Raw genomic sequence first — 144,179 nt, 5'->3', positions numbered from 1 at the left:
TGCGCTGTCTAAGACGTTGTTGGACCCGATGAGGAGTCGTTCATTCATTCGAATGTTCGTTATCAATCGCAAAGTCCTTAGTTCAATGAGACTTTAGGAAATCAAAATTTACTACATCCTTGGCTCATGCCCGATTAAGGATTCAACCAACAATAAGGAACAACGAAGTAGTGATGCCGTGTCACTGGCGCCACCCAGGTTGAAGTGCGTTGTCACTATACACCGCGGTGTTCAAGGTTAAGGTGTCACGCCATCAACACCGAGTTGTTTCAAGTTCAAAGTTGAATCTTCAAAAGGGACTAGCCAAAGATTTAGTCTATTTTGACTTCTTTTAGGATCTGTCGATCTACTCAAGGACACATCACCGAAAAGAATTCTGAGGATTCCGGCAACGTCTGAAACTCGTGAGGCAAACTCGTCTCTGGAACTGTACATACATACATACCGCTTTGCGTAGGGGCATGTTTAGGGCGGCTTCTATGGTGTCTTTCTTTCGAGTCTGTCTTATGTTTATTAGGACACTGCTAGGCCCGATGAAGAGTCATGCATCTTCGCGGTGCGTGTTATCAGATTTTCAAAAGTCCTAGGATCAGCAAGACTTTGGGAAATCAAAACTCTCTAAGTCCTTGTCTATATCCCAATTGAAGTTTCAAACAGAAAACAAGGAACGACGGAGAGAATGCCGTGATCTTATACCACCCTGGTTATCGTGCGCAACACGTACACCGCTCGGGCTATGGCACTGTGTTGCCTACGCCGCCCCGGTAAGGTATCACGTCATTCACCCTGAGTTATTCCGAGTTCAAAGTTGAAACTTCAAGAACGGAAAAGTCAAAAGGCTTAGACTATTTTTGACATCTCTTAGTATTATTCGATTCAAACAAGGATACACTCTCGAAAAGAAATCCGAGGATTTTGGCAGCGTCCGAACATCATGAGATAGACTCGTCTGTAGTCTTAGAGTCTAGGGGCAACACTGACGACGATGGTTGTGTTATCACTTTAAAGTCTTTTGTTTAGAGTAAGGTTGCTGCAGGGCCCTTATCGAACCTTTTTTACAGCAAAGCAAAGCAGGATTCTGAACCATTGCGCCACCAAGGAAAGTATCGAGGCAGAAAGCCAAACCCACTTGGGAACGTCTGCATCAGAATTCCGTTCAAAGGCTAGTCAGGTTGCAAGCTCAGGCAGTCACAACGGAAGACTCTCCGTGTTCCCTGTTGGCCGCTTTACAGTGAGGATCACCGTCAGTTATTCAGGAAATTGAATCTCCAGCGTCACCAACCTCTTCGTCCTCGTCAAGTTCATCCGGAACCTCCATTATGACAGATAATCCGCAACCACTGAGTCTCGAAACCATACTCATGAACATCCAGAACAGCATCGCCACCATGCATCAAAAGGGTGCTCAGACTGATGCAAATCTCACTAGGCTCAATGACCTTATCAACACTCATCTTCCGCCAGCTGCAGAAGTGGGAGGCGAGGTCGATGAGGACGACCATGCGGAGCCAATCTTTGTTGAAGACCCCAACCATGCAGGGCGGATCATAATTCAGCCCAACCCGAGAGAGGCTCACCCGGAGGCTGCGAATCTGAATCTCGCTGTGGCAAGACCCGTTTTGGATCCTAACATGACTGCTCTCATGGCAAAGATCGTCAAGTTGGAGGAATCTGTGTCCAAGTCCGAAAAGATCAGCGCTGGGGGAATTGATTTAGATCGCCTCTGCTTATATCCCAATGCTAAGCTCCCCGACAAGTTCAAAATGCCCGATCTCGCCAACTTTGATGGGAGTGGTGACCCGAAGACTCATCTTTATGGCTATCATGCCGCCATGAAACTCTTGGCTGTTGAACCCGAGGCCATGTCCCAGCTGTTCCCTCAGACTCTCTCGGGACCCGCTTTTCACTGGTTTTTGTTGCTTGACATTGCTAAAAGGAGGACGTGGGAAGACATCGGTGCTGCGTTTATTTCGCAGTATAGTTACAACTCCCAGCTCAAGATGACAACCCGAGAGCTTGAGTCCACGAAAATGGAAGCTAAGGAATCCTTCGCGGATTTTGTCAAAAGATGGAGGACGAAGGCTGCTCAGATGACCGATCGCCCGAGTGAGAGAGATCAGCTCCGAATCATCTCTCGCAATCTTCAGCCTGATTATGCTAGGCATTTGGTTCTTGTCCAAGCCTCCTCAAACTTTGATACTTTCTTTGAATCTGGTTTGGCCATTGAGGATGCGCTACAAAGTGGGATTCTGTCAAGAGGGGAGTCCTCTAACCCTTCGAAACCAAAGCCTCGGGTCTACTCAGGGAACACCAATGCGTTGTTTGGCAGTGGGGGATCTTCCAACACAGCAACCAGCGGCACTAACGCCTCCTCTTCCAATGCAACCAATCGCATCGCTGAGATTAACCAAGTGCAAACCCCTCAAAATAACCGGCCCCGCAGTCAGCCCCGCAGTTTCTCTGCATTTGAAGCTCCACTGTCATCTGTCATGGAGAAGTTAATCCAGTCAGGGCATTTGAAACCCCTTGACCCAACTCTTCTGCCTAAGAACCCTTCACCCAACTTCAAAGCCAATCTTTATTGTGCCTACCACCAAAGGGCTGGACATCTTACGGACTCCTGTTTCCGTCTCCGACATGCGATTCAGGATCTTATAGATGAAGGGACTCTCCACGCTCCACCTCCACGAACCCAAAAACCAAACATCCTTTCCAACTCCCTGCCAAAGCATAATGCTGCTCCTCGCATCAACCAAATATCCCTCAGCTCCACTTATATCAACCCTAACTCCACTATATTCAACCCCACTGACCATATAGCCTCCACAGACCAACCCAAGCCGGTCGTGCCCATGCCTTCTCAGCCCGAAGCCGAGATCTTCTACATCCATCTTGAAGAAGGACAATCGTCCAATCCTAATGTGCCCCTCGCGCGCTTGCAGAATGGAACGTTTGTGTTAAACGCTTCCATCAGCGACCTGTTTCACCAGTCCATCCCTTCCGTGCAGCTCAACTCTGCTTCTTCCTTGGACAGCCCGTATTTTGATGTGACGGATCCAAACTCCTCTCCGAATTTGATAAGCCGTTTTAGGTCTGCTGTCCCTCTTCTACCGGAACAGCAGGTTGATATGCAAGCAGTGGGGTGGGCTATTGCCGATAATGATGACTATGCAGCCCCCATAATCAATGAATGGATGGAGCTAAAATTAGACGGCTTCCCCCAGAACCCCGAATATGTCCCTTTTAACCACGCTTGGTATGACGCCTGGATGGCTAATTATGAGGCAGACATGCTTGACCCTTTGGATGGATTCTCGTTTGGCATGCTATTTCAACAGCCTGAACCTGTTCTGCCTGAGGAGGAGTACTATTGGGATCCCGAGCCCGCATGGCAGTTTCCATTGGAGTTTGACCTCAATCCTCTTCAAGGATACGCTCTGCCCAATCATGAGATTCAATTCATAGAAGAGGGTCTCGTTTAGGAGGAAACTTGCGTCTTGGGGGAATGCTTTCTCCCTTCTACTCTTGACAGGCTGGTTGACTCTGTAACTAACACTGAGTACGACCCTACATTTTACATCGTTAGCGAGGAACTCTCGCGCCCCTCACCGCTTTATCTGACCGAGGAAGATCGCAGCATTATGGTTACAGACCTTGTTCCACCGACTGACCTCTGAGACGTTGATGATGTGGTTAATATCCACGTTGGGTCCGAGGTTTGGACTGTCAACCGCTCTCTTGCCGATGGGGGACTCTGGGACGTCCCATTTATTGCTAACACGGAGCCCATTAGGGAGGCTGTAGCTGTTAAGGATCTAGATTTCTGGGAGTCGCTGCTGTTGAACGATTTGGCTCAAGACCTCGATCTAGGTGTGGAAGTACCTATAGCCCCACCGCCTTCAGACAAAGGAAAACACAAATTGGGGAAAGTCCCTGCTGATCTGTGGAATGACAGTCAAGACCTTCAAGTGATACCCTCTCTAGAGAACGTTCTCAACGTTACGAGGAGTGGACGAATTTTTCAGCCTACCAATCTACAGGCCGGGAGCTCGTCCAATTCTTCTAACCAAAGGAACGAACCTTCTGCATTCTCAAGGTCTGCACCGTTTGAGGTACCTCCTAGCTCCCCGAATGATGACATGATTCAGAGGCAGCTGGAGCGAATCCCTGCCGCTATATCACTCTGGGGACTAATCTGTTCCTCCCGCGAGCATCGTCGGAAGTTCTGCCACACTCTCTCTCGCCTTGAGATTCAACCGGATGTCACGCCTGAAGCAATGATATCTATAATTCTCCCGCCTACTTCTAAGCACACCGTGGTCTTCACTGACAAGGATCTACCGATCGAAGGGGTTGATCACAATCGCCCCTTGCACATCACTGTTAAGTGTAAGGGACTCTGGATTCCAACTGTTCTGATCGACAACGGATCGGCAATCAATGTTTGCCCGTTGAGAGTGGCTTACCGCTTGGGACTAGCCAAGAAAGACTTTGCACCTTCCAATCTGGCTGTTAAGGCATACGACAGCACTCGTCGCGTGGTCGAGGGCACGCTTGTGCTTAAGCTTGATGCTGAGGGTTTTGAGATGGACGTCGAGTTTCATGTGGTTGATATCCCTGCCACCTTTAATCTCCTGCTAGGAAGGCCATGGCTTCACCGATCTAACATCATGGCTGTACCGTCTACTCTCCACCAAAAGGTCATGTTGGGACTCCCTACCGGAACTTTGACTATCTGCGGGGACTCGGGCATTCGCCCGCTTAAGGAAGATGGCACACCTGTTTTGGGGATTGCACATGGTGACGAAGATGTTGATCTCGGGGGTTTCTCTTTTGATACTTCCGGTTCGGATTTGGCCATCAATGTGGATGGGGACTTCATCATAAGCTCTGTCGCTTTAGATATCATGAGGAGGATGTCCTATCTACCTGGTCTTGGTCTTGGGATTCACCAACAAGGGATCCCGGAGTTCCCTGCCTTTCCTTCCTGCGAGGGCCGCTTTGGTCTGGGGTACTCCTCCTCTACCAAGAATGCCAAAAGAAGGAAATGCACGGGAAAACCTCGATCTCTCTATGGTGAACCTGACAGCTACTTTGTGCGCGGAGTGGGGAATGATGTCTATACTGGGCACCCTGAGCCTTTCGTCGATTCAGTCACTGGGGAATTGCTGCTAGGGTTTGAGGTTTTCGCTGAAGACACTTGGTCCTCTAGTGATGAAGAACCAGCAAGAGCGGGGTTCAAAAGGAAGCTTAGCCAGCCCAAGCTGAGGACTGATTGGCTGATGTCTTTCGATCAAGGGAGCTTGGAGCAACTATTTTATGAGTTCTCCCAAGTGGGTTTGGCCAAGGAAGCTGAAGAGGCCGAGGTGTTCATGCTCGGTTCCGACGACCTCAAGGATCCCATCTCCCTCATCATGGAAGCAAAAGGTAGCCTCAAAAATTGCATTTTCAAACCACGCCTTACTTGCATTGATGATGTATCGGAGTCTGACACTGAGTCTGTTGAGTCGTCTGAGTCTAAGTCTAGCTCTGAGTCGGAGTTTGTGCCTCTCGGCCCTCCACGTCATGACTTTTACTTTGAGTTTGATTCCCTTGTACTTGGCGACCCTGCAGGGTCTTATGAAATGAAGGAATCCTCTTCTGACTACTTGCATGATCTTCATATAAACTGTGTCGACCCCGACGATGAAGGGATAGATTTCGATGGGGACATTCCCAAGGAAATCCGTGCCCTCATCGAAAGGGAAGATGAAAGGCATGCTCAGCCGTTAAAATAAGAAATAGTCTCAATAAACTTGAAAGATGAGAATGATCCCCGAATGGTTCAGGTGGGCTCCACTTTATCCCCAGAGGAACATCATGATTTCAAAGAACTGCTCTCAGAATTCAGTGACATCTTTGCGTGGTCCCATCAAGACATGCCCGGCATCGACCCAGAAATAGTGGAGCATCGAATCCCCTTACTACCAAATGCCAAGCCCGTGAAGCAGAAATTGAGGCGAATGAGGCCGGATTGGGTGCAGAGGATCAAGGAAGAGGTCACTAAGCAGATCGACGCCGGTTTTCTTATGGTTTCTCAATACCCCACATGGGTTGCCAACATTGTTCCAGTTCTTAAAAAGAACGGACAAATTCGAGTGTGCGTGGACTTCAGGGATTTGAACAAGGCAAGCCCCAAGGACGATTTTCCCCTGCCACATATCGATGTACTGGTCGACAATACGGCGGGCCACGCCCTGCTTTCATTCATGGATGGTTTCTCCGGATATAACCAGATTCTTATGGCGCCGGAAGACCGTGAGAAGACGACTTTCATCACTGAATGGGGGACTTATTGTTACTTGGTCATGCCGTTTGGTTTGAAAAATGCTGGTCCTACCTATCAGAGAGCTGCTACGACCATTCTGCACGACATGATGCACAAAGAGGTTGAGGTCTACGTGGACGACATGATTGCTAAATCAAAAACTCGAGAGGGGCACGTTCCTGTATTAAGGAAGTTTTTCGAGAGGCTCCGAAAGTTCTGCATGCGTCTCAATCCACAGAAATGCACCTTCGGGGTCACAGCGGGCAAGATGCTCGGGTTCATGATCACTTCGCGTGGTATTGAGGTTGATCTGTCAAAGATCAAAGCAGTGCTTGAAATGAAGCCACCAGAGACTGAAAAGGGAGTGCGAAGCTTTTTGGGGAAGGTTCAGTTCATCAGCAGATTCATCGCCAAGTTAACCTTAACTTGCGAACCGATGTTTCGTCTACTCAAGAAGGACACCCCGTTTGTATGGTCGAACAGATGTCAGGCGGCCTTTATGTCCATTCAAAACTATCTGCAAAACCCGCCTGTCTTAATGCCACCGGTGCCCGAAAAGCCCTTGATCCTATACTTATTCGTGAGTTCTACATCCATGGGATGCTTGCTAGCTCAAGAAGGGGACCAGGGAGTTGAGAAGGCCGTTTACTACTTAAGTAAGAAAATGGTTGGGTCTGAGGAGCGCTACACCGCCTTGGAAAAAACATGCTGGGCTTTGGTTTGGCCTCTAAGAAGTTGAGACACTACATGCTGGCTTACCCAGTGAAGTTGATTTCTCGAATGAATCCACTCAAGTATCTGTTTGAGAAACCAGCCCTCACTGGTAAGTTAGCACGTTGGTTGCTCCTCCTGGCAGAATTCGATCTCGAATACGTCACGAGAAAGTCGGTGAAGGGACGAGCAATTGCTGAATTTTTGGCTGATCACCCTGTGGATGGACCGGAAGATGCAGATTTTGTGTTCCCAAATGAGGAAGTGCTAACAGTCGTCGAAGACGTTTGGACTCTTTACTTCGATGGGGCGGCCAATCAGAAAGGATTTGGGATCGGGGTCTTGCTAGTCGCCCCCGATGGTTCTCATATTCCGCTTGCATTCAAGCTTAATTTCGATGTTACAAACAACCAAGCTGAATATGAGGCCTGTATTGTGGGTATGGAGGCTGACTCACGCTCGGCGTAGAAAGGCTCGAAGTCATCGGGGACTCTAATCTCGTTGTATCTCAGGCCAATGGGGATTGGAAGGTACGTGAAGAGGGATTGAAGCCTTACCATCAGGATTTGGAGGGGCTAATTCCTCGCTTTAACAAAGTGACTTTCACCCACATCACCCGTTTGAAGAACCGGTTTGCCGATGCACTCGCGACCTTGGCTTCCATGGTCGAACTACCCTTCGGGGTCAAACTTCGCCTAGTCTTAATTGAACAGCGGGACCGTCCCGCTTATCAATATATCAACGCCATCGATGATGTCGATGATGGCCTACCCTGGTACCATGACATATGGAACTTCGTCGAGAATGGCACGTATCCGACTGAGGCCTCTAAAAAGGATCAGGCTACATTGCAGAGGATAGCCGCCCAGTACATCATTTGTGGGGGGAAGTTATATAGGAGGTCTCATTGCGGAATGCACAAGCTCTGTGTCAACGGGACCGAGGCCGTCAGAATCATGGAAGAGATCCACGAGGGGGTCTGTGGCCCTCACGTGAGCGGCATCATGTTGGCTAGGAAAATCTTGCGCCAAGGTTATTTTTGGTCTACTATGGAATCTCAGTGTGTGGATTACGTGCGGCGGTGTCACAAATGCCAAATTCATGCTAATCTAATGCATGTTCCACCCTCTAACCTATTTGGCATGGCTTCGCCTTGGCCTTTCTCTGTATGGGGCATCGACGTCATCGGCATGGTTAGACCGTCTGCATCAAATGGTCATAGGTTTATCCTCGTGGCGATAGATTATTTTACCAAATGGGTGGAGGCCGAATCTTATAAAACCCTAACGGCGGTTCAAGTTGCTCACTTCATCAGGAAAAACATCATTTACCAATATGGGGTTCCGCAAGCGTTTGTATCAGACAACGGGAGTCATTTCAAAGGCAGGGTCCTGGAGCTCTTTGAAGAATTCAAGATCCAAGTCCATCACTCAACGGTTTATCGTCCCCAAACAAATGGAGCGGTTGAAGCGGCCAACAAGAATGTCGAGACAATCATTAAGAAGTCTGCAGAGTCCGCCAGGGACTGGCACGAGCAACTGCCTTTAGCTCTTTGGGGTTATTGGACGTCGATTCGAACATCAACGGGGGCAACCCCCTATTCCTTGGTCTACGGGATGGAAGCAGTTCTCCCTATAGAGCTTGAGGTACCATCTTTGAGGATCATGGTGGAATCGGAACTCTCGAAATCTGAATGGCTCAGTGGGAGATTTGTTGAACTCATGCTTTTTGATGAGAGGAGGCTCCGCGCTTTATATCATGTTCAGGGGTATCAGTGGAGAATCGCCCGGGCATTCAACAAAAAAGTGAAGTCTAGAGACTTGGTCGAAGGAGACATGGTCACAAAAGAGATTCGGGCACCAGTTTTTGACCCCCGCGGCAAATTTCGACCCAAGCGTTTCGGACCTTACATCATCAAGACCATCCTTTCTAGGGGAGCGGCTCAGCTCATCGATCTCGACGGCAACGAATTTAGCTCTCTGGTTAACCTGGATCAACTCAAACGATACTATCCCTGAGAGAAGCTCGTTGGGCCGAAAACCAAAAGGGTGGGCGGTTCCAAGCAAAAATTAGAGCAAGCCTGCTAGACCGAAAACCTGAGAAGGCGGTTTAGGCAAAATAAATAGGCATCAATCAAAGCTCGCTAGGCTGAAAACCCGAAGTGGCAGCACTAGGCAAAATTTAGAAAAAGGAGAGCTAAAATACTCGAGTGAACCTTGGCCTGAACTACGTGCTGACCTGATTCCCGGAAAGGGGATACGTAGGCAATCTCTCTGTGAGATTCGGTCATAATCCATCAACTTGATCCACGGTTTCCCGTTACCAGAAGTTGACTTGATACTTGGGTGACACGGCGGTTCAACGCTTGGATCAAAAGGGGAAAACTCTCAAACTTTCGTTTTTATTCAAATTATAACTTCTATTACACAGGCTGAGCAGTCTTAAAAAGAGTAAAGCATAAAAATAGAATAAAGTGCTCGAGGCCTTAATAGGCTCACGGTTTATTCTAGATCATCAGGGTTCGTCAGGAGTCAATTGTTGTTTTGCCTGCTTGTGATTTCCCTTCTTAGCCATGTTTGATATCGGTGCGTAAGTTCCATACTGAAGTCTGAGTCAGCTCCTCCGAGTTGCCGCAGACCCCAGTTGTGCTCATATCCTCTCAGATTCCAGGCAGTGAAAGCAGGGACTTGGAAATCTTCAGTCCCAGCTCGGTGGAGTCCTTGGCTCATGCCTAGCTGACGAAGGATGCGTCCGGGGATGTAGAACATGAAAGCGGTCAGCCCGGCTATCACTATTCTCTCGAAACCTGCAGAACTCAGGGCCATGTCTGGAATGTTCAAAGCTTCATGCCGCCATGTGATCTCGTTCGGCAGCATTTCTCTCATAAATGCGCACCATTGATGCACAGACATTTTCGGATAGATCATACCCCGCTGATGCATTCGGCCTGGCAAATGAGGCTAGTTTGCTTCTGGTGCTGTAAGCAATCCCAATTTGTCGGATAGCCAGAGCTGCATGAGTGGAAAAACAAGTGAGAAGTTACATAAAGCTTGAGAGAAAAGACAAGTGAGGAACTTCGATATAGCCTTAGCTGAGAGATGAGGTAAAAACAGAACGTGAGAAAGCCGGAAAAATGTGAGCTGAGTGAGAACCAAGCTAACCTGCAGTAGTAGTGGACTACCGCCGAACACGTCTGTTTGGCCAGAAGAAACCAAATCCAAACCTATGAGTGTCTCTGCCAGAACCAGTGGTACCACGTTTCTTCGAGCGCCCATTTGAGCGGCAACGCTCACCAGCATGGGGTTGACTTGCCCATTCGGAGATACCAGTAAATAGGCGGCCAGCACGCCGATTGCCAGAGCAAATCGACGTCGAGCCTGCACGGCTATATTCTCTACGTCTCCTTCTGGCCCATACCACTCCATTAGGCGCATGATGTTGATCTGCCCTCCGGTTAGCAAACTTTCGGCTGCTCCCCGGGTGATACCAAGACTTAACTGTAAGAGCTTTGGCATGCTTTTTCTATAAAGCGGCATGACAATCACACTCGAGGCGACTCCTTGGAATTCCTCCACGGTGGGGCAAAGCTCGTTAACCCCAAACCTGAACACGTGAACCTCTGGGTCCCAGAATTGTAGGGCTGCCCTCAGAAACTCAGGACGGACCCTCACATTGCGGAGGAAACGGAATGCGGCCAGCCCGTGAAACCGGAATGACAGCCAGTCTCCAGCAACAAAGGCCGTGAGCCATGGGCTAATTAAGGCCGGAAGATTATTTGCCTTTCTGCTTCTCGTGGGATTCTCAAACTGTGGGAGGGATGCTTTCCATTTTGCAGAGTATTGGTCTCTTTATAGACAGAATGCATAGAGTGTTGTCCTTTCCCAGTGTAAATATCCATACAACGTGGCATTCTCTTCTCCAAAGTAAAGACATCTCTGCACTGTCCCCTGAAGTACTCTGAGCAGATGGAGGGTGATGACAAGGCTGGGTCGTCCTAAAAATCTGAAATGGTCAAAGAGGGGTGGCCTGGCATGGGCCAACCATCGCACGACAATACCATTCAGTCGCGCGAGTGACCCTTATCCACTTCATCGCGCGATGGACTCAATGTCTCGCGCGATGGTTCAGCCTGCGTTTTGACAGATTGCACCAGCTACTGTCCAAATTTGGTCGATTCCTATTCCAAGGGTACTTTTGTAACTTTTATGGTTCTGGCAAGTCACTATGAGCATATGCAACTATATCCAAGCATCAGATTCGAGATTATTGCGTTTAACGAGGTTTTTGAACCCTCGGTGGCTCGTTTCAAGGCCAAATGAGCATTTCGGGAGTTCGAAACTCGATCCGGAGGGTCGTGTCCTTTTCTCTCAGGCTGTACAAGTCATGGTGACCTAATATGACTGTACGGAGGTGTCGGTTTCAGTCCGGGACATAATAGAGTCATGTTTTTCCATCTCGTGTCCCTTTTGTGTCCTTCGTAAGGTTTTTGGGCAATTTTGTGTTTCGGGAGGTGTTTCTCGAATCTGTCAGCTCTCGTAGGTCATTTTGTATATACATAACCTCACGGAAGCATCCCTTTTATCCAAGTTGGGGTATTTTAGGTTTTGACTTGTGAATGTCCAATATGTCATTTCCTCGTATTCTCGTATCCTGGGGTACATTTTCGTTTCTCTCTGAGATTAGTTCTGTCTGTGCGTATGTGTGCGTTTGTGAACAGTCTCGGTACATTATCAATGCAAGCATGGTATTAGTGGCAAGCATTTATTTATTCTAAATTCATTACAAGAGTAAAATAAACCAAAAATGCAAATTTTGTAGCTAATCCATAATCTATCCATGTCAAAGTAAGGAAGACTACTGTGCGTGCGGCGCTTCGGCCGCTCAAAGTCATCATGTCAACGCGGGCACACTCGCCCATCAAGTCAAAAAGGCACACAGGCCCCAAAAAACATGTATCAAGTATCAATTAAGGCACTCCGGCCTTCCATCTATCTACACGGGCACGCAGGCCCGAAAGCAAAAATCAAAGATGTGGAAAGGGAAATGAGGCTTCTTAGTAGCCCTCAGCCCTCTCCGAACCAATCACCATCTCCGTCGTCATCGTCGTCGTCGTCTCTCTCTCTAGGATCCTGTCTAAAACCAGGATCGTCCGCTGAGTCGTCAGAACCGCTGCTGTCAGGCGCCTCCTCGTCTTCCTCTTCTTCTTCTCCCTCCTCTTCCTCTTCCTCCTCAGAATCCTCGGGCAAGATCAGCCGCTTCTTGCGGACCGGCTCGTCTTGCGAGGGCCTTTGGCGCATCTTCAATTGATACCTCTCCTCGGCGCGCGCCACGGCCTCTCACGCCGCCTCCTCACTCGCAACAGGTGGCTGCACGCCCCGTGTCTGTGGTCTAGTAGTAGGTGGAGGAGCAGGAGTCCTGCTTGCTAGCTTCTTTTGTGGAGGCTCTCTTGCGCTTTTTCTCCTAGGAGCCGCCCGTCCCTGTGTCTGCATTGTAAAATTTTGCACATTTAGTATATGTTCTATGTATTATATGTTTGCAAGCAGGTACAACCAATTTCAAAGTTGACGGCAATTAAAGTATACTATGTATCGAGCAAAGCATGCATATGTCAAGTATCGAATGCAGGAATGTATGGTTTCTCTGAAGGATATACCTGAGATCTCTGAGCTGCCGGTGGTGGGTAGCGCAAGTCCAAAGGCAGGCCACTTGCCGCCCGCCTTATCACGTTCTCCAGTGCAAGCATGCGCCAAACGACCTCGTTCGCCCACTCGTTGGGCACCTTCAAGAATAATTTGAATATGAGCAATGGAGCAATATTTCAAGATTTTATGAAAGTACAATGATGAAAGATACAATGTCTTACTGGCACGGTGACGGGCGCTGGCTCAACTCTGGCAGGAATTAGGTGTAGCTCGGCCGGGTTGCCCTGAGAGTCCACTACTGCTATATGCCATGTCAACTCTGGTGGCCCGCCTCTCACCGGTCCACTCGGACCACGCCTCGCACGGCTCTCATTGCTACTCTGCCTCACAGTGATGGCTCTCCTCTCCTCAGCAGCTCCACGGGCCTGACTCCGGACCTCCTTGAACTCTCGTACTCTCAGCGGCCCCGCCAAGCGCTCTCTCTGGTAAACTACATAGTCCATGCCGGGACGCAGGTAGCGTGTCAAGTCGGTGTCATACCGCATGAAGATCTCTAGCTCGGCCAGCGTGTACTCCCCTGTGTGAGAGGCCTGTGGTGGAAGTGGTCCGGGCACCTGGAACCCTGCATGGCCAAGTGATTGGCGTGTCACTCGGTCGCCCAAGTACCACTGCCAACCAAAAGCCGACTCCAGCAGCACTCTGCTCGCCGTCATAACCCTGCTCCTGGCCAAGTATTCAGGCTCTGGCTTTGCCACTCTCCAAGGGTCCCACTCTACCTGCACAAGCAAGCAATGCAAGCGTCGGTCAGCGACAGCATTAAAGCGATGAAAAGGGATGCATATTTTTATTCGATAAAGTCACTGTAAGGGGATGAAAACAATTGATGCTTCGGATCAACTGGATTGCAACGGCTTATTCGTGCCTCTTCACCGGAACCCTAGCTCGACGTCTGAACCCTAATCTGCAAAATAGACTGGGGGTGAGTGCACCTTTGCCTCTCGTGGCAAAGGCCCTCCGATGCCTTTGTTAGTATCACGTACTAGAAAACTCAACCCTAATTATCAGTAGGAAAGCAATAATAATGCAATGTATTGCGTACCTTTCACCTCTAGGTTTACCTCATATTTATAGATTTATGGATGCTTGCTGTCCAAGCATCCTTGTTGCCATAGGATTCCTAACTCGTATAGGAAACCCAGGATATCAAGGAGTCTCGTTTCCTTTATCAGTTTATGGAAAAGAGTCCTTTTAGGATTCTTTTCCATTAAGAGCCGAACATCCCATACTTGTTGGGTATCTTTCTCAGATCCTATATTCTTGGGATCTTTATCCCTTTATGGGACATGACTACTCTGGAATCTTCCAGAGTATTCCCTCTGCTCCTACTCTCGATTGGAGCTCCTTCTTTGTTCGGCTGTCTCATGGCCGAACAGACTACCTGGACCAAGGACTTCACATGTAACTTGGTCCAAATGTAATCAGAATGTCTCTTATCTGCCGAACAGATAGTTTACACCAGTGACTTGTCATGTCATTGGCCTTTATTCAGCCGAACAGATTGCATGGACCAAGGACTTCACATGTCATTGTTCCATATCGCTGTTCTTCATACTGCCCGGCGATAAGTCCAGTCGTATTTACCACGTGTTCCCAAACATCACGTGTTCGGTAACTAAATGTATCTGCTCGGGAATACCTCCCTACAATTGCTCCCCAGCTTCATGTATTTACCACTGTTCGGGGGCAATATATGATGCTTAGAAACAGAATTCTATCTAGACCAAACTCTTTTGATCCCGTGCAGTCATAATTTCAATATCTCATTGATGCCTTTTGGCGCCTCTGTCATTATACCATCTCGAGGTAATGACTCCACGTGGCGCATATCGTACGCTTTTACATTAAATGTGAACTGACGTTTTATCTTAACGACGTCAATACGACGTTAGCTTGATCCCTTTATCCCGTTACTTAAAAGGTAACGGTGTGAGACGAGACGTTTCGTCTCCGTCTCTGGCATCTAAACCCCAGAAAGGGCTCATTTTGGATTTCCCCACCCAAAACTCCAAAACTCCTTCTCTCTCTAAGCTTTTTGCCATTGCCGTCGTCTACAAACTCGATTGCATTCCAGGGAATCATCACCATATTCTTGTAAGATCCTCGTTCTTACTTCATTTCTTCTGTTTAGGTTCTTATCTGAGATCTCTATTCTCGATTTCGTGAGTCATTTTCTAGGGTTTCAGTTGCACCCTTTTTCAGTCTTTCTTCTTTCCTGAGTATACCCATGGCTGACGATGGTGAGAATCCCTTGAGACCCAGTAAATTTAGGAAATTATGTGAAACCCCTACTGCCATGGCGGCATTTAGGAGGGAATACAACGTTCCAGAGAACGTTGGTCTCGAACTCGCCCCCCTGGGCGCAGATAGAGACGGAGGTTCCTGGGATCGAATGTGTATCCCCATTGTTGCTATCGTCGAAGGCGGAGTTCGATTTCCCCTTCACCCATTACTTCGCCAGATCCTAAACTGGTATCGTCTTACCCCCATGCAAATATCAACAAACGTCATTAGGTTGATAATGGGTGTAGTAGCTTTGAATAGGATTCTGGGGACCCAGTTAGGAATTTGGGATATTCAGTGGTGGTACAGCATTGTACTAAACCCTGAATACAACACCTATTACTTCAAAGTTAGAAGGGCCGACAAGCGTCTCGTGCTAAACCTGCCAGACTCTGCTCGGGATCATGAAATCGATTTCCTTTACGTCACTGGAGCCTTTGAGCCACTAGGAGAGGATGGTCAGGTGGTGGGTCTCCACTGCCCCCATATATGGGGATACCCATGTATGCTTCTTATTTTTCATCTTTGCTATTTGTTTGTTTGCTGCTTTCTCGTAGCTTTCTATTGTGTCTAATTTTTGATTTAATAACTCCGATTGTGCAGCTGAAAACGTCAACAAACGTCCAAGACGAGAGCCTAGTTACGTTCGAACAGAGGACATCAACAAAATCCTTAAATATAAAGGCGAGCCTGGTACCCGAACAGCTGGTCGGGGTCGAGACGCTGATATACTGCTGGGATACAATCCTTCGTACAGAGGGGTCATTGACAGAAGACTTGCCCACCCCAGCACTAGTGCCGCGTCTACATCCACTGCTCCCCAACCACACAGTTCAAGGCTTCAAGCTGGTGTCACTCTTGCCGGTCAGTCAGGCGATATTGTTATTCCTGACGGTATACCTCAAACATGTGTGGTACTCAGGAGATCAAGCCGCAGGCAACTCATTGCCGAACAACAACCCATTCCTCACCAAATTACCAGTCAGTCGTCCTCATCCGGTTATTCTCGATCACCCCCAACCTCAGGTATGATGACGCACCAACCTGTTAACCTCAGTTCTTTACTCACTGTCTCCTCTCGGGGACGTGGTGCTACCAATAGGGTAGCATCAACTGGCGCCCCTCCCCCACGTTCACGTCGCAATAGGGGAGGATCTGCGAGATCGTCATCTTCTCCACGGGAAGATAATCCTGTTGGGACTACCAATGCTCATCGGGACAAACGTCCCAGGAGCGAAGAAACTGGGGACGCTCTTAACCAAACCACTTCTGTAGTCCAACAACCCCCTTCTTCGAGTACTCCAGTGCTTCCTGAAAGCTGGACCCCTAATCTCATTAGGGGTGATCGGCCTGTTCACATAGGGGACAGTGCTAGCTCTTCGGAGACAGCACTCGCCCTTGCCCAAGGTCTACTTCTTCCTGTAGACATGCAGAAGGAGTCCAAAGCTACACCTGATCGGCTTGTCTCCACTGGTCTCGTCAGTGGTATCAAGGTAATGTGACTTAATCTTTTCATATAAGTCTTTGTGTGTATTTCATATACCACTTGACATTCCCAATACTTACTGTTCGGTGTTTTGTCAGTTCATTCAAAAGATGGTCACATTGGGCCAAAAGTTTGAAGATGCTGATAATGAGAGGATCACACTGCTGAACAACAATACCAGACTGCTTTGTACGATTACTAGACTTGAAAGGGAAAGAGACAAAGCCAAAGCAGACTTCGTCGAGGCCAAAGACAAGCTTGGAGCTGCTGAGGACAGCCTCAACCATGCTTTGGTTGAGATTGAGCAGACCAAAAAGGCTGCTTTTGAAGATGGTTATCAAAAGGGCTTCGACGCTACAACGGCTAGTTACGTAGAGCAGATGCCGATCATCCAGGATGAAATCTGGGCTGCTTGTTGGGAAGCATGCCTCACAAAGGTAGGTGTTGCAGAAGACTCTCCCCTATGGGTTGAGAACGATCTACCGAGCCGCCGAGTTACAGTTCCAACTGATGATGTCGATCAACAGATTGACGATTTTGAAGCTGTTGATGAAGAAACACAGGTTGAATCTCAAAATGATGTTGAGCAATCATCTGTTCGGGAAGTAACCACTGAAACTGTTGTCCCAGAAGAGACTGCAACTGCTGCTGGTAATCCTGACGTCCAACCAGAAATTCAGAACCTAGATTGATAAATAAGTATTTTGTGTTTCTCAAACAATATGGTTGGTCCTGCGTGACCACGGTAATTTAACCCTGCGTGGTTCCAGTACTTTCTTTTGGTAATACTCTGGATAATACAGGTATTCGGCCCTTCGTGGCACTTGCTCGGCTCTCCTCTGTTTGTTGCATCTGTTCGGATGCACTGTTTTAATCTCAAGTATTTCGTACTGTTGATTGTCTTATGTTATGCAAGTTTCACATACTTTAAGGGCCAGAACAATCATACAATTTGTTCCTTAAGTCTCACGTACTTAAGAGCAAACATATAATTTGCAACAGAACATACAAGTGTTTTTCGTACTTTGTAATTCTTCTAAGTTTCACGTACTTAGTTATTTTGTTTTTTTTTTAAGTTTCTCGTAAATAAATGTTTTAAAAGTCTTTCAAGTGTTGTCGTACAAACACTTGATCATAAAGGTTTTCCTCAAGTTTCACATACTTAGGAACATAAGTTTCACGTACTTAAACTATATGTGGCTTACATTTAAGTCAAGCCAATATAGTTTCTCAAGTATCACGTACTTAAAATACCATATAAGTATCTCGTACTTTGAACGTCCATACAAGTATTTCGTACTTGTATTTTTTAAAAGAAAACATACAAGTGTTTTCATACTTGCTAAGTATCACGTATTTAAGAAAATACATACAAGTGTTTTCATACTTGCGTTCAAATGTATACCCAAGTTTCACATACTTGAAATTCTATACAAGTGTTTCGTACTTGTATTCGTTAAGTGTCACGTACTTAAAAATGTATAAAACTTTTAAGTTTCACATACTCAAAAGGTATACCCTGATCCCCAATACGAATAAGGAGAACCAAACTCGTAGTTCGTATTTAAATACCACAACAGTTATTCGAAAGAAGTGATTTTATTCATAATCTGTAAAACGCAAGAGGGCGTTACTCGTACCCTTTGCAAAAATAATCAAAACTAGAACAAAGGAATTATATTCGTAATTCCCACACAATCACGTAGTGTAAATCCAAAACAGATTTTAATACTTCTAAACAAAGAACTTTCGTAAATTATGAACATTCCAAGGCCTCGGAATTGGATCACCATCCAGATCTGCCAATCTATAGGCTCCTATGCCCACAATCTCAGTTACTCTATACGGGCCTTCCCAGTTGGCCCCCAGCTTGCCTTCATTTGCCACCTTGGTGTTGCCGAGCACTTTTCGTAGCACAAGGTCCCCAACACCAAATTCTCTAGGATGAACATGTTTGTTGTAGCTTTTCATCAGCTGTTCTTGGTAAGAAGCAAGATGTACCAAGGCCTTTTCTCTCTTCTCCTCGGCAAGATCAAGCTCGATTTCAAGCGCCCTGTCATTGCCTCCACTTTCAACCAAAGCTGTCCTGTTGGTCGGCAGACCCACTTCTAGAGGTATGACAGCCTCTGGTCCAAATGCCAACGAATAGGGGGTCTCTCCCGTAGACCTCCTAGGCGTTGTTCGGTGAGCCCACAAAACTAACGGTAACTCATCAGGCCATTTTCCCTTTGCTTTGTCCAGCCTCTTCTTTATCCCATCTAGGATAGTTTTATTGGATGCCTCTGCTTGCCCATTACTTTGAGGGTAGGCCGGAGTGGAGTAATAATTTCGTATTCCATACTGGGCACAAAAAGCCTTGAATTTCTTCTGAAATTGGGATCCATTGTCTGTAATCAATGAATAAGGGACCCCAAAGCGAGTGATGATGCTTTTCCACACGAACCTTTCTATCATAGGTTCAGTGATTTTGGCCAATGGTTCTGCCTCAATCCACTTCGTAAAATAATCAGTTGCTACAAGCAGAAATTTTCGATTCCCAGTTGCTTTATGCGATGGGCCCACGATATCCATTCCCCATTGGGCAAAAGGCCAGGGACTCGTCAAAGGCACCAGATCCTCGGCAGGTGTTCGAATCATTGGTGAGAATTTTTGGCACTTCTCACAAATCTTTACATAAACCTTTGCATCTTCTTGCATGTGTGGCCACCAGTAGCCTTGAGTAATTGCTCGGTGGGCAATGGATCTCCCTCCAGCATGGCTCTCACATGTTCTCTCGTGGATCTCATGAAGGAACTTCTGTACCATCTCAGGATGTACGCATAGCAAATAGGGACCTGTAAAGGATTTCCTATACAACTTACCCTCTGGGGACAGCCAAAACCTAGCAGATTTGACTCTTATCTTGTGGGCCTCCTTTTTATCAGAAGGGAGTATCTCGTCTCGTAAGAACTCCATTATTGGGTCCATCCAACTTGGTCCTTGGTTCACGTCCAAGACCAAGTCTACACTCCTCCCAATGCTCGGCTCATTTAGGTATTCTACTGCCACCCTTCTTTTGAACTCTGTTGGTACTGCTGCAGCCAACCAAGCTAAAGAATCTGCATGAGCATTCTGTCCACAACTTATTTGCTCAATACATACCCTCTCGAAGGTATCAAGCAAGTCTTTTGCTGCCTGCACGTAGGCTACCATCTTTTCATTCCGAGTCTCGTACTCGCCGGATAGTTGATTCACAACAAGCTGGGAATCACAATACACCCTGACCCGTTCTGCTTTAAGGGTCTTCGCACTTCTCAATCCTGCCAAGAGTGCTTCATATTCAGCCACATTATTCGATGCACTGAATCCAAGCCGAACAGAGAGTTCAATCAGAACTCCTTGAGGAGGAAAGAGGACAACTCCAATTCTAGAACCAGTATTACACGCTGATCCATCAACGAATAACTTCCATTCTTTGGGATCCTATTCGGCTACGGGTTGATCCTTCAAGGATGATGTCTTAGCTGCCTATTCCTTTCTCGTAGGAGGCAAGGGAGCAACAGTGGGGGAAAACTCTGCCACAAAATCAGCCAACACCTGGCCTTTAATTGCTGTGCGTGGCTGATACTCGAGATCATACTGACTTAACTCTACGGACCACGTCGAGATCCTTCCCGAGAAATCTGCCTTTCGAAGCAGTGATTTTAATGGATACTCAGTATAAACCACAACCTTATGGCTTTGGAAGTAGTGTGGCAATTTCCTGGTTGCTGTCCTAAGTGCCAGGACAAGTTTTTCTGAAGGCAGATATCTCGTCTCTGCATCCAACAATGTCTTGCTAACATAATAAATGGGGATTTGCTCGATCCCCAAATCCCTCAACAAGACTGCACTTACTGCGTGCTCGGAAACAGCTAAGTACAGAATTAAAGACTCACCTGGCTGTGGAGTTGACAACAGTGGGGGTTCGGCCAGGTATTTCTTCAGATCCTGGAAAGCTTGCTCACATTCTGCTCCCCATTCAAATCCTTCCCTCTTTTTCAATAGCTGAAAAAAGGGTCTGCATTTGTCACTTGACCTGCTGATGAATCTGTTTAGTGTTGCTGCCATCCCAGTCAGCCATTGGACTTCCTTGGTAGTTTTAGGACTCTGTAATCTCTACAAAGTATCGATCTGCTCGGGATTTGCCTCTATCCCCCTCATAGTTACCAAATGGCCCAGGAACTTTCCTGAACCAACTCCAAACGCACACTTCGAGGCGTTGAGCTTCAACTTGTATTTCCTCAAAATTTCAGAGACTTCTTTTAAATCAGTAATATGCCCTCCTTTTTCTTGACTTTTTACCACCATATCGTCTATGTAAACCTCCAAAGTTTTCCCAATGAGTTTTTTGAACATGATGGTTGCAAGTCTTTGGTATGTGGCTCCAGCATTTTTCAGCCCAAACGGCATGACACTGTAGCAGTATAATCCTCGAGGTGTGATGAAGGAAGTCTTCTCTTGATCAGGTTAAAACATAGCAATCTGATGATACCCTCGATATGCATCGAGAAAACTCATTCGCTCGTAGCCAGAGGTTGCATCAACCAATTGGTCAATCCTGGGCAAAGGAAAACTATCCTTAGGGCACGCTTTGTTTAGGTCTGTGAAGTCCACACAGATACGCCACTTCCCATTCTTCTTCTTTACCACAACAGTGTTGGATAACCATTCGGGGTAATAGACTTCACGTATTGCTTTGGCTTCCAACAAACGATCGACCTCTTCAATCACAGCATCTACATGCTGCACGGCTGCCCTTCGTTTCTTCTGAATGATCGGCTTGTGCAGAGGATCAATGTTTAAATGGTGACAGATCACATCTGCATCCACCCTAGGCATTTCCTCAGGCACCCATGCAAAAACATCCATATAGTCTTTTAGGAACTTTACCGATTCGGCCTTTTCATCTGCTGGCAGTGATTCCCCAATTAAAAAATATCTTTCAGGATCAATCTCATTGATCTGAATCTTCTCCAGGCCCTCAACCACTTTTTCAGCCGGGCTTCTTCCAACATCCTCGATGGTTGGTTGATCTGGTACTTCTAATGTGTGAACATGGTGGACCTTCGGGGCTGTTTTGATGATGGAAATCAAGCATTGCTGTGCCACCTTCTGGTTTCCTTTAAGGACTTCAATCCCATTTGATCCTGGGAATTTCACCATTTGATGATAAGTTGAGGAGACTGCTCTCATCTTGTGCAACCATGTCCTCCCTATAATTGCGTTATAGGACGAAGGGACATCGACCACTAAAAAGTCCGTTCTCAACACTACTGATCCGGCCCGAACAGGTAACGTCACCTTTCCAAGGGGCCAGACTGCTCCTGCACTGAACCCAATAAGAGGCGTTGTAGACTGTTCTAAGTTTGATTGGGCCAGCCCCATCTTTTTGAATGCATCATAGTACAATACCTCTGTACAACTCCCCGAGTCCACTAGAATTCTTTCGATGTCGTATTCCCCAACTCGTAGGGTTACGACCAATGCATCATTGTGGGGTATTTGGACCTCCGCCAAATCATTATCACTGAATGCCATGCTCTCTTTGCATACATCAGTCTCTCGCCCTCTCTTGTTTCCCAACCGCATCACGTGCTGATCATGCTTAACTTGCCTTTGAAATAGCCTAACCTCACTTCTCGTGTAAGGTGTGGCCAATCCATGTATCATATGGATTACGCCTTTAGGGTTTTGTTCGTAACCCACCTCCATAACCTTCCCTTTCTCTTTAGGGTCCTCCTGGATAAATTCCTTGAGATAGCCCCGAGAGACCAAATCGTCAAGGTGCCTCTTGTATGTCTCACAGTCCTCAGTCATATGGCCCCAATCCTTATGATAACTGCAGTGCTGATTCGTAGCACGTTTTGCATCTTTGTCTCCTCCTAGACTCGGGGGCCACTTGAAATATGGCTGATTCTTTATTCGATAAAGAATCCTGTATATTGGTTCCTTCCAAACCGTAGTGATAGAAAAGAAAGCTTCTGGGTCAGGAGCTTGCTTATCTTTGTACGGCTCTTTCTTAGCCTGCCCATATTCCTTTCTCTCTCTATAAGTCTTGGGCTCTGGCTTATCCACTTTTTTGGCAGGTGCCTTTGGCTGTTCGGCAACTGTCCTGCCATCCTCACGGAGAATATCATCCTCCATTCTGGCATGTTGCTCTATTCGTTCCATCAATTTAGCCAATGTGGCTACTGGATGTTTATTCAATGATCGGCGCAGCTCTCCCCGAACAGGCAAACCAGTCTTGAAGGTAGCAATCGCGTACTCCTCACTGCAACTTTCAATCTCGTTGAAAGTTTCCCAGTACTTCTTTGCACAATCTCTGATTTGCTCGTTCTCCTCCTGTTTCATGGTGGAAAGACTCTCAAATGTCTTCGGGGCCTTTCTGCTCGTCAAGAACCGAGCAGTGAATTCCTCGGCCAACTGCCTCCATCCTCGTATGGATCGTGGGGCCAGTTTATGAAACCAGGATAAAGCCACTTTGCCAAGACTGGAGGGAAACATCTTGCACAAGATGGAATCATTCCCTTCATGCATAAACATGGCCTGTTGATAATGTTGTATGTGAGCTACGGGATCCGTATTTGTCTCGTAAAGTACGAATGCACCGTGCTTCACTCTGCTCGGCAACCTTGCTTCTTGTAGCCTCTTTGTAAAGGGGGAGGCTGCAATATTACTCAGGGCCTTGCGTGCTGCTTCTCGTGCAGTCACTGTCCCATCCTTTTGCTCCTTTGACTTGTGGGCCGAAGCCTTGACCCAATCAGCATCAGGTCTCTCGTACCTGTCTCGATGATGCTTTCTCGTATCCTCTTCCTCGGGGGTAAAACTTCGGTCTCTGCTCCTCCTTTTTCGTGAAGAAGTCCTTTTCTCTGGTGTTCGGCTTTTACTTCTTCTTCCCCTTTTTCGTGGGCAAGCCTTATGACGCCCTATAACAGGACTTCTGCTCATTCTTCTACATGAATGAGTCTGCTTATGGACCACCAGAGCCCGTCCGTCTCTCTGGGAATTCCTTCGAGAGAGTCCAGAATCTTCTGGGTGCTCTCGTACTTGCTGCAGCTCCCGTATCTCGTACTCACGTTTTCTAATTAAACGTGCATACTCCTCGATTTCTCTTCTCTTTTTATCAAAGACATCGTCATCATCGTGTATGTTCTTTGAACGGGTAACTGACTCTTCTCTTCGGTGAGACCTACTCCTTCTCGTGGAGCCAGTAGCAGTTTTGTCTCTTTTTTCTTTGGAGCTACCTCTGTCATGTCTACCAGTAGGCTTTCTCGGTGCGCCCGGTGGGGATTTATCTCTTCCCCCACCCAACTGGTCCTTTGGACTAAATGGTGTAGCGGGATCTTCTTGCATCGTTCTTATTTTTCAAAAGGGAACTCGTTCGTTTCCCACAGACGGCGCCAATTGTAAGGGGATGAAAACAATTGATGTTTCGGATCAACTGGATTGCAACGGCTTATTCGTGCCTCTTCACCGGAACCCTAGCTCGACGTGTGAACCCTAATCTGCAAAATAGACTGGGGGTGAGTGCACCTTTGCCTCTCGTGGCAAAGGCCCTCCGATGCCTTTGTTTGTATCACGTACTAGAAAACTCAACCCTAATTATCAGTAGGAAAGCAATAATAATGCAATGTATTGCGTACCTTTCACCTCTAGGTTTACCTCATATTTATAGATTTATGGATGCTTGCTGTCCACGCATCCTTGTTGCCATAGGATTCCTAACTCGTATAGGAAATCCAGGATATCAAGGAGTCTCGTTTCCTTTATCAGTTTATGAAAAAGAGTCCTTTTAGGATTCTTTTCCATTAAGAGCCGAACATCCCATACTTGTTGGGTATCTTTCTCAGATCCTATATTCTTGGGATCTTTATCCCTTTATGGGACATGACTACTCTGGAATCTTCCAGAGTATTCCCTCTGCTCCTACTCTCGATTGGAGCTCCTTCTTTGTTCGGCTGTCTCATGGCCGAACAGACTACCTGGACCAAGGACTTCACATGTAACTTGGTCCAAATGTAATCAGAATGTCTCTTATCTGCCGAACAGATAGTTTACACCAGTGACTTGTCATGTCATTGGCCTTTATTCAGCCGAACAGATTGCATGGACCAAGGACTTCACATGTCATTGTTCCATATCGCTGTTCTTCATACTGCCCGGCGATAAGTCCAATCGTATTTACCACGTGTTCCCAAACATCACGTGTTCAGTAACTAAATTTTTCTGCTCGGGAATACCTCCCTACAGTCACGTCATACCTGTGAAGGTCGGAGCTCGTCTAGGTATATCCTGAAGCCGTTCAGGTCACCTCTCCCTCTTTTCTCTCCCATATTCTTCTTGCTTCAGATATGAGCGCGCGGGAGGATCCCCAAGTCCAGGCTCTTCGTCACTGGGCGGCACATGTTCAAAACCTCATAGGCCCAGAGCTGCACAGTTATCAGAGTTCAAATCATTAGTACAATGCAGGAATATTTTTGAGCAGCTTATGTATTCAAACAGATAAATATATATATGGAAATGTGCTTTACTCAATTATAATCATACCTCCCAAATCCGCCAGTATCCAGCTGTGCTCATCTTCGTCCTCGACAAGTCCCCCATCAAGCCATAAGCCGCACCAAGTGCAACTCCTCCCCAGTCAAAGCGCGAGGCCGTCCTAAGATCTCTCAGTGCAGGCAAATACGATAAGTGAACCTTACTACGCTTGTTCAGGTACAGGGTAGCACCAAAAAGGTACAACAAGTACGCCCGAGCCATCTGCTCCGCCTCTTGCTCAATCGCCACCTCTTTTGCAAGGTATCTCGTGAACTGTTCGTATCTCACCATCCCCTCCTCAACCTTGGGCACCTCTCCCAAGAACCATTCTAGGGCCGCCTCGTCCTCCTGAATGCCCGAGTCAAACGGGATAGGGTCGCCTCCAACCCTCAAACCAGTGATCGCCGCAAAGTCAGTAGGCGTCACTGTCATCTCCCCGAGCGGAAGGTGGAAGGTATTGGTGGTATCCCTCCACCTCTCTGCGAGTGCAACTAAGACCGCATGGTCATTTCTGGCCGGAGTAAGGGTTTGTATGAACTCCCCGAAGCCTGCCTCATCCACCAACTGCCTCACCCTCTCAGGCAAACCCTGGTACAACGCCAAGGAACTGCAGGCGCCCCCAAAACCTCGAATGTCTCTCTGCCTCGCTCTCTCCTGCATTAGACACGGAAACAAGCAACAGGGGATATATCAACATGTGAAGTTTTCATTCTCAAGTTCTAGGTAATCAATACAACTTGGCAGTAGATGGTTGGTTCAAGTTATTATGTCCCATGCATGGCATTCAACGCGGAACTATAGTGTCACTATTCGAATCTACTTCAAAGGATTATCCTACGTTTTTCGGTATGTAAGCACATGCATCGTATTAAATTTGCAATCACAAAAGGAAATGAGGGATTCTCAAAAATTTACCTCAGCCCAGCTGCTCGAAATGTGGGTATCAGGATCTCTCAGAACAAGCTCGGGTTCGTACTCCGCCTGCCGTGGCCTGTATGCCGCAAGCCCGATGGTACAAACAAATGTGGAACCGGTGGCCTGTACCCCTCTGCTGAAAATGGAGCACGAGTCAAACCCTCTGCCTCCGGCACCGTTGTCACCCTGGGCCCCTGTCCCCTCGCTCCAACCCGCTCCTCGGCCTCCGCATCCCTCAGAACCTCCTCCTCAGCGGCTCTCGCCCTTTCGGCCCTCTCTGCGACCTCTGAAGCGGCTATCTCCCGCTCTCGCTCCCCTCGAGCCTCCAAAAAAGCGGCCCCAATCATGGGATCCTCCTCGAGGAGCCGGGCTAGCCTCTCCTCATTCAGGAACTCAGCAAGATCCTGTCTCGTGATCGGTCTGTAGCCCGACGATGTTGCCGCTGGCTGAAACAGTACCTCATCTTCAGGAACCTCTGTGGCACCCTCTTCCTCGGTTGCTACACCCTAGCCCTTTGCCGGATCCCTCAACGGAGTCTCGCTTGACCCGGCACCGCCATCCTCGGCGCCTCCACTGCCTACGCCCACGGAACTGCCACCAACTACTACCGAGCCACTCACAGCCTCGCTCGGGTCCAGTTGCACGACTCCAGCCCTCACGGCCCTGACCTCCATTGTCGCGCGACGGTCTGACTGCGTCGCGCGACGATCGCCTTCGCCACCCACCTCCTGCTCGTGGCCCTGAACGCCATCGCCGCCGCCTGTGGTCGTTGCACCCGTATCCGTGGCCCCCTCTAACCGCTGTTGATCTCTTGTACCGACCTCCATGGGTTCATCCTCTCGACGATCAACTGCCTCTCCTCCACCGCCACCATTGCCGTGTTCCGCCATGGGTGAGTATTTGTGCGTGGATTCCTTTTGATTTTCGTGAAGAAATCGAAGGGTTTGAGTTGGGGTTTGGAGAGTTTTGAGAGGAGTTGAGAGTTTTGAAGTTTTGAAACCGCTAAGCAACGGTTCCTATAGCGTCCCCGGGAAGAAAAGAGAAGAAAATGGGTGCGGGCCGGATCTGGGCTGGTTTCAGACCCAGGCCCTAACGGGGAACCATCGCGCGATGGTATGGCTTCATCGCGCGATTGTACGACTGGGCCGATCGCTAAGCTTAGCCTCTGGTTCAAGCCCGATCATGTGTATCGCTTTGATGATGGCCCAGGAGTCTTGCTCGAGCCTTGCAATTGGTTTTAGGATCCCTTCGAGATGTCCTTTATATCAATCAGCGATGATCTATCCGTCCAATTTCAAATCAGCGACGATCTATCCGTCCGATTATCAACCAACGACGATCTATCCGTCCAATTTCAAATCAGCGACGATCTATCCGTCCGATTATCAATCAACGACGATCTATCCGTCCGATTATCAATCAACGACGATCTATCCGTCCAATTTCAAATCAGCGACGATCTATCCGTCCGATTATCAATCAGCGACGATCTATCCGTCCGATTATCAATCAACGACGATCTATCCGTCCAATTTTAAATCAACGACGATTTATCCGTCCGATTATCAATCAGCGACGATCTATCCGTCCCATTTCAAATCAGCGACGATCTATCCGTTCGATTATCAATCAACGACGATCTATCCGTCCGATTATCAATCAACGATGATCTATCCGTCCAATTTCAAATCAGCGACGATCTATCCGTCCGATTATTAATCAACGACGATCTATCCGTCCAATTTCAAATCAGCGACGATCCATCCGTCCGATTTCAAATCAGCGACGATCCATCCGTTTGATTATCAAATCAGCAACGATCTATCCGTCCGATTATCAATCAACGACGATCTATCCGTCCAATTTCAAATCAGCGACGATCTATCCGTCAGATTATCAATCAACGACGATCTATCTGTCCAATTTCAAATCAGGGACGATCCATCTGTCCGATTTCAAATCAGCGACGATCCATCAGTCCGATTATCAAATCAGCGGCGATCTATCCGTTCGATTATCAATCAACGACGATCTATCCGTCCAATTTCAAATCAGCGACGATCCATCCGTCCGATTTCAAATCAGCGACGATCCATCCGTCCGATTATCAAATCAGCGACGATCCATCCGTCCCATTATCAATCAGCGACGATCCATCCGTCCCATTATCAATCAGCGACGATCTATCCGTCTGAATCCAAAACAACGATCGATCAGCTCTCCGATCCCTTGGTGCACGGTATTTGCGTATACTTGCTTGTGCTTTTCGTTTAATCGGCTTTTGGGTGAATTGGATGGGTGTCTAGAAATCTTTGACGTTACCCGTACCAGCCAATGGTGCTCCGCGTGCCGTCAAAGAGGGACTACTGTAGACACCCCAATCTAATTTCCCGATCGTTTCACTTTGTTTTTCGGTTTCTTGTTTCCCCGATGATGAATCAGGTCGAAAACAGTCTTGAGAACTTGGAATGGCTTGAGTTTGGTGTACGCGGAACCCGTCCTTAGCCCTAAAACCCTTGAATCAAAACCTGGACCTTGCATTTGACAGTTGCGCGACACACTGGGACCCTCGCGCGATGATTCATTTGCCAGGTGGTGGTCAAAGTCAAAGTTTTGACTATTGACCCTCGCGGGGTTAGCTTGACCCTCGCGCGATGGTCTCACTGTCTCGCGCAATGGTCAACACCTGTCGTTTTCACCCAGATTGCGTGGTGGTCAGGGGGCTACAGGCCTATGTGATCCCGTTTCGTCGACTGAACAGCGTTCTGGGGGGCTCCCCTTGCTCCACCTCACCCCCCATTCTCCCATCACCTTTGCCACCCCACTTCTCCACCAAGCATTTGGGACCAGCCTTGTTGGCTGGTTACATGGCCTTGTCTAGCCACCAACCAACCCATTTTTCTATAAACCCCCCCCCCCCCCCCCCCCCCCCATCCTTCATTTCAAAGGGTTACCAATTTCTCTCCAAGAAAGAAGAAGGAAAGCTCAAGCACAAACATCCCATACCACACTCACTCCCATACAATCACCTTCCAAACCTCACCACCTCATTCAAGCCATCTCCAAGACACTCTAGCAAAGGTATAATACCTTTCTGCTCACTGTTCGAACCCCTGAGGGGGGCTGGCTGGGTCAAGGCTGGTAATCAATACTAGTTCTGGCCTTAAAGTTGGCAAGGTTTCAAGAGCCGTCACCAAGCACACCCTCGCGCGATGGTCCCACATACTCGCGCGACAGTTCTGTCTGCGTGAGATTGGACCACGTGGGGAAGGTATGCTGGTCTTTAAGTTTTTTGTTGTGTTCATAATCATTTTCAAGTCTTTTAAAAGTATTAGTTCACTATTTTGTATGTTAAAAATCATCGTTTAGCTTAGTTTATAGCTTCACTTGGTTCAGAATGCTCTTGGGATGCTCTTGAATATGTCTCAGAGCCTTAAATATGCAGAGCAATTCCTGGAAGTCCAGTCTGAACAATCGCGCGCCTGTATCACACTGTCGCGCGACGGTTCTGCGTTTTCCAGGGACTGCCCTTGCATGAGCAGCTTGGCCTTGGCCTCTGTTTAGATACCCCCACTGTTTAGGGGTCGTGTTTCCATAATATTTTCATCTGTCTGTTGTAATATTGTTTACTTTCAAGTACTTATAAACTGCTTGGTTTGCGCCTGGGTGTGCACTGGTCCTTCCAGAGCCCGGAAGGGAGTAAAATTCAAACCATTGGTAGGGCATCAATACTTGCGCGAGTGTATGGTTGTGTCGCGCGATGGTTTGCTGGCATGCAGATGGTTTCACGCATGCAAGCTGGCTGTCTGTTCGTGCCAAAATCATACACAGCACTGTTTTGATGTTTGATCGATATTTTTGAACTTTATTCCATTTATTATTTCTTATCTCGCCCATCCATGCCATATCCATCACATCCTGCAAACTGTTACAGTTTTAAATCCCCGATTAACTGTTTCCCCGCCCTAATTGGCTAAAAATTGATTAATCAAACAGAATCGCAAACAAACATTTTTTCGCAAATGCCTAAGTAGAGACCGATCTCCGGATTGGGCGAGAGGGGTGCCATAAAACCCTTCCCCTCTCGTAACCTGGCTCCCGAACCCAGATATGGTTATGACGGACTGGTTCCTTGACTTTTTCAAATCAAACAGCGCAGCAAGTACTTCGAAATACGGTTCCTTGGGTGTCGGACCTTCAAAACCCGAGTGGCAACTCTGTATTTTCACGAGCGCTTGCTTCCCCGCGCGCGCTCCCTTGACCCGGGCCCTTGCGTTTCGGAATCCAGAAATTTCGAAGGGCACGCTGCCTACACAGGGATGGGTGGAACTGAAGATTGAGTGTTGCGAACCCCTGACCCCTGACCCCTTCCCACGTCTCCCTCTCCCTCTCACTCGCGATGTTGTAATCCTTAATTCTAAAGTGGATGCTTCTGAAAAAGAAGGTATGTGACGTGTAATTTGCTTATCTCTCCCTGCAGGTCGACTTCTATGTTTTGTGTTGTACGATGGAGGTCGAACTGTGCTACGGGATGGATCTGCCATATCGATAAACTTGTCCATGATATGCTCTCGCATACGTGGATCCATCCCATTGCGGGCTCCTTGACCGGCGCGCACCCGAGAGAGTCGCCACCCGGATTTTTGATATGGATGATCCGAGAAACCGATGACACGTTTGAAAAAGGCTTTTGGTCTAGCGAAAAACGTCGAGACTTTGGGTCAGGGAGCCATGTTACGAATGGAGAAGGTTTTGTCGAAAAGCACCTCACTCGCCCGGTGAAACTGATCTCTTCTAAACATTTTCAAAAGGGAAAATTTTCATGAATCTTTTGGAAAATAAAGCTCTTTAATAAGCAAGTAAGAGGGGAGGGGACATGGGAAATATATCACGTTGAAGTGTACGTGGTGCTATCTGTATAGAGGTGATAAAGATGATGCAATGCATAAAAGAAAATGGAAGCTTCTAGACAAACTGTCTGGACTGCTGTGATCTCCTTTACGGCATACTGTAATGCCGCGCACGGCTTTATAATATGTCGTGCGGGGTATCTGTTTTCTTATCAGACTGTCATCAGCTCTCAGAATATTACTTTCAACATTTTTGAGAGGCATCCGAAGATGCTTAGTCGTTGGATAACTTTAGGACAGTACCATTTCATCAAGGTATGGACATAAAACAACTTTTAGTACGTTTAATCGCTTGAGATGGTCAAGAAAACCTTGTTTATAAAACGGAACATGGCTTGTAGATATGGTCTTATTCTAAAAACAATGATAACTAATTTCTCAACAACAGAAACAGACCTTATGAAAGATAACTTTGATGCAGGCAGTTTAATCAAGAAAACAGTAGGTGATGAAAGGCCGTGCACTTGAACACACTACGCCGCGCAATGCATCGATACATCGCGCGGCGTGGTGCCTTCAGGACCGTGGCTGTTTTATTTTCTAAGAATGATTTTTAAGTCAAAACTTAACCACATGGAGCTAAGCCTGACAGCAGAAAGAGTTCCCTCAAGGTCTGGACTGAGCCTAACCCAAGGAAACTTGGTTTTTACCTTTTACCTTCGATCTTAAGCTTAGATGAGGACGGATGATGGTGGATGAGCATTGGTAAGATCGGTTGAGAAAAGAGAGGCATGGATGTGTGTAATAGATGGGTATATTGGGTAGTTGGGATTTTAAAGTGAGTAAAAGGACTCTCTTTTAATGGTGAGGAGAAAAATGAAGGACTTTGAGAAAGGAGAAGCCTAGAGAATGTTTTTGGAGCAATTTTTCTCAAGACTTGGGAGTAAGGAGTGAGTGTGAAAGCATGATGAGAGAAAAAGAGAGTTCAAGGCCCTTTTCCCTTGAGTGGAGGGGTATATTTATAGGCAAGAGCCAATGATTTTGAATTCAAATGGCGGAGGTATTTTCTGGGCGGGCTAGAAGTGCCTTTTCAGCTTAGCCAACTTGTAGCTGTGGCTCAAGTGGGGGTGGCCGACAGCTAGCTGAGCCAGTCAAAACTTTACTTGAAATGCCGTGTGGTTAACCTCATGACCTCGTGTAGCATATTGAATTCTATTATGCCGTGCAGTGTAGAAGTGTTCCGCGCGGTATTCTAGGTCAAGTCCAGGGCTTTTGGTTTGGGCTTTGGGTTGAAGGGGTCTTTTATCCAAGCTCTCAAAGGTATTATTTCCTTTATTTCATCATTGGGATGTTCAAAGATCCCCCGAGATCCGGATTGGGGTGTCTAGAGTAATCCCTCTTTAACGTAACTCGGACACCATTGATTGGTGCGAGTGACGTTTAAAGAATAGGCATCGCAATTCGTTGCTCTAAGATCTTTAAACGGAGACAAAAATGAATGAAAACCGAAATGCAAGCAATGACAATGGTGGTCGCACTCGTGGAGCTGCCTACGTACCCTGTGTGCAGGGATCAGACCAACATATTTCAATCGGGACAATGCAAGTGAAAATGAGTCCGGGTGAACAAACAACAAAAACATGTAATAATCTTGAGAGGATTGAGTGCCTGTAGTGTCTAGTGTCTTAGAATCTGTGAGATCAACGTGACGAGCCCTCAGGGGACTAAAATTCGAGACAAGCCCTCGGGAGGCGACAATTCGAGACGAGCCTTTGGGAGGCAAAAATTTGAGACGAGCCTTCGGGGGACAAATTGAGACGCGACGAGCCCTTGGAGGGTAAAAATTCGAGACGAGCCTTCGGGAAGCAAATTGAGATGAGGCTAGTCCTCGGAGGTCAAAATTTTGAGACGAGCCCTCGGAGGGCGAAAATTCGAGATGAGCCTTCGGGAGGCAAATTGAGATGAGACGAGTCCTCGGAGGTCGAAAATTCTAGAAGATCCTTTGGGAGCCAAATTGAGACGAGACGAGCCATCGAGAGGCAAAAATTTGATACGAGCCCTCGGGAGACGAAAATTTGAGACAAGCCCTCAGAAGGCAAAATTTTGAGACAAGCTCTCGGGAGGCGAAATTTTTCTAAACGAGCCCTCGAGAGGCGAATATTTTTTTTTTTGTGCGACGAGCCTTTGGGAGGCGAAAATTTGAGACAAGCCCTCAGGAGGTGAATTTTTTTTTGAGACAAGCCCTCGGGAGGAAAAAATTTGAGACGAGCCCTCGAAAGGCGAAATTTGAAATTATTATAACGAGCTTCGAACACAGTAAAAAAAACGCGAATACGGCGAGTCCCCAGGAGACGAAAGATTCTACGAGTCCCGGAGGACAAAATTTAAAGAACGTTTTAATCAAGGCACAGCATTCTAGTAGATTTTTTCTGCAAACGATTGGAATATTTGATTTTCAAGGGGATTTTGGCGGCTGAATTGAACAATTTCCGAGAAAAAAATAATTTATCCTCTGGAGACAGAATGACTTGCGACTCATCACTCCAACGCGCGACATTTCAAATTTCCATGCAACTTTTCGATTTCCGAGAACAGTCGGCTGTTTTAAGGATGCCCATTAATGCAGGCGTGCTCGTTCATCAGCTTACTCGTCTTTATAAAGATGGTGGTGCTTCATTTTGTGCACCACTCTCGAAACTCTTTAGTTCTTTCACATCCCTTCCATACTATAGAGGTTTTACGAGCGCAAGGATGGTGGAAAACAACCTGGTCATGCGAGTCACTGCCTTGGAAGCCAAAGTGGCTTCATATCGCGAAGAGATCTAGCATCTCACTATGCAAATTGCAAGGCTGATTTCCACCATCCGCACTCTTCGTCGGGCGGTGTCGAATTTACAGGACTTCGGCTTCGACCAATTGGATGACAAGCATGACCCCAAATTTGCGCCGGGGCACGAGTCGGAGGAGACCGTGAAGGATTCGGAGGGGAATCCGAACGGGTCTGACAACCGTTCGGATGGAGCGAATGGCGCATCTGGCGAGGGAAGTGACTGAAGATGATAAAGTTGAAGAAGGAAGAGGGGCAGTAGGATTTCTTTTTGGTTTTGCTTTTTCTTCTTCTTCTTCTTCTTTTTTTTTATTATAAATGAATGTAATGAAAATCCCGGGATTCCCCCGGTTTTATGAAATGAAAAGTCCCCTTATCCTTCCTATTTCTCTGTTTGTCTGTTTTCTACGAATGCGAATAATTCCGAACATCACAGTCTCGAATGTCAAGAACTGTTCTCAAAATCCGAACTGTCGAAATAAACCAAAACGCCACACGTAGCTTATGGAGGGATGCACGACATGACAATACAAAGAATTCTGTCTATTTTATCATTATGCCGCGCGTCTCACCCAAAACGCCGTGCCGCTTTATAGGTTTTGAACCCGCTCCAGGTTTAATCCTAGAAGAACCGGTTTGAAGGGGGGATATACGGGTGAGGCGCCATTCGAAAATCTCTCTCTCGCGCCCTCTTTCTCGATCACTCTTTGCGCTCTCTCTCTCTCTCTCCCTCCCTCCCAATCATCTCTCTCTTTCTCTCTCCTTCTCCCTCTGTTCTCTCTCTCTCTCGATCACTCTCCCTCTCTCTTAGTTGTCTCTCTCTCTCTCTCTCTCGCAATAGTCATGGATAGCAGTGAGCTACCCAGTGGTGATCAACCACCAAAGGTTGAGATTACACCACCCCCGGTCCCTCTGGAGGGTGGTGCATTAGTCGGGGAGGTCCCAGAGACTCATGGGGTTCGAGTTTCAGCTGCGATGGTTGAGGAGGCCACGGCTGTGGTGGCTGCCACGGTGGGCAATGGTGGTGGTGGTGGTGATGGTGGTGAGGAGCTGGCCGCTATGGCCAAGGCATGGAGATCTCGGGTGCAATGGCACAAGGGGGTAAGGATGAAGTGACGGGTCGCTTGGGGGTCACAGTTGGTTCAGAGGAGAGGGCCGCGGAGGCTTGCGACGGTGGTGGTTCGGACAGAGCGGAGGAGGAGATGGAGGCCTCTCCTGTGAGAGAGCCTCGGGTCGACCTGGGGAAGGCCCCCGTTGTCGAGGAGGAGCTGGCGGAGGAGCAGGAGATACCAGCTATGTTCGTAGGTAGTGAAGCAGGTGCAGGGTCGTTGCGGCACATTGGTGTGGGCAATTACTTGGAGACAGCGTCCTTAGAGGACTTGGTAGAGTCTTTGCGGGGAGTACGTGGGCTTGCAGAGGCTTTGCTTAAGTCCCGTGAGAGGGAGTTACGAGCCGAGCTCTAGACTGGAGCGGCCGAGGGGCCACAGGTTAAGAAGGAGGAGGTTTTGGCTCCACGGAGGACCGCGGTGGACTAGGCGATAGTGGTCCTCGGGCGAGACCGGCCTTTTACCGAGGAGTCTTACATGCCACTTCGACACGCGATGGTGCCTTCGCTGCTGGACGCTTATAGGCTAGAGAGGACTGCCTATGACGAGGCTTTAGTTCTGCGAGACCCACAACAGCACTTGTCCTTGCGCCGAGACGTGGTATGCTTTAATACTAGTATTTCAATATAATGTACTATGCTTTTCAATTCCATGCTTTAGAATATCACACCCGTTCGCTAAATCATTCTTCTTGTTCTATCAAGAGATAAGGATCTCATGCTACGGCGGTGCCGGCGATGTGCCCCAATTTTGGGAGAGACTCCGGAGGCCTCGAGGGAAATGGTGAGGGTGGCTGGTTTTGGAGAGTTTGTTGGGGTGTTGACACGGGCGAGCAACGATAGCCAGGTAGTGAGGGCCATTGCCGAGAGGTGGTGGGACAAAACAAACTCGTTCCACTTCTCTTTCGGTGAGATGACGGTGACGCCAATGGACTTTGCGGCGATCACTGGTTTAAGGGTCGGAGGTGACCCTATCCCTTATGACGCTGCAGCGGGGAGAGATCCCGAGCTTCAGAGGCGTCTCCTGGGGTACAGGCTGAGGGCAGAGAAGGGGGATGCGCCGTATGCTCAACTGTTGGTGTTTTTGATGGAGCCCTCAGAGGGTAGGGTCCAGGAGGAGCAGATGGCGAGGTGCTTCCTGCTTTATGTGCTCAGTGCGTCTCTGTTTCCTAACAGATGCAACCGAGTACACTTATCGTTTCTGCCGGCCTTAAGGAATATCGGGGAGATTACTCGTTTCAATTGGGGCGGCGCGGCTTTAGGGGCATGCTATGCCTTCATGGGGTCTCTTTCCCGAGGAGTAGGGAAGAGCCTCGGCGGCTATTGGAGAGTCTGAGAGATATAGCTTCAAACTCTCCTTTTTAACATTTTTTTAGTTTTCCATTCATTCGGTGCATGCCTTGTGCTAACTTTCAATGCTTTGAACTTCGCAGTTTTGGACGTATGAGGTGCTAGATATGTACCCTCCCATGACGTCGTGCCCCGACGATACGATACTCCCTCGGGCCCTCCGTTGGTCGAAAGAGTATCGTGGAGTAAAGAAAGGAAAAGGCGATCTGAACGCCTATCGGTTGTACTTGGACGAGCTACGTCCCGATCGGGTATCTATGTTTTCTTTAATGCTTAATTCATGTTCCCAACACATTTCCATTGAATGATTTCCTGATGCATGCTTCCCGTTGCAGGTACACTGGTGCATCTGGGACCGCTTTGAGGTTTCATATGTGGCCCAGAGCAGGGTGGTGGTGAGAGGGAGAGTGCTGCTTGAGTCCCCTTACGGCTGGGAATGATACCTGGGTGACCGGGTATCATGTCAGTCGTTAAGGCTGGATGCTTTTCGAGTCCCTGGGCCACTTCCTCCTTTTGTTCAGAGCACAAGCCCAGTGCACGCTAGAGGGGGTTGAGCGGTTCACGCAACCGGACCCTTAGCTCGAGCCGTTGTTTCAGGCTGGTGCTGACTATGCGGAGTACCAAGCTCAATACCTGATGCAAGGCTTTGGGATTGATGCTGCCTGGGAGGCGCAACGGCAAACGCGAGGTCGTAGAGGTAGTAGGAGAGGTAGAGGGGGAAGAAGAGGAGATGGAGGAAGAGGAGGTGAGGGCTCCCGTGGCGGTGTGCAGGTCAGTGTGGGGCTAGGTTGCCTGTGCTTTTTTGGACGGTGGACATAGTGATCGCTCAAGGAGTCCCTGGCCTGGTGGAGGTGCCACGTCCTACAGTCGAGCCTCCAGAGTTCCTCACTCAGGTATATCCTATTTTTGTTTCCTTCGTATGTCTTGTCATTGTCACTACACGTTCTGATTTTTCCTTTCAATGCACAGGTGACTCCGGAGTACGCTAGGGAGATGGCATTGGCCATGATGGGCCTGGAGATACTCGTGTGGCAATATGCCATGGGCCACTCCCCATCGGTACTGACTCGCGCTGGAGGGACGATGGTAAACCCGTAAATCTTAGTCGCTTTCCATTACCCCTACTCATGATTATGATGCGAATGCTATATGAATGCCATTGCAGGCTAGAGGAGGAGCTGCTCGGGGGCTATGCAGGAAGCCTGTTCGCATGCCTGTGCAATAGGCTTCTTCTGCTGGCTCTCGAGAGGAGCGTCCATCGAAGAGATAGCGACACTCTGGTGGCACCGAGGAGGAGCCTGTTACTGTTTCAAATGAGACTGAGGAGCCTACAGACATCGATCTGGAGGACACCTCCGGTAGCACCTTGCCCAGAGTGACTCACACTCAGGAGGTCGTTAGCTCTGAGGCGGAGGAAGAGGTCTTCGAGGAGGATGATGAGGAGGGTGAGGGCAGAGATGAGGATGAGGGCTAAGTTTCCTCTTTTGCTTTTTGCCTTTTGATGGAGCCTACATGCTTCCTTTTGTAGGGTGTCTATTTACCCTTGGTAGATAGGATTTTGTGCATCAGGCTTGCAAGCCCCTTTTTTACTTATGTACTTCGACTCATGGATGCCCGAAGATTTATGCATAGAAATCGTTCTTTCAATATCTCTGTCATCCAATTTCTTTTATTGTTGCTTGTACAAAGAAAATTGAGCAACCATGACTATTACCGTAATGTGCAACTAGCCAATGATAAAAAAAAATGAGTTCGGTACATGGTTTGCAATGATAGATATGCTAACAAAGAAGTAGAATTCAAAGAAGTAATTGCTTGATCTTGGAAAAATTGACGTTTTACCCAAGAATTTACACAAATGCCCATGCCATGGGCTTGAATATGACTGTGACAGCTCTTGAAATTTGACATGTAACTCGGAAATTCATCCTTATGCTTGGAATACATTAGAAAACTAAGAAAAGGTTGACTTTGGAATGGTGACGACTTCGAATTTTGACTCAAGACCCGAACCGAAACTCAGACCAAGTCACCTTTGACCATAGTGACCTGTGAGACTCAAAGAAATGGCTTGAAACGAACCGAGACGTGATATGACACCTTGACATGGCTTAAAGAACGAGATTATGTTGACTTTCTATACTACGACCTTGGATTTTATGAGTTGACTTGAAACAAAAAGTCCCTGAAGTCCCAAATATATGTTGCAGTGTGTTCTGGTGGTTAACGGTGCCCCAATGTGCCTCAAATTCATTCCATTCCTTTGCTGTCAAAAACTGCAGAAATGCAGACGCATTATGCCGTGCGTTCTTTCAAAACGCCGTGCGTCATTCCTCAAGATTTCACGGGGTACCAACGCTATAACGTAAAGTCTTTCTTGGATCTAATACGCCGTGCGTGGCTCTACTACACCGCGCGGGGTTATCTTCCTGACAGTCTGCATTTTTGTTGTTTTCCAAGACAGATTGCACGATGGTTGAAGTTTGACCTGTGTAGTGACATTTCTGAGCCAGTGCATGTCTGCATTGTGCTTCCATGCTATGATCAAGCCTTTTCCCATGCAAGACCCACGAAAAATTTGCACTTTTGAAACCCGAGGCTCTTTGAAAGTTGAAATTGTCTCCTCCATCCTTCCTATAAATTGTGACCTTCTACTTCAAATTCTTTCTATCCCACTCAACTCTTATTCTTCTAAAGCTCACTCTTCCTCCCAATGGCACTTTCGCTCACCGGTTCGCTCCGCCCATGGCTAGTTTCAATGGAAGGCGTCAATTGGCTCAACTTCTGGGCTCATGGCCTTTACTTCATGAGATACCTTCGCAACATCTGTCTTCGCCTTGAACTTTTAAGGGCAGCCGCGAGTTTTTGGGATCCCGAGGTCCATGTGTTCCGTTTTGATGAGCAAGAACTTTGTCCCACCGTGGAGGAGTTCCGTGCGTACCTTGGCGGTTTCGACTCGGGAGAAGTCATTACCCCTCCTGTTCGTGAGAGCGTCCTCAAGGTTTTATCCACAGCCCTTGGATTGAGTAGTGGTGCTGCTCGCTACTTAGTTAGCGATGGTCGCCTCAACGTGATGTGACTTATTGAGATGTTTTCTCCTCCGGGTGATCTTGCGGACATAGCTTATCAAACTCGACGCATGACTGCCCTTTGCATATGCCTATTTGCGGCCTACCTTTTGGTACCCTACATTGGTCATGCTTGCCCAGCTCTGGCCAGCATTGACATTCAAATCAAGGCTCGAAAGGACGTGATCCCGATGGTTTTGGCTGAGACATTGATAGTTTTGGATAAAGTTCGTTCTGGAGAGACTGAGACTTTCAGGGGTAGTCCTCTCCTCCTACAGGTTGGCTTATCACTCAACTCTCTTTTTTCGAGTCTTTCTCACATTCTCATTTTACCTCAACGCTCGATTTGGCTTTCTTTGGTTTCTTACTTATTTTTTTCTCTCTTTTGTAGATCTAGCTTTGCGATAAGGTGAATGTGTTGACCATTCCTCCTGGCAATTGGGCATATGAGGCTAGGTTGTTGTCCCTCCAATGCTTCGAGTTTGCGGATAGGCGAGTACCTGAGTGGGTCAACTTCTTTAGGCGTCTGCGAGCTGAGACTGTTTCGTGGAGGCGTTCATGGCTAGATCTTCCTCCTATGACTGTGCACTTCATGGGCCCCCAATGGGTCGTCCTTGCTGGTTTGGAGGTCTTTACTTTCTATATCCCATACCGGATCCAGCGTCAACTCGGCCTTAGACATGAGGCCCCTGCAGAGGTTATGGTCAATGTTGTTCTGCCCTTGTTTTGCCATTCCGTTCTTTGCAACTACCAGCTATTCTGGAGGACCCGTGAGGTGATCGATGCACACCCTTATCCGTCTGTGATGATTCGCGGGAGCTATCGGAAGTGGCTTATAAGAGATATTGCCGCAAGGGCTGGAGCTCAAGGAAACTGACTCAATCCTACTATCCTAACCATAGAATAAATTGTGGAGCATGTTTTCATCATGTTGTGCTTCTTTTGAAAATCATGCCCAGCCTTATGTATTAGAAGCAATTATTGTAATAAAATGAGTTGTGGAGGGCTTCCCTCTTTTGATTCAGTGCTTTGAATTCTCGCAGCCTGGATTTTTATTTTGATTGATCGTGACCGGGCCTCAGAGTAAGGCTGCCTACATATCCTTGTAGCAAAGGAATCATGTCATAACGTAGTTCATGTTAAGGTTCGTTCTAGTTTTGACACTTTCCTTTTGTGTTCTAAATTTTGTCTAGTACCGCCCTTTCGGGTTTTTGGTCTAGCGAGCTCATTTATTGCATGCCTTAATTTTTGCCTAGGATGCCCTTGCGGGTTTTCATCCTAGCAGGCTTTTGCTCTAACTTTTGCCTAGGTTTGCCTGCCGTTGCGGTTTTCAGCCGAGCGAGCTTCTCTCAGGGATAATAGCGTTTGAATTGATCTAGGTTGACCAAAGTTGAAAATTCATTTCCGTCCAAGTCAATGAGCTGCACAGCTCCTCCGGACAGGATAGTCTTGATAATGTATGGCCCGGACCACTTCGGTCGGAACTTTCCACGTGGATCGTAAACTGGTGCCCCGGATCTCCTTTAAGACCATATCACCCTTTGACAAGTCCCTAGGCTTCACCTTTTTATTGAACATGCATGCAATTCTCCTCTAATACCCTTGAATATGATAGAGAGCCCTCAACCAGCATTCATCGAACAACATGAGCTCTTCGAATCAATTGCTTAACCACTTTGCCTCCTGGACCTCGCACTCGATCATAGTTCGAAGAGATGAAACTTCCAACTCAATGGGGAGTACAGCCTCCATACCGTAGACCAAAAGAGTAAGGGGTTACCCCTGTTGGTGTACGTACAGATGTGCGATATCCCCATAAGGCCAGTGGCAACTGCTCATGCTAATCTCGTGCGGATTAAATGATCTTTTCCAGGATGGCCTTGATCATTTTATTAGCTGCTTCTACGGCTCCGTTGGTCTGCGGCCGATAGGTGGTTGACTTGTGTACTTGAATATGGAACTCATCTAAGTCTTCCCTGGCTCGTCCTTTAAAAGGAACCCCATTGTCGGACACGAACGCTTGAGGAACTCCATACCGATAGATGACGTTTTGCTTGATAAAGTGTGCAACTTGAACTGCGGTCAATGTGGCATAAGAAGCAGCTTCTACTTATTTTTTGAAGTAATCGATGGCCACTAGGATGAATTTGTGGCCATTAGACGCCGCTGGCACAATTCTCCCAATGACATCAATTCCCCATACTGAAAAAGGCCATGGTGAGGTCATTTGATGCAGTTCGGATGGCGGGACATGCGTGAGGTTGGCATGGATCTGGCATTTGTGACATCGTCATACGTATTCCACACATTCTATTTCCCTGGTGGACCAGAAATATCCCTGCCTGAGGATTTTTTTGGCAAGCATTATACCATTCATGTGAGGGTCGCACACACCTTCATGAATCTCCTGCATTACCCTTCTTGCCTCCGCGCCGTAGATGCATAACTTGTGCATGCCGCAGTGTGACCTTTGATATAGATTTCCTCCGCAAATGATGTATTGAGCTGCCATCCTCTGGAGGGCAATTTTGTCTTTCTTGCTTGCTTCAACGGGGTATTCTCCTCTTTCCACGAATCTCCAAATGTCATAATACTAGGGGTGACCGTCTTTAGGCTCGTCAACAACCATGACATGTTGGTATACCGGTGTGTCCCTTTGTTCGATCACAATTGGCCTTAGCTTGATGCTGAGAGGGATTTCGACCATGAACGCCAAAGTTGCCAAAGCATTTGCAAATCGATTTTTGAGCCTCGGTACATGAGTGAAAGTCACCTTGTTGAAATGGGGGATAAGGTCTTGATGGTATGGCTTCAGTTTTTCCTCTTTGACATTCCAGTCTCCATTGGCCTATAATACTACCAAGTTGGAATCTCCCACCACTTCCAATTTCTCTATGCCGATCTCAATTGTTGCTTCCATACCCACAATGCAAGCCTCATATTCTGCTTGATTGTTGGTGACCTCAAAGTTTAGCTTGAAGGCAAGCGGGATATGAGATCTGTCGGGTGCTATTAAGAACACGCCAATTCCAAACCCTTTCTGATTTGCAGCGCCATCGAAGTATAACTTCCAAACATCCTCAGCTAGAGTCATTATATCCTCATCGAGAAACTGAAACTCGGCATCTTCGCCTCCTTCGACTAGGCAGTAGGCCAGGAATTCAGCAACAACTCTTCCTTTTACGGATTTCCTAGTGACATACCTTAATTTGAATTCCGCTAGCATTAGTAACCATAGTGCCATTCTCCCTGTGAGAGCTGGTTTCTCAAACAAGTACTTGAGAGGGTCCATTCGAGAAATTAGCCTTACTGGGTAGGCCAGTATGTAATGTCTTAACTTTTTAGAAGCCCAGACGAGTGTCCAGCACGTTTTCTCCAGCGGAGTATAACGTTCTTCACATCCCACCATTTTTTTACTCAGATAGTAGACAGCCCTTTCAACCCCATCGTTTCCTTCCTATGCCAACATACACCCCATAGAGGATGGAGTGACTGACAAGTATAGGATTAAAGGTTTTTCTGACACTGGGGGTGTCAACACTGGCGGATTTTGCAGAGAAGCTCGGATTGCTTCGAAAGCTGTCTGGCACTTATCGTCCCATTTGAATGGCACACCATTCTTGAGTAGGCGAAAGATTGGTTCACAAGTTGAAGTTAGTTTGGCAATGAACCGACTGATAAACTGTACCTTGCCGAGAAAACTCCTCACATCCTTTTAGTGACTTCTTCCTTTATTTTAAGCACCCAATCAGGTCTCATACGCCTCAGTTTTTGCTTTACAGGTTTTGCATCGGGATAAAGGGGAATCTGATGCTCCACAATTTCGGGATCGATTTCGGGCATGTCCGCATGTGACCATACAAAAACATCTTCGAATTCTTTCAACAAACTTGTGAGAGCTTGACGCTCTTTGGCAGATAACGCGGAACCAATCTGAACCATTCGGGAATCCCCCTTGTCCCTTAAATTTATTGAAACAATTTCTTCTTTTACAGGCTGAGCATGCCTTTCCTCTTCCCTCTCGATCAGGGATCGGATTTCTTTGGGGACATTCCCATCGAAATCAATCTCTTCATCATCAGGGTCGACACAATTTATTCGAAAGTCAGGGAAGTAAACGGAATTAGATTGATTTATTTCATCGCTAGCGAAAGCCTCTTGGGCACCATACACACAAGTAGACTCAAATTCAAAGTACAGACTATGAGGAGTGGGGCCAAGAGGCAGTAACTCTGACTCAACAGACTCAGAAGACTCGGCCGACTCGAACTCAAATTTGGACTCAGCGTCAGACCCTTGGCATGTTACACTTGGTATGAAAGTCCAATTCTTGTAATCTCCTGCGGCATCCATGATGAGCGAAGTTGGATCTTCAGCTTCTACGACTATACCCATTAGCTCGTCCTCCTTGAACAGGACTGCTAGACTCCCCATGTTGAAGACCTCAATCTAATCAGCTGGCTTCCCTGGTACCTTTTCAGCCTTAAACTCTTCCTCGCTTTCTGGCCTAACATCGTTGGCGAATATCTCAAACCCTGGCAGTAGAGTATTAGTTTCCTTATCCCAAAATGGTTTTGGCTGACCTTGATAGACCTATTTTGCCTTCTCTTTAACAAAATAGTCTTCCAGTCTATCTCCCTTGTTTGTCTTACTGCCATTTGAGGGCGAATAACCAAGGTCGGTAGTGCGCATGAGGGTTCCGTGGGCCTCAAACTTCGCAGGCCCTTGGAGGTACTTTCCCAGTCCTAAACCTGGCATGTAGGATGTTTTCTTCATTATCTTTATGACGACATTGCTAATGACAAAGTCGTCATCAATTCTGACTGAGAAGACAGCATTGGAAGTATCCAACGAGAATCTCCCAGAGCAATGTCTTCTTCCCCATGCTGAATTTCTAAAAGTGGGGCATTGTCTTTAGTAGGTGCGCGGATCCCAGAGTCTCTGTGAATGGTGAGCATTCCGGTCAAGTCCTTAATGGATTTTCTGGTGAAGAGTGGAAGGTACAACCATAATTTCTGGTCGATGCAGCCAGGGCCTTCCCAGTAACAAGTTGAAAGAAGCAGGGATACTTACCACATGAAACTCTACCTCAATTTGATAGGATCCAAAAGTCATAAGGAGCATAAGGGTTCTAACCACATCGCGACGAGTGTTGTCATATGCTCGGACCTTGACTTCTGATGGAGAGAAGTCCTTATTTTTGTACCCCAAGCAGTAAGCAACACGGAGTGGGCAAACGTTGATGACTGACCCATTGTCAATTAAAATCATTAGGACCCATTTGCCATGGCATTTTAGAGTGACATGGAGTGGTTTATTGTGATCCGTCCCTTCGGCAGATAGATCTCGGTCGGTAAAGGTTATGGCATGCTTGATGGGTACGGTTTTAATGAGTGCCACAAGTTCATCTGGGGTTATACCGAAGGGAACTTCCAGGTGAGAGAGAGCTTGGATGAGTCCTTCTCGATGTCGAGTGGAATGAACGAGCACATCCCAAACAGGCATTTTAGTTTGAGTCTATTCGAGTTGTTGCTTAACCATCCCTTCAGGGTTTTTCTCAGGACGGGAAGGTTGTTTGGCTGGTGGGGCAAAAGGTTGGAAAATGTTTTTGGCCGGGGTAGTGAAAGGGTTTGAGGGCTCTTTGGCTGGTGGAGTTGTGAGGTTAGAGGATTCTCCAATTTGGAGGTTAGGAGGTTGATAGACACGGCCATTCCTAGTTAAGTGATCGATCTGGTAGTACTTTGATTCTTCATTCCATAAGTCGATTGGGGCCTTGCGCTTGGTTGTGATTGAGCTATCCTGAAGGTTGGATGCTAAATCGGCGATAACCAAATTTTCCCAAAGATCTTCTAGTTTCCACTGTCCAGCTTCCATTATTGCCCTGTTCACAGTCCATTCCTCATTTCCCACTTTTATGTTGATAGCTTCAGAGCTGGCCCGCGATTTGGCTCCTGATTCATCTTCCCATAAGTTCATCATTGCGACATCGACGTCTTTCGGGAAGGTGACCGAGGGTTTTGATTCTGCTTCTTCCACGATGTAATCCATGGGGTTAAACTCACTACTAGCCACCTTTTCCTCAGGTTCTAGAAGTTCATTGTAAAAGCTTGGATAAAAGGGGACAGGCTTCAGCCCACCGTAGGCTGGCATCTCGAGTTAGTATTCCTCAGCGAACACTGCAGGTAAAGAGAATGTATCCAACGGGTCATTTCAGGCTAAAAGTTGATACTCTATCGGGGTTGGGTCCCATTCCCACTTCGGAACTTCGTTGTTTTGCCCTTCAAACATCATGTATAGAGAAATCCCATCGAGAGGGTCAGCGTAAACATTCTACCAATCAACTTCCCATGCAGGCCCGAATGGTGGTTCAGCACCCCTCTGGAAACTGGCTGCTTTGAATTCCTCTCAATCAGAAATGAGATCTCCCCATGTGTTTTCCCATTCCCCCAAGAAACAAAGAGCAATTTTTTCAAAAATTTTTACAGCCGGCTTAGGTTCGGTATCGGGGGTAATGAAAAAGGTTAGGTCAAAACATTGGGTGGTTTTATCCAGGGTTAAGGTGATTTGGTTAATACGAAAATGGGTATTATGTTGCGGTAAAGGGTTTGAAACGGTATTTGGTTTATCTAAAGGAGGGGTTTCAATCACCTTATTGTCGATGAGGTTTTGGATCTCATGACGAAGGCGAATGCAGTTGTCGGTGGTATGGCCAGGCATCTGTTGAAATTCACAATAAACACTTTGGTTTAGGTTTGGTGGAATAGTTTGTGGTGGCGGGAGATGTTTCAGTACCCCGGCTTCTGCGAGTTTCTTGAGTCAAGTAGATCTGAGGGTGCTGAATTGGGTAAAGGTTCGATTCTGGGATTTAGGTTTTTCAGAGATCTGGTTAACTACTACAAGCTTGACTGAAGAAGTTTCAGCTTGATTGGTATTCCTGAAGAGGACATTGCTATTACTGTAGGGAGGTATTCCCGAACAGGTACATCTAGTTGCCGAACACGTGGTGTGTAAGAACACGTGAGAAATTGAACATGACTGATCGCCGGTCAGTGCATTGAACAGCGATAAGGGCCAATGACATGAGAAGTCATGGGTATAAACTGACTGTTTGGCAGATAGAGATATTCCGATTACATTGGACCAAGTTACATGTGAAGTAGCTAGTCCAAGCAGATTGTTCGGTTATGATACAGCCGAACAGATGAAGTAAGAACCAAGCATGTGATACGAGGGATCACGGGTTGAAAGCAATGCAATTGATATCTGACCAAATGGTACGCGGGACCATAGTTTGAATATAGACAAGACAGTCATCGTGCTAAACAATGTTCGGCAATATGGACCAGTGACATGAGAAGTCAATGGTCCAGGAAGGTTGTACGAGCTCAAAGACCAGTTACATGTGAAGTAACTGGTCCAAGCCGTCTGTTCGGCCATGAGACGGCCGAACAATGAAAGGAATCCAATCAGATATTGGAGTAAAGGAAACATTCTGGAAGGGTCCAGAAATAGTGGTATTCCGTTAAGGGATGAGATCCCAAGAATACAGGATCTGAGAAAGATATCCAACGAGTATGGGATATTCGGCTCTTTATGGAAAAGAATCCAAGAAGGACTCTTTTCTAATAAACTGATAAGGGAAACGAGAATCCTTGATATCCTGGGTTTCCTATACAATATGGAAATCCGATGGCAACAGGGATGCTTGGGCAACAAGCACATGAAAATCTATAAATATGAGGTCAACCTAAAGGAAAAAGGTACGCAATACACTGCATTCTTATTGCTTTCCTACTGATAATTAGGGTTTGACTGCTAGTACGTGATACTAACTTTGGCATCGGAGGGCCTTTGCCACGAGAGGCAAAGGTGCACTCACCCCCTGTCTATCTTGCAGATTAGGGTTCAGACGACGAATTAGGGTTCCGATGAAAAGGCACGAATAAGCCGTTGCAATCCAAGGTGATCCGAAGCATCAATTGTTTTCATCCCCCTACAATTGGCGCTGTCTGTGGGAAACGAGGAAACTTTTCTGAAAAGTAAGTACGATGGAAGAAGATCCAGTTACTCCGTTTAGTCCGAAGGATCAGTTGGGTGGGGGAAGAGATAAATCCCCACCAGGTGCTCTGAGAAAGCCCACTGGTAGACATAACGAGGATAACTGCAGAGAAAAAGGAGATAAAACTGCTACTGGCTCCACGAGAAGGAGTAGGTCACATCGAAGGGATGAGTCAGTTACCCATTCAAAGAGCATACACAATGATAATGATGTCCTTGATAAAAAGAGAAGGGAAATCGAGGAGTATGCTCGTTTAATTAAGAAATGAGAGTATGAGATACAAGAGTTGTAGCGGGTACGAGAGCACCTAGAAGATTCTGGACTCTCCGTAGGCATTCCCAGAGGGATGGACGGACTCTGGTAATCCAGAAGCAGACTCATTCACGGAGAAGAGCAAGCAGGAGTCCTACCAAAGGGCGATATGAAGCTTCTCCAAGAAAAAGGAGAAGCAGAAGTAAAAGCCGAACACCGGAGAGAAGGGCTTCTTCACAAAAAAGGAGGAGCAGAGACAGAAGTTCCACCCCCGAAGAGGAGGGAACAAGGAAACACCATCGAGACAGGTACGAGAGACCTGATGCTGATTGGGCCAAGGCCACGGCTCACAAATCAAAGGAGTTCGAGGATGGGACAGTGACTGCACGAGAAGCAGCACGCAAGGCACTAAGTAATATTGCAGCCTCCCCCTTTACAAAGAGGCTACAAGAGGCTAGGTTGCCAAGCAGAGTGAAGCACGGTACGTTCGTACTTTACGAGACAAATACGGATCCCGTAGCTCACATACAGCATTATCAGCAGGCTATGTTCATGCATGAAGGGGATGATGCCATCTTATGCAAGATGTTCCCCCTAGTCTTGGCAAGGTGGCTTAGCCTGGTTTCATAAACTAGGCCCGCGATCCATACGAGGATGGAGGCAGTTGGCTGAGGAATTCACTGCTCGGTTCCTGACTAGCAGAAAGGCCCCAAAAACCTTTGAGAGTCTATCCACCATGAAACAGGAGGAGAACGAGCAGATCAGGGATTATGCAAAGAAGTACTGGGAAACTTTCAACGAGATTGAAAGTTGCAGTGAGGAGTATGCAATTGCCACCTTCAAGACTGGTTTGCCTTTTCGGGGAGAGCTGCGTCGCTCATTGAATTAACATACGGTAGCCACTTTAGCTAAATTGATGGAACGGATAGAGCAACATGCCAGAATGGAGGATGACATACTCCGTGAGGATGGCAGGACAGTTGCCGAACAGCCGAAGGCACCTGCCAAAAAGGTGGATAAGCCAGAGCCCAAGACTTATAGAGAGAGAAGGGACTATGGGCAGGCTAAGAAAGAGCCGTACAAGGACAAGCAAGCTCCTGATTCCAAATCTTTCTTTTCTATCACTACGGTTTGGAAGGAGCCAATTTATAGGATTCTTTATCGAATAAAGAATCAGTCATATTTTAAATGGCCACCAAGTCTAGGCGGAGACAAGGATGCAAAACGTGCTACGAATCAGCACTGCAGTTACCATAAAGATTGGGGCCATATGACCGAGGATTGTGAGATGTACAAGAGGCACCTTGATGATTTGGTCTCTTGGGGCTATCTCAAAGAATTTATCCAGGAGGATTCAAAGGAGAAAGGGAAAGCTATGGAGCTGGGTTACGAGCAAAACCCTAAAGGAGTAATCCATATGATACATGGGTTGGCCACACCTTATACGAGAAATGAGGTTTGGCTGTTACAAAGGCAAGTTAAGCACGATCAGCATGTGATGCGACTGGAAAACAAAAGAGGGCGAGATAATGATTTGTGCAATGAAAGCATAGCATTCACTGATGATGACCTGGGAGAGGTCCAAATACCCCACAACGATGCTTTGGTTGTAACCCTACGAGTTGGGGAATATGACATTGAGAGGATTCTAGTGGTGTAACGCCCCGACTTTCGGACACGTTATTTAAATCATTTTCAACTGATTTAAAAATTCATAAAAACTGAGATATAAGAAATGAAATTTTATTAAATAGAGTTTAGCAGCGGAAACCTCAAATACCAAATTCAAACCTACTTAATAGTCGTACTGACCAACAAAATGAAATAGAGTTCGACAAATGCGATAACACTTATGAAAAATTTAAATAAAAATACTTCAAATTAACAGAGCTTCTAAGGGTATGGCCTCCAAGGCTCAACAAACTCCCCTTCCTCAGTTGGGAGGTCCTCATTCTGGTACGGATCATCTTGCAGCGGATTCTGCTCTTCGGTCTCCTGATTACCTGGCATGAAACGCCAGCCCAACGGCACTATAATGAGTTTTGAAACTCAGTAGATAATCCCAACCCTATTACCCCCTTACCTTACAATTAGCAAATCAACGATATAATAATTCATAATATACAGAAAGTACGGACCAATAGCACATCGTCTTTTTCTTTACTATCCATCATCTTACATGAAATCTAAGGATCATCTCCACAAGATCCTTTCCTCCCACATCCACTAACTACAACTGTCTCATGGGTCCACCCTTCCTCTTGCTTATCCTGCACCAGGGTCCTAGGTGAGCGCATCTAAGTTATGTACCGAGTATGTTCTCACTTAAGACCATAACAGGAGGATCGAGTCATCCCATGACGTATCGTACATTAGGGTCGGACATCCACTACCCCACGCTAACTATAACCGTCTCATGGGACCCATCCTTTTTCTCCAAGAGAAACTTCCCATGACGTATCATACATTAACGTCTCACTAACTATAACCGTCTCATGGAACCCATTCTCTTCCTCAAAGAGAAACTTTTCATGACGTATCATACGTTAGCGTCACAACACCGGGCCCCGCAGGTAACCCATTTCAACACAGGGCCCCATAGGTTACCCTCGCCATCACCATGGCTCAAATCACAATTCACATACTCACACTTCCAACACTTTACCAATTTCCATTTACTTAACATCGTCTATATGAGTCACTACTCGTAACCACCCTGTGAAACCTATTTGTCCAATCTACAACCACAACAATAATACTTCATAATAGCTTAATCAACAAACAACATGTATCTCAAAATGAAAGCAAGCATAGCAATTGGTATTGTGCAAGTATGTAAACACATAATATTTTATGATTGGCCGATGCCCTTAAGGTTCGTTGACAAGTAAATTGATATTAGTTTTTATTAATCTCTTTTTAGGATCGTTAACAATAAAAATAATAATACCAAAAATAATTTTATTCCTTTCTAAACCTAATACTTTTAGTTACTAAATCCTTTCGAGGTTAACAGATATCGCAGATCCCAAAGAAATAGTCATAGGTGTATCCTAAAAGTTTAAAAATTTAGCACAAGTGGTAAAATAATTAATTTCACATAGTTTAGGATCATATTTTAGTACAAACCAAGACACATGGGGTAAACTATAATTTTTGACGGATGGGTTCCTATTACGTCAGTCGCTTCCACTGGTACTGTACGCACGCAGTTATATGTATAACGTATTTATATGGTTTAAATCCGGAATTTCAAACGGGTCGTGTGATCAATCCCGACATCGAAAATGGGCTTATTATACCTTTCCGGAATCGTCTCGACAAGACGAACAAGATGAACGGATCAGATTTCCATTTGAATAGTTTCACAAAAAAAACAAATCTGAACAGAAAACGGGAATTTTCGATTTCTTCAACGCACAATGCATGGATTTGTTTATTTTCAATTCCTATCAGTACAACTAATATAATAGCACATTTATATACTTAGGAGAAAGTAGAGAAGAAATTAATCTACCACGAATTCGGTTACAAGCGAAAAACGGATTCTGGATGGTTTCAGAAAAAGGAAAAAGACGGTGGCGGCAGAGAACTCGGGCTGACTTTAGTCGAGCGATGGGTGTTTCTCACCACAATTATGCAGCTACGAAACTGATTTGGCTATCAATTTTCGGATTATATGAGGTTTGGGTTTTGTATAGAGAAGGGAGAGAGAGGGGATGCAAGTGTAGAGATAATAGGAGTGTGGGGGATAAGTGTGGAGGTGATTGAGTGTGAGAGGGAACTAAGAGAAGGAGAGAGAGTGAGAGAGAGCTGCCGAGAGTGGTAAGAGGGAATCCCATAAATTATGGGATGGAAAAATGTTAGGGTGTGGGTGAGTTAGTTAGGAGAGAATACAAGATAAGTATAAATGCATATATATCTATGTAAGGTTTAGAATTATCGTATGACTAATTCTAATTATACATTTAATCATGTAGTCATATTAATGAATCTAATTAATTAATGAATTAAACATTAACATTTCAATTTTTTTTTTCTAAAATTTAAGAATGTTACAAGTGGACTCAGGAAGTTGTACAGAGGTGATGTACTACGATGCATTCAAGAAGTTGGGATTGGCCCAAACAGACTTAGAGCAATCTACAACACCCCTGATCGGCTTCAATGCAGGAGCAGTCTGGCCCCTTGGAAAGGTAACACTATCTGTTCGGGTTGGGTCAGTGGTGTTGAGGACAGATTTCTTAGTAGTCGATGTTCCCTCTTCTTATAACGCGATTATAGGAAGGACATGGTTGCACAAGATGAAGGCAGTCTCCTTGACTTATCACCAGATGGTAAAGTTCCCAGGATCGAATGGGGTAGAGGTACTTACAGGTAATCAAAAAGTGGCTCAACAATGTTTGATTTCCATCATTAAAAGAGCCCCAAAGGTCCACCACGTTCATACATTAGAAGTACCAGATCAACCAACTATCGAAGATGTTGGAAGAAGTCCGGCTGAAAAGGTGGTTGAAGGCTTGGAGAAAATTCAGATCAACGAGACTGATCCTGAACGATATTTCTTGGTAGGGGAATCATTACCAGCAGAGGAAAAGGCTGAATCAATAAGGTTTTTGAAGGACTATGTTGATGTGTTTGCATGGGTACCAGAAGAGATGCCCGGGGTGGATGCAGGTGTGATCTGTCACCATTTAAACGTTGACCCTCAGCATAAGCCGATCGTTCAGAAAAAACGGAGGGCAGCCGTGCAGCATGTGGATGCAGTAATTGAAGAGGTCGATCGTTTGCTGGAAGCTAAAGCAATACGTGAAGTCTACTAACCAGATTGGTTATCCAACACCGTTGTGGTGAAGAAAAAGAATGGGAAGTGGCGAGTGTGTATAGACTTCACAGATTTGAACAAAGTCTGTCCAAAGGATAGCTTTCCTCTTCCGAGGATTGACCAGTTGGTTGACGCAACCGCTGGTTACGAGCGAATGAGTTTTCTTGATGCATATCGAGGATATCATCAGATTGCTATGTTTGGACCTGATCAAGAGAAAACCTCATTTATCACACCACGAGGGTTGTACTGCTATAGTGTTATGCCGTTTGGGCTAAAGAATGCTGGGGCAACTTACCAAAGGCTTGCAACCATCATGTTCAAGAAGCTCCTTGGAAAGACTATGGAAGTTTACATAGACGATATGGTGGTAAAAAGTCAAGATAAACAGGGGCATATAGCAGATTTAAAGGAAGCTTTTAAAATCCTAAGAAAATACAAATTGAAACTCAACGCCTCGAAATGTGCGTTTGGAGTTGGTTCAGAAAAGTTCCTGGGCCATTTGGTAACCATGAGAGGGATTGAGGCTAACCCCGACCAGATAAAGGCCCTACAGAATCTGCAGAGTCCTCAGACAACGAAAGACGTCCAACGAATGACTGGGATGGCAGTGGCTCTTAATCGATTTATTAGCCGGTCGAGTGACAAGTGTAGACCTTTCTTTCAGTTATTGAAAAAAAGGGAGGGATTCGAATGGGGAGCAGATTATGAACAAGCCTTCCAGGACCTGAAGAAGTATCTGGCCGAGCCCCCACTTTTGTCAACCCCACAGCCAGGTGAGTCTTTAATTTTGTACTTAGCTGTTTTCGAGCATGCAGTAAGTGCAGTCCTGTTGAGGGATTTGGGGATCGAACAAATCCTTATTTCCTATGTTAGCAAGACGCTACTGGATGCAGAGACGAGATATCTGCCCTTAGAAAAACTTGTCCTGGCACTTAGGACAGCCACAAGGAAACTGCCACACTACTTTCAAAGCCATAGGGTTGTGATTTACACAGAGTTTCCATTGAAATCACAGCTACGAAAAGTAGACTTCTCGGGAAGGATCTCGACATGGTCCGTTGAATTGAGTCAGTACGATATTAATTATCAGCCGCGCACGGCAATCAAAGGCCAAGTGTTGGCTGATTTTGTGGCGGAGTTTTCCCCTACGGTGGCTCCCCTGCCTCCTACGAGAAAGAAGCAGGCAACAGAGACAACACCCATGAAGAATCAACCCTCAGCCGAACAGGACCCTATGGAATGGAAGCTGTTCGTCAATGGATCAGCATGTAATACTGGTTGTGGAATTGGGGTTGTCCTTTTTCCTCCTCAAGGAGTACTGATAGAACTATCTGTTCGGCTCGGCTTTAGTGCGTCGAACAATGTGGCGGAGTACGAGGAACTTTTAGCTGGCTTGAGAAGTGCAAAGACCCTAAAGGCAGAATGGGTTAGGGTGTATTGTGATTCACAGCTTGTGGTTAATCAGCTGTCCGGCGAATATGAAACCCGAAGTGAAAAGTTGGTAGCCTACGTACAGGCAGCCAAAGACTTGCTTGATACCTTCAAAAGAGTATACATTGAACAGATAAGTTCTGGACAGAATGCACATGCAGATTCATTAGCTTGGTTGGCTGCAGCAGTACCAATTGAGTTCAAAAGGAAGGTAGCAGTTGAATATCTGAGTGAGCCGAGCATAGGGAAAAGTATGGACTTGGTCTTGGACGTGAACCAAGGACCAAGTTGGATGGACCCAATCATGGAGTTCTTACGAGACGAGGTACTCCCTTCTGATAAAAAGGAGGCTCATAAGATAAGGGTCAAATCTGCTAGGTTTTGGCTGTCCCCAGAGGATAAGTTATACAGAAAATCCTTATAGGCCCGTATTTGCTATGCGTACATCCTGAGATGGTGCAGAAGTTTCTTCATGAAATCCACGAGGGAACATGTGGGAGTCATGCTGGAGGAAGATCCGTTGCCCACTGAGCAATTACCCAAGGCTACTGGTGGCCACACATGCAGGAAGATGCAAAGGTGTATGTGAAAATTTGTGAAAAGTGTCAGAAGTTTTCACCAATGATTTGAACACCAGCCGAGGATCAGGTGCCTTTAACAAGTCCCTGGCCATTTGCTCAATGGGGAATGGACATCTTGGGTCCCCTACACAAAGCAACTGGGAATCGAAAATTCCTGCTTGTGGCAACTGACTATTTTACTAAGTGGATTGAGGCAGAACCACTGGCCAAAATCACTGAACCCATGATAGAAAGGTTCATGTGGAAAAGCATTATCACTCGCTTTGGGGTCCCCTACTCATTGATCACAGACAATGGATCCCAATTTCAGAAGAAATTCAAGGCTTTTTGTGCCCAGTATGGAATACGAAATTATTATTCCACCCCAGCCTACCCTCAGAGTAATGGGCAGGCAGAGGCGTCTAATAAAACTATCCTTGATGGGATCAAGAAACGGCTGGACAAAGCTAAAAGGAAGTGGCCTGACGAGTTACCGTTAGTTTTATGGGCTCACCGAACAACGCCTAGGAGGTCTACGGGAGAGACCCCCTATTCATTAGCATATGGAACAGAGGCTGTCATACCTCTGGAAGTTGGTCTGCAGACCAACAGGACCGTTTTGGTTGAAAGTGGAGGCAATGACAGGGCCCTTGAAATCGAGCTTGATCTCGCCGAGGAGAGGAGAGAAAAGGCCTTGATCCATTTGGCTTCTTACCAAGAACAGCTGATGAAAAGCTATAATAAACACGTTCACCCTCGAGAGTTTGATGTTGGGGACCTAGTGCTACGAAAAGTGCTCGGCAACACCAAGGTGGCCAATGAAGGCAAGTTGGGGGCCAATTGGGAAGGCCCTTATCGAGTAACCGAGATTGTAGGCATAGGGGCCTATAAATTGGCAGATTTGGATGGTAATCCAATTTCGAGGCCTTGGAATGTCCATAATCTACGAAATTTTTTTGTTTAGATGCATTCAGTTTTGTTTGCACTACGTGATTGTGTGGGAATTACGAATATAATTTCCATGTTCTAATTTTGTTATTCTAGTTGCAAGGGGTACGAATAACACCCTCTTGAGTTTTACAGATTATGAATAAAGTCATTTTTTAGTATAAATGTTGTGTTCCTGCTGGTATTTGTATTAACAATACGAACTACGAGATTAGTTTCCCTCATTCGTATTGGGGAGCAGGGGACAGGCACTGATAAATTTAAGTACGTGACACTTAAACACAAGTAAGCACAAGTATGAAACACTTGTGCGATTTTGTAAAAACATATTTTTAACAAGTATGAGCACACTTGTATGCCTTGTTTAAATACGTGAGACTTAGCAAGTATGAAACATCTAACGAATACAAGTATGAAAACACTTGTATGGAATTTAAGGTACGAGATACTTATAAAACAATTGGCCTGGCTTTCAAGCATAACGAGTATATGTTAGCCACAATTATTTAAGTACGAGAAACTTAAAATAGTTGAGTACGTGAAACTTAGCAAGTACAAGTATGAAACACTTGTATGGTTTGCAATCCATTTCAAATACAAAAAACTTGGAAGCAATCAAGTACGAGAAACTTAGAAATAGAAAGTTTTTAAGTACGTGAAACTTAAATTCCGAACAGGAAATCATGTTTGAAGGATTTGCTAAAGTACGAAACACTTATGCAAACAAGCAAAACATATGATGATCAACAGTACGAAATACTTAGATTAAACTAAATTGTATCCGAACAGATGCAACAAACGAGGGAAGCCGAGCAAAATGCCACGAAGGCCGAATACCAGTATCAAACGTATTGAAAGTACTAGTGCCACGCAGGGCTAATGTTTACAGTCACACAGGACCAGCCAAATTGTTTTAAGGGAATTTTTTGAGCAAAAACTTACCAAACTTTAATCCAGGTTTTGGACATCTGAAAGTGTTCTGTCAGGTTCCTCCGCTATGGTATCACCATCAGTAGCATTCTCCTCTAAGTTTATGGGCTCAAAGGTTGAAACTCGAGCAGGAGATTGAGCAGGGTGCACGTCTATGGGTGTGTCTTCCTCGGCATTAGCAAATTCTTCAATTTGCTGTTCAATGTCGTCCTCTGGATGTCCTGCTGGTTCCTGAATGTTCTGAGAATGGGTGCTCGGCAGATCATTGTCAACCCAGAAGGGTGAATCTTCAGCAACCCCTATTTTGGTCAGACAGGCCTCCCAGCTGGCAATCCAGATCTGGTCCTGTATAGCTGGCATCTATTCGACGTAACTTGTTGTTGTGGCGTCAAAACCCTTCTAGTACCCTTCTTCATAAGAAGCTTTTTTGGTGCTATCAATCTCCAACAAAGCCTAGTTTAGGCTCTCCTCAGCAATCTTGAGCTTGCCCTTAGCTCCATCAAAGTCAGCTTTGGCTTTATCCCTCTCTCTTTCCAAACGAGAAACTGTCCGAAGCAGCCGCGTATTGTCGTTCAGCAGTTTGGTCCTTTCAGTCTCGGCTTCTTGGTACTTCTTGCCCAAAGTAACCATCTTTTGAATGAACTGGCAAAAAACCGAACAGTAAGTAACGGATGTAGCAATATATGATATATAGTATACGAAATATACATGAGAACTTATATGATTTGAAGGAAAGATCAAATCACACTACCTTAATACCATTGACGAGACCAGTGCCTATAAGACGGTCAGGTGCAGATTCAGATTCTTTCTGCATATCTATTGGGAGCAGTAACCCTTGAGCTAGGGCAAGTGCTGTTTTGGATGAACTAGCACTGTCCCCAACGTGAATGGGACGGTCTCCCCTGGTAAATGGAGGAGTCCACGTTTGGGGAAGGAGTTGGGTAATTGGTGAAGTAGGATGATGAGTTTCAGTTTCTGCTCGAGAGGCAGAGCAAGTTGGGTCTTCAGACCTAGGCCGTTTGTCTCTATGAACGTCACTAGCCTCTACAGTAGTGTCCACTTCACGAGGGGAAGAGGAAGATCGAGCAGAACCACCCCTGGTACGACGGGGTGGTGGGGGAGCAAGACCAGAAGAGGCTGCCCGGCCAGCACCACGCCCTCTGGACGAGACGGTAAGCAGAGAACTTAAATTTAAAGGTTGACGAGACAAACTTGCTGAGTTTGGAGGAGAAGTAGAATATCCAGAAGAGGTTGATTGGCTGGTGTTGAGATTTAATACTGGCTGTTCGGGTTGATGATGAGAAACAACCTGTCTTTGAGAGGGTCTTCGGAGTCTCAAGCGGGGTAATGGGACGCCTTCTGAAATAGGGACTTCACCCAGCTGCCCGGCTATCATCACTCCAGTGTTGGCTCTTTGACTTCTTGGTTGAGGAGCAATTGAAGTAGAGGCGGCACTGGTGCTGGGATGGGCAAGCCTCCTGTCAATCACACCTCTGTACGCAGGATCGTATCCCAGCAATATGTCAGCGTCACGACCCCGACCTGCTGTTCGGGTACCAGGTTCGCCTGTATATTTCAGGATTTTGTTGATTTCCTCTGTTCGGACGTAGCTAGGCTCTCGTTTGGGGCGCTTGTTAGCATTTTCAGCTGCAAGTTTGAAATTCAAAATTGCATTTAGACACATAGAAATACTACGAGAAAACAGTAAACGAGAATTACAAAGCAAAAATGAGGAGCATACGTGGGTATATCCCCATATGTGGGGGCAGTGGAGGCCCACCACCTGACCATCCTCTCCTAGTGGCTCAAAGGCTCCAGTGACGTAAAGGAAGTCAATCTCATGATCCCGAGCAGAGTCTGGCAAGTTTAGCACGAGACGCTTTTCTGCCCTTCTAACTTTGAAATAGTAGGTATTGTATTCAGGGTTTAGTCCAATGCTATACCACCACTGAATATCCCAAATTCCTAGCTGGGTCTCCAGAATCCTATTTAAAGCAACTACTCCCATTATCAGCCTAAAAACATTTGTTGATACTTGCTTAGGGGTGAGACGGTACCAGTTTAGGATCTGGCGAAGTAGTAGATGAAGGGGAAATCGGACTCCACCTTCGACAATGGCCACGATAGGGATACACATTCTATCTCATGAGCCACCATCCCTATCTGCACCTAAAGGAGCGAGTTCGAGTCCTACGTTATCAGGAATCTCATACTCTGTTCTAAATGCCGCCATGACAGCAGGGGTGTCGCAGAGCTTCCTAAATTTACTAGGTTTTGGATCATGTTCATCGGCCATGAGTATACTCGAAGAAAAAGTAAAACTGAAAATGGGCGCGACTGAAACCCTAGAAATATCCCAAAATATGATACTGGGATCTCAGATGGAAACTAAATGGAACAAAGGGAGAAACCTTGGTGGGAAACCTAAACGAGAGAAATAGAGATCTTGCGAGTTTAAATGAAAAGATTCCTGTGACACGAGCAAGTTGCAGGCGGCGGCTATGGCGGAAGAAAGGGAGTTTTTCGCCTGGAGAAGACAAGACAAAACTCTGAGGTTTTGAATAAAAACCCCAACGAAAACCCCTTTTAGGGATTTAAGTGAAAGAGACGGAGACGAAACGTCTCGTCTCACGTCGTTACAAGTTAAAGTAAACGAAAAGCAGAAACCGTTCCGACGCCGTTTCATAGAACGTCAGTTCGAAATTAATGATAGGCATACGAAACGTGCCACGTGGAGTTTATACCTCGAAATGGTATAATGACAAAGGCGCCAAAGAGCATCAATAAGTATTAAATACTACGACTGCTCGGTATCAGAGGAAGTTCAAGTCTAAACGTTTGTCCCTAAAAGCTTCACCCATTACCCCCGAACAGTGGAAAATAGGTAAAGCTGGGGAGCAATTGTAGGGAGGTATTCCCGAACAGGTACATCTAGTTGCCGAACACGTGGTGTGTAAGAACACGTGAGAAATTGAACATGACTGATCGCCGGTCAGTGACATGAGAAGTCATGGGTATAAACTGACTATTCGGCAGATAGAGATATTCCGATTACATTGGACCAAGTTACATGTGAAGTAGCTAGTCCAAGCAGACTGTTCGGTTATGATATAGCCGAACAGATGAAGTAAGAACCAAGCATGTGATACGAGGGATCACGGGGTGAAAGCAATGCAATTGATATCTGAACAAATGGTACGTGGGACCATAGTTTGAATATAGACAAGACAGTCATCGTGCTAAACAATGTTCGGCAATATGGACCAGTGACATGAGAAGTCAATGGTCCAGGAAGGTTGTACGAGCTCAAAGACCAGTTACATGTGAAGTAACTGGTCCAAGCCGTCTGTTCGGCCATGAGATGGCCGAACAATGAAAGGAATCCAATCAGATATTGGAGTAAAGGAAACATTCTGGAAGGGTCCAGAAACAGTGGTATTCCGTTAAGGGATGAGATCCCAAGAATACAGGATCTGAGAAAGATATCCAACGAGTATGGGATATTCAGCTCTTTATGGAAAAGAATCCAAGAAGGACTCTTTTCTAATAAACTGATAAGGGAAACGAGAATCCTTGATATTCTGGGTTTCCTATACGATATGGGAATCCGATGGCAACAGGGATGCTTGGGCAACAAGCACATGAAAATCCATAAATATGAGGTAAACCTAGAGTAAAAAGGTACGCAATACACTGCATTCTTATTGCTTTCCTACTGATAATTAGGGTTTGACTGCTAGTACGTGATACTAACTTTGGCATCGGAGGGCCTTTGCCACGAGAGGCAAAGGTGCACTCACCCCCTATCTATTTTGCAGATTAGGGTTCAGACGACGAATTAGGGTTCCGGTGAAAAGGCACGAATAAGCCGTTGCAATCCAAGGTGATCCGAAGCATCAATTGTTTTCATCCCCCTACAATTACCAGAGTACGCTCTTTTGGACTTCGATCCCATTTCCTTCTTTTCTAAAGTACCATCCCGTAAGGCTTTTTCCACAGCCAATCCAAAGTCATAGAAAGTCTCAAAATTTGGCGCGGCCTGGGAAAGAACCATGTATGGGGCAAAGGAACTTGGCAAGTTCTTTGTTATGATTCGTATCTGTTCCTTAAGGTCTGGGTTTTTTTGCATTTGGGCGGCCTTGGCTCTCTAGTGTTTCACAAAATCGGCAAAGCTTTCTTTCTCGCCCATCTTAGTACTCTCCAGCTCTCTCGTGGTCATTTTTAGATCAACATTGAAATAATATTGAGCTACAAAGGCCGTCCTAATATCTTCCCAAGTCCTTATCTTAGATGGCTCGAGGGTGAGGAACCATTGCAAGGCTGGACCGGACAGAGACTCATGGAATAGCTGTACCATGGCTTCCTTTTCGATCCCTCGCATGGTAAGGGATCCCATATACCCCTGAAGGTGCGCATTTGGATCACTGTTGCCGTCGAATTTTGCAAAGTCCACACCTTTGAACTATTCTAGCAATTTGGCGTTCGGGAATAAGCATAGTTTATTCATGTCGACCTCTCATTTCCCAAGTCACCTGGTTTCTTGAACGGACTCCTCTAGCTTGCTGATCTTGGCAACGAGAGTGACCATCTTAGGATCCATAGCCGACGTTTTTTCTTTGGGCTGCTCGGGTTGTGGAGGAGGTTTAATTCGAAGCTTATCACTAATTTCTTGCATGGCCTCCATCACCACGATTTTGTCATTCTTCATGGACACAACGGAAGCCTTGAGCTGTGCATCGACATTGGCAATGGATTGTTTAAATTGAGTATCTAAGGCAGCCATGTTTTGCCTAAGCTCCTCTACCCTATCTCTTTGGTCAGCCATTGGTAAGGGGTTTTCATGTGGTATTTCTACTAGTGGCTCTTGTGGTGTTTCTGTTGATGGTTGCTCTTCCTGTACTACCGGAACCTCAAACAACTGAGTGCCTTCCATGGTGTCTTTGCAAACCAGTTTTTGGAGGGGGCGAAACCAATTGGGTACAGTTTCTTCTCGTAGGCGACCAATGTTTCAGAACTGGCAACAAAGCAAGAGGGAAAGCTCATGACTCATCACGGATACTTATCCTACCCTTCCTCATGCCTCCTAGAAAGTAGGCCTAAGACCTACTGTGATCCGGATATCACTTAAGGTGTTTGCACAGAAGATTTCTAACAATCTGGGTAGGTGCTGTCAGGCAGGTTAAATTCCGAATGTTTCGGAACTAGAGCCAATCTCCTTACCTCAACCATCCGAGGCAGAGCAATATGATTGCCGGAATCTAAATACGTACACACTTAAGGTTAGTCTTGGACTAGGGGAGCCATTTGAGCACGACAAACACCAGAGGTATCTCAAATTCCATGGATTTAAAGTCTCCTAGACTGACTGAATCCTAAGGGAGCCCTACTCTCTAGCCTGCAGAATGCAATGATGCATGAATGATATGTATGTACGGAAATGAAAAGCACATAAATAAGATATATCACATAAGTCCTAACCACGGGTTCCAGTCTTAGTTGGGATGGTTCTATGGTTATGTACAAGTGCAAAGGCCGGTTTGGGTCTCAAAAGGTTCCCCAGACTAGAGCCAAGTTGTACTCCCCATGTCAAGTGTATTGCAAGACAATGGTCGAACAGCACGATGGCTCATCATCGTCGATGGTTGCAAGGCATTCTGGGAGAGCTTGTCACCGACGAACTGGGCAAGATTGCCAAAACACACTGGCGAGGCTTGTGCGGTGCAGAGTGTACAGGATAAAAGAGCTTTATTTTTCAAAGATATTAAAAATTCCTTTTCGAAAATGTTTTTCAAGCTTGGCTCACTTTATTAATCAATACTTTGGAGAAAACTACACAAGCGAACAATAGTAAAGTCCCAGTTTGGATTGGTCGGATGTAAAACCTTGTTACGTCACCATTCCGTTCTTCAGCAGCATGAAGCGTACTGTTTTGACAGACTTTTGAAAGATTGTTCATTTGTGTATTAATTTCCAAACTTTTGATTAATGTAAAGTCCCTAGCGGAGTCGCCACTGTGGGCTCCTCAACCGACACCCACCCGAGAGAGTCGCCACCCGAATTTTTGAGATGGATACCGATGATTCGTTTGAAAAAGGCTATTGGTCTAGCGAAAAACATTGAGACTTTGGATCCGGGAGCCACGTTATGAATGGGAAAGGTTTTGTCGAAAAGCACCCCACTCGCCCGGTGAAACCGATCTCTACTAAACATTTTTAAAAGGGAAAATTTTCATGAATCTTTTGGAAAATAAAGCTCTTTAATAAGTAAGAGGGGAAGGGACATAGGAAATATATCATGTTGACGTGTACGTGGTGCTATCTGTACAGAGGTGATAAAGATGATGTAGTGCATAAAAGAAAAGGGAAGCTTCTGGAAAAACTGTCTGGACTAGTGTGATCTCCTTCACGGCATACTGTAATGCCGCGCACGGCTTTACAATATGCCGTGCAGGGTATCTGTTCTGTTATCAGACTGTCATCAACTCTATGAATATTACTTTCAACATTTTTGAGAGGCATCCGAAGATGCTCAGTCGTTGGATACCATTTCATCAAGCCATTGACGTAAAACAACTTTTAGTACATTTAATCGCTTGAGATGGTCAAGAAAACCTTGTTTATAAAGCGGAACATGGCTTGTAGATATGGTCTTATTCTGAAAACACTGATAACTGATTTCCCAACAACAGAAACAGACCTTATGAAAGATAACTTTGATGCTGACAGTTTAATCAAGAAAACAATAGTTGATGAAAGGTCATGTGCTTGAACACACTACGCCACGCGACGCATCGAAACACCGCGCGGCGTGGTGCCTTCAGGACCGTGGCTGTTTTATTTTCTAAAAATAATTTTAAGTCAAAACTTAACCAAACGGGCTTAAGCTTGATAGCAGAAAGAGTTCCCTCAAGGTTAGGACTGAGCCTAACCCAAGGAAACTTGGTTTTTACCTTTGATCTTGAGCTTAGATGAGGACAGATGACGGTGGATGGGCGTTGGTAAGATCGGTTGAGAAAAGAGAGGCATGGATGTGTGTAATAGTTGGGTATATTGGGTAGTTGGGATTTTAAAGTGAGTAAAAGGACTCTCTTTTAATGGTGAGGAGAAAAATGGAGGACTTTGAGAAAGGAGAAGCCTAGAGAATATTTTTGGAGCAAACTTTCTCAAGATTTGGGAGTAAGGAGTGGGTGTGAAAGCATGATGAGAGAGAAAGAGAGTTCAAGGCCCTTTTCCCTTGAGTGGAGGGGTGTATTTATAGGCAAGAGCCAAGGATTTTGAATTCAAATGGTGGAGGTATTTTTTGGGCGGGCCAGAAGTGCCTTTTCAGCTTAGCCAACTCGTAGCTGTGGCCCAAGTGGGGGTGGTCGACAGCTTGCTGAGCCAGTCAGAACTTTACCTGAAATGCCGTGCGGTTAACCTCATGACCTCGTGCGGCATAATGAATTCTATTGTGCCGTGCGGTGTAGAAGTGTTCCGCGCGGTATTCTAGGTCCAGTCTAGGGCTTTTGGTTTGGGCTTTGGGTTGAAGGAGTCTTTTATCCTAGCTCTCAAAGGTATTGTTTCCTTTATTTCATCATTGGGATGTTCAATGACCCCCCCCCCCCCCCCCCCCGAGGTTCGGATTGGGGTGTCTACACCCATTTAATATCTCAACAACCTGAGATGTCCTGTCAGGTCGTGTTCCCTCGTCATTAAACTCGCTTGCGTGTATAGACAACCTAGTCCAATGAGCGTGAATACTGCATAACGGAATTGGAGTGGAAATGGAACGATAATATGCAAGATCGTGCATGCATGGCAATCCATGTGTGATTTTAATCGTACAGTTGCAATAGCCAACTATGTGGGGGATACTTCTAAAGCGCTTTCTAGCTGATCATGTATGAACTCCATTGCTTCTAATGAAATGCGACACTTTACTTGATCGAAAATGTCGTCACGTAATTGTTTGTGGCATGGAATGTTCATAGATTTCTCAAATGACTTCTTAATTTCCCCAAACTAATTTTTCAACATCTTTTCTATTTTATCAAAAGATGTTTGTAGTAATGACATGGTATACTCTAAATATAGCTTTAGCCTCGCATTTGCAAACTCTGCCCTGTAATAGAATAATGCACTGTCTTTAAATAGAAAAGTATCAAAAAGTATTCATTAGTGTAGTAGAGAAGTGCACAAAATTTTAATAGTAAAATTATAAAGTGATTATACCTTTGACTTGAATTGCTTCCGAGGTTCATACATGTATCTATTCATGCTGAAACAAACCGCTCTTTGTGCGGCCTTAACCATGTTTGCCACATGTAGGTTACGACAGTCGGGAATTGGCGAAACTCGTCGCACATGGCTTGCCACTTATGTTCGAAAGACGACTGTGTAGATGAATTGATAAGCGAGTGCCATGACAAAAAAATGCTTCCATTCCGGACCAAGCACATGACTGCAGTTCTTCATGACGCACTGATTTATGTGCCAAATACATAGGATGTGACGTGCCGTGGGGAAACATGTTTCAATGGCGTTCATAAGTGCTGAATCCCGATCTGAAACAAACACCAATGGCAATGATGCCCCCTTTTGAAGCATCCAGTTTTTTAAGGTATCCAATGCCCATGTCAGTGTTTCTATTATCTCATTACTAAGATATGCGAACATAAGCGAGTAAGTTTGCCATGTGGATGTGATATCCACAACCTCCAATAGTGGTTTTTGATACTCATTAGTCTTGTACGTGGCATCAATGATCAATACGGATGGATAGTTAACAGATAGCTCTAGGTTTATAGGATGAACCCAAATAATATCTGTGATTTTGTTAGTATCTGGATTTGTAAGAAATTGATGGAGGTATTCTTTCTTAAGTAATTGACATATTGAGTAGGAGTTAAACCGTCGAATTTGGCTTCTTTGTTTAAAAACATGGTGTTGTAAACGCTCTTGATTCCCGTACTGTTTGACGAGTTTTTTTCCTTCAAAATATTAAGAATTTCATGAGGCACGGTACTGTTGGCCATGTCAACCACAAATTGTTTCTCTATTTATTTTAGCCTTGACGTACTCATGGCCCTCCATATGTTTTGCTATTTCGTAGTTATGGAAACCACAAATAACCTTTAAACCCCACATGACACCGTATGGAGGTTCTGGTATACCTCGCAGTTGAAATGGGCAATCATATTTTTTAGTCCCAATGTTTCTTTGCAAGTATTGCACTTCAACCAGATACCGTGGCGGTTCGTACTTTCCTCCTCTTTCACAACCAATAATGTACTTTGGCAGCTTGTCGCCTTTTAACTTAGCAAAATTTAAAATAACCATCACAATACCATATTTTATAACGCTCCGCTCCCAAGCTAACATATCTTCTCTACTTTCAAAAGTCTATATTAAAAAAAAAATGAATATGTATAAATACAACATTAACCAGTCTACTTTTAAAATAAATAACGAATATGCAAAACAATAACAGTAATAACTAACCTGGTCAGTGGTAATTCGGGTCTAGAATTGCGACTATTGTGGGAGATGCTCTCCCCACTACGAACATCATTCTCAAATGACCTACTATCAGAAATTGAAAAGTTGTAGTCATCCATTATTCCATCCCGAACTGTTGTGATGGTGGATTGTAGATATTGGAGGATGGAGGGAATGAATGGAAGCTTGAATTCAGAATGAAGGCGGGTGCGCAGAATGTTTTAGTGTGTGTGAGTTTTCGAATGGGCGAGGGAGGGTGTGTGTATTTGTGCAAGTATGTATAGTGAGTAATTTCTCTGCAGAAGGCAGAGGTGAATTATAGGTATTGGAAGACGTGAATTATAGGTATTGAAAAGATGAATCAACATTTCTGTCACATAAATCAACAAATCAACATTTCTGATTGGAAAGACTAAAGGTGGTATAAGGGAGTATTGGAAAGATTAATTTCGCTGCTTTTTCTTGTCACACGAATCAACATTTCTATCTGGTCCTTTTTTTTTGTCCCTTGTTCATACTCCAAGCATGAGGTGTAAGCATTGCCTTTAATGAATCCAATTATTTTTCCATTTTACCCTGTATATATTAAAAATTATAGTTACAAAATTAAGTGTTCCAAATTTCAATCCGTTTGAAACCGGTGGAAAGATTTTAGTCTTCTGATCATTTTATCCTAAATGGTCATAATTAAATTTTGACTCTAAGGCCCTCGTTGATTAGCCCTAAGAAAGTCGTAGAATCAAATATCTCTTAGGGGCTAATCAACGAGTGCCATAGAGTCAAAATTTAATTATGACAATTTAGGATAAAATGATCCAAAAATTAAAATCTTTCCATCAGTTCAAACGGATTGAAATTTGGAATACTTAATTTTTTAACTATATTTTTTAATATATAAATTATCTAAAGAGATTGAAAAATTAAGTGTTCTAAATTTTAATCCGTTTGAATTGGTGGAAAGATTTTATTTTTCTAATCATTTTATTCTAAATGGTCATAATTAAATTTTGACTCTAGGGCCCTCGTTGATTAGCTCTAAGAAAGTCGTAGAATCAAATATCTATTAAGGCTAATCAACGAGAGCCATAGAGTCAAAATTTAATTATGACCATTTAGGATAAAATCATCAGAAAACTAAAATCTTTCCACCGATTCAAACGAATTAAAATTTAGAACACTTAATTTTTCAACCTCTTTAGACAGTTTATATATTAAAAAATATAGTTAAAAAATTAAGTATTCCAAATTTCAATCGATCCGTTTGAACCGGTGGAAAGATTTTAGTTTTCTAATCATTTTATCCTAAATGGTCATAATTAAATTTTGGCCCTAGAGCCCTCGTTGATTAACCCTAAAAAAGTCGTAGAATCAAATATCTCTTAGAGCTATTTGATTCAAAATGATTCAAAATTAAATAAGTAATTCAATAAATAAAGAAAGAAATTAAATAAATAAAATAAAAGCAATTAAATACATAAAGGAATTGTGGGGTTGGGGGTATTTCGGGAAACGGCTGTGGGGTCGGGGCCGGGGGTGTGGTGTCAGGGGGAAAAACAATCTACTAGATGGAATGATCGGAACAAAATTTCCTGACGAAAATATACGTTTGGGGTCGTTTGATTTATGAGAGGCCACGTGGATTGAACTGCTTTAGACACAATTTGTATTCAGTATTCTATTTTTAAAAATTGTGTTTCCAGCAATATTGCAGTTTTTTTTTATATATAATAAAATGTAGTAGTAGAAAGATTATCAGCAAATTGCAACTGATCGACGAGTGGGGTGATAGAGTTGTCGTTGGTGGAAGGAAAGTCGTTGAAGGTGGTGCCCGCAGGAGAATGCTGGCTGCAGGCAGTGGCAGCCGAAGGCCTAAGGAGAGGCTGGAAAATAACAAAAAATGATTTTGTGCAAAAATATAACCTCTTTTTTTTTTGTTTAACATGTGTAACATTATGTCACATCTCGTTAATAATTTCCCTTCATAATGTCAAACAGAAAGATTACTTCACTTAAAAAAAACACAAGCGGTGCCGGAATATGAGTTTTCTTTTATTTCATTGTTCCAATTTTAGGTAATTTTGATGTTCATTTTTTGAGCCCCCGATCCATTAAGGTTCTTATTTTTTAAGTACTTATTTTCGCTTTACAAGACATGTCATTCTCTCACAATACATCACCTTTAATTCAAAAATAAGTACTTAATGAGTTCTCATAAACTTATGAGAAATTAAGTTGGTTTTGTCCTTCTTTGAATTTTTAAAAGTAACTTTTTTTTACTTTTCCGATTCCTCCCGTTGAGGCGAATCAATAATCCACAAAAGTTTGACCCAAACTAACAAATGCGAAAAAAATTTAAATAAGGACAATACCAGCTTAATGTCTTATAAGTTTAGGAGAACTCATTCCCTAAGTACTTATTTTTTGAATTAAAAGTGATATATTATGCCAGAATGACCTATCTTGTAAAGCCAAACTTATGTGACATTTTTTGCTTAATGAGACGGATCATTCTTTTACAAAAGTTTGACGCAAAATTAAAAAACGAAAAAAATATATAAATAAAAAAATGCACTTTTGAAAAAGTGCAAAAAATTGTTAGCGGAACGGGGAATTTTACTTTTATAGTAGTTTGGGAGATTTCTTTTGAGAGGGCCGAGGGTTTGAATGAAGAGAAGCATAAGTTAGATTACCATTCTATTTTTTTTAATTGAGATATTAAAATTCATTCATTATCATGCATGGCCGGTCCCAGGATAAGCCCCGCAAGCCCTCGGGCTTGGGCAACCCCCAGGCTGTGGCAACCAAAAAAAATAATAATTTAAGTTAGGTATAAATATAAAAAAAAAGTTTCCCATAACCAGCAGAAACGAAATGTTTGGTGCAGCGGCCACTACATGCTATAAAGGCATTGGGCGAGTGAAGTTTGAGTCCGGGGATCACTTCTTTCCTTTTCTACCTTTTTTTCCCCCTCCCCCAGACCCCCACAATAATAGGAAAATAATATTACTAAATTACTATGTTGAAATTTTTTTATTTATTCTTACATTTGATTAAAGATAAAGTTAAGTTAATTAACACGGTTTTTTTTTTACCTTCGAACGACCATTTCGAAAGAGAGGTTAATTAGTTTGGCTATGATCTCAATTGAAAATAAGGCATCGTTCCACCAAAAGCATTTTTGGAGATTTGGGGCTTTTTTAACTTTTTACGCTTTTTGAGATGGGCTATTCTCGTCACATATATGATATATATCAACTAAAAAGTCCAAAAAGCCAAATAATCAAAAATTAGCGGAACAGGCCCTAAGTTCTTGGATAAGTAGAGTATGCAACTGAATTGAGAAATTTGCTTCAAAAAATGAAAGGAAAAGTTATTTTCTTCGAATCGGATCGTGCTAATTATAAAGTACTATAACTAGAGTTACATTACGATGTTGATTTTTTTGATGTTATTCAAGCTAAAGGAACATTGAAAATTTGATGTTATTTTTTGTACTTGTATTTTTTTTTTATTTTGTATGACTTAATAGTAGGTGGACAACAAAGCATGAAATTGGGCTTGGACAATTCAAATGTCGAGGCCGACACTATTACACTACAAGAAAAAGTATGTTTAGTGACGAAAAAGTGGTGACAAAATTTAATTTCATCGCTAAATGAGTATATTTGGCGACAAAAAAATAAAATCGTCACTGTTTTGATAACTTCCTTGACGAAATTATTTTGTCACCAATTATAACTATTTAGCGACGAAAAAGATATTTTTGTCACCAAAAGCTCCTATTTGGCGACGAAATAAAATTTTCGTCGCCAAAAGAGTAAAAAAGAAGACAAAATTATTTTTTGTCGCCAAAGATAACTATTTGGTGACGGAAAAAATATTTTGTCGCCAAATGAACCAATTTGGCGACGAAAAATATTTTCGTCTTCTTTTTATGTTTTTAGTGACGAAAAATTTATCCTTTGGTGACGAAATTTATGAATTACGCTTTGTCACCAAATATATTTCGGGTATAACTCTTTGCTCAGAACTCCGATTGAGATAATTTAAATTGGTTTGAACAATAACATAAATAGCTACGACTTTCATGTTTATTAAAATTACTAATTTTAATGTTTAATAGTTCAAAATGCCGTTCAAAATATATTTAATGTTCAATGTATGTATTATATATTAGATATTTCAAACATATATTTCAAATCTTTCGCGACGAAAAATTTCGTCACGGATGGGTCACCTTTGACGAGGCAAAGGGAATAATTTGTGACGAAATTTTTTGTCATCAAAAAAGCACAATAGGTGACGAAGAAAATTTCGTCACCAAGTTATTTTTCCGCGACGAAATTTTTCGTCACCAAAAGGCACTATAGGTGACGAAAAATAGATTTCGTCACCAGGTAGGAATCCTCGACAACCTTTAGTCGACAAATTTTTTTTTGTCACCTATATTATTTGTGACGAAAAACATACAATTTGCGACGATTTTCATTCGTCACCCAATGCAATTTTTCTTGTAGTGTTATCATGTTTTAGTATATTCGTTTCCAGATTATATATTTTTGTTTCAACCTCATACCTATCATTTACAAATTTAATATTGATAGCTTGTATATGAAGATTGATCACCTTCTTTATTTAAAGTTTTTATTTATTTTATCGTCCGTACTTTAAATGTCCTTTTTTCGTCTTTGTTTGCCTCCTTTCACAATGAGTAAAATTTAGTGTTGTCAATCCTGTAGTCAGTTTCGGCCCATAAGTCTTTGTACCACAATTTACAAAGTCATTGCAAAAGTATTGGCTAATCGTCTTCGTCACTTTCTGCCCTCTATCATTTCGGAAAATCAAAGTGCTTTTGTAGGGGGTCGCTAGATAACGGATAGTGTACTTATTGCGCATGAACTAACACACTATATTCGGCATAAACTGTAACGCCCTGATTTTCTAAGAAATTTCGGAAGCATTAACCCTAAAATACACTGAATTTTATAAACTACTAGGCCCCTATTTGTCGTTATACAAAATGTATATTAAAAAAAATACAAAAAAGGAATCTAACATTTTATTTAAACATCTTCAGAGCAACTCTAGTCTTGATACAGATCTCAAGCATACTCGGTCTCCGCTCTTGGTATTCCTCCTGTGTCAAACAGCTCCACCATTGAACCCTGCACCCTCTGGCAAATTAATTGCCGAAGCAACCGATTTACCAAGATACAAACGTATCCGTGAGTGATAATTCACCCAATAGAATAATCCCAATCCTACCAGCCCTTTACTCTACAATTAGCATTCAAAAAAATAACAATAATATCACAATCGATAATACACGAGAGGTATAGAATAATAGCATATTGTCTTTTTCTTTACTATCTATCATCCTACATGAAATCTAAAGATCATCTCCACGAGATTCTTTCCTCCCACATCCACTAACTACAACTGTCTCATGGGTCCACCATTCCTCTTGCTTATCCTGCACTAGGGTCCTAGGTGAGCACACCTAAGTTATGTACCGAGCATGTTTTCACTTAAGACCATAACAGGAGGATCGAGTCATCCCATGATGTATCGTACATTAGGGTCGGATATCCACTACCCCACGCTAACTATAACCGTCTCACGGGACCCATTCTCTTCTCCAAAGAGAAACTTCCCATGACGTATCATACATTAACGTCTCACTAACTATAACCGTCTCATGGGACCTATTCCCTTCCTCGAAGAGAAACTTCCCATGACGTATCATACGTTAGTGTCACAACACCGGGCTCTGCAGGTAACCCATTTCAACACAGGGCCCCATTGGTTACCCTTGCCATCACTATGGCTCAAATCACAATCCACACAATCACACTTTCAACACTTTACCAATTTCCATTTACTTAACATCGTCTACGTGAGTCACTACTCGTAACCACCCAGTAAATCTAAGTCCATTCTAGCATGTACAACATGATACAATCAACATCAGCTCAATTCAAAACATTATACATTTCAATGAGATAACAAATATAACAATTGATATGTACGAATAATTGAACACACAAAGGGTTTGGGTTGGGCCGATGCCTTTTGGATTACTTAACATTTTTATCGAACAATTATGTTCATCAGACTTTTTATTCACCTGAGGGTTTTAATTAATTATTTCGTAAGCCTAGAGCAATTTTAGCAACTTACTACTGTTAGGTTTCTATTAAATTAAATTTTATCAGATTTAAGTGCACTGTAATTTAATAGGGACTTAAGAGTACCTTTACTATCATATGAAATTAACAATAATTATAAGTTTCGATGTCTACGTACTAGTTACTGACTTCTTGAAATTATTTTCTTAGTTTATTAGTTATAATATCAACATATATTTAAATAATAGTAGTGGAGTTTAATAAGTACATTTAATATTTTTATACACCTAAAATCTCACATTAGTAATTATAAACTAATTAAAAAAAACATTGTTATAGGTTAAAACCATAAGCTATTCGTACAAGAGGAACCTTAGTGTAGTTACTGCCCAATGATTTAAAATCAAGCACGAGATCACTGTTTTAGTTTTCAGAAAAAGAAAAAAAAGAGCAGGTTGTAATTTTAAGGATTTTGATGCATGGATCGATTTGTTTTATTATGACAGTAAGTGATATTGGGATTCAATTCACATATTCACACAATACAAGGACCAATCTATAATAAAATACTCCACATGCAAACTGTTTTCATCCAGTACTCACATTCATTTTGCCGAGAAACAGAGTATAATTTAGTTTAATGGGTTTTGATGGACGTGCTCCATTTTTAACATTATATCTCATCATTACACAATACTAGGACTTAATATACTTAGGAGAGAGTAGGATAGAGATTAATTTACCTTAAATTCGGCCGAAAAAGTGGGTACTAATTTACGGACGATTTCGGTAAAATGAAAAAGACGGCAGCGGCAGCAGGGGACTTGGGGCTCACTCGAAATGATTGGAAGATGGTTTGTGGATGCTTGGTGATGTAGTGATTGATTGGGAACCTGAATATGATGTATAGAGGGATTTTATGTAGAAATCAGTTTTTTTCTCTCTCTCTCTCTCTCTCTCTCTCTCTCTCTCTCTCTCTCTCTCTATTCTAGACTCAACAATAGAATTGGGAAGTGAAATAATTTACTGGTGTTCAATTTTTGAATTTTATGTGGGTATGTATAATGAGAGAGAATAAGATAGTGAGAAGGTGAGAATAAGTGTGGAAGTGGTGGAATAGGGAAGGAGATTGAATGAGAAGAATACTGATAATGATAAGAGGACAAGTGCCACATTTGGTGGGATTTTCTTTAATTCTAATGTATGTGGACGCGTGTATGTATGGGGTGAGAATGTATGTGGACACGTGTATGTATAGGGTAAGAATGTATGTGGACGTGTGTATGTATAGGATAAGAGAGAGAGAGAAGCAGAGAATTAGTTTGAATAGAGTTCTAGTTAGGGTTTAGATAGGAAAGATAAGAGATGAATATGAATCCCTGATTCCCTATATATCTAAAGTTTAAATATATATCTTATACAATAGTGCAAATAATATCAATTGTACACATAATAATATATTTTAATTATTCAATCTAATTAGTTATTGTATGGGTCATGGAATGCGTCGTTACATAAACGGTCTAGCACAAAAGGGGTGGCTGCATTTAAACTTGATATGGCTAAGGCATACGATCGAGTGGACTGGCGTTATCTTGAGCAGGTAATGAGGCAACTAGGTTTCCACACCTTATGGATTGGATGGGTCATGGAATGCGTAAAAATGGTATATCCTTCTCTATTACCATGAATGGGAAAGCTGGGGAATCTTTTCACCCTAGTAGAGGTATTCACCAAGGCTGCCCTTTATCACCTTATTTATTTCTGTTGTGTGGTGAGGGATTTACAGCGCTTTGCGATGATTATGTAAGTAAAAAGCTTCTCTATGGCTTTCGTATTAATCGTCACTGCCCGGTTGTTTCCCATTTATTATTTGCGGATGATTTTGTTGTGTATTGTCAAGCAACGGAACGAGATTATGCTACCCTTTATAATATTCTGGAGTTGTATGAAGCTGCTTCTGGTCAAAAAGTTAACAAAGACAAGTCATTGATTTTTTTCAGTCCAAACATCACACCAGAAGCTCGTCTTACATTAGCTAATCGTGTCGGGATCTCCATGGAAGCCAAAGAGGCTAAGTACTTAGGCCTCCCTGTCTTTCTTGGAAATTCCAAGCGTGAGCTTTTCTCATATGTGAAAGCCCGTACGATTAAACGGTTAAGATCATGGATAGATTCAAGGCCAAACTTAGCTGGTAGGGAAGTCTTAATCAAATCAGTCCTCTTGACAATTCCAAGCTATGTTATGTCCTGTTTTCAGTTGCCCAAACAGCTCATGAATCAAATCTCTGCCGAGATTGCAAAATTTTGGTGGGGTTCAAAAGAAGGGGAACGCAAAATTCACTGGATAAAATGGGATAAGCTAAGTCGGTGTAAACGCAAAGGTGGATTGGGGTTTCATGACTAGGAAGTTTTAACAGGGCCTTGATAGCTAAACAAGGGTGGAAATTGATTTTCGGTGAATCGTCTCTCTTCAAACGAATTTTCAAGGGCAAATACTTTCCAAACACGACTTTCTTCAATGCAAATATAAGCAGCCAGGCATCGTGGGCTTGGAGAAGCATTTGTTGGGCTAGAGAGTTATACTCAATAAAGGTTGAAGGTGGCAGGTTTGTTCAGGAAAACACATTCGAATTTGGGAGGACCTTTAGCTGCCAAAACCACCGGCTTTCAAGGTCAGCCCGAGTTCGGTAAGGAGTAGCACCATAACTTATGTTTCTGATCTTATTGACGATTCCACAAAGACTTGGAAGATGCAGCTGATCAAAGAAAGTTTCAATGAAGAAGAGGCAACTGTTATCCTTTCCTTGCCTATTAGTACCGCGCAAAGAAGGGATCGCAAAGTATGGCACGACTCCCCAAATGGCGTATTCACTGTAAAATCTGCTTATTGCTTGGAAAAAAAGAGCTTGATCAATGAGCTCGATAATCACGGAGCTCAATCTAGTTCTGCTAATGTGATGGCACAGATTTGGAAGAAGTTATGGGGCTTGCCTATCCACCCAAAGGTCAAATTTTTTGCTTGGAAGTGTTTCAATGAAGCTCTAGCAACCAACTCAGCCCTAACCGCTAAGAAGGTACGTTCTGATCCAATTTGCTCACTGTGTGGAAATGCGAAGGAATCTATTTTTCATTTGTTGTTTCGATGTGATTTTGCTTCAAAAGTGTGGATTCTTTCACCTTTTCGCCTTAGACCTAAGGAGCTTCGATTCTATGTGATGTTTAGGAGTAGTAAATCCTTGAAATGACGATCGAAAACCACAATTGCTGCCAACTCTTGGGTCTATAGAAAGGGACTTCAAATTACGTCTTGTTTTGAACTTGAGCACCTTTTTTACATATTCTGTCAAATAGTCAAAAAGATTTAACCAAATAGGCTAACGGGCTATGGTGGTGCTGTTTTTTAAATATTGTGCCCTAATCTTTTGTTTTCTGAGATCGATTGAATGTTTTCAATTCTTGATGTTATTGTAGTCTTATACGTAATTTGGAATTTGGAAAAAAGGATTAGCAATATGAAGACATGTTCTCTAATGTTGTGCCTTAAGTTGGAATTTTATGCAATTATCCGCCAGAACGTCTCTTATTTTCCCTTTGTTTATTGCATTCAGTAGGTAATTCTCTTGTTAGCATTAATCATGTGCTTTTTCTTTCAATCTTTTATTGGCGTAAACTGTAGAGTTAGTGTCAAGTGACTGAGTGGGACACTTGACCCTTGGGTAATGGTAAGGTGTATGTGGCAGACATTTGTGTAGGTGTATAATAATTTGAGTTTGGGATAAAACTATGCTAGAAAACTTGTATTTATGAATGAAATACTTCATGATTCTAGTAAAGAATTTGTAAGTTAAACAAGTATATTGAGAAATATTCTATTTGTTTGTGTCCACTGGCCTTGATATTGGAATTACATGAATTTGATGCTTAGACACATACCCACAGTCCCACACCCGACACTTACACCCCAATCCATATGACATAGATGGCATATGCCAAGAGGTAGCTGGGGTCTGTGGTATTGTGGGCTGTGCGGGGGGAGTTACAGAATGGGGTTTGATAATTTACTTCTTTTGGGAGAAAATATCTACGGTTTCGCACTAAAAGAAGAAACAAAACAAAAAACAAGGCATTTGTTAGATTGTGACTTCTGTAGAATCATCTTGTTGTATTCTCATTTGTGAACAGGTGAAACTGTCACAATTGTCGGAGACCATGATCCTGCATTGATGAAATACTTTGATTGCACACGGTCAGGACCTCGTTCAGCCTTTGAAAGCAATGTTGTCTTCCAGTTTGAGATAATGGAATATGTAAGCTTGAGGTTTTAGTTGTGCTAAATGCTGCCATACTTGATTCCCCATTTTCAACGGTATCATCCGTATAATTAATAGGCATGCATGCGTAGTCAATGCTAAACTACGTTGTTCTCCTTTCACCTTTCAACGCATGTATGTTATCTTTTATTTACTTTTATTCTTGTGTTGAAAAGGCCTAGTTTTACTCTTCCTCTTTTGCAATGATAAATGCCTAGTGACCTATTCTATAATCAAGAAAATTATTCTTTTGCTGCTTCTTATGTGAAGTTGAACTGTGAAAATGTTAGAGAGTGACTGAGGATAGTTAGTGGTCTATTGCACATCATCAGATTTTGCTGTGTAAGATTTATTTCCAATTTGAAGCATGAAATGTTCTTTCTTTGTTGCTTAGATTCACTGTAATTCCCCCCCACCCCAATACTAGGGATTTGTTCCAATTCATAGGTGGACTCAATGTCAGGCTTGCAATGTCGCATATAATATCTTAATATCATATTGCTAGATTGTCAAATAATAGTATGAAAACTTCAAGAAGTTTTTTATTTATTTAGCAAGGTACTTCATGAAGTTGTTGTGTGTATCAAATTTGTTACTGAATTTTAGCTTTGTATCCTGATTCTCGTTTCTTATTTCTTGCATTTTTAGATTCTTGACTTTGGGTCCAATAGGTTGGGTGCAGATCAAGTAGAGGTGCGTTAAAATTCTGAACAGAGTTTATGTATCAATGATTAATCTACACAAAAAGAAAGAAAGAGAAAGAAAAGGGGAATGGGAATGGGAAAAAGGAGAAAACAACATTGATTCTGGACTTTGGGTTTTCCATACACCATTTGTTCCCTTTAGTGCTTCCTAGTCACATTAAAGTGGTTTTTCATACTGTAACAATTGTATCTATCCTGAGCGACATCTATGTTATACATTGTAATTTCTTGTGGTTGTCTAGTTTTTTAGTTTGAACTCGTAGGCTCCGTGCATATTGTTGGTCTTTAGGGTGCTCTAGTTGTCTAGAACTATCAGATGTTTCATTTGATGGTTTCAAGCACTTAGAGATCGTCTCACAGAATTGATGTTACTTATCATCTCATTAAAATAGACACGCATGAATTGTGATGGAAAATCATCACCCATACGAATGGCAACATATATGAAAGGTTGTTGGAAGGACATATACATTTGTAAATGGTGGAAAATGAAACCAGTAAATTTCAAATGCAATGGACAGCAAAATACAAGCATTTTAATTTCTCTTCAAATGCCTCAGCCTTCATACAACACTTGGAACTACGATGATATTCATTTGCTTGCTTAGTTACTTGTGCACATCTGGCAAATTATCTTTAAATAATTTCACTTTCTCAAGGCTTGATATTGATATATATTAACATAAATTTGTGTTGTTTGTTGAGGGCAAACAGATTGACCATCCTGTCCTAATTACAGAATGTGCGTGCAACCTAGTACAATATCGCAGTAAAATGGCAGAACTTCTGTTAAAGTCTTATGGAGTTCCTTCTGTTGGTATGGACACTATCTATTACTTTGGGTTCAACACTTTTCAAGCATTTATGAACTTCTCAGTCAAAAAAAAGATGCTTAGGCTGGATTATTACCAAGCACATTAGTGGTCTACCACTGTTTTAGTAGGCCATATGTTGGTGTTTATGATGTTCTCTTTGGTGTTCCACTCCCTATGGGTATTCGTATGCCCATGCATTTGGTGCTTTAGGCTTTGTTTGGAACATGGGGAAAGGAAGGGGAAATGAAAGAAAGTTAAAAAAATTTCCTTTCCGTTATTTGGTTTTGAGAGAAAGGGAAGAGAAAATGGCAAAATAGAGTTATGGGAGTAGTAAAAATTCTCTCCTTCCTTTTCTCCCATTTTACTTCTTAATCGAAGACGCACGGATACGGATATGAGATACGGATACGCGGATACTTGATTTTTTCAAAAAGAAGGATACAATACATTGGGGGATATGTTGAATATAAAAGTAAATAAAAAATATATTATATATAATTTTTAATTCCTAAAATTTCATTAATGATTAAAGTTTTTCATTACACAAGTTCACCATTTCACATGCCGAGAGATATATATTCACGTATAGGTATATATATATATACGGGGCGGTTCCAGGGACCCTTAAAAAAACCCTTACCCCCCCCCCCCCCCCCCCCCCCAAGTTCCCGATCGAATTTTGATGATCCGAGTCACTCAATGTAATCAGAACGTGATTTTAAGGGTGCCCGCGAGAAATCAGCAAAAAAAATGATTGGGAAGGGCTTCATCCGAACAATTTTTTATTAAACTTTATTGAACGGTTCAATAAAAAACTGCTCAAATCAAGCCCTTCCTGGTTAGTTTTTTTGCCCGTTTCTCGCAGGTACCCTTAAAATCACTTTCTGAACACATTAAGCGACTCGAATCATCAAAATTTGATCGGAAACTATGAGATTAAGATTTAGAGGGTTTTTTTAAGGGTCTCCGGAACCGTCCCGATTTATTTAAATACACACAATGAGAGAGAGAGAGAGAGAGAGAGAGAGAGAGAGAGAGAGAGAGAGAGATAGATGAGAGACTTATAAGGTTTTCGAGAGAGGATATTGTTGGTGTGTTTCTGGTGTCGATTGGTGGGGGAAAAAGAGAAATATAGTCCTACTTGCAATTTTAACCCATATATTTTAAGTAATAATATATTTACCCTCGCGCATATCCGAAATATATCCAAGCATAACCAACACGTATCCATGGATACCCAAAAATAATCCTAAAAGCAGGATACTTTAAAAAGCATATCGGATACGTATCTGGAGAGTATCCGAGAGTATCGGTATCTAATACGGATATGATACGTGATGCGGAGGCCAAAATAGAGTATCCGTGCTTCATAGTTCTTAATTATTGTCCCTCCTCTTCCCTTTCTTTCCACAATTTCTAAACAGAGCCTTATTTTTGCTTAATTTTCTGTAATTACAGGTGCATTGTTACCTTTGTTTTGCCTAATTAACTTCTCTATCTTTTATGTGATTACAGCACTTGGTGTTTATGCTGCATTCAGCTACAAGTATAATCAGCAACTTGGGATTTGCAATAAAGATGGTCTTGTCATCTCCTCAGGATTTTCCACAAGCCATGCCATCCCAGTATGGTTACAACCTTTAATTTTCTAAAATTCTTCAATAAAGGGCATGCTACCGGTTATATTTTAAGAACTGAGCATTTATACTTTTAATGTTACTCCCTACATTAGAATATAGAGCATTACTTCTCAATTTGAAGGATTTGGAATGGCTATATATTATGCTACAATTTCTTCCTGAAGTCTTGCGTTCGGTTTGAAGTGTTTGTAATAGTAACAAGAACTGTTAGATGTGGTGAGTAATTGTGTGTCAGATAATGGTTCAACATTAGCTGCGTGTGCACATTCAGGTGTGCATGAAACACATCATGTGTTACTAGATGCGTGCCATATTTTCTCATCATTGTTACCACTACTACAACCTTGATCATCATATATTACATTTGTCATGTCCAATTTTCTGAAATTCCAGTCGAGAACTGCCTTTCTTCGTGATATATAATGATAATGTAGAGGGGCGTAGCCTATATCAGGCTTCAGCTTTCATTGTGGGTCTGTTGATGATGACCGCAGCCATGACATTTGCATGTGCTTATTTCATTTTCAGTTTGTCAATGGAGAACCTATTAATGAAGCGTGCTGCCGAACAAATGTTGGTGGATACCATGTCACTGATTACTTGAAGCAACTTCTTTCACTTAAATATCCTCATCACATGTAAGCATAATTCTTGTTGTTGCTTCTCATGACACAAGAACTTCTTCTTGGTTAACTGCTACAGTTTTTTTTTTCCTAAGATACAAACAGGTCTAGGCTTACATTGGAGAAGGTTGAAGACCTGAAAATGGAGCACTGTTATATTGCAACCGATTATTTATTAGAAGCTTGATTATTTCAGGTACACCTTCTTTGTTCTCCCTCAATCCATCTTTTTTCTCTGAATTTCAGTTTTGGTAAAAACTGTGACAGAAAGAGACCAAGGAAGCCGAAGAGAAGACCAAGTGTTGGCAACTCCCATGGACACCATCACCCACTGAAGAGCCGCCATCAGAAGAGAAGATTGCTAGAAAGGCTGCTCTTAAGGAGAAACAAGGTCAGAGGTTGCGCGAAATGGCTGAGGCAAAAAGGACTTCTAGGATAAATGAACTAGAGAATGAATGCAAGGGTCTGGAATTTCTACTACAGTAGCTGAAACATGTCAAAGATAGTGACATTCCATCTTTCCTGTCGGAGACTGGGTATGCCTCTAAGCAAGAAATAGAAGCTGCTCTTGTGAAAGTTACACAATCTTTACGGAAGGTAAAGGGTGAAGAAGCTGATACTGAGGAGAAGACAGATCCTACCTCAACTGAAAAGTATTCGATGGTTGATATACCTGACAATATGCTGACGTCTGAGCAGGTATCCATTTATAGTACGTGAGTGGATAATCAGTAGGCTCTTCATTATAAAGTTGCTGTTTGTTTGGATTCGGCACAAGCACTTACGTCATACTTTCAGCTAATAACTGAGTGGTGATAGCTGTGTAACTGAAATGAGGATCATTTTGTATGAGGGACGAGAATGTGGTACATCACATAGGCTAAATTGTGGTACAATAGGAGAAGGATTCTATAGTTCAAACTACTAGAACGTACATGTTTCAACTTAGTAAACATCCAGTAGTATCGTTTTTCAAAGTTATTCATGTAACACTCATTCTAGAAAGTAATGAACACGTCTCTAGTTCTTAGTCTAATTCTTCTTACATGGCTTGCAGCTCCACTCATACTAATTTGTAGTTTATTACATGTGATTTTTTAGCCTTGGCAAAATATTGTTAAATAAATAGGAGAAACTTTAGGGATCACTTTGGATCGCTAAATTTATCATTTCGGAACTTAGGCGTACCATGTGCCGGAACATGCGTTCTAGAACATAGTTGACTAGGGTACTAGTTGAGGATGGTGACACTCATGGATAGAACAATACAATATCTGTCACGCTCTCTATTTTTAACATAAATAAATAATCCATTTCAATAAATGATCCTCACATAATATAGACAATACCCAAAAGAGAGTTCCCAAATGATCACTTACAATCCAAGTCTCCAAATTTAAAGGTTTACAATATTGGCACTACGGCCCAAATTCTATAGTTAATTAAAGACAGTAAATTTAGAGGTTACATAATACCTGAAGTTTAAAAAGTTCATATGAATTTATAATTTAATCCTTTCAAGAGATCATACAAAAGATGATAGAACCACTTCTCGGGATAGCTTTCAAAAGATATGAAGTCAAGCATGCACACCATGCACTCCGCGTCAAAATCCTTGAGGTGTACCTGAAAATGATAGGTTGAGCTACACTAGCCCAGTAGAGAATTTTATACTCAAGCCATATGTGAATGCGATGAAACATGCTACAAGAGGGGAATAATTTTCAATAAACAACATGAGACACGATGGAATATCATGAAGAATCGACGGACTACGACCACGGGATTCTATGCGTCTTAAAGATATCCTTAACCTTTCATACATCAAACGAAGGGCAGCGTTAAACACATGTCCATCTGACTAACCCACGACAGTTTCTCAAACCATTTTAAGTCTCCTCAAATGATTGCCACTATTAACTTTCCTATCCCTTACCATTTACCATCAAGCCTCTTTTCATAAAAGAAAACATTCCTTTTTGATTTCCAAAATAATTTTGAGAAATACTCTCGACCTCTACAGGTCGAGCTTCGTTGATTCACTTGAATACCGGAATCCGTTGATTTATGCCCAAATACCGAAGCTGTTGATTCGCTCAGGAATACCGGAGGATTTTTCATAAAAATCTTTTTTCCAAAACCAAGTTCCTTTCTTTTCAAAAAAAACCTTGATGAAATCAATTGTTGTTTCCCTTTTTTAAAAATTACAATCTCAAGCAATACACGACCCAAACAACAACATGAACTTCAATAATTAGTCATAACTTCCTTCATCATGCGAGACATTCAATTGTATTACCACACTTTGCGTTACAGTAAATTCTCTCCACTGGGTTTTCGCATTACCACATCTTACGTTGCGGGTCCTCTAAAGTCTCCGCATTACCACACCTTTCTTTGCAGGACCCTCAATTCAAAATTCACAACTCACACAAACACATAAGTATTAACAATCCGAATACAAAAAGACAACACTTTCCAAGGTCATAGTCTTTCATTCAACATCATTCAATGTATTATAAACTCACAAACATGTCCTTTTGTACATTATTAAATACCTTAGGTTCACGTTATCCCTTAAAGTTTATCACAATGCCCCATGTCACGTACCGAACCCAAAATGACTCTACGACACACCATCCGCTAAGTTCTAAACGAGAATCTTATAGATCGGGTGGCAAGGGAATCTAGGAAGATCAACGATACAAGGCACGAGGATATGGGTTACCCTATTCTCATCTGACCGCAAGGAAAACCCCCATCGACCAACTATGCACCCTACGATATATTTTATGGCCTACGATACTCAATAACGACTCCATAGTACATTTCTCATGTAGAGACCCGTATTTTTTAGGCCGTATTTTTTTCTTTTACAATCGTACAACTTGTTGAGATAGACAGTGTGGATTTATGATGTGGCGTACCCGTGGAAGGATATAAGGGTAATTGTGCGAGAGGTGCACGTGTGTGTGTGGGGTGGGAGCATGGGATTACTCCCCATGCCATAAAATTTTCCCTGGAGAATCATTTCTCCCATTTCCTCTCTCGGCTATCTATCTCTCCTCCTCTCCCCCGAAAAACTCTCTCCTCTCTTCTCTCTTCGATTTCATCTACCTAGGGTGTGATTCCGGACAAGGCCCTAGAATTAAAGTTGTTATACGGAGCACGGGCTCTCCGAATATCCAAGAAAAATCTTGATCAGACCTCATGGGAGCTCGGTTGACTTGGTCAAAGTGCCGGGTTTTGCTCAAAACCCTTAAAGTAGGGATTTCTTACTCTTATTATATGTTTATACGGTGACTATGTATCTAGATCATGCCTCGTTTCGTTGTTTGAGGTTGTTTCTTCCATTTTCAAAAATTTGCAGAATAGGGTCTTCGTTTTGTGAGTTTTACACCTTCTTAAGCTCAGAATTAAATTTTGGTTGCTTCATATGAAATAGATTAGACTTGGAGTCCTTTCTAATGCCTCTGAAATCACCCAAAACCGTTGAGAATTGAATTAATGGTGGATTTTAGAAATCTGCTCACAAATCTGTCTCGGTTTCTGCTGTTTCTGCTCGTTTTCGGTTTGCGTCCAACTTCAAATGGCTGTAACTTTCTCGTTTGATGTCCGATTCATGCAAACTTTATATCGATTTCGAGGTCTTGAAGTCAGCTTTGTATTGGCACTGGAATCGTCTTAAAACTCTTAGTACACCGAAAGTTATGATCATTGAGTGGAGGTGTGTCAATTTGTCACGTTGATGCGTGACAGATTCGTATTAGTTCGGTAAATGCCTGTCTAAACATCCTTGGAGTGCAGATTTGACTAGGCTTCTTTCATTCCTTTTAAGCTTCATTCACTCGCTTAACTTTTGGGACTAGAATCGTTCAAAAATAATAAGAACTGAATTTATAATGATTTTTAGAAGATTGCCCTGTAATCTGGAAGTCTGGGCAGCGTACAGAGCTGCGTTTTTCATCGTTTGCTATGGTTAAGCGACGCTATTGGTTATGGGTCCTTATGGGTTTTAAAGATTGGTAAGTTGGTGAACTTTTGGCGTTGGAATCATGGAAAAATATTGAGTATGGAATTTTTAATGAATTGTCGAACACTGCCTGCTCTCTGGGACAGTTTTGGTCCGTTGATTCTCGTTCGTCTATTTTAATTCCCGATCACTTCTAACACATTTTAAACCTCATTAAACCATCCCTAAGCTTGATTATTTGAGTTCCAATGATTCGTTGATCATTCAATTTCCTTCGATACCCATCAAGTGCTATCTTAGTGTCATCGTAAGTGGATATAAGGTTGTTTAGGACTACCGTAGGCTATGTGGGATGTTGTGGGAAGTATAGTGGGTAGACATGAGCTTTTCTAGTGAACCGAGTGGTAATATAGTAATGCGTGTCCGCATGATCACTTACTTATCCTTCAAACTCTTTTGGCGTTCGTTCCATAAGATCTAAGTATCAATATTAGCGAGTTATATGTTGTAGAGTCGCTATGGAGTCGGTACGATATTATGATGTACTAAGAAAAAAAAAGGTGTGTACTGATTTATCAGTCTATTTTTTGTTATGATTGATCGTTTGGAATACATTGAATTGTGATTGTCGATGCGTGTTTGACCTATAAGTCGGTTTGATTGATGTGCTTTATTGTGTCTTGAGATTAGAGAAGTATTTGTTGAATGAGTTGTATGATTATTGGAATTTGAGTGGCTGTAATTAGGCGTGTCAATGGACCGGATCCGACAGATCCGAATCCGGATCCGGATCCGATAAGACCCAATCCGATCCGGATCCGATAAGACTCAAATCCGATAGTGGTAATCCGGATCCGAATCCGAAAAATCTGGATCCGATCCGAAAATCCGAATCCGATCTGGAAACTTTTTTTACTTCAAAAATTTTAGCAAAAAAAAATATATATTTTTCAAAAAAATACAATTTTTCAAAAAAAAATATTTTCCGAAAAAAATAAAAAAATAAAAATACAACTTCTTAAACATTTTTTAATTACTATTTTTTTTAAAAAAATTTAAAAAATTTAAAAAATAAAGTTCGGATTCGGATTGATAACGGATTTAATCCGATCTGATCCGGATTCGGATCCGTATTGAATTACCGGATTCGGATTATCGGATCGACTTTATCGGATTCGGATCCGGATCCGGATCGGATTTTTCGGATCGGATCCGGATTAGATCCAGTCCATTGACAGGCCTAGCTGTAATTGAGAATTGGAATGAGGAAGTGACTGTAACGCAAGGAGTGGAAATGCAAACTGCAATGCAAAGGGTGGTAATACAGAGACCCAAATAATGGATGATGTTGGTTGCAACGCAAGTGGTGGAAATGCAGAATGGTTGAGATTATGAGAAGTGTTGAAATGGTTGCGAACCTATTGTGAGTACGTTTGATTGATGTGATTTTTAATAATGTTTCTACATGACATGTGAATGGTTAGGAATACTTACAAGCTGTTTGGAACACTTTGGCCGTAGTCTGTATTCCGTTGTGATAAACTCATATTTCTCATGTTTACTTATCAAATTCTTTCACTTTTTGTGCATACTTCATCGTATTTTCATATAGCTTAAGTATAGATTTTTCTACTGGGTTAGTGTAGCTCAACCTATCATTTTTCAGGTACACTTCAGGGATTCAGTCTTGGAGGGTGTGAAGTGTATGCAGACATCACAAGCTAAAGTTTTTTTTTTTTTTGAAGTACTTATCTTTTTTCGTAAATCAAACTGCATTGTACTATTTTCTCTATTTTGGAATATTGTATCAGTTGACATTTTTGCGAGATTTAGAAACTATATTAGAAACTATATTGTAATTTGGGGTACCGTATGTACTATTGTGAGGATTTGTATTTAAAATGGTATTGTTATTTATGTTTAAAATCGAGGGTGTGACATCTCAATTCACCATTCATCATGTCATGTTATAACGCTTAACAAGTCTATATCGATCATTGAGACATGCCACAAAATCTACTTCAATCAACAAAGAGTATAAATAATGCACGAGTATCCTAATCATTCAATTCTACACTTTTCTAAGTTATGATGAGAGCCCAAGCAGATTGATTGGTCAACAAATCTTTTGAGGTACGAACAATTAAGTTTGGAAGTGATTTGAAGCTAATCAAAAGATGTTTGAAGCGTTCGAGGTTCAAACGGGCACGATAAGAAACAAATGAACCAAATCTGCCCGAAACAGAATAGGGGTAGAGGTATTGATACCTGGCTAGAATCTGGTCCAGATAAGAGTGGGGTATCGATACCCCTTTTGAGAGTATCAATACCATGGAGTCTTTTTTTTGCAAATTTTCAATTTTTCAACAACGAAACTCCAACAATAAACAACGAACCAAGCACGATCAATGTAGAGACCCGTAAATTTTTTATTTATTTTTAATTATTGAAATGTTTATTAATTGGCTAATTGGGAGAATATGGTTTATTTGGTGGCTATTTGAATTAGAAATTGAAATGAGGGAATTGAAACTTAAGGGAATGGGTGTGTGATTAAAGGATATAGGAGTATATATAAGGTGGGTGGGTGCGTAAGAGATTATATATCTCTCATCCTCTCTCTCTCTCTCTCTCTCTCTCTCTCTCTCTCTCTCTCTCTCTACCGAAATTCTCTCTCTCTCCTCTCCTCTCACTCAAAACTCCTCCAAGACCTCAAGAACCTCTAAGATCAACCTCCCTTCGGCCTTCTAATCGTGTTCTCGAGCTTGAAATTTCATGGGTCAAGCTTGGAGGGAAGTTCTTGGTCAATTTCGGAGCTTTGGAGGTCTAGGGCTCGCTTGGACTTCGACCAATCGCTTGGGTCTCGCTCGAATCACTTAAGGTGGAGATTTCTTACTCTCACTATGTGTTTATGGGTTGATTATGTGCCTTAATCGTGCTTGGTTCGTTGTTTGTTGTTGGAGTTTTGTTGTTGAAAAGCTGAAAAATTTGCAGAAAAACTCCGTGGTATTGATACCCTGTCTCCTCTGGACTAAACTCTAGCCAGGTATTGATACCTCGATCAGGGGTATCAATACCCCTCTTCTGTTCCGGGCAGATTTGGTTCATTTGTTTCTTCTCGTACCTGTTCGAACCTTGAACACCTTAAACACCTTTCGAATAGTTTCACATGACTTTCAAACTTGATTATTCGTACCTCGGAAGAGTCATTGACCAATCGATCTCCTTGGACTCTCGTCATAACTTAGAAAAGTGTAGAAATAAATGATTACGATATCCGTACGTTATTTATGCTTTTAGTTTATGGAAGTAGATGTTGTAGCATGTCTTAATGAACGATATAGACTTATTAAGCGTTATGGCATGACGTGGTGATTGGTGGATTGGTTGACGTACCATGGAGTCGTTATTAAAAATCGTATGCTATAAGGTATGACGTGGGCGCTTAGTTGGTCGATAGGCGTTTGTCTAGTGGTCTGGAAGAGAATAGGGTAACTCGTATCTTCTTGCTTCATCTTGATTGATCATCCTAGGTTCCTTTAGTATTCGTTCTATAGATTTTCGTTTAGATCCTAGCCGGTGGTGTGTCGTGGAGTTGTTGTGGGTTCGGTACGTGAAGTAGGGCGTTGCAATAGACTTAAGGGAATAATGTGGACTTAAAATATATATATATATATATATATATATATATATATATATATATATATATATATATATCAATGTACAATGGGATATGTTTCGAGTTTGTATTATATTGTGTGATGACGAATGGAAGGATGTTACTTTGGAAAGTATTGTCTTCTTGTATATTGATTGATAACGCGTGTGTGTTTGTGTGAGTTTTGAACTTTGAATTGAGGGTCCTGCAACGCAAAGTGTTGTAATGCGGAGACTCTAGAGGGCCTGCAACGCAAGGTGTGGTAATGCAAAAATCCAGGCGGAGAGAATTCACTGTAACGCAAGGTGTGGTAATACGGTTGAATGTCTCGCATGATGAAGGAAGTTATGATTTGTTTAGAAGTTCATGTTGTTGTTTGAGTTGTTTATTGCTTGAGATGGTAACTGTCGAAAAAAGGAATAAACGATCGATTTTATCAAAGTTTTGAAAAGAAAGGAACTTGGTTTTGGAAAAAGGATTTTTATGAAAAATCCTCCGGTATTCCTAAGCGAATCAATGGTTCCAGTATTTGGGCACAAATCAACGGATTCCGATATTCAAGAGAATCAACAGAGCTTGACCCGTGAAGGTCGAGAGTTTTCTCAAAGTTATTTTGGCAACCAAAAGGAAATGTTTTCTTTTTATAAAAGAAGCTTGATGGTAAATGGTAATAAATGAGGAAAATAAATGTGGTAGTCAATTGAGGAATCTTAAAATGATTTGAGAAAGGGTATTGGGTTGATTAGATTGATTTGTACTTAAAGCTACACCTAGTTATTGTACAAATGGCTAGGGATATCTATAAGACGTATTGAATTCTATAGTCGTTGTTCGTCGGTTCGTTGTGCCTTTTGTATCTTCAATCGTTCATTAGAAATCATTCATTCTTATAGCATGTTTCATCGCATTTGCATATAGCTTGAATATAGAATTCTATACTGGGCTATTGTAGCTCAACCTATCATTTTCAGGTGCACCTCAAGGATCTTAACGCAGAGTGCATGGTGTGCATGTTTGACATCATATCTTTTGAAAGCCGTCTTTGTGAAGTGATTCCATCACCTTTTGTATGATCTCTTGGAAAGATGAAATCGTAAATTTATTTGAAATCTTTTAATTTCAGATATTATGTAACCTCTAAATTTACTGTCTTTAACTAACTATGAAATTTAGGCCGCAGTGCCAATGTTGTAAATTTTTAAACTTAAGGATTTAGTTTGTAATTGATCATTTGGGAACTCTCTTTTTGGGTATTATCTATATTATGCGAGGATCATTTTAATGAAATGAATTATTTATTTATGTTGAAAATCGAGGGCGTGACAATCAAAACACATAATCAACCCATAAACACATAGAGAGAGTAAGAAATCCCTACCTTAAGCGGTTTAAACGAGACCCAAGCGATTGATCGAAGTCCAAGCAAGCCCTAGACCTCCAAAGTGTGGGCACGCGCCCCAAAACTTTTGATTTTGCCATTCTAAAAATCGGGTGCGGCCCTGTTTGAAAAGCGCGGCGAAACGCTTCGATTCAGAGTCGCCACTCGGGTTTTAGCGGTGAAAACACCCAAGGAATCTAACTCGAAAACGTTTGCTACGTTCGTTTGATTTTGGAAAAGGCTTGTAGACTGGACCGTCGTCACCTTCGATATCTGAGGTTCGGGAGCCAGGTTACGAGAGGGGAAGGGTTTTATGGCACCCCCGCTCGCCCAATCCGGAGATCGGTCTCTGCTCAGGCATTTTGTAAAAACGTTTGCATTTTTCTCTCATTAATCATTTTTGGCCAGTTAGGGAGGGGGAACAGTTAATTGGGGATTTAAAACTGTAACAAGTTGCAATTATGTGATAAAATGCTTATGGATGATTTGCTTGCAATAATAAACATAGATTGGGAACAAGCACCGAGAGTAGTTTGAGTAAGGTGGAGTATGCTGCTCTGAAGGGATGTGAGCAGGTATCGCACCAGTATGCACCGGCCAGGCCACTGCATACTAACGCAACCTGCGCACGCCACCTCATCACTGGCGTACTCCACTTACCATGAACTCACAGTCTTGTTTGCAACCCTCTGGGCTCTGGAATGGACCAGCGCACACCCAGGACAAACCACGCAGTCAATATATCAACGGTTAAATAATTACAGACAGATGAAATGGCCTTAAGCCATGAAAATAAACAGAACTCCCCATAAACAGTGTGGGAACATAAAAGAGGCCAAGACTAAGCTAAGATGCAAGGGCCAGCCACTGGATCTTGGCATAACTGCCGTACGCCAGTCGTATGAGACCGTACGCCAGTTACATCCCTTACCCAGTGCTTGGCTTTGCTTCATCTGGGCTCTGGAACATGACCAGAAAGCATCCCAAAGGCCCTCCAAAGCAAATAAAAGCGAATATTGAATGCTACACCTAAACGGTTCTAGGATATGGAAAAGCTGTAAAACTGGTTATTAGCATGCTAAGGTGATGACAGAAGTTTTTAAGCAAGTAAAAATGGACGATCAATGATCCGCACGCCAGTGGTGCACATACTGCCATGACCGGTGTACGGCATAATGGTACTGGCATGCGCCATAGTTCATCTCACACGATTGTTATATTTTACCAGTTTAAGGCTAGGACAAGTATTGATTGCTAGCCTAGACCTTACTGGTTCGCCTTAGGGGTCGAAAACAGAAAGCCACACAAAGGTGGTATACCTTTTTGTGTTGAGGTTTGAAGATGGTTTTGAGCTTTAAGGTTGAAGATGAAGGTTGAATGGTGACTGAAAGACAATGGGGTGTATAGGAGTGGGCTCCTCTTCTTTCTCTTTCAATGGAGAAGAAGAGGTAGAGAGCAAGAGAGGAGAGTAAAAAAAGGTTAGACTCTTTAATGTGGTTAACCCTTTGCAAATGAATGCAAGGGGGGCGAGGGTATTTATAGAGGAGAGAGGGACTCAGGGAGGGCCTTAACCAGTTTGGTTAGGGCTGGTTTGGTTAAGGGGAGAGCCTCCCATGCATTAAATGCATGGGACTTGGCTTGATGGAGGGTGTAGGAGAGAGGGGGAACGTCCCTGCCGAGTGTAATCATCAGGGGGACTGTAGGCCACGTCAGGGTGGCACAAAAGTCTCGTCCATGTGGCTGAATAAAGTTGATTTAACTGGGCTTGACTAGCGTGCGCCATGTTTGGACCGGCGTGCGCCAGTGATAACTGAGTCAACGGTCGATGACTGACACGTGACAGTTCACTGGCGTACGTCAGCTCAGTACTGGCGTAAGCCAATTTGGGTTTTGCTGGGGCCGTTTGGTTCTGGTTTGAAGGGTTTGAAATGGGTTTGAATGAGGTTCGAAATGCTCAAAGCTCAAACACACCATCGTCCTCAGACTGCTCTTGATCATAATCATCATTAGGGAAATAAAAGACCGAAAAAAATAGCATTATCTGGATGGTCCAGAATGGGGTGTCTACAGTAACCCCCCTTTGACGGCACTTGGGGTACCATTGACTGGAGACAAGTAACGTCAAAGGTTTTCTAGACACCCTCTTAGAGGCTATCCAGAATGCATGAATTTAAAGAACCTGTTTGATTTGAAGTTGGGACGGATAGATCGCCGCTTTGTTGTCTTTAACGGACAAATCACACAATGTGGACTCTCCTGGGAATGATCCACTTTGCAAAAGCATCGACTCCGTTGGGGAAAGAAGAGGAATTTGGACGGATGGATCGTCGTTGATTTGAAACTGGACGGATGGATTGTCGTTGATTTGAAATTGGACGGATGGATCGTCGTTGATTTGAAATTGGACGGATGGACCGTCGTTGATTTGAAATTGGACGGATGGATCGTCGTTGATTTGATCATATGGGCCTCTGCTTGGGGATGGGTCCATCATAGGTAACAATGTGGAATTGGGCCACTTGGGCTCTCATGCCGAGAATGAATTTCGACTCCAAAAGTGATTTGGGCCTTAGGCCCAGATAACACTGGCGTACGGTGTCATTCCACTGGCGTACGCCGGAAAACCTGATCGGCCCGAGCCCAGATCCAGCCCAGACCCGGCCCAGCTACTCTCTCATGTCGTATAAACTTCCGAGCCAGTGCAGAAACCGCCATCCTTCGGCTTTGAACTCCCAAGGGCTTTCAAATTCCCTCAAATCTCTTAATCTCTTCCTCATTCTTCCATTTTCTTCAAAACCCACGTTCCTATACTCATCCATGGCAGAACCCAGTGGTGGTGGCGGCAACGGCAATGGTGGTGAGGAGGAAAACCAACCGAGGGGTGGCATCGAGACTCCGGGGTCTCCAATCGAGGATCAAAAGGCCCCAGAAGCGTCGTCGATCATTGGTGCAGAGGTTCCAGGTGGTGACAGTGGCGATGGTGGCCATGCAGCAGAGGGCGACGACGGCGACGGGCGGCGTACGCCAGTTGTTACTGAACCAGGGGGTCCACGGGTTCGTCGTCTGGACTCAAGGAGCGGTGTAGAAGGGTTAGTGATCACCGACCTGGGCTTGGCCGGAGCCAGCGACAGCGGCAGCGGCAGCGGCAGTGGTGGTGGTGATGATCGACCGGAGACACCACCGAGAGACTCGGCAAGGGGCAAGGATCCAGTGGTTGAGGAGGGGGTATCCGAGGAGGTGCCTATGGAGGAAGTTGAGTTTAGGCCTACAGTGGGGTCTTCGACGTACGTCCCTATTACGCGCGGAGACTTTGCTGAGTTTGTGACAAAGGAGGAGCTTGGTCGTTTGCTCCAAGAGAACCGAGGGGTGGTGGCTGCAATGTTAGCAGCGCGAGAGGATCGGCTCCGGCAGGTTGAGAAAGCTCAGGAGGAGGAGCGCTTGAGAGCAGAGACTGAGAGAGCCAGGGCCGGGGAGGAGGCCTTTGCGCACGAGACCGAGGTTGCCGAGGAGGCTTAGGGGGAGGTATGGTCCTTTGAGCGTGCAGTGACACTCGCTGAGTCCTTGCGGCAAGCACCCCGTGCTAGGTTTGTTGCGGACACGTACATTTTGCTGGAGCCGCACTCGTTCATACCGTCTGGGGTTGAGAGCCTCGCACCTCTGCGGGATAGCTATGATGCAGAGCTCATACTGAGGGATCCGCAGAGACACTTATCCGTGGATTGGGCGCAGGTACATTTTTGGACTTGCTTTCATGTACATGTTTTGTTATTGTAACAATACGTAGCTTGAACTAGCGTAGCATAACTTGTAATGCACGTAGGTTTAAAACATTGAACTGTAGCTTGACTGAGAAAGTAGAATTTGGATAGTATGCCTCGACTTTGAAACTTGACTTGACTGATAAAATACTTGACTTAGCTGAATCGATTTGCAGAGCACCCATAACTTTGACGAAAACTGTTAAGGCTAAGCTTGAATCAATCATAAGCTGTCCCGCTTGATAACATAGCCCTTTGAACTTGAATTCGACTAGGTAGATTGCCATGACATGATAAGTGCCAGGATGGCGTGCCCAATAGTTTGAATCGACCGGATGATAAACAAAATGCCTTTGAAATCGACTGAGAAGTGTACCTTGATGACAGTAATGCATCGTAGTCCGGGGCTTGACTGAAAAATGCCCTTGATTTGATTCGATCGATAGCAGAATTGGATAAGGCAAAACAAGCACCAAGTGGCTTTGATCGACCTTTATAATGCTTGTTTCGAATGTAGAGTTACTCTTGAGATTCTGAATTCGACTGACTATTTGACTTGAGTTGCATTTGCTGATGAATATCTTTTGTCGTCTGTCTTTGTATGCAGAGAGGAGCAGCCAGCACTTGGGGTCATGGTGGTCCTGCGAGCTCGCTTGAGTTGTACAGAGGGCTGCCAGAGCGAGTTAAGGCTTTGGTAGACGCTGCAGGGTTCCGGCCGTTCATCCTCACGTTGACGGCAGTGAAGAGTGACCATGCCCTGCTTACTGCACTGGCTGAGAGGTGGTGGGATTCCTCGAATACCTTCCATTTTCCGATCGGGGAGATGACAGTGACTCCGTCAAACTTTGCAGCTCTCACTGGCCTGAGGGTAGGAGGAGAGCCTATCCCGTTTGACTCAGAGATTTACAGAGATACCGGGGCACTGAAGTGGTTCTTAGGGCAGGCACCGGCAGGCAAAGCGGAGACCATCCATTATAACCAGTTCAAACGGTATTTGCAGGGGAGGGCACCAGACTCAGAGCAGGAGGCGGAACAGATGGCGAGGGCCTACTTGTTGTACTTGTTCGGGGCTACGCTGTACCCGAACAAGTGATCCACAGTACACCTGTCTTACTTGTCGGCCCTCCGCGACTGACGCGCAGCTTCGCGCTTTGACTGGGGAGAAGCAACTCTAGGAACATGCTATGGCTTTATGGGGGAGTTCTCGCGGGGGAAGAAGGCGACTGCCGGTTACTGGAGAGTGTGGGAGGTAAGAAACGAAGCTTGCAATTCATTTCCTATTTTCCTTTCTTGCACTTGTCTTTGATTTGCATATGAACTGTATCTTGATGCTTTGATTGTCTGAACATTTGCAGCTATGGGCTTACGAAGTGCTGAAGATGTACCCACTGGAGAATAAGTGTCCGAAAATGAGGATGCTCCCACGTGCTATGATCTAGGGGCCTTTGTACAATGGTAAGAAGAAATCGAAGGGGAGCCTCCAAGCCTTCAGGTCATACCTTGACGAGCTGTCAGGTACTCAGGTAAGCAACACGTCAAATTGACCATTCTGCCTTAGAATTGCTTTAATGCTGTCGCTGATGCCCATCTGACTCTGAATCTTTGCACTTGTCTTGCAGGTAGAGTGGGACCCGTGGAGTAATGCAGAGCCTGAGCCTGAGTACTTGGCGAGGAGCAGAGTGGTGACAGCGAGTCGAGTGCTATTGGAGTCAGCCTTTGGGTGGCGGTGGTACTTAGGTGACCGGGTGACACGACAGTCACTAGGCTTTCTGTAGTACCAGGTCCCTGGGCCACTTCCACCTCACGCTTCACATACGGACAAGTACACTCTGGCTGAGTTGCGACGCTTCACTGTTCTGGCCGGCCTTGCTGCCTTCTTGAGGCCCGAGCGTGACTATGCCGTCTACCGGAGACAACGCCTGGCAAGGCCACTTGGGGTTTTGGAGCACATTACCATGCAGGGCGAGGCGCTGGAGGCCGGCGAGGAGAGGCGGAGCCGGGAGAGCAAGGTAGCTCGCTCAAGAGAGAGGAGCGACTACGCCACAGCGACTGGCCTTCCCCGACTTTCTTGGACACTGCGGGATGCACAGGGAGAGGAGGCCACAGTTCGGTTTGAGCCTGCCAGGACAGAGCCAACAGAGATCACAGGACCGGTATGATACTCTTCATCCCTTGCACTTTTCTTACTTTACTTTCGGCATGCATATCTGGCTTGTGCTCTGATTTTGCCAAAACTATAACACAGGCCCCGATGGAGTGGGTGCGAGAGGCGGTGCGCTTGATGAAGGCCATGGAGAAAGAGTTTCACAAGATAGCCGGCGGTGCCTTTTTGCAGTTGCACTACCCACCGCTAGCTCCAGCTCCTGCTGTGCAGCCTCAGGTATAATTTCCCATTCTGCTCTTAGATAGGACTTTTTTCAAGATTTCTGGCACTTAGCATTTCAATATATACAATATGCACAACGTATGCTAAAATGATTTGAATGAAAATGCAGGGACGTGCTAGGGCGGCTCCTAGGAGGAAGAGCGCGCGGCCTCCTCCACAAAAGAAGATAGCACCGAGCTCCTCTCGGCCAGCGGCGAGCGTACAGAGGGGAGTGCAGATCACTCTAGCTAGCGAGGAGCTCCAGTTCCGCCGAGAACTGAGGAAAAGGCCTGCAGAGAAGAGGCCTGCCGAGGGACCTTCACAAAAGAGGAGAAGAGAGGAGGAAGAAAAAGAAGAAAAAGAGGAGCAAACATCCCTCAACAACGGCTCTGACTCTGCGGACGATCCTAGGTTCCGAATGGACCCGCGAGAGATGGAGGAGAGCGAGGAGGACGACGACGACGAGGACCTTTTTGACGACTAAAGGCTATCACCGAGCCTCGGTTTATTTTGATGTCCTTTTGACGTTTTGAGATAGTAGATACTGGACTTTTAGGATAGGGCCTGCGTGCCTTTTGACTTTTGGGCAAGTGTGCCTTGGTACTTTTTTAATTCTGCCTGGGCCGTTGTGCCGCTTTGATACATTTCTGCCTTTGCTTTTTGAATATAGTAGTATATAATTTCTGCATTTTCTGTTTATCGATTTCCCTTGCTTTGATGAGATTTGGTAAAGGAAAAGAACAAACCATCCACTAATGTCTAACATGCATTAATGAATGCTCTGAATCGACAAAAAGACACTTGCTTATGTACACATTTGACTTAGCTCGAAGAAAGAAGAACAGAGAAATCCTAGGATACGACACATATCCCAGACACGCGGAGGATACGGGAAATTTGGGCGTTAGTAGGCCAAAATCCGACATTCTCCTAGGCGAAGGAAACTGACCCTTTTAAAAGACAACATAGGTGTATAACGACTTGTATGAACTACCAAAACTGGTACAATCGTCCCGGTATGAAGAGAATACTGAAGAAAAGCTAAAAAGGCCACAAAAACAGACATAAGACGCAAAAGGTGACTCGATATGGTCCCGGACTGAAACCGACACCCCCGTATAGTCACATAAGTCCTATGTGACATGCACGGTATGACAAAACTTGGCGAAAGCCCCTGAAATGAGATTTGACCTCCCGTATCCTTGATTTTAGCTTAAAACGGGCCGCCAAGGGTCCGAAATCTTCATCGGGCGTGGCTTTTGGAATCCAACGTCTCGCCATAGTCCCAAGTGACATTTATGACCTGTAGGAATCAACAATCGGCCAAAGCAAGCCCCGGAATTGAAAACGACCATGCGGAGGCAGTAGCTGTTGCAAACTGGTTTCTGGTGAACCTTACTGGCGTACGCCATAAATCTGGCCCCGTACGCCAGTAAGTGGGGGACACGCATACGCCAGTTAGAAACTGGCGTACACCAGGTTTCTGAGAGCCAGATCCACTTGACTGACCAACTGTCCTTTTTCAAGGGGCACTTTGTTTTTATCCTCACACGATTTGAACACGGTTTCTGAGCTCCCAGAAGGCAGAGTCCTTTGCTGTGGTGTAGTTTGGAGGCTAGTATGTTGTCCAAATGAATCATAGGAAATGGAAAGAATGGCCAAGGCCAATAAAGCTGGAATGCATGCATTGTGGCCTTCACGGCTCCATTGCTTCCCCTTTTTCTCAGCATATTCTAGCATTTTCCATGGATAACCCCCTTCCAACTTTACTTAGGCCCTGGTTGGTGCAACTTTTGAGCGTTGACTGGCTCAATTTCCAATATCACGGTCTTGCTTCGTTCCGTTTTCTTCGACATGTGCTGCTCCGCCCAGCGCTTCTACGGGCTGCCCTCAGATTCTGGGACCCTAACATCCATGTATTTCGCTTTGGCGATGACGAGATGTGCCCGACCGTTGAGGAATTCCAGGCATACCTCCGAACCTATTCGTCCCCTACACTTGTTGTTCCACCTTATCAAGCGAGCATGTCCAAGCTGCTAGCCAGCTCGCTCAACATCTCCGGGGGTTTGGCGAACACTATCCTTGAGGGTGGCCAGATGAACATCATGCGGTTGATTGAGATGTACAGTCCAGACGGCGATTTGGATAGCGATGAAGCTCAAGCGCGCCGTCGCTTTGCCTTAGTAATCTGCCTGCTTGCCGCCTATCTGCTCATTCCTGCCCACGGGCAGGTCAGCCCCTTGCTTGTGAGTGTTGCTTCCCAGATGGAGGGACGAAGGAACGTGATCCCTTTGGTCCTGGCTGAGACGCTCTTGGGTTTGGATCTGGTATACACTGGCCAGTCAGCTGTCTTCAGCGGGAGCCCGCTTTTACTTCAGGTAAACTCACTCAGCTCACCTTTTTCTAGCTTTTCACACATTCTCGTTTTACCTCGATGCTCAAATTAGGCTGCTCCCTAGCTCCTTACTCGTCTTTTCGCTCAGGCTTTATCTGACTTCTTACTTGTCTTTTCGCTCATGCAGCTGTGGTTGTCGGACAAACTGAATCTACTGCACCCACCGGTGACGGGTTGGAACCTTTTTCCAAAAAGGATTCATCAGAGGGAGATGCGGTACCACGACATGGATATAGAAGGTTGGTATGAGTTCATGCAGCAAATGCAGCCTGACGAGATCGTCTGGAGGTGCTCCTGGCTGGACCTCCCGGATATGGCTATTCACTCCGATGGATTCGATAGGATGGTGATTGCAGGACTATCGAGCTTTACTTTCTATATTCCCGGCCGTATCCTTCGCCAACTGGGCGCTTCTCAGGAGAATCACCGCGTCAGTATTGGGGACTTCCGTGTCCCGATTTTCAATGCCCAAACACTCAATGGTTACCAGAGGCGATAGGGCCTTAGAGCCCTTCAGGCCGAAATGCCAGATTTTGCCACAATGCTAAGGAATCGCTACAGACAGTGGTTGAAAGCGGATGTAAACGCAAGGGAAAACATTTACTGACTCCGGGCCACTTTGCTATGCTTAGAATAAACTGTGAGCCGTTAGACTTCTTAAGCATTTTACCTCTCCTTTTATGCTCTAACTTTGGCCTAGGACCGCCTTTTCAGGTTTTCGGCCTAGCGAGCTTTTGAGTTTCACCTATTTATTTTTGCCTAGAACCGCCTCCTTAGGTTTTTGGTCTAGCAGGCTGCTCTAACTTTTGCTTAGAATCGCCCACCCTTGTGATTTTCGACCCAACGAGCATCTCTTAGGGATAGTAACGCTTGAGTTGATCCAGGTTGACCAGGGTGTTGAATTCATTACCGTCGAGGTCGATGAGCTTAGTAGCACCCCCGGATAGGATGGTCTTGATGATGTAAGGCCCGGATTGCTTCGGCCTGAACTTCCCGCGAGGATCAAACACTGGGACGCGGATCTCCTTTGTTACCATGTCTCCTTCGACTAAACCCCTGGATTTCACCTTTTTGTTGAACGCGCGAGCAATTCGACGCTGATACCCTTGAACATGATACAAGGCTCGGAGCCTTCTTTCATCAAACAACATCAGTTCGACAAACCTCCCGCTTAACCATTTAGATTCCTCGAGACCACTTTCAACCATGATTCTCAGTGATGGGACCTCAAGCTCTATAGGAAGCACTGCCTCCATCCCATAGACCAAGGAAAAAGGAGTCGCACCAGTTGAAGTGCGGATAGATGTTCAATACCCCCAAAGGGTGAGAGGCAGCTGCTCATGCCAATCCCTTCCGGACTCGGCAATTTTCTTGATGATCATCTCGACATTCTTGTTTGCGGCCTCACCGCCCCATTTGTTTGTGGGCGATAGGCCGTCGAATGATGGATCTCGATGCCGAATTCCTCAAAGAGCTCCAGAACCCTTCCTTTGAAATGACTTCCATTATCCGACACAAATGCCTGAGGGACTCCGTACCGATAGATGATGTTCTTTCGAATGAATTGAGCGACCTGAACCGTTGTCAGGGTCTTGTAGGATTCAGCCTCGACCCACTTGGTGAAGTAGTCTATCACCACCAGTATGAACTTATGGCCGTTTGAAGCAAATGGCCTGATCATTCCAATAACATCGATGCCCCAGAAAGAAAGGCCACGGTGAAGTCATGCATACAATTTAGACGGAGGGACATGTTGCATATTCGCGTGGATTTGACATTTGTAACAGCGCCGTACGTAGTCGATGCATTGCGATTCCATCGTAGACCAGTAATAACCCTGCCTGAGGATCTTCCAAGCGAGCATGACGCCGCTCATATGAGGCCCGCAGACTCCTTCGTGAACCTCTTCCATTATCCTTGTTGCTTCGACACCATTGACACAGAGCTTGTGCATCCCACAGTGAGACCTTCGATACAATTTCCCTCCACAGATGATGTACTGAGAAGCTAACCTTTGTAAAGCAGTCTGATCCTTCTTCGTGGCCCCGACAGGAAATTCCCCGTGCTCCACAAAGTCCCAAATGTCATAGTACCAGGGTAGGCCATCATCGACATCATCAATGGCGTTGATGTACTCATAAGCAGGCAAATCCCTCTGCTCAATCACAATCGGCCGCAGCTTAACACCTATTGGAAGTTCGATCATTGAAGCCAAGGTCGCCAAAGCATCGGTGAACTGATTCTTCAAGCGTGGGACATGGGTGAAAGTCACCTTATTGAAGCGAGGAATCAGTTCTTCCAAATCTTGGTGATAAGGCTTCAGCTTTCCCTCACGAACCTTCCAATCTCCATTGGCTTGGAAGACCACCAAGTTTGAATCTCCAATTACCTTGAGCTTCTCGGCCCCTAAAGCCATAGCAGCTTCCATTCCGACAATGCAGGCCTCGTATTCAGCTTGATTATTGGTAACATCGAAATTCAGCTTGAAAGCGAGCGGAATGTGAGCGCCGGCGGGCGTGATCAACAACACTCTGATCCCGAACCCCTTTTGGTTAGCAGCTCCATCAAAATAGAGCGTCCATACTTCCTCGACCACCGTCAGCACCTCCTCGTCAGGAAAGTGAAATCCGCGTCTTCTGGGCCGTCGATTGGGGTGATCGGCCAAGAATTCGGCCACAGCACGCCCCTTTACAAACTTTCTCGTGACGTGTTGGAGCTCGAACTCAGCCAGCAAAAGCAACCAATGTGCTAGCTTATGGGTGAGCGCTGGTTTCTCGAGCAAATACTTGATAGGATCCATCCGAGAAATCAGTCTCACCGAATAGGCTAGCATGTAGTGTCTAAGCTTTTTGGTAGCCCAAACCAGCGCCTAACATGTCTTCTCCAGAGGGGTATAGCGCTCCTTAGACCCCACCATTTTCTTGCTCAGATAGTAAACAGCTTTCTCGACCCCATTGCTCCCTTCCTGCGCTAGTAGACATCCCATGGCTGTTGGAGAGACCGACAGGTAAAGAAACAATGGTTGGCCTGGCGCAGGCGGCATTAGTATTGGCGGGCTCTGCAAATACCTCTGAATAGATTCGAAGGCGACCTGGCATTTCTCTGTCCATTCGAACAGGACTCTTTTTTTGAGCAAACGGAATAACGGCTCACAGGTTAGAGTTAGCTTGGAGATGAATCTACTGATAAACTAGACCTTCCCTAGAAAGCTTCGTACGCCTTTCTCGGACTTTGGTGGTTCCATTTTGAGAATCGCCTTGATTTTGGAAGGATCCACTTCGATTCCCCTTGCGGTGATCAGAAATCCTAACATCTTGCCTGCCGTAACTCCAAATGTGCACTTTTGCAGGTTTAATCGTACGTTGTACCTGCGAAGCCTTTCAAGAAACTGCCTGAGTGAAGGAAGATAGTCCTTTTCCTCCTTTGCCTTCACAATCATGTCGTCGACGTAGATCTCAACGGTCTTATGGATGAAGTCATGAAATAAGGTTGTCCGGGCCCTTTGGAAAGTACAACCGGCGTTCTTCAGCCTAAATGGCATCTTCACACAGCAATAAGTGCCCTATTCTGTGACAAACGTCATTTTCTCTTGGTCTTCGGGCACCACAGAGATCTGGTTGTACCCTGAGAATCCGTCGACAAAAGAGAGCAAGGCATGCCCCGCCGTGTTATCCACAAGCACGTCAATGTGTGGCAAGGGAAAACTGTCTTTGGGGCTTGCCTTGTTTAAGTCCCTGAAGTCGACGCAGACTCGGATTCTCCCATATCCTTCTTGGGGACAGGCATGATGTTGGCGACCCATTTGGGGTACTCTACGACCCTTATGAATCCTGCGTCAATCTGTTTGGTAACCTCCTCTTTGATTTTTTGAACCCAATCCGGCCTCATCCTGCGGAGCTTCTATTTGACAGAGACAACCCCGGGCTCTAACGGGATTGGATGCTGTACTATTTCGGGATCGATACCGGACATATTCTTGTGGGACCATGCGAAAACCTCGAAGAATTCTTTGAGAAGCTCGATTGTTCCAGCGTGATTTTCCGGGGATAGATTTGCACCAATTTGCATCATGCGGGGGGCATCCTCGTCTTTCAAGTTTATTAAAATTACTTCTTCTTTTAGAGGCTGAGCACGCCTTTCGTCTTCCTTTTCGATGAGGGAACGCAACTCAGCCAGGATGTTCCTATCGAAGTTTGTTCCTTCATCGTCAGGGTCGACACAGTTTATATAGAAGCTAGCAAAGTAGTCAGAAGTAGGATCATGCATTTCATAAAGCCCAATAGGGTCGCCAAGTACAAACGACTCAAACTCAAAGTAAAAGCTACGACGTGGAGGGCCGAGAGGCACAAACTCTGACTTTGAGCTAGACTTAGACTCGACAGACTCTGTGTCAAATTCAGATACATCATCAATGCATGTCAGGCGTGGAGTGAAAATGCAGTTATTAATACTTCCCTTCGCCTCCACGATGAGAGAGGTAGGGTCCTCGAGAACATCTGATGAGTCGCGCCCAAGCATCAGCACCTCAGCTTCTTCACCCTTGCCAACCAAACCTACTTGGGAGAACAGCATCTCCAGATTCCCCTGATCGAAAGCCCTCAGCTAGTCAAACTTCTCTTTGGCCCGACCCAGCTGTTTCTTGAATTCCCCCTTAGCGAGCTCCTCTTCGGCTGTCTCCTCTTCACCATCGGACCAGGTGTCTGCAGCAAAGATTTCGAAGCCTGGCAGCCAAGTGCAAGTCTCTGGATCCCAAAATGGCTCTATTTGTCCCGAGTAAGCAGAGCCTCCTCCTTCCCAAACAAAATAGCTATCGGGGTTACCAAAAAGGGTTCGAGGTTTTCCCGTGTCTTTCCTCTTTTTGGCGTCTTTGGCCGACGGAGTGTAACCCAAGCCAAAGCGGCCTTCGGTGCAAAGAAAGACAGGGAACTCAGCGATCCCTTGTTGGTTGATCCCGAGTCCTAGGCCAGGCATGAATGACATTTTCCTCATCATCTCGAGGACAGTTGAACTTATGGTAAAATCATCATCCATGGCGATGGCGAGGACTGAGCCCGACGTGTCAAAAGAGAAACCTCCAAAGTCTGAGTCTTCATCCCCGTGCATAATTCCCAAAACAGGCGTTCCATCATCCGAGAGTGGGCGGATTCCAGAATCTCCACAGATCATCAAAGTCTCGGTAGGGAGCTCCAGCATGACCTTTTGATGCAGAGTTGAAGGCACCGCCATGATGTCGGCCCTATGAAGCCATGGCCTGCCCAGCAGCAGGTTAAAGGTAGCAGGGACATTGACGACGTGGAATTCCACATCCATTTCAAAGCCCTCACCATCGAGCTTCAGAATCAAAGTCCCTTCTACCGCACGGCGAGTGCTATCATATGCTTTGAAGGCCAGATTGGAGGGTGTTAAGTCATTCTTTGTGAGCCTAAGTGGTAGGCAACCCTCATTGGGCAAACATTGATGGCAGAACCATTGTCGATTAGCATAGTTGGCACCCAATGTCCCCGGCACTTGACAGTGATGTGCAACGGGCAGTTATGAGCGGTTCCTTTGACGGGCAGGTCCCTCTCGGTGAACATGACGGAGTGCTTAGAGAGGAGTGGTAGTACAAGGGCAATCATGGCCTCGGGGGAAATATCAGTTGGTACCGTAAGCCGAGCCAATGCCGAGGACAGCTTTTCGCGATGCTCCTTTGACGATGATATCAAACCCCAGATAGACACAGCGGCCGGGATTCGTTCGAGCTGTTTCAGAATAGCATCTTCTTCGGAAACCCCACTTGGAAAGACCAGATCATTCCTTTGAGCGGCGGGAGCGGTGGCCTTCTGAGCAAGCGAATTGGACGAGCTCCCAGCCTGGAGATTAGACGGCTGGAACACTCGGCCGCTCCTTGTGACGTTGGCAACATCCCACCAGGAAGATGAGTCAACAAAATCCCACAGATCGACTGGCACCTCTTCCAACTTGCGCTTTCCTTTGTCTGTTGACGCAACTGTTGCGGTCGAGTCTGGCCCCAGAGCTGAGTCCCATTCCAAATCTTCCATCACTAATCCCTCCCAGAAAGTAGGATCCTGAGCAGCATCTTCCTCAAAGGGTGCCCCCGGGTTGGTGACAAACGGAACGTCCCAGAATCCTCCGCCGACAAGGGCAGTGTTGACAGTCCACACTTCGCTTCCCATGTTCAGATCGACAATATTGTCCACATCCCAAATATCAGCAGACGGTGGAGTTTTGATGGTTTCCTCTGCATCCCAAAGGTCAGTAGGAGGTGCATCCAGGACCATGATCGAGCAGTCATCCCCGGGAGCAGAAATAATAGGGCGAGGCTGTTCCACAGAGACAATGTCGAGAGGAGGGTCAAACTCATGGATGCGGCGGTCGACCATGCCAGCAATCGAATTCACCAAAGGTAACATGGCGCCTAGTGGGCGACGAACATCGGACACGATCTCCCCTTCTTGATAGTAACCCCAGTATTCCTCACTGATATCATTTTGGTCCAAATCGGCCTTGAGGCCTTGACCTATTTGCCATTCATCAGGTTGTGGATCCCATACGTATTCTTCAGCTTCTACCTCAACTTGGTCTAGCTCAGGCTGGTAGAAGAGTGCGAACAAAGAAAGATCATCCAGAGGGTTAGCCTGTGCCGCATTCCATTCTCCTTCCCACTGGTTTAGCCATATCTGATTGACTTGAGGGTGTGCGGGAAACCCCATGTTGTACTGCTCGATCCAATCGGTACAAAGCTCCTCCCATTCCCTAGCTTTGTCTTCCATGGCCCATCCGGCTGCCATCATGTTAACACTTGGCTCAGAAGGAAAGGGTACGATTGGTCTAGGGTTGCTGGCTGAGGTAATATGGTCGGTGGGGTTGAATATGGTGGAGCTGAGAGTTATATGGTTTACTTGAGGGTTGGGGTCATGTTTAGGCAAGGAATTGGTAATGACATTGGATTTAGTAGGTGGGGTTCGAAGGGTACCATTGTCCACCAAATCTTGTATCGCATGGCGAAGGCGATAACAAGAGTTAGTGTAATGGCCGGGCATCTGGTGATATGCATAGAAAGCATTGGGGTTATGACTGGGGGGTGGATTTTGAAGAAGTGGAGTTGGGGCTAAAGGCCTAAGGTGTCCGGTTTTGATTAGCTTTTCCAATACCGAGGAAAGTGGCACCTCAAAATTGGCAAAGTTACGGGGTTGGTTGCGGTTTCAGGGTCTCTGAGGGGTTTGAACTTGGTTGACATCAGCGATGTGATTGGAGCTTTGGGCGGAGGCATTGTTAGCAGAAGTTGTGTTGGCATAGCTGTTGCCACCAAACAGAGCAGTGTTGTTTCCAGTGTACGCACGGGGTTTTGACTTTGAAGCTAAGGTAGAAGAGGAAACATCACTTCTGGGTAGAACACCGGTATGGAGAGCTTCTTCGATGGCCAGCCCGGAGTCGTAGAAAGTCTCGAAGTTCGCCCCTTGAACCAACACGAGGTTTTTAGCAAAGTCCGGCTGCAGATTGCGGGAAATGATGCGGATTTGGTCCTTCTCGCTCGGGCGATCGGGCATGAGAGCTGCCTTGGCCCTCCACCTTTGGATAAAGTCTACGAAAGACTCCTTTGCACTCATCTTAGTTGATTCCAACTCCCGGGTGGTCATCTTGAGCTGGGCATTGTAGCTGTACTGAGCGTTGAAGGTAGTGCCGATGTCTTCCCATGTCCGTCTTTTGGAAATGTCGAGTGACAAGAACCACTGGAAGGCGGGGCCGGCAAGGGTTTGCGGAAACAACTGAGCCATTGCGTCCTCCTCGACACCATGTAGCTTCATTGCACCATGATAAGCCAATAGATGAGTTTTCGGATCTCCGGTCCCGTCGAACTTTGTGAAGTCGGGCATCTTGAATTGATCGGGCAACCTGGCGTTCAGGAATGGGCAAAGGCGATCCATGTCTAGCACTTCTGCCCCTTTCCTTTCGGACTTAGCGACTGCTTCTTCCAATTTTGCCATTTTGGCGATCAACTCTGCCATTTCCGGGCTTGGAGCATGATTTTCGATCAGAGGGACCTCTTCGGCAGCGACTTCCCGCCCTCGCCTTTCACCGCCTTCCCCTCCTGCTGCAAGAGGAAGTCGTTCTTCAATTAGGGTGCGGAGATTGGCCATAGAGGCGTCGGCCTGGTCGGCCCTTTGCTGCATGATGGCTAGGTTGTGCTGGAGATCCGCCAATAGAGTAGCGAGATTCGGGGGTGGGACATCTGCCATGGCTAGAACCTCTGTCTTAACAATTTTCGGCGATGCAGGTGGAGACAGAGTAGACGGAGGGGACTCGTGCGGAGTAGTCGGTGGTGAATCCTCCCGCGACAAAGTGCAGGCCAGAGCTTCCGTTGTGACTGCCGAAAGACGAACCCCAAATCAAACCTTCAAACGGACTCGGTGGACGGCCCCCAATAGGTTTGGCTCTTGATTTCGGAACCCTGCTTTGACATCGGCATGACTAGATAGCAAAGTACAAGAACTCAGTGATAGCCTGCAATCATTTTATTTGAAAGAAACGAAAGGAATGGAAAATGAGCATGCCAAAACGTCGTCGGTGTCCTCCTAGACTCTAGAACTAGAGAGAGACCGTCTTATGACATTCGGACATTTGCCATAGAATCCTCGGATTTTCTTTTCGACGATGTATCCTTGATTGAATCGACTGTCACTAAGAGATGTCAAAATAGTCTAAGCCTTTGGCTTTTCCACTCTCGAAGTTTCAAAGTTTGATCTCGGAACAACTCGGTGTAGATGGCGTGATACCGTAACCGAAGTGGCGTAAGCAGCACTATGCCGGAGCCTGAGCGGTGTAAGTGATTAGCACTTTTAACATGAGTGGTGTAAGTATCACGTCATTCTCTCCGTTGTTCCTAGTTTTTTTCAGTTTGAAACCTCGATCAGGCGTTAGATAAAGACTTAGAAAGTGTTGATTTCCCGAAGCCTCATTGATTAAGGACTTGAAAATTTTTGGTAACATGCAACATCGAGATGCACGACTCATCATCGGTCCAAGGCAATGTCGAATGGGCGCAAGACAGACTCGACAAAAGACATCTTAAAAGCCGCCCTAGCATGCTCCTACGCAAAACGGTCATGAATGTATGTACAGGCATGCGGTAAGGAAAGCAGTAACACGTAGATAGTATATGGGGGTTAGATGCAAATAATCCTACCCTGCGGGTTCCTGTCCTAGGTTGAAAAGTTCTAGTGCTTTGTACACATGTAGAGGCCGGTTTTGGTTTAAGGGGGTTCCTCTGACTAGAGCCGCGGTATACCTCCCACTACGACGCGTGTAGCAAAGCAATGGTCGAACGGTATTACGACCCATCATCGTCCAAGGTTGTTAGGCGTTCGAGGAGCCCGGGCTCCAGTAAGCTATGCCGGTTACCCAAAACACCTCAACGAGGCTAGCCAACATCGATGCGAATGGAGAATGCCAAAGAATGATAGAATGAGAGAGAAACACAACTTTTTTGAAAAATGCCCTTTTGAATTTGGCTCACTTTTATTAATCAATACCTGGCAAAAATTACACAAGTGAACAATAGTAAAAGCCCCAGTTCGGATTGGTCGGATGCTGAGATCCTGTTACGTTACCATTCTGTTCTTCAGCAGCGCGAAGCGTACTGTTTTGACAGACTTTTGAAAAGTTGTTCAATTATGTATTAATTGCCAAATACCAATCAATGAAATGAGTTCCCCAGCAGAGTCGCCACTGTGGGCACGCGCCCCAAAACTTTCGATTTTGCCATTCTAAAAATCGGGTGCGGCCCTGTTTGAAAAGCGCGGCGAAACGCTTCGATTCAGAGTCGCCACTCAGGTTTTAGCGCTGAAAACACCCAAGGAACCGAACTCGAAAACGTTTGCTACGTTCGTTTGATTTTGGAAAAGGCTTGTAGACTGGACCGTCGTCACCTTCGATATCTGAGGTTCGGGAGCCAGGTTACGAGAGGGGAAGGGTTTTATGGCACCCCCTCTCGCCCAATCCGAAGATCGATCTCTACTCAGGTATTTTGTAAAAACGTTTGCATTTTTCTCTCATTAATCATTTTTGGCCAGTTAGGGAGGGGGAACAGTTAATTGGGGATTTAAAACTGTAACAAGTTGCAATTATGTGATAAAATGCTGTGAGCATGCGTGCCCTTTTCCTTCTCGGGAAAGGATTCCGTTCCCTTCCCAAAGAGAAAAATGCCGGTTCGCGGGAGCGCTTTCAGCTGAACGACAAGCGCTCGCAAAAATACAGAGTCGCCACTCGGGTTTGAAGGTCCGACACCCAAGGAACCGTATTTCGAAGCACTTGCCGCGCTGATTGATTTGAAAAAGTTAAGGAACTAGTCCGTCATAACCATATCTGGGATCAGGAGCCAGGTTACGAGAGGGGAAGAGTTTTATGGCACCCCTCTCGCCCAATCCGGAGATCGGTCTCTACTTAGGCATTTGCGAAAATACTTGTTTTGCGATTCTGTTTGATTAATCAATTCTTTAGCCAATTAGGGCGGGGGAATAATTTAACGAGAATTAAAACTGTAACATGTTTGCTGGATGTAAATGATAGCATGGATGAGTAGTTAGTATAGGATGAGAACAGACTGCTGTGGGAGTTTAAATAAACTGGGAGGCTCCTGTTTTGGAGTGATGTGCATAGGAAGAAACCAGTATGCACTGAACAAGTTACTGCATGCTGTTCACTCCTGCGCACACAACTCCAAGACACGCGCGCGCCGGTGAGCTCAAACCCACAGCTCTTATTCTCAAACCCTCTGGGCTCTGGAAGGACCAGTGCACACCCAAGACAAACCACGCAGTTTATAGCAGCATAATATATAGTTTAAAGGCTGTAAAGCCCTACAAATTAATAAAACACCCCTTAAACAGTGTGGGGACAAAATAATGGCCTAAGGCCAAGCTACCCGTGTAAGGCCATTCACTGGTCAGAGGCAGACAGTCACGCGATGAAGTCATTCTGGCGCACGATGGTGCGCCCTGGCACTCTGTCGCGCGATGGAGCCAGTCTGGCGCGCCCTGGCGCGGGATGGTGCGCCTTGGTGCGGGATGGTCGCGTCCTGGCGCAACCAGACCAGTGCTTGGTTTACACATTGCTGGGTTCTGGGACAGGTCCAGAATGATCCCAAGGGTACTCCAAAATAGCAGAAACTCATATTGAAATACAAACTAGCAGTTTATACTAAAGAAAGCAGTAAACTGATTTTTATCATACTTAACAATGATCTACATGAAATAAAAGCATAAAAACAGTAGGAAACCAATCCCCACGCGGTCCAACGCGTGCAACAACATAGTGTCGCGCGCGAGAGTGGGACCGTCGTGCGCTGGTCCTACCACGACGGTTTTTGAAACCTTACCAGCTTTAGGACCAGGACTGGTATTGATTACCAGCCTTGGCCCTGCCAGCCCCCCTCAGGGATCAGAACAAAGAGTAGAACAAGGGTAAGCCATACCTTTGGTCGAGTTTGAAACGAATTTGAGCTTTGATGTGTTTGAGGCTTGATTGAGGTGTTTGAGTATTTTGAGGAATGTGAATTTGGAAGAAAAGCACTAGAGCTTGTGCTTAACCTTTCAATTTTTTTTGGAACCCTTTGAATGAAAGACCCATGGGGGTATAAATAGGGAGAGGGGGTGAATCTGGTTGGAAACAGAGGAGTTCAGCCAGTCCACGAGGCCTGGCTGAGGTTGCATTGGTGGCCAACTGTCCTCCTTCAGAAAGGTTGGTGGTAGGTCGGACCGTCGCGCGACAGAGTGAGTCTGTCGCGCGATGGTGCGCCCCGGCGCGGGATGGTTGCGTCCTGGCGCGCATCAGTAGAGTTTTTGGTTTTTTTGAAGTGGCTTAGGCCAGGTTAGGTTCAAGGGTTTTGCAAACACTCAAAGCTCAAACACACTATCATTCCCAGGGTGTTTTTGATCCATTTCATCATCGGGGAATCAAAAACCATAAGTAAACTAATCTGGAAGCCCAGATTGGGGTGTCTACAAATGCTTATGGATGATTTGCTTGCAATAATAAACATAGATTGAGAACAAGCACTGAGAGCAGTTTGAGTAAGGTGGAGTATGCTGCTCTGAAGGGATGTGAGCAGGTATCGCACCAGTATGCACCGGCCAGGCCACTGCATACCAACGCAACCTGCGCACGCCACCTCATCACTAGTAAACTCCACTTACCATGAACTCACAGTCTTTGTTTGCAACCCTCTGGGCTCTAGAATGGACCAGCGCACACCCAGGACATACCACGCAGTCAATATATCAACGGTTAAATAATTACAGACAGATGGAATGGCCTTAAGCCATGAAAATAAATAGAACTCTCCATAAACAATGTGGGAACATAAAAGAGGCCAAGACTAAGCTATGATGCAAGGGCCAGCCACTGGATTTTGGCATAACTGTCGTACGCCAGTCGTATGAGACCGTACGCCAGTTACATCCCTTACCCAGTGCTTGGCTTTGCATCATCTAGGCTCTGGAACATGACCAGAAAGCATCCCAGAGGCCCTCCAAAGTAAATAAAAGCGAATATTGAATGCTACACCTAAATGGTTCTAGGATATGGAAAAGCTGTAAAACTGGTTATTAGCATGCTAAGGTGATGACAAAAGTTTAAGCAAGTAAGAATGGACGATGAATGATCCCCACGCCAGTGGTGCACATACTGCCATTACCGGCATACGGCATGATGGTACTTGCGTGCGCCATAGTTCATCTCACACGATTGTTATATTTTACCAGTTTAAGGCCAGGACTAGTATTGATTGCTAGCCTAGACCTTACTGGTTCCCCTTATGGGTCAAAAACAGAAAGCCACACAAAGGTGGTATACCTTTTTGTGTTGAGGTTTGAAGATGGTTTTGAGCTTTAAGGTTGAAGATGGAGGTTGGATGGTGACTGAAAGACAATGGGGTGTATAGGAGTGGGCTCCTCTTCTTTCTCTTTCAATGGAGGAGAAGAGGTAGAGAGCAAGAGAGGAGAGTAAAAAAAGGTTGGACTCATTAATGTGGTTAACCCCTTGCAAATGAATACAAGGGGGGCGGGGGTATTTATAGAGGAGAGAGGGACTAAGGGAGGGCCTTAACCAGTTGGGTTAGGGCTGGTTTGGTTAAGGGGAGAGCCTCCCATGCATTAAATGCATGGGACTTGGCTTGATGGAGGGTGTAGGAGAGAGGGGGAACGTCCCTGCCGAGTGTAATCATCAGGGGGACTGTAGGCCACGTTAGGGTGGCACAAAAGTCTCGTCCATGTGGCTGAATAAAGTTGATTTGACTGGGCTTGACTGGCGTGCGCCATGTTTGGACCGGCGTGCGCCAGTGATAACTGAGTCAACGGTTGATGACTGACACGTGACAGTTCACTGGCGTACGTCAGCTCAGTACTGGCGTAAGCCAGTTTGGGTTTTGCTAGGGCTGTTTGGTTCTGGTTTGAAGGGTTTGAAATGAGGTTCGGAACACTCAAAGCTCAAACACCATCGTCCTCAGACTGCTCTTGATCATAATCATCATTGGGGAAATAAAAGACCGATAAAAATAGCGTTATCTGGATGGTCCAGAATGGGGTGTCTACACAAAGCTCCAAAATTGACCAAGAACTTCCCTCCAAGCTTGACCCACGAAATTTTGAGCTCGAGTACGCGATTGGAAGGTTGAAGGGTGGTTGATCTTTGAGGTTCTTGAGGTCTTGGAGGAGTTTTGAGTGAGAGGAGAGGAGAGAGAGAGTGGATCTCGGTAGAGAGAGAGAAAGGGACGATAGAAAGAGAGAGGATGAGAGATATATAATCTCCTACACACACATCCACCCTATATATACTCATATATACTTTAATCACACACCCACTCCCTCAAGTAACAATTCTATCATTTAAGACCCAAATCAAATAAACCCACAAATTTCTCATTTATGCATTACTTTAGCATTCATAAAACCTTTAAACTATTTTCGTAAAATACAGGTCTCTACATCCTATCATCCTTAAAGAAATTTCATCCTCGAAATTTGCTAAGCCAAGTCCAACCGAGTCTTTAATCGCAATACATAACCCAATGCCACATTTCCACAATCTAACAGTATGTCCCGCCACTCGACAGTCAATTTCGTATGCCTAGGTTGCTCACTGGTTTCTCCTCAAGAACTACACCCATCTTTAATCGTTCTCCTGAAATTTCAACCTTCATAGACACTCGAATTCTATCACTCACTCCAAGATTCAACAACTTATACCCTCTCGTTGTCCAAACTCTAAATTTTCATGTTCTCCTTTCTCATTCAATACCAACTATCAATCTAGAAAACCCCAAATAATCTCTATGCTACGTAATAAAGCCATGAACCCAAAATCCAATGATTAGACTTCCTAATGATCATCACCCCCTGCTCAGTTAAGAACACCAACTCACCATAGTTACACTCCTTACGTCTCAAAGCTATTGACCTCCGTTTGAACTCCAAGAGCAACACATCTTACAATCGATCCAACTTTATTGATAATACTATGGATAGACACCAACACCAACACACATAAGACAAACTGCTAGTCATGATCTCCAACTCACACTCTATTCACTCTCATAACTATTTCTTATGAATTCTGCACAAACCTCAAGCGTCCTTTTGTACTTCTAACATTCAAAAACAACCAAGGTTCGAATACTTTTTCCACATTTCTCATCTCACTCAATATCACTACCAACTTCGGTCCTAGAAACCCAAATTCCCTCCTACAATAATGCGTCCCTTCTTTGTAACTCAACATGACACAATATTGGAACCATTCATGTAAACTCTCGAATCCACCATTTCCTTTAACTTAATTCCCCGTGTAATACTGCCACTACTCAAGAAAAGACATACACCCGATTCCGAATACACAACAAAAGTAATTCCTCGTAGCAAATACCCATATACACTTCATTGTTTACTCTACATTGTATACTAAAAGCAGACTTCACACATTGATATTACATAACAAGTCAAACATGTAGGTTTAAGCTAAATAGCAACAAATTTCATACACAAAATATCCCAACAAACCAACCGTACACTCTAATAGCTCACACAACACCAAACATATTCACACGTTAGCAAACTCACTCAATATCCAAGGGACTCACAAGGTATCCAACGAACTCCCTGAGTGTCCAACGGACTAACCAAGTATCCACGGATTCATGAAATATCCAACACTTCCCAATTCATGGCTTTAGGAAGCCCAACAACTATCTCGTTCCTTTCAATCTCATAATGCCTCACACGACGTCTATTCATTTTACCAATCTAGAGCATTCTCATTCATTAGTCAAGTCAAATCACGTATTTCTCATGTTCATAGTCTAAACATCACAAATACACATATTATCAATTCTAATTATTCCGTTATTTCCACAACTTTACAATCTAACATGTCTATACTTCTCATTATATTCTAGAACTCCAACTACTTCGTCACTTAAGAATCAATCTCTCTTACACCAACGTCCTCTAACAGTTCCGCTCACCACGAGTTTCACAGCTCACAATTGTCTCTCAACTAAGTAATCAAATCAACCTCAATATTCCCCCAAGGTATTTGACACATCTACACTCGACCTCAAGAACAACAACTTCCATTACGACCACCATCTTTAATATCACTATCATTATCATTATTATCCCTTAATCTCTCTTAAACAAACTCCTCATCTCAATGGCATACCTCAACAGTTCACATTCGTATTGCCCTCACTCCAAACAAGTTTATCACCACACACTTACATCAATCACTCGACTCAAATTAGATCAATTTAGTTCACCTCAAGTCTTGTAGTCCCTCTCAACAAATAATGTCTTCACTATTTCCTATCAATCTGCCATAACGACACCATCACGACATTCACCTTAACAATGATGACTACAACACTATAACTTATCTCAAGCCTAGAGATCTAGCCCCTATACACAATCCTAGTGTCCAATTGACTTTTCGAGACTTCCATCTAAAAGAAGTGGTGATCAAGCGCCTTTTCTAACTGGATCTCATCGATAGTTGCCTGGGTGTCCAAAAGACACATACTGTATCTAGACACCCTACCTATAACTTTCATCTTCCTAGGTCAATCTTAGATATGTACAATTCTCTACGAAGGCTCAACTTATCTGACCTATACTTAAAAACACTACCTACCTATAATTAAAATCACTACCTCAATGACTACCATAACAATGACAAACCACAATCATTACCACAACAAGACATCATCACTTTAAACACATTCAAGGCATTCACTAGTTTAACCCTTTAGCAATGATACACCTCATTCACTTTCTGAACAATTTATGATTCTGATCACATCTCACATCACATAAAAATTACTTAAAGTATTTGAAATTTAACACATAATCCACATGGTTCAAATAAAACCCATCAATTACTTAACTCACAAAATCTTACTAACACTCTAACACTTTTATTACACACTAACGGATATCATCTCTCACATGTCGACCTCGCCACTACGCGTAAGCACTACAACGATCTCTACCTTTCATATTCTTTCCTGTCTAACATCTCATCTAAAAAGAGCACCTTACCGCATACAACTCAAGACTAAAACTACCAATAGTAACAATAACAACGGTCGCAACCATAACTACTACAAGGAGGTCAAACTTCTCTTTTTCTCAAACACGAATCACCAACATCCCACCTATCCGAGTTAACATAAATGCACGCCAGATCGGTGAACAAATGTCGGTCATGCAAGTACACACATGTCTTTGTTAAAATACGCAATGATTTTTTTTTTGAACCCATGAGACTAAGTCTCCCCACGGTCTCTAGGTATTCAAACATAAAGCTCTGATACCAATTTTTCACGCCCTCGATTTTTAACATAAATAAATAATCCATTTCAATAAATGATCCTCACATAATATAGACAATACCCAAAAGAAAGTTCCCAAATGATCACTTATAATCTAAGTCCCCAAGTTTAAAGGTTTGCAACATTGGCACTACGGCCCAAATTCCATAGTTAGTTAAAGACAGTAAATTTAGAGATTACATAATACCTGAAGTTTAAAAAGTTCAAATGAATTTACAATTCTTTTCAAGAGATCATACAAAAGATGATAGAACCACTTCTTGGGACAACTTTCAAAAGATATGAAGTCAAGCATGCACACCATGCACTTCGCGTCAAAATCCTTGAGGTGTACCTGAAAATGAAAGATTGAGCTACACTAGCCCAGTAGAGAATTCTATACTCAAGCCATATGTGAATGCAATGAAACATGCTACAAGAGTAAATAATTTTCAATAAACGACATGAGGCACAATGGAATATCATGAAGAATCGACGGACTACGACCACGGGATTCTACGAGTCTTAAAGATATCCTTAACCTTTCGTACATCAAATGAAGGGCAGCATTAAACACACGTCCATCTGAATAACCCACGACAATTTCTCAAACTATTTCAAGTCTCCTCAAATGATTTTGGAAAATGATATTGGCACTCCAAAAATTGATGCAGGCACTCCAAAATCAATGTAATTCCAAAGCCACTTTCCTTTGTTTTTTGGAGTGTCTGCATCAATTTTTGGAGTGCCAATATCTTTCCCATCCCTTACCATTTACCATCAAACCTATTTTCATAAAAGAAAACATTCATTTTTTATTTCCAAAATAATTTTGAGAAATACTCTTGACCTCTACGGGTCGAGCTCCGTTGATTAACTTGAATACCGGAATCTGTTGGTTTGTGCCCAAATACCGGAACCATTGATTCACTCAGGAATACCGAAGATCCTTTTTCCAAAACCAAGTTCCTTTCTTTTCAAAAAAACCTTGATGAAATCAATTGTTGTTACCCTTTTTCAACAATTACAATTTCAAGCAATACACGACCCAAACGACAACATGAACTTCAATAATCAGTCAAAACTTCATTCATCATGCGAGACATTCAACTGTATTACCACACCTTGCGTTACAGTGAATTTTCTCCACCTGGGTTTCTGCATTACCACACCTTGCATTGCGGGCCCTCTAGAGTCTCTGCATTACCACACCTTGCGTTGCTACAGTCTTTCATTCAACATCATTCAATGTATTATAAACTCACAAACATATCCTTTTGTATATTATTAAATACCTTAGGTTCACGTTATCCCTCAAAGTTTATCACGACGCCCCATGTCACGTACTGAACCCAAAATGACTCTATGACACACCATCTGCTAGAATCTAAACGAGAATCTTATAGATCGGGTGCCAAGGGAATCTAGGAAGATCAACAATATAAGGCACGAGGATACGGGTTACCCTATTCTCATCCGGACCACAAGGAAAATCCCCATCGACCAACTATGCACCCTACGATATACTTTATGGCCTACGATACTCAATAATGACTCCATAGTACATTTCTCAATTCACCATTCATCATGTCATGTTATAACGCTTAACAAGTCTATATCGATCATTGAGACATGCCACAAAATCTACTTCAATCGACAAAGAGCATAAATAATGCACGAGTATCCTAATCATTCAATTCTACAGTTTTCTAAGTTATGACGAGAGCCCAAGAAGATCGATTAGTCAACAAATCTTTCAAGGTTCGAACAATCAAGTTTGGAAGTGATTTGAAGCTAATCAAAAGATGTTTAAAGCGTTCAGGGTTCAAACGGGCACGATAAGAAACAAATGAACCAAATCTGCCCGAAACAGAAGAGGGGTATCAATACCCTTGCTGGAGGTAATGATACCTGGCCAGAATCTGGTCCAGATAAGAGTGGGGTATCGATACCCCTTTTGAGGGTATCAATACCACGAAGTTTTTCGGTAAATTTTCAGTTTTTCAACATCGAAACTCCAACAACAAACAATGAACCATGCACGATCAAAGCACATAATCAACTCATAAACACATAGAGAGAGTAAAAAATCCCTACCTTAAGCGGTTTAAACAAGACCCAAGCGATTGATTGAAGTCCAAGCGAGCCCTAGACCTCCAAAGCTCCAAAGTCGACCAAGAACTTCCCTCCAAGCTTGACCCATGAAATTTCGAGCTCGAGTACGCGATTGGAAGGCCGAAGGGTGGTTGATCTTTGAGGTTCATGAGGTCTTGGAGGAGTTTTGAGTTAGAGGATCTCGGTAGAGAGAGAGAAAGGGGGGGACGGTAGAGAGAGAGAGGATGAGAGATATATAATCTCCTATACACACACACCCCACCCTATATATACTCATATATCCTTTAATCACACATCCACTCCCTCAAGTAACAATTCTATCATTTAAGACCCAAATCAAATAAACCCACAAATTTCTCATTTATGCATTACTTTAGCATTCATAAAACCTTTAAACTATTTTCGTAAAATACGGGTCTCTACAATATCTTTTTCCACCTCTCTTGTATCCCTACTATTTTTCGTTTCTCTTCTGGTTGCTATTGATGATAACTAGGATGATTGTGTTCTCCATGACAGCTCAAGGAGAAGAGGAAGCAGGTGTTTATCAAAACCACATCTGAGGCCCGACAACGAGCTAAACAGAAACGCTTAGAAGAGGAATTAGAATGGGAAAGACGAAACAAACAAGTTGAAGAAAAAAGATTATAAGTTGCTTAACCCATTTAGTTTTTCATCTCCAGGTCAGGTTTTCAAGGAATAGAAGCATCCAGTACATTACCTAAAGCCAATATAGCACTTTGCTTTATGTAATGCTTTGTTAGTACCATTGGAATATGGTAAATTTCAACAGATGGTATTTGTTCTTCTAGAAGAGTGCAAGTCAAGGTGTTATATCTTGTTTTGCATGGTTACTGTATCTTTCTTTACTCATTTGTAGAGAGAACCGGAGCTTTATCGAGAGTTTAGGGGTTCGATTTGACGGGACCTTGGCTTGGGTTAGAGTTCTCCTTCCGCTGGTTCATTCTCCTGTTCTTGGACCTGCAATAAGTCACTAGGGCTGGAGTAGCCCAGTGACCCTCCGACGATCAAGTCATAATTTAGGGGAGAACGTAGATCTAGGGTTTAGGGAAGAATGGCATACCCTCTTTCAATGAGCATCCCTCTGTATTTATAGACCTAGGGTTACTTGGCTTTCAAGCCAACGCGTGGGGCGTACGCTCGGGTAACCGCCTCGGATGACGTCATACGTGACGGGGGAAGCAAAGCGGTTACAGAGCACATGGCTTGATCCAAATGATTCCTGCTGTCGCGGGATTGACGTGGGGCCCTTCCATCATCCTCACTCAAATGCTCTCGGGAGTATCGAGGCCGAAGCGCCTATCCGAGCAAGGCACCGAACACAAGACCAGGACCATCAGTGTTCATTGGCTCACCAGCCGGACCCCAAGGGGCAAATGCTCGGTAAATCTGGCCCGATTACCAACACAATAACTGAGGCCACCACAATAGCCCCTCAAGTCCCTAGAGCCCCACGCTTTTGCTTCAGGGTCTTGATTCCTTTTTTCCTAGCCATCATGCCTTGAACATTCTTCTAAGGGGGTACTGAAGAATAGAGAAGCCTCGGTAAACTCCATCCCTCCTGCCCCCAACAGTAGGAGCCACGTGTCGACCGCTACCGAAATACCAAAGGGTAAAAGCTGTCTCGGCACGTGCCGTGTCAGTTGATTAGTACGAAACGTCACTTCGGGAACACGTGTCACTATGCCAATGGCTTGACTCTCCGGCATCCTGACCTCGGTGCAGAGCCCTCGATACTGATCGTCCGATGATGACTCGTGTTAGAGATCTGACAGCTCGGCGCGCGATGCCTCGTTTCCCGCGCAGCCCCCGCCTCTCCCATTATAAATAGGAGAGACAAAGACGAGGCGGTTACTTTTCTTCTGCCTTGAAGACGAACTGCCGCCACCATCCATTTCCAACTTTCGATCGAGATTTCAAGCACTCTTGGAGGCAGATCAGTACATGAAATTGAGGTACGTTGATCTCCCTGGTATAATCTTTACGCCTTGACCATTTTTCTCAAGCTTCTCGTTGTTTTTAGCACGCATTATGATCGAACCACCACTTGCCACCTCTGGTCTGCGGCGGCGCTGGGTATCTCCAGCGCTGCCCTTGTTTTGCCTGAGGCGCAAATTCTTCCCGAGGCCAAAATTTATCCCAAGGCCTATCTTCATCCCGAGATTCTAGGAATAGTGTCAATCTTATGGGGAGCCTTCCCGAAGAGGAATGCCCCGGGCTCAATCGAGGCCAATAGACTCCGAGGAGCGACGACCATTCTGTCCCGAGCGCTAGGTCATCCTGCCCTTCCCTGAGCACATAGCTAATGGGTTTTTTGCACATCATCTTCTTTGCTAGGTAAGGGGCGAATGGTCATCGAACTCTCCTCGGGCAGGTCCAGTAGTTCAGGATCCTCTCCCGTCGAAATTCCCGAGGACATTCTCCAAACGCTTTGGATCAGAGCTTTCTTCCGGACCCCTGTTGACTGCATCGAACCCCACGTTTCTCTAAGAACCCCGAGACAAGTGACTTCTTTTGATCCTGTAATGACAGAAGTCCCCAGCACCTCGAACCAAGGCCCGGGTCCCTACGCAAATGCTCCCGAGGAAGTTCGGGGAAGAAAGAGACCGATGAGGCCGTGTCCCTATCTGAACCAGTATTTTAATGGAACAACGGCTGCTTATGCCAAATTCAGGAGGATTTACAGCGTCCCCCCCAACGTCGAGGTTCGGTTGTTACCGAACAAGAATCTCAGAGACCTTCCTCACCGTCAAGAGGAGTTGATTTTCCCCTTGATGGCAATCACTGAGGGGGGAGTGAGATTCCCACTCCACCAATTTGTCCGACAGGTGCTCCGAACCCTCACCCTGACCTCCTCTCAGCTCACGGTGAATTCTTACCGAATCATAACCAGCATCATAGAGCTGAGGAGGCAGTACAATCTGACCTTCGGTCTCGAGGAGCTTTTTGGCGTGTATCTGGTGGGAGTAAATCGCGAGAGCGATTGGTACTACCTCTCCTGCAGGACGGGGTACGACACATTCCTAATCGACCACCTTCCTGATTTCGAGGAGTGGGCGAGCATCTACGTCTCGGTCACCGGTAACTTCATGTTTGGGCTGGGGGAGAGTGCGGATACCACCACTACAATCCTATTCGAGTTCGGGGCTCCTGATCGGTTGAGTCTCTTCCTTGGTATTTCATATACTTTTGTTTGTTGCCTGTACTGACCGTTATCCTTTAATGCTTTTCTTGCAGCCGAGGGTGTCGTATCTGGGCTTCGGGAGAGGGTTGTCCGAGCTTGTATAACAGCCGCCTATGCCATCCATATCACGATCCAGTACGCCTCAGACTTGCTCGGGTACATCCCCACCTATACCAGTTTCCTGAAGAAGAAACCGAGGCAGCAGGGCGTACCGAGGGTAGGGCGAGGAAGAGGAAGAGGAAAAGGCAGAGGAGAGAGGATCTTGGAGACCGAAAGGAGCAGCTCCGGGCCTTTGGGCACGGTTCGAGAGGAGATCGACTGAGAAACCCCCGAAAGGGCAGGTCTCAGCGACGAGATGAGCGGCCGCGGAAGGGAAGTTCAGAACCTATGGCGTCGAAGGTCAGCGGGCCAAGGTATCGGCGCCCTAACTGGCACGCCGGGAGCCGAGACCTCGAGGGTCACCCCTGCGTCGCCGGAGGAGAACCCAGAGAAGAGGGCTCGGCTCTAGGAGGCGGATGGCGACCGAGCAGGGGATAAAGAGCCGTTCCTTATTGAGGAGGGGGACCAAGGGGACGATACCGAAGGTGCGGCGACCGACGCCGATGTCCGGGCTTCAGCAAAGGAGGTGCCTTGGGCTCCGGAGGTTCGCCACTACTCCGGGCACCTAATCCATCAAGCCGATAGCGCCGTTAGCAACATCGGAATGGCATTCGGGCTGCTGCGGTCCTGTATCCTTCCCTGAGACGCCAAAGCTGTCAGCGGGTGTACCGAGGATCTTACTGGGGAGATAGCTAAGGCACTTCTGATGGTATGTTGCTTTTATGTTCTGTTTATTACATTCACGTAATGGTTTGTGTTTATTTTGCTCCTTTTCCTATTGGCAGGCCGGCGCTCGAGCTTTGGCCATTAATGACAGAAATAGAGCCCGGGAGCAGGAGATGGAGGAGCTTAGGTGGATCATTGCAGAGAGGGAGGATGACCTGAGAATGGCTAGGGAGACGTGCGGTCTCTACCTGGCTGACTTTCAGAGATGCGACGGAGAGCGGGTGCTTGCGGAGGCCGAGCCGCGAAGGCGGAAGAGGACGCAGAGACGCTAAGGGTCACCCGAGCTCGGGAGGTCGAGGCGGCGAGGAACAAAGGCTATGACGAGGGCTGGGACGCGGTAGGCGCAGAATACAAGAAGCAGGTTCGGGAGATTGAAGCTGAGCTATACAGGGATCGCTTCTTGGATGGGCTACGATTCAGTCATGAGGCCCTAGTGAACAAGCTTAATCTTGCAGAAGATTCAGACCTCCGAGCCATGCCCCAGCCGCCTCCCGAAGAGCTCGTGCTGCCCAAGGAAGTAGAGGAGACCGTGCCAAACCCCAAGCAATTGCGAGCCCCTGAGGATACCGCTAATCCCGATGCAGTTGCTCCACCCAACGGTGCATTGGATGGGTTAAGCCCTCCCCTCCCTAAAAAATACTTGTAATTTTTTTGATTTGCTTGTCTTTGTCTGGATGGCTCCGGACGTTTGGATTTCGCCGTTCCAAAGTTTATGTAATAGTTGAATAGGACTGGTGCCGAACAGTTGGCCTAAGCCAGGTCCTTGGTAGGGTTTTGACTTTGCACCGTGTGTTCAGTTTGTTTCCGTTACGAATGGATGTTCTTCCTTTTTTCGAGTCGTTATACGTATTTTGATTGTTGCTAGGGTGGATTAATGCGCCTGCTTCGGTTATGCTTCTGGAGCAATTTTATCGAAGAGTTATCCGAAGCATGACCCGAAGCAAAGTTGAACCCAGAAAAAGGGGCGTGAAGATCGAAGCTCCGGTCAGTATCAAGACCCGGGAGGGCTGGGTGACCTAGTCCTAAGCATGCGAGGAACAATTTTGAATAGTCCATGCCCCTGCGTCGGACTTAGGGCGCCTTGGCAACTTGCTAACGAAAACAGGCCTAGCGAGGGGTAGACGCGTGAGACGGTGGTACTGCTAGGAGACGTAGGCTGGAGTCACGAATTGATATGGCCTCGGCCACAAGTTCAGGACGCAGCGAGTCTGAGCAGTGAAAGACTTTGGTGGGTCGGTATAAGGGGCTCGGTAGGAAGCCGAGTATCCTTAAAGCGAGTGACCAGAAGTCCAAACGACCGAAGAGGTCGGGGCGACTTAGTGGGAATTTTATCCAAGGGTGTCACCTATGAGAGAACAATATCCTTGAAGTCGGTGTAAAACGGTCCGAGCGAGGACTAACTGAGTGTGAATAATTTAAAGGGCATAAACAAAGAATACAAGTGGTGCTAAAAAAAGAAAATTCTCATTCATACTTGTTGGGGTGCTGTCATTACATAAGCAGGTTGCCTTTGAAACTTAAAAGGAAATGCAACATATTTAAAGAAGTGAATTGGGCTCCGGTAACCGAGTACTATCCATAGAACTTCTTCAAGTTGTTTGCATTCCTTGTTTTAGCAATGGGAGAACCATCCAGCTTCTCCAATTTGTAGTTTCCTGAGCTGAGGTGCTTGAGGACCCGGTAGGGGCCCTCCCAGTTGGGCATTACCTTCTTCTTCTTCGATTTCTCCACGACCTTCTTCCAGACAAGATCGTCGGGCTTGAATGACCGAAGGCGGACGCTTCGGTTGTAGCCCTTTGCAACCTCCTGCTGGTATGACGCGAGCTTTATGCTTGCATTTTCACGCTCCTCTTCGGCCAAGTCGAGGTCTGAAGCAATATTGTCGCTGTTGACCAACTCATCGAAGTTTTCAGTACAGATGGTAGGGAGCCCGACCTGAATGGGGATGACAGCCTCCATTCCAAATGCCAAGGAGAAGGGAGTACGACCAGTGGATCGCCGGGGCGTGGTACGGTAGCCCCAGAGCACCCTAGGTAGCTCCTCGGCCCATCTGCCTCGGCGAGATTCGAGCCTGCGCTTGACTCCGGATGAGATTGCCTTGTTTGCAGCTTCGGCTTGCCCGTTGCCCTGGGGGTATGCCGGAGTGGATGTGTCCCATTTGATGCCATATTCGTCCAACAGGGCCTGGTATTTCTGCCCTGTAAACTGCCTTCCGTTGTCGGTGATGATTGCAAATGGAACGCCGAAGCGCGAAATAATATTTCGTCAAACGAAACGGATGACGTCTGTTTCTTCAATAGTGACCATGGGCTCGGCTTCGACCCATTTTGAGAAATAGTCAGTTGCAGTTAGGAGGAACTTGAACCCGCCGGGGGCAACGGGGAGCTTGCCAATGATATCCATGCCCCACTAGGAGAAAGGCCATGGACTGGTGAAGGGACTAAGGTCCCGAGCTGGCTGGTGGATAATGGAGGCAAACATTTGGCATTTCCTGCAACGCCTGACAAATTCTTCGGAGTCCTTTTTCATTGTTGGCCACCAGTACCCCTGGGAGATGGCTCGGTGAGCGATGGACCGCCCACCGGAGTGACAGTCGCTGTCGTCGGAGTGGAGCTCTTCAATGATGCCTTGTACTTGGTGTGGATGTGTAACTAGTAGATATGGGCCGGTGAAGGACCTTCGGTAAAGCTTTCCGTTCGGATTGAGCCAGAAGAAAGTGGCCTTGTTGCGGAGTCGGTGAGCGTCCTTCTTATCGGTGGGAAGGATGTCATCTCGTAGGTAACCAATGACCTCATCCATCCAACTCGGGCCAAGCTCTATGTTGAGTACCTCTTGGTCCAATGCTTCGAGCTCAAAACTGGGCTTGTCAATGGAATTAAAGGAAATAGAACAGTGCCCTATGGACGAGCAGGCCGAGGCGAGCCTTGCAAAGGCGTCGGCGTGGGTATTCTGTTCCCTAGAGATGTGTTCGACTCGGATAGCTTTGAAATTTTTGATGAGCTGGATGGCGGTGTTAAGGTAGGTACGCATGCAATCATCCCGAGCTTCTTATTCCTCGGAGAGTTGGTTGACCACTAATTGGGAATCGCTGTAGACCACGAGTTCTTCGACACACAGAGCTTCGGCGGTCTGGAGTCCTAAGATCAGTGCTTCATATTCGGCCTCATTATTAGAGGCTGGGAAGTTGATGGAGAGTGAGCTTTCATGCAGAACACCGGAGGGGGAGAGAAGGACGACGCCTGCACCTGTGCCTCGGCTGTTGGAGGTGCCATCGACGTACATTTTCCAAACATCTTCGTGAAAAAGTTGCCAGGCTGTGCTAGGGTTAGCTTGGAGTACTGCCTCGGTGTTTGGAGCGGAGACCGAAGCGAAAATATTGGGCGGAGTAAGTTCGGCGATAAAGTCGGCGAGCACCTAAGCTTTTATTGCTGTCCAATGCTGAAAATGGATTTCAAAGTTGGCAAGTTCCACGGCCCACTGAGAGATTCGGTTAGAAAGATCCGCCTTCCGGAGGAGAGACTTGAGTGGGTACTCGATGAGGACGGTGATGCGATGTGACTGGAAGTAAGGGGCGAGCTTCCTGGAGGCTGAGACGAGGGCAAGAACGAGCTTTTCCAATGGTAGGTAGCGTGTCTCGGCGGGGGTCATCATCTTACTTGAGTAGTAAATTGGTTGGTGTTCCCGTCTTTCCTGTCGGACGAGAACCGAGCTTATAGCGTGCGGTGAGACGGCAAGGTATAGGAACAAGCTCTCTTGACCCCGAGGCGTGACGAGGAGTGGGGCGGTAGACAGGTAGGTCTTCAACTGCTGGAGGGCTCGATCACAGTCCTCTATCCAATTGAAGCTCCGTCGGCTACCATTTAAGAGGGCGAAAAAAGGCTGACATTTGTCGGAAGAGCCACTGATGAATCGATTTAGGGCGGCAGCCATGCCTATTAATCTTTGAACATCTTTCTTATTGTTAGGGGCCAAGAGTCTTTCAATGGCAAGTAGCTGAGCGGGGTCGGCTTCAATAATGCATCGGGAGACGATGTGGCCAAGAAATTTACTGGAGCTTACGCCGAAGGCGCATTTCTCAACATTGAGGCGGAGCTTGTGCTGTTTGAGAATTTCGAAGGTTTCAGCGAGGTAAGTTAGGTGATTGGTGGCGACCACGCTTTTGACTACCATGTCGTCAATGTAAGCCATCATGGTGTCACCGAGTAAGCACTCGAACATCTTGGTTATCATTCGCTGAAAGGTCACTCCCGCGTTTTTCAGACCGAAGGGCATAACGAGATATCCAAAGATCCCATGGGGCGTGATGAAGGCCGTATTTTCAACATCGCCTTCGCTCATGGCAATCTGGTGGTAGCCACAGTAGGCATCCAAAAAACTAAGTCGGGCGTGGCCGGCTATGGCGTCGACGAGCTGGTCAATCCGAGGAAGGGGGAAAAAATCCTTCGGGCAGGCGTCATTGAGGTTGGAGTAGTCAACACAGACTCGCCATTTATCGTTCTTCTTTTTAACCACTATGGTGTTGGCCAACCATTTTGGGTATTTCACTTCTCGGATGGCCTTTGCATTTAGGAGCCGGTTGACTTTGTCTATGACAGCTTCGGAATGGATCGGGGAGGATCGCCGCGCTTTTTACACAATGGGACGTTTGGCCTGGTCGATGTTGAGCTCATGGCAGATAAACGAGGGGTTGATCCAAGGCATTTCATACGGGGACCACGCGAATACTTCGATGTTCCTTTTAAGGAAATCGAACGTCTCGTTTTGGTCGGTTTCGCTAAGTGAGGAGCCGATGAGAAAGAAACGAGAGCCGTCTTCGGTAATCGGGAAGGTGACAAGGTCTTCTTCGACTTTTTCGTCGGCCGGCCTGCCGACGTCTTCCAGAACTGGGGCCTCGGGGACTTCGATAAGGTCGACCCTGGAGGCCTGCTTCCTGCTTCGGACCGCGTTGATGTAACATCTTTTGGCCGCGGTTTGATCTCCGTACTCGTTTTCCTGGCACCCATTGGTGCCAATGAAATGGACCACCTAGTGATATGTGGAGGCGATGGCCTTTAGCTTATGTAGCCAGGTATGTCCGACAATAGCATTATAAGGGCTAGGGACGTCGACCACCACAAACTCCATGTCTAGAACAACCGACCCAGCACGAACGGGAAGAGTGACTGTGCCGATGGGCCAAACCGGGGCTCCATTGAATACGATAAGAGGAACTTCGGAGGGATAGAGGTCGGTGTTGGGAATCTTCAGATCCTTGAACAAAGAATAGTACATGACCTCAGCCGAGCTGCCCTGGTCCACGAGGATGCGTCAGACATTGAAAGCTCCGATGCGTAGCGTGACCACGAGGGCGTCATTGTGCAGAAGTTGAACACGGTCGAGGTCCTTCTCGGTGATTGTTATCATCCACTTGGAGCCGTCGTCGGTTCTGGGGCGCTTTGGTTCGGGACCGACCAACATGACCTACTTGGAGGAGGAAGTCGCGTTCAGTTCGTCCCGGATGACGTGAGCTGATGCAGGATGAATTCCAAGAAAAGTCGTATTTTATTTTAATTAATTCAGGCTTAGTATTATAATTCATTACGTTTTAATTTAGTCAAATTATTTTAGAAGTATCTACTTTCCTAGTTTCTTTTGATTGAGGTTTCCTATTTCATAGGTTACTTGATTAAGAGAATTATGGTTGATTTTGTTTCTTTATGGCTTATTTTCCTTTTTCGGTATTTTAGGAATGTTGGCTAGGTTTAGGAGTTTTACTATTATAAATAAGGATGTAAGCCTTAGGGCAAAGGAGTTGTTTTATGATTTGATTAATGAAAATTTGAGAAGTTTCTCAATATCGTTTGTTCGTAGAGAGAGTATCTCTAGTTCAAACTTATTCGTGATTGTCCTTGTTGCGCATTCTTCTATTTCGACACGCCTCCCTGCATCAGTTGGTATCAGAGCCTGCGCTCAATTCCGAATCATGGCGCAACAAGGATTTCGTTATGGTCATTATGCTGTTGCTGAAGATGTGTATGAACGAAGTAAAGCTGCACGAGAAGCAAGAATGGAGGCGCGGATCCAACAACTTGTGCAGCGTGTGATGGATGCAATTGGCGTCCTAACCGATCAGGTGGCTGCCACGGCTGTTGGGGGGAACCCACCTTGCCGTCGTCCGGTTCAACCTCAATTTTCGAAAGAAGAGGAGGTGTCAGATGATATTTTCATCACCAAACCTTTGGCTGGTAACCATAAGTTGAGGGGGAGGAAAAAAGTGGATGAAGCTACCATCAAGTGGCCATTCACATCAAATATTATTCCAGATCCAGTAGTGGATTGGAATAAGCCACCAGTTTTTGACGAAAAACCAGTGGAGAAAATTACAAAAGGAGAAAATAAAAAAATAATGCAAAAAGAAATTGTTACCATGCTTAAAGATGGTGAAGTTGAGCGAAGTAATAAATTTGTTGATCCGTTTTGGAATTTTATTGAAGGTACTATAAAGAAGAATTGTTGGATTGCGTACTTAGAGCAAATTGTGACAAACAATTTTGCTTTTATTTTTCTAGACTCATCTCTACAGTTTTTGGTCGAAAAAATTAATTTGAAGAACAAGCTTGATGCAGACAAGTTTCGGCGTATTCAACTGTATAAACTCGAGGACGAGTTTCTTCAAGATGGGGAGAATGATGCAGGATGAATTCCAAGAAAAGTCGTATTTTATTTTAATTAATTCAGGCTTAGTATTATAATTCATTACGTTTTAATTTAGTCAAATTATTTTAGAAGTATCTACTTTCCTAGTTTCTTTTGATTGAGGTTTCCTATTTCATAGGTTACTTGATTAAGAGAATTATGGTTGATTTTGTTTCTTTATGGCTTATTTTCCTTTTTCGGTATTTTAGGAATGTTGGCTAGGTTTAGGAGTTTTACTATTATAAATAAGGATGTAAGCCTTAGGGCAAAGGAGTTGTTTTATGATTTGATTAATGAAAATTTGAGAAGTTTCTCAATATCGTTTGTTCGTAGAGAGAGTATCTCTAGTTCAAACTTATTCGTGATTGTCCTTGTTGCGCGTTCTTCTATTACGACACGCCTCCCTGCATCACGAGCGGCCTCGGAGTTTAGAGGACCGTGTATGACATGGATCGTCTGAACTTCCTCCTCGGTGTTGTTTTCGGAGCGCTGTGCCCGAGCCCTTGTCTTCTCTTGATCAATGAGGTTACCGAGGTGGCCATCTGCAACAAGCTGCTCCAAGTAGGCCTTGAAGGGCTTGCAGGCTGTGGTAAAGTGACCCTGTTCATTGTGGTAACTGCATCGGACGATGGGGTTCTTGATTTTCCCATTTTCGGTCCCTAGCTTTTGATTCAGGAAGGAGAAGAAAAGCTGATCCTTCACTTAATCGATGATCCGGTAGATAGGAATGGTGAAGACAGTTTTCTCGGCATTGAAGTCGCTTGGCTTCGGTCCCCTCCTTGGCGACTGCTTGATGTTGTTGACCTATTTTTTTGGTGTTGAGGCAGGTGCGGGAACCGGTGCGGACACCAAGGTATTTAGTGTCTTCAAGCCCGTGGGCTTCTCGATGCCCCTCTCAGCCTTGGACTCGATGAGCTGACACTAACCCTCAATGCGAGTCATAAGGTCCTTCATGGAGCTGGGCTTGTGGCGAGCGAGGTCGTCGTAGACCTGCTCGTCCTGAGAAGTGAAACCGAGCTTGAAGACTCGGGCCAAGATGACGCCATCGCAACCTTCTATCTCATTGAATAATTCCCAATAACAATCGGTGTACTACCGGAGCATTTCGTCGTTTCGCTTGTTGAGGGACAGGAGGGAATCGATTTTCTTCTCGTGCTTATTGCTTATTACGAACCGGGCCATGAAGGCATCGCAGAGGGAGTCAAACGAGGAGATTTAACGGGCGGGAAGCTGGTTGAACCATGTGAGACCCAGGTTGCCGAGGCTTGCGGGAAAGACTTTGCACAAGAAGGCGTCGTCCGAGGGCTCGTTCCGAAGGAACAAAGACATGACGAGCTTGTACTGAACCAGATGAGTGTACGCCTCGGTTTTGCCATTGTATTTGGCAAATTTGGGCTGGTTGAATCCCTTCGGGGGGTTAACCGAGTCGATCTCTCTTGAGAAGGGAGAGGTTGTGAGCCGCGTAAGTCGTGCATCGCGATGAGGTCGGATCGAGCTGTCGAGACCGTCTGGACGCTCAGTCGCTGTACGCTTCTATGGGACAAGTTTGTCCAACCTTTCATATTCTTTTCTCTTCGGGGCAACGCTGGCTGACTTCATGGGAGAGCGCTCATGGCGGTGATTACGGTAGCTATCCCGAGCGGAAGGCTCGAGGCGCTCAGTGACCAGGCTTCTGCTATGGGCGCCACCGGGATGCGATATGATAGGGCTTCTGGCTCTGGTGTTCTTCAGGTGCTCGCGGTATCCCTTGGTCTGGAACTCCACGAGGCCATCATCTCCCCTGGCTGCTCCTATGAGGCTAGGGGTAGATTCGCGGCGGGCCTTGCCTGCTCGAATCAAGTGGGTGGAAGAGACAGACACGCTTCCAGCACCAAGCCTCTCGAAAGCCGATGGTTTCCCTTGAAGCAGCTTAGGGGAGCGGGAACGATCCCTGCGCGATGTGTCTCGTGCGGTTCGAACGCCCTCCGCTCTTGGTGACTCGAGACGGTCTTTGACTGAGGGGCGGGATCTGTGCTCCAAAAGGTGACCGCCTTCGTGACTGCGAGGATGGGTATGGTAGCTTCTCCTTCCGCCACGGCTCCCGGTGGATTGAGATGGGGAGATCTGGAGGAGATGTTTGATCTCGGCCAACTCGTCTCGGACGTGCTTGTCTCATTCCATGACCATTGTTAGGTCATCGATTTTTCGTTCGAGGTGGCGGATATAGGTGTGGAGCTCGGAGGATGGTCCTGCATTTGGAGCTAAGGCTCTAGCACCAACTCCGACGGATACATGGGTCTTCCCTAGTGCGGTGGCTCCACCGGAAGCCAGGCTATGGTCCACGAGAGAACCGAGCCCAAGGGCGGTACCACCGTGGTGCGCGTCATTGACCTCAGCCATGTTTGATTCAGGGACGCTGAACGGAGCTTTTCGGGAAGGGGAATATGGACGTTGAGGGGACGGCTAGGTCCCCAGCAGAGTCGCCAATTGTAGGGGTTCGATTTGACGGGACCTTGGCCTGGGTTAGAGTTCTCCTTCCGCTAGTTCGTTCTGTTGTTCCTGGACCTGCAATAAGTCACTAGGGCTAGAGTAGCCCAGTGACCCTCCGACGATCAAGTCAGAATTTAGGGGAGAACGTAGATCTAGGGTTTAGGGAAGAATGGCATACCCTCTTTCAATGATCATCCCTCTGTATTTATAGACCTAAGGTTACTTGGCCTTCAAGCCAACGCGTGGGGCGTACGCTCGGGTAACCGCCTCGGATGACGTCATACGTGATGGGGAAGCAAAGCGGTTACGGAGCACATGGCTTGATCCAAATGATTACTGCTATCGCGAGATTGACGTGGGGCCCTTCCGTCATCCTCACTCAAATGCTCTCGGGAGTATCGAGGCCGAAGCGCGTATCCGAGCGAGGCACCGAACACAAGACCAGGACCATCAGTGTTCATCGGCTCACCAGCCAGACCCCAAGGGGCAGATGCTCGATAAATCTGGCCCGGTTACCGACACAATAACCGAGGCCACCGCAGGGAGCAACTGCGCACTAAGCACAGAGAGCTTTCTGAGAAAATTGAGCAACGAAAACGACTCAAGACAAATGGTGACCACACGAATGGAAATAATAATGGGACCGGTGGTGTTGGTCATGGAAAAAGATTAAATGCTGCCCAGAAGGAAAGGATGCGTCTCTTGACAACTGCGGCATTCGATCGGGGGAAGGGTGAGGACACTTTTGGTATTAAAGATGAAGATTGGCAACTTTACAAAAAGATGAGCAAAGATAATGATGATGATGATGAGGGACCAGATGAGGATGAAGCTGAGTTGGCTCGCATGTCGGCTAGGCTCAAGGTTAGCCACTCTTTATGCATTTGCCCGGCAAAAAGTACACTTGATTTGCAGGAATCTATGTTTAAACTAGTTTCATAGAAGCTAAATCTTAACGTTCAAATTATATTATTTTGTCAAATGAACACGTGCTTGGTATATTCATTATCCTTTGGTTTACTTCACTAATCACTATAGTTTTGTCAAGAATAATTTTCTTGAATCAAGTTTTTGACAATTGAATAGAGCCTGAGTGGATATCTGCAATTTCACTTACCCTTTGTCGGATTGCACTTTTGCACAAGAAATAGACCCAACTTTTCTTCCCAAGTTGGAATCACTGTCCTCTTCCGCTGAGGTTCCACGATTACGTCCTCTTACTAAGGAAGATTTTCAGATCGTCCTTGGGGTGGAAAGATTCCGGTGCCCTGAAATCCTGTTTAATCCAAACTTAGTCGGGATTGAACAAGTGGGGTTGGATGAAATGGCTGGAGTCTCAATGAGGAGGCTGCCAACAAGGGGTCAAAGTGTGGATGAGAGAATCACCAATTCGATCATGACAGGTGGCAGGTGTCTGTTCCCCGGAATGGTTGAGCGTTTAGAAGCTGGAATCCAGATGATCCGGCCGTGTGGCACACCAATACGGGTTGTCAGAGCATCCGACCCAATCCTCGATGCGTGGCGCGGAGCTGCTGCTTATGGTGCTGCCATGCAATTCCCTCAACAAACATTCACTAGGATGGATTATTATGAGAAGGGTGAGGATTAGCTACGGGGATATCAAATGAGGTATACTATATGACGACCGTTTGCACAGCCGGAATGAAAGAGTAGTTTTTTGACCACCCGGAATGAGTGAGGATGGTAAATTGCAATTTAAACGAACATTTGTAGCAGAGCGGGGATTTCTCCCTCTTGAATTTGGCGAATTATGATGTTAGGAAAATGCTAACCACTGTCCTAAAGATGATGTATAATTTGTAAAAGGTGCTTCGATATTCATGGAAAATATGTTGATAATTTGTATTAACATCTATGAGATGTGTATTACAATTCTAACTTCTTCTTTTTTGACAATTCTAACTTCTTTGTCTTTATATGAAATCATATACGGCCTAATGGACGGTAGCTAGTACTTTGGATGAATTATTAACTAATAAGAATGTGTATATTTGTTGATATCATGAAAAACTAAACCTAGAGCACGTGTACTTTCTTCATATTAATTACATTGGTATTCATGAGTGCCACCTCCAATTAACTTAAGAATCTAGCTCCGCCACTGGCCATAATTTACCAATTGCAAACGATGGTAAGGTTGTTTGTGTTTTATTTTGATGAAAAATGAAAGAGAATATGCTTGCCAAAACATAAGGAGAATGGTTTTCGACAAGAGGGAATGACCTGGGTTGAACAGTTTGGATTTAGGAGTCTCGGCACAGCATGCTAAAATATAACCCTTCTATGTGTTTAGTGCTAGAGCGAATCGGTGTTCTGTAAAGTAATAGTATCAAGTTGTGCGCTTAGATTCAATAGAGAAATGATAATGTCAAAATTTTTGTGCATAATAGACTTGTATGCACATTGTACAAGCCTTTTGTGCACTGAAATTTTTGCACAAACAAAAACAAGTTTGTCACTACCTGGTCCAGTAACCACCGAAAGTTACGTGCTAATTTCTGAACATCACGGCTAGTAAGGACTAAGAAGCATATCACAAATCTTAGGAGGGGTCAAAGTAGATTTTGCACAAAGAATTAGGCCCAACTTCAATTTCGTTGCTCCGTACCAAGTAGCTGGAGTATTTTTTAGTTGATACTCTGTAATTGTTAATATGCAATATGATTTTTTTTTTTAAATCTCGATTAATTTTATGCTAAATTGGATAAAACTTTATAACTTGAGTAAGATTATAGACTGAATTGTAAAGACATGAAATTGGATGGGGGAGTATTACTACTTTTTTTTTGTAGGCACGATACGAACATGTTCTCTTGAACGTAAAACGGTCATTGTACGATCAGCTAATCGAGAATGCTTTTGCTCACCATCCATCCAGTAATGTTACATACACTCTTACTGATCACACTTCTTTCATTGTGGGGCCGACACATATGTGAGAGAAAAGTGGTCGAAAGAGTAGTCAGTATGAGTGTACTTAGATTTATTGATATACATCCATCAAAGAAGGTGAACTTCACCATCCTTTTGATTGGTGAAAAAGTACGGTCCCACCGCTAATTAATCCCATTATTACCACACAAAAGAAACGGTAGGGTATTGATTTTTATATTCTCTTTTTGATAAGTGCACTCCATTTTTTTTCATTTAGATAATTTTTTGTGTGTAATTTTTGAACTAAAAAACAAGAAATTGAGTGCATTTATCAGAAAGGAGTGTTAACAAAATCATTCTCCAGCTACTTGCCGTGAACGGATATAGACCCAAATTACTCTGTACAAAGTACTAAAGATGCTTGTTATAGGACATGTGGAGAGTTTCGCGAATAATTGTTGTTGTAGTGGCTTTGTTTGTGCGGTATTAATCTGTTAGTTATATTCTGGGCGAATGGGGGGTCTAAGGCTAATATATGGTACAATACAGGAAAGAAAATTGATTTTGACACTCCACTTTGTATATTAATTATGTAAAATTATAAAATAAAAAATAGAGTGCCACACAAAATCACATCCTTACCGGAAACCCTTTCCATGAAAACCTCAGCTACCTTAGGTGGCTGTCCAAACAATTGTGGGTACCGCCTCCCCATTTTTAAGTTTGACTTATTCACATAGGTTACGTGAATAAAGTATTTACGGAGTTGCGCAATTATATCCGTCTGTTTCGACAATCAACGGTTGATTACCGAAACTACCACCAATAATAAATACTCCTATATTTTAATAAAAATAGTTTATTTATAATCCGGACCGTCTAAAACATTTTTGGACAATAAGATTTTCTCTTTCTACTTTTTTTTGCCTTTTTCTTTTAATAACAGCATCTAGAAGAAAAGAAAAAGAAAGAAAAAAAGACGCCTCTCTTTCTCTGTACTAACAATTAGTACAAAGGAAAAAACCGTCAGAGAAAAAAGAAGCCAAAACTACTTTTCAATGTTCTAGGAACCTGCGGATCAAAAAAATGTTGGGGGAATTACAGTTCAGTGGAGAGTGGGGCAAATAAGTCCCAATACATGGGACACTTTTTGGGAATTAAAAACCCATGGAAAGAGGAAAAATAATGCCCAGCTCATGGTATTCATAATTTACTCAGACAAAAGTATCCCTCTCTATTGGAACACACACTCAGGGAGCAATGAACACGCATTCAGAGAGCAATGTACACACACTCAGGGAACAGTATTATATGATTGAAAGAGCAATATAATTTATTTAAAAGTACAATATTATGTGATTAAAAGAGCAGTGAAGCTACGTCCACCGATTCCCAAGTCGATGAACTTCCACCGATACCTTATACATGACGCCGTTTTGGATTATTATTTTTTTGGTGTTGAAACATTTGGTTTTATCCTTCTCTTAGGACTCTTCAACGAGAGCCCTTGAGTTAAAAATTAATTATAAACCTTTTGGATAAAATGATCAGAAAAATAATATCTTTGCACCAGTTCAAACGGATTGAAAATCAGAACGCTTAATTTTTTTTCATTTGGTTTTATGGTTCTCTTGGCTTTTCAACGAGAGCCCTAGAGTTAAAAATTAATTATGATGATTTAAAAATTAGAACACTAATTTTATTTCATTTGGTTTTATGATTTTCTTAAGGCTCTTCAACCAGAGCCTTAGAGTTAAAAATTAATTATGATCATTTAAGATAAAATGATTAGAAAAATAAAACTAATTTTTTTCTTAAATAATCATAATTAATTTTTAGCTCTAGGGCTCTCGTTGAAAAGCCCTAAGAAAACCACAAAACCAAATGCAAAAATCTTTTTTTTTTTAATCATTTTATCAAAAATTATCATAATTAATTTTTACCTCTACAGCTCTCGTTGAAGAGCCCAAGAGAAGGATAAAACTAAATGTTTAAACAAAAAAAAAATCCAAACCCATATTCAACTTAGATTTATAGAATGAGCAATTTAGGTCCAAACTCAAATTCAACTACATATCGACTCATGATCTCATACAATGAACAATTTAGGTTCATAGAAGGGGCAATTTAGGTTCATAGAAGGGGCAACTTAGGTTCAAACCCATATTTAACTTAGGCCCATAGAAGGGGCAATTTAAATTCATAGAAAGGGCAATTTAGGTGTAAACCCAAATTCAACTACATATCGATTCATTATGGGCCTTAGTTGAATTTAGGTTTGGACTTAAGTTGCCCATTCTATGTACCCCCCATATTTAACTTAGGCCCATAGAAGGGGCAATTTAAATTCATAGAAAGGGCAATTTAGGTGTAAACCCAAATTCAACTACATATCGATTCATTATGGGCCTTAGTTGAATTTAGGTTTGGACTTAAGTTGCCCATTCTATGTACTTAAGTTGCCCCTTCTATAAACTTAAGTTGCCCCTTCTATGAACCTAATTTGCTCATTCTATGAGATCATGAGTCGATATGTAGTTGAATTTGGGTTTACACCTAAATTGCCCTTTCTATGAATTTAAGTTGCCCCTTCTATGGGCCTAAGTTAAATATGGGTTTGGACCTAAGTTGCCCCTTCTATGAACCTAAATTGCCCCTTCTATGAACCTAAGTTATTCATTGTATGAGATTATGAGTCGATATGTAGTTGAATTTGGGTTTGGACCTAAATTGCTCATTCTATAAAATCTAAATTGCCCCTTTTATGAATCTAAGTTGAATATGGGTTTGGATTTTGTTTTTGTTTAAACATTTAGTTTTATCCTTCTCTTGGGCTCTTCAACGAGAGCCGTAGAGGTAAAAATTAATTATGATCATTTTTGATAAAATGATAAAAAAAAAGATTTTTGCATTTGGTTTTGTGGTTCTCTTAGGGCTTTTCAACGAGAGCCCTAGAGCTAAAAATTAATTATGATTATTTAAGAAAAAAATTGGTTTTATTTTTCTAATCATTTTATCTTAAAGGATCATAATTAATTTTTAACTCTAGGGCCCTGGTTGAAAAGCCTTAAGAAAATCATAAAACCAAATGAAATAAAATTAGTGTTCTAATTTTTAAATCATCATAATTAATTTTTAACTCTAGGGCTCTCGTTGAAAAGCCAAGAGAACCATAAAACCAAATGAAAAAAAATTAAGCGTTCCGATTTTCAATCCGTTTGAACCGGTGCAAAGATATTATTTTTCTGATCATTTTATCCAAAAGGTTCATAATTAATTTTTAACTCAAGGGCTCTCGTTGAAGAGTCCTACGAGAAGGATAAAACCAAATGTTTCAACACCAAAAAAATAATAATCCAAAACGGCGTCGTGTATAAGGTATCGGTGGAAGTTCATCGACTTGGGAATCGGTGGACGTAGCTTCACTGCTCTTTTAATCACATAATATTGCACTTTTAATTAAATTATATTGCTCTTTCAATTATATAATACTGCTCCCTGAGTGTGTGTACATTGCTCTCTGAATGCGTGTTCATTGCTCCCTGAGTGTGTGTTACAATAGAGAGGGATACTTTTGTCCGAGTAAATTATGAATACCATGAGCTGGGCATTATTTTTCCTCTTTCCGTGGGTTTTTAATTCCCAAAAAGTGTCCTATGTGTTGGGACTTATTTGCCCCACTCTCCACTTAACCGTAATTCCCCCAAAAATGTTCTGGGAACCTCTCTTTGTCCTCTTTATCCTCTTTATCTGTTCTAAAAATTACTACAGTACTACAAAGAAAAAAGAAAAACCGCCAGAGACAAAAAGAAGCCAAAACAATTTCAATGTCCTCCTCCTAAATAAAAAGAACTGGTTTTGAGGAGGACAATTTTTAATTTCAAACCAATTTGCCCCTCAATTGCAAATAGTACAAACTTAGCCAGATGGGCATAATTGTAATTTCACTCCTGCCCACGTGGCGCGTTCTCAGCCGCTTCCTCCCACCGACCACTTTATTACTCCTTCCCTTTTTACGTTTTACATAGAGAAACAAAATTACGGAGAACGGTACTTTAGAGAGAGAGAGAGAGAAAGCGGGGGGGGGGACGATGAAGGCAACCACAACGGCGATGATGACGATAACAATAACGACAATGAAAAGGACGAAGACGACGGCAATGAAGAAGGCAACGAAGAAGAAGCATTCCCGTTTGCGTGTGTTGGAGCAGAGGAGTCTACAGTTTCAGCGGACGGTGCAGATATGAGCAGAATGGGAAGCAAGTGACGGGGATTCCGGTAGGTTTGATACGACGAAGGGGAAGCAAGTGACGGGGGCGGATGTGAGCGGAGTGAGAGCCGTGACGAAGCGGCAGCCCAGGCAGTATATGAACCGACGGGGCGGATTCAATCGCCCTTTGCCTGCTGAAACCAACCGTTGATTCGTTCGAGTTGTATTTCGAGGTTAGGGTTTCGTTAATTTCTCAAATCGTAGACTTGTCTCTGGGTTTGCTGTTCTCTTTTAGGGTTGTTTGTAATGTGATTGAAATTCGCCCTCCGTACTGTGTGACCTCTTAATTAGGTGTTCCCTGTGATTTTGTGACTATTTCCTTGAATTTACTTTTACTCCTACTTAGACCTTATTAGGCAGTAGTTTTTAGTATAGGATTTATCACTTGGTAAATGTGTTTGCAAAAGTTTTTTGTTGAATATCTAAATTTAGGATTCGTGGAGTGGCTTAAAAACAATGCAACAACCGAATGACCAAGAAGAAGGAAACCTCGTACCAGTTTCTACCCAAATGGAAGGAGGAACATGACATGTTGAGGAATTTCCAAGAGTATATAAAAAGAGGCAGTTTGTGGGTTGGTTTTTGCCAATTTGGGACACTTTTGCCCTTCAATTGGAAACAGTACATACTTGGGGGTTGGGTTTTTGGTCTTTTCGGCTTGATTGGGAATTGGTGAATTGTTAGTAATTTATTTTAATCAACGGGTATATGTAATCTTAACGTGGGGACATTAATAAGTATTTAATATCATGGAACTCGTAATATAATTGAGATAAGGACGGGGATGCAATTATAATTCTGTAGTGGGGTGAATTATAATTAGTGAAATAAGAAATAGAATCCTGATGGGATTAGGTTTTCTTATTAACACTGGGAGCCCAGACTTATTACTCCTTAGGTCCATATCGTAGTCCTATATATACACGTTATGCTCTCTAGGTCAGATGGATATTTTTCTATTATTCACTAAATAGAGGCAGGCTTAGAGAGAGAGAAAATAGATCACGAAAGAGTCCACACTTGGTTCGTGTTCTAGACGTGCAGGGAATACGATAGAAGATCGTAAGGTACGGTCGAGCAATATTTGTGGTTTATAGCAAGGCGTGCTATAACAAGTTCAACCAGCGTTCGTGTCGCAGGGAGTTGAGGTAGAACCCTAATTCCGTCTCGTAGGGTTTTACAATTTTTGTTGTCTAATCAGTACGCGTCATTACTGGGTCTTGGGGATTCAGTTTCCCAACAGTGGTATCAGAGCAGGCTATAATCACGCGTATGGATTAAACAGGCCATGTTGTCCGTAGGTTATAGAGGGTAGAACGTAGAACTGTGCTAACCCTTGTTTTGCAGCATTCTTACCCAGCTATTATGGTCACATGATTTTTGTTGATTTTATGTGATTGGATCTCACGATAATTTTTTCGTGGTTATTGTTATTTATTGGGTACCACCATTATTTTTCGTGATTGTAATAATTAACGTAGCATGTGTTATTTATTGGGTGCTACGATATTTTTCGTGGTTATAATAATTAAGGTAGCATGTGAACTCCAATGGAGGCATAAGATCAATGTTTGTATGTTTTATAATAGCATTCGACGATTATTCAGAGATCGAAGATGGTAGATACAAAAGATACAAGTTGTTTGGCTTGCAACAGATTTTTTCCAGATTTGTAGGGTCTGATTGCAGGGCTATTTCAACCCAGTAAACGTTGGAATTAGAAAATCGGTTCTTCACAAAAGTTGTAGATAATTGAATTTCGAATCCAACCCAATTTGAATCACTTCAATTGGAGGTCGGATGAAGAAGATATGGCCAAAATACTGAAGGTTGTGCAGTTTATGAGGGAATATGTCAAATCCGAATTTTCTTGCCTAAGCACGTTTAGATTTTGGTTTCCTTGATTGATTCAAAGTATCTAAGTCTTCCACACAAGTATAGCTGAAGGATTTCAAGTTTGAAAAGATTGCTTAAGGATTTCAAGTTTGGAAGGACTCCTTATTGCTTAAGGATTTCAAGTTTGGAAGGATTCCTTGTTGCTCAAGAATTGCATCTTTGACCATAATAGCTGGATTCTTTTATCTTGTGTTTCCTTATTATTTGCATTTCCATATTATTTGCATGTGTGATAGTTTACCATATTGAGACAACATGGTAATATATGGCCTTTGACCCAGATCACGTTTTTTGCAAACTCGAAAATTTGATCACCCTCACAAATTTTTAAATAACTAAGCGGGGGAGGGATTTTATTTTTATAAATCTCACGGTCTCCATTACTGGTATGTAGATGATGTAATTAATTATGTGTGATGGTTTTAGAACCTTCCCCCCCATCGGGCAAAATTAATTATGGCCTCATCGATACAGACTTCCTTAAAGGATAGGTCTATGATAATTGTTGTGTGAATTATTTCACCATTTGAGGTAATTCATAATGAAACAATGGGTCATGGGGCTAGGTAATGGTATGCACTTAGCTATAAATAATAGTATCCTCACCATCTGAGTCACTATTATTATTTATAGGACCGAAGCTATATTGGCTATTTAATTTTGCTTGGCACGGTATAGTGTTTGCTTGGTAGTAAAATTAAAAGGTTGTGCCTATCTACACGAATGATGAAGAGTAGACGACCTTCCCATCGAGGCATACTCTTCATGGTGTGTAGGGTTGCCAATGCTTTTCTTTTAACATGTGGTTGAGGGAACCAATATTAAAACGAAATTCAAGTTTTTACTGCCATTCATAATTGTTGTTATGTGATTCTCAGATTCAAAATAGGCTTTTTCAATCCACTTGTCATTATTCTCAAAGAAAATAAATTTACTAGATCGAATTATATTGATTGAAAAAGAAACTTGGATATTGTGTTAACTGCTGAGGGGCACAATTTTATGTTGTCGAAGGTGTGCCCTCCTAGACCTAATGAGAATGCCACAGAACAGGAAGCAAAATTTTATAAAAATTGGTGAGTATCACCCATGTTGAATGGACCCCGATTAGGGATCATGTTCTGAAGATGATAGCTCTTCTTAATGAACTAGAGATCCTTGGAGCTAAAATTGATGGGGAAACCCAGATCGATTTCGTTCTCAACTCACTGCAGTCTGAGAGTTTTAAGTAATTTCGCCTGAACTATTATATGAACAAAATGCATTTATCTTTGGCGAAACTTCTTAAGGAACTCCAAGCAACTGAGGGTCTTTTGGTTGTTAAGAAACCACCATCAGTGTTAGTGGCAGAGAAGGTTTTTACTTCTAAACTAGAAGGCAATAAAAAGCTGAACAAGTCTCAGAAAAACGGTTGTGGAGGCAGTTTATGCGCCTCAAGGTAGAGTGAAAAAGCCTGCGGGCAAGTGTTTTCACTGCAAGCAGCAAGAACACTGGAAGAAGAAATGTCTATTCTATCTCAATAAAGTGAATAATCAAGATAGATCTTTTCGCTAATCGTTGAATCATGTTTAGTGGTGTTATCTACCAGTACCTGGTGTGTAGATACAGGAGCCACTAATCATGTTTGCAATTTGTTGCGTGAGTTCTAGGAAACCAGAAAACTAGGTGATAGAGAGATTTATCTGCACATGGGTAATGCTACGAGAGTGGCAGCAGTTGTAGTAGGAAATATTTTTTAAAATTTTAATAACAATAGGAGTTTAATTTTGAGAAATCGTCTTTATGTTCTCACACTTAGAAGAAACTTGGTTACAATTTCTAAGTTGATTAAAGATCGATGGATATTTGGTTTATTTTAGTAACTTTATGATTATTAAGTTAAATAAATGTTTTATCTATTCTGGTTCATTGGTGGATAATCTCTACTTTATTAATCCTATATTTCCTACAGTGCAACTGCATGAATTGAATAACACTAATAATATGTCATGTAAGAGAAATGAGCCTTCTAAATCGAACCAAATGTATCTTTGGCACTTACGCCTTGGTCATATTAATCTGAATACAATTTCTAGACTGGTCAGGGATGGACCTTTAGGTTCATTGGAAGTTGAGGAACTTCTAATCTGTGAATCCTGTTTAGAAGGTAAGATGACCAAGAGGCTCAGCAAAAGGTTAAAGAGCCAAAGAGCCGTTGAAATTGGTTCATTCTGATTTGTGTGGACCCATGAATGTTCAAGCAAGAGGTGGTTTTGAGTATTTCATCACTTTGATTGATAATTACTCAATGTTTGGATACATTTATTTGATGCACCGTAAGTCCGAATGCTTTGAGAAATTCAGGGAGTATAGAGCGGAAACGGAGAAGCATCTGAGTAAATGTCTTAAGACACTGCGATCTAATCGTGGTGGTGAATACCTCTTGGGAGAGTTTAGAGAGTACTTGTTAGCTGAAGGGATTACATCCCAGTTATCAGCACAAGGTATCCACGTCAAAATAGTTTAGCAGAAAAAAGGAATATAACTCTTATAGATATGGTGAGATCAATGATGAGTTATTCAGATTTACCAATTTTCGTTTTGGGGACATGCACTAGAAACAGCAACGTATATTCTTAACTTGGTATCATCTAAGTCAGTACCATCTACACCCACAGAACTATGGACTAGGCGTAAACCTAGTCTGCAGCATGTTCGGGTTTGGGGAAGTCCAACACATGTGTTGAATGGGAACGCAGATAAATTGGAATCGAGGACAGAAGTTTATTTATTTGCTGGGGTACCCTAGAGGAACGAAAGGTGGACTGTTTTATAGTCCTACGGATAAGAAGGTCATTGTTAGCCATAATGCCCGATTCTTAGAAGATGACTATGTAATAGAACATAAGCTCAGAAGCAAGATTGTGCTAAAAAAATTGAGAGGAGAGGGACCGATAAAGACTTCTTCAACACCAATAGTATAGGAGGTTACACTGCAAGAAAGAGTTATTAACACACCGGTACCTCATCGTAGTGGGAGGGTTGTTGTCCTACCTAATCGGTATACGCTCTTGGGAGAATCTTATGATATGATCCCTAAAGAACAACAAGCTAAACCCTGCAACTACAATGAGGAACTAAAAGGTAAAGAGGCTATGAAATCTACGTCCACATAATGGAACCAGATGGATTCATAGCAAATGGTCAAGAGCACATGTTATGCAAGCTTAAGGAGTCAATTCATGGACTCAAACAAGCATCTAGATCTTGGAGCATCCGTTTTGATCAAGCAATCAAGTTTTTTTTGGTTTTGATCAATGTCCGGATGAGTCATGTGTGTACAAGAAGCGCAACAAAAAAGTGGTGGTATTCATGGTACTATATGTAGATGATATTCTGCTAATTGAAAACGATGTGGGAATGTTGTCTTCAGTAAAAGTGTGACTATCTAGCCAGTTCGCTATGAAAGACTTGAGAGAAGCCGGTCACATCATTGGGATTAAACTTGTGTGAGATCGCAAGTATAGGATGTTGGGCTTATCATAAGCTACTTATATCGATGAGATCCTTGCTCGTTTTAGCATGCAGGATGCCAAGAAAGGGATCCTCTCTTTTTAGACATGGAATCAATCTATCCAAGGATCAGTGTCGTAAGCACCTGAGGAGATAGAGAAGATGAAGGCAGTTCTTTATGCCTTGGTAGTAGAAAGCCTCATGTATGCTATGATGTGTACTAGACCTGATATTTGCTTTGTCGTTGGCATAGTTAGTAAATTTCAATCTAATCTAGGGCAAGAGCATTGGACTGCAGTGAAACATATACTCAAATATCTGAAAAGAACTAGAGATCATATATTTGTGTTCCAATCAGAGAGTCTGGTACCTTATGGGTATACAGACTCGGATTTTATGTCAGATAAGGATTTGAGAAGTATACCTCGAGATCTGTGTTTGCCTAGGAGGTAGAGCCATAAGTTGGAGGAGTATCAAGCAATCGTGTATTGATTGATTCCACCATGGAGACCGAGTATGTGGTAGCTTCTTAAGCAGCCAAAGAGGCCGCTTGGCTTAGAAACTTCTTGATGAATCTAGAAGTGATTCCTTTAGTGCAATTAGCTATTACATCTATTGTGACAATAGTGGTAGAATTGCTAACTCTAAAGAGCCATTGACTCATAAAAAGGAAAACACTTTGAGGGTAAGTATCACCTGATTCGATAGATCGTTCAGCGAGGTGATGTAGTTGTGTCCAAGATTGCATCAGTAAATAACCTAGCAGGTCTTTTTACGTACAGCCTACAGGCTAAGACTTTTGATAGTTACATAGAGGGAATGTGAGTGAGATGTGTGGTAGCATGATTTTGAGTCTGAGTGGGAGTTTGTTGGGAGGTTATGTAAAAATTATGATTTTATATGATGGATTAACATTTTTATGTATTAATTAGTTTTATTCCTTTTTGATGAGAATCTTTTATGAGCAATATTTGCATAATATTATTGTATGTTGTGCATGTGTGTCTTTTATTTTACAAAGTAGATGATCCGGTGTGTAAAGTTCAGCTTACACACAGAAGATCAGATCATCGGTTCTTGTGAAATATAAGATATAGTTCACAGTCTTAGATGGAACTGGACACACCATCGGTAGGACTGTAGTACAATGTTTAGTAGGTCTGTCTTGACTACAGGGAACGGTCTAATCCTAATTCATTGTACTAGTACACTTTATGTGTATTGAATGGAACCGCATTGAGGTAATTGTCTTTATACTAACTTTATAAGACAATTGGAACCTCATGGTTATTATGAATGCTTATGCTCTTAATCCAAAAATAATTATTAGAGGTGTATATTTAATGTTGTTGACTTTGATTCATTAAAGAGGGAGATCTTTATACGGTCAATAGTCTCGGTGAGTTGGGTAGCAACCTTATGTATATGACAACTATTAATTATTGATGAAATCCACGTCCTAATAGGGATTGATGATACCCCTTAAGTAAGCTTATAAGTTTCAATTATGTCAAACCCTGCAGGTGGATATTTGTATCCGACATATCGAATAAGTTAAGCGGATAGTCTCAAGATAAGATGTTGATTAAGTGAAAAATTGTTAGTAATTTATTTTAATCAACGGGTATCTGTAATCTTAACGTGGGGAGATTAATAAGTATTTAATATCATGAAACTCGTAATATAATTAAGACAAGGACATGAGTGCAATTATAATTCTGTAATGGGGTAAATTATAATTAGTGAAATAAGAAATAGAATCCTTGTGGGATTAGATTTTCTTATTAACAATGGGAGCCCAGACTTATTACGCCTTAGGTCCTTATCGTAGCCCTATATATATACGTTATGCTCTCTAGGTCAGATGGATGTTTTTCTATTATTCACTAAATAGAGGCTGACTTAGAGAGAGCAAATAGATCACGAAAGAGTCCACACTTGGTTCGTGTTCTAGATGTGCAGGGAATACGATAGATGATCGTAAGGTACGATCGAGCAGTATTTGTGGTTTATAGCAAGACGTGCTATAACAAGTTCAACCAGCGTTCTGTCGCAGGGAGTTGAGGTAGAACCCTAATTC

At 44.1% G+C, this 144,179-nt stretch overlaps 1 protein-coding gene and 1 pseudogene across 1 annotated transcript; both read left to right on the top strand.

Annotated features, from left to right (window-relative positions):
• The first annotated feature begins 35,238 nt into the window (after window positions 1-35,238).
• LOC131321204 (protein MAIN-LIKE 2-like) lies at window positions 35,239-36,078 on the top strand. Its single transcript, XM_058352208.1, has 2 exons — window positions 35,239-35,343; window positions 35,455-36,078. The coding sequence occupies exons 1-2, from the start codon at window positions 35,239-35,241 to the stop codon at window positions 36,076-36,078; spliced, it is 729 nt and encodes a 242-aa protein (XP_058208191.1).
• A 38,935-nt stretch (window positions 36,079-75,013) lies between these two features.
• LOC131320419 (actin-related protein 5-like) lies at window positions 75,014-131,425 on the top strand (annotated as a pseudogene).
• Window positions 131,426-144,179: the final 12,754 nt, after the last annotated feature.

This window comes from Rhododendron vialii, chromosome 3a, assembly GCF_030253575.1.
Source record: "Rhododendron vialii isolate Sample 1 chromosome 3a, ASM3025357v1".
NCBI classification, from domain to species: Eukaryota; Viridiplantae; Streptophyta; class Magnoliopsida; order Ericales; family Ericaceae; genus Rhododendron; species Rhododendron vialii.
Note: the sequence above shows the minus strand (reverse complement) of the source record. Positions and strands in the feature narration are given on the sequence as shown.

Bases quoted from the DNA above. Each gene is read 5' to 3' on its own strand.
- LOC131321204 (XM_058352208.1), top strand. From the start codon at position 35,239: ATGGTGCCTTCGCTGCTGGACGCTTATAGGCTAGAGAGGACTGCCTAT. The intron at 35,344-35,454 runs GTATGCTTTAAT...TCAAGAGATAAG, and splicing joins TGTCCTTGCGCCGAGACGTG to GATCTCATGCTACGGCGGTG.